The sequence below is a fragment of the Camellia sinensis genome, chromosome 15, assembly GCF_055761805.1.
Source record: "Camellia sinensis isolate YWXY chromosome 15, ASM5576180v1, whole genome shotgun sequence".
In the NCBI taxonomy this organism is placed as follows: Eukaryota; Viridiplantae; Streptophyta; class Magnoliopsida; order Ericales; family Theaceae; genus Camellia; species Camellia sinensis.
Genome location: NC_138975.1, coordinates 71,861,318 through 71,988,643, shown reverse-complemented (window position 1 = coordinate 71,988,643; position 127,326 = coordinate 71,861,318). Strand labels below are relative to the sequence as shown.

General features: G+C 38.6%; 1 protein-coding gene, 2 long non-coding RNA genes and 1 other non-coding gene across 8 annotated transcripts; all 4 read left to right on the top strand.

Moving 5' to 3' along the window:
• Positions 1-19,884: 19,884 nt before the first annotated feature.
• Positions 19,885-78,994, top strand: LOC114315293 (uncharacterized). Of its 5 annotated transcripts, none has more exons than XR_014357185.1 (4): positions 19,885-20,160; positions 21,092-21,320; positions 23,825-23,948; positions 78,526-78,994. It is a non-coding gene; the product is annotated as an uncharacterized LOC114315293 (transcript). The 5 variants fall into 5 exon arrangements; XR_014357184.1 differs by lacking the exon at positions 78,526-78,994 and adding an exon at positions 70,038-70,346; XR_014357186.1 differs by lacking the exon at positions 78,526-78,994 and adding an exon at positions 53,520-53,854.
• Positions 78,995-117,823: 38,829 nt separating this feature from the next.
• On the top strand, positions 117,824-119,713 carry LOC145813738 (uncharacterized). The gene is made up of 3 exons (XR_014356973.1): positions 117,824-117,902; positions 118,821-119,483; positions 119,583-119,713. It is a non-coding gene; the product is annotated as an uncharacterized LOC145813738 (long non-coding RNA).
• A 714-nt stretch (positions 119,714-120,427) lies between these two features.
• LOC145813581 (uncharacterized) lies at positions 120,428-121,498 on the top strand. Its single transcript, XM_082909184.1, has 2 exons — positions 120,428-121,176; positions 121,213-121,498. The coding sequence occupies exons 1-2, from the start codon at positions 120,450-120,452 to the stop codon at positions 121,488-121,490; spliced, it is 1,005 nt and encodes a 334-aa protein (XP_082765310.1). The 5' UTR covers positions 120,428-120,449; the 3' UTR covers positions 121,491-121,498.
• Positions 121,499-121,715: 217 nt separating this feature from the next.
• Positions 121,716-126,981, top strand: LOC145813768 (uncharacterized). The gene is made up of 3 exons (XR_014357036.1): positions 121,716-121,829; positions 122,039-122,140; positions 126,662-126,981. It is a non-coding gene; the product is annotated as an uncharacterized LOC145813768 (long non-coding RNA).
• The last annotated feature ends 345 nt before the right edge of the window (positions 126,982-127,326 follow it).

Here is a 127,326-nt window from a genome sequence, read left to right as displayed (position 1 = left end):
TGTTGTTCTACCTGACAACGCTAAGCCTTGCAAGATTCTTAAAGAAGATCTAGAGAGATCAAGTGTGATTAAAGGAAATCGTAAGATTGCATGATAACATTTCTGAATTAATCAGAGGCAATTAGTATGTTATCCTTGTGTCAATTATAGCATATATGATTGCTATGCGACTTTGCTTGAAAGCAAAGATGAGACAACCCGTTAGGGTCGGTGAATATATTTTTGAATTTTTAAATTCCAAATATATTCTTAAATTGGTGGCTCCTAGTGAGTATAAGATCACTGATCACAGAGATAGAAAATTGGTGGTTCCTAAGAGGTGTTAGACCACTGGCTACACAGTTATGAGATTGTGGTTTCTAGTAGTGAACAGATTACTGATCACATGTCAAGACATGATGGTTCCTAGTAGTAGAGAGGCTACTGATCATATGTCAAGACATGCTGATTCCGAGTAATGAAAGAGTCTATTGATCCTATGTTAGGACGTTGTGATTCCTAGTAGTAAAGTGACTACTGATCACAGGTTAAGACATTGTGATTCCTAGAAGTAGAAAGTCTGCTGACCACATGCTGAAAAATTAGTGATTCCTAGTGATAAGACTACTGGCCATGTTATGAAGTTCCAAGTAGTAGACTATTGAACACTGGATTTGTGTTTCCTAGTAGTTAGACTATTGGCTTCAGAGTGATAGGTTGGACCAAATATGTTTGGGTGCCTAATTCGATTGATGACAGTCTGAGAATGTATTTACTGTGATATGATTTTGAGAGTTTCATAATCATTGTGACACAAGGAATTGTTTAAAGACCCTATATGAATTTTCGGAAAAGGCCAAAAGCCTTTGTATAAATTCTACAAATGTGAGGGTGTCATGCAAAAGGTGGGAATACCTAAAGCCAATAGGGTTAGGATAAGCCTAAAAATTCGTTAACTTTGTATTCAACGGTTGTGCACAATATAGCAATGCATATCAATTTCTTGTGGTTTAGTCTGCTATTCCAGATATACACAAGAATACTATCATGGAATCAAGAAATGCATCTTTTTTTGAAAATGTATTCCGAGTTCCATGAAAGAGGTTGAAAGCGACAATGATCACATAGCTGATCAAACAAATGATCACTTAGATAATCAAGTTGATTATCAAATTGAGGATTTAAATGAGCCGAGAAGGAGTAAGAGGGCTAGGACTACCAAGTCCTTTGGCCCGAACTTCTTGACTTATATGTCAGAGGGAGAACCTCGAACTTTCCATGAATCAGTGACTTCACCAGAAAGTCCCTTATGGAAAGAAGCAATTAAAAGTGAAATTGACTCCATCTTACAGAACTATACTTGGGAGTTGGTTGATCTAACCCCAGGCAATAAGGCCTTGGGGAGTAAGTGGATCTTTAGAAAGCTGATGGGCCAATTGATAAATATAAAGCTAGGCTAGTTATCAAAGGATACAAGCAGAGAGAATGCCTGGATTACTTTGATACGTATTCACCTGTGACAAGGATTACATCCATTCGCATGGTAATTGCGATAGCCGCTTTACGTGGTTTAGAGATACATCAGATGGATGTAAAGACATCTTTCTTAAATGGAGATTTAGATGAAGAAATCTACATGGAACAACTGGAGGGGTTTTCAGCTCCAGGGAAAAAATAAGAAAGTCTGTAAGCTTGTCAAGTCATTATATGGTTTGAAACAAGCGCCGAAGCAATGGCATGAGAAGTTTGACAACACTATGTTGTTAAATGGATTTAGAATCAATGAGTGTGACAAGTGCATATATGTTAAAGACACTGACAGAGGTTATGTCATTTTGTGTCTATACGTAGACGACATACTCATTGTTGGTAGTAATGATGAAATGGTTCAAACTACCAAGAGAAAGTTAAACTCAAAGTTTGACATGAAAGATATGGGCCTTGCAGATGTCATTCTAGGTATTGAGATTACCAGAACATCTAGTGGTATTGTACTTTCTCAATCTCCCTATGCTGAGAAAATACTTGAGAAATTTAGTAAATAAGATACAAGTGTGTCTAGGACACCGGTAGACGTGAGTCTACACTTGACGAAGAATAATGGTGAGAGTGTCTCTCAACTAGAATATTCTTGGGTCATTGGAAGTTTGATGTATTTGATGAGTTGTACAAGGGCGCCAGATATAGCCTACTCTATTAGCAGGCTTAGTAGATACACGAGTAATCCAAATGCCACTCATTGGAGAGGCATTATGAGGGTGTTAGGTTATCTACGCTACACCCGGGATTATGAGCTGCATTATACCAGATACCCAGTGGTACTAGAGGGGTATAGTGACTCTAATTGGATATCTGATATAAAAGATTTCAAATCCACTAGTGGTTATGTGTTTACCCTCGGAAGGGAAGCCGTGTCTTGGAAATCTTCCAAGCAAACGTGTATATTGAGATCAGCGATGGAATTTGAGTTTATTGCTTTGGATAAAGCAACTGAAGAAGCTGAATGGCTTCGCCAGTTCGTTAAAGATATTCCACGTAGGTCGAGACCTGTGCCTGCTATCTGTATTTATTGTGATAGTTAATCGGTGAATGGATGGGCATATAATGGAAAGTCTAGACGTATCCATCATAGACATAATTCCATACGACAACTACTCTCTAAATTGAGTTGTCTCTCTAGACTATGTAAAGTCTAAAGACAACATTGCAGATCCGCTAACCAAAGGGTTAACTCGAGAGTTAGTAGAAATGTCGTCGAGAGGAATGGGGTTAAGGCCTTGAGTAATGTTATCGGAATGGAAAACCCAACCTAGTTCATTGAAGATCCCAAGATCTAGGTTCAAAGGGACAACCTAACTGCGTGTAACGGATGAGTCACTGTGGAGGTAAACCCTCCTGCCCATTCCTTTATACAGTGATACCCTATGGGGTGGGAGGTTAAGCTGATTCTTTTAATGACCAAGTGTTGTGAATAGCCAACCGTGGTATAGAGAGATACCTTATGTAGGTCACCTATGTGAGTGCGAAGTGGGGCCGCTTCTTTAATAATTAACAAGGCTGAATTCTTTAAAAACACTCACTGAACCAGGCTAGTGTTCCAGGGCCAAACCGGACGCACCAGTGAGAACAAGAATAATGGTTGCAGTAACTCCTATGTGAGGTCTATTGTCCCGATTTACACAAACGGCAGAACAGTTTAAGACAACACGTTCACTGGTCAGCCAGTAAATCCGATAGGCTTTCACTACGAAAGGTTCAAGGCCAACAACTACATTTTCTGATGCAGGATTATTCTGCGTGCTCTCTCTCTGAGTCTTTGTTGTAAAACGTTGTCCGTTTTCTTTATTCGGCCAATTTTATTCATGTGGGGGATTGTTGGAAAATAATGATTTTTCGGCAACTTTAATTCGAAATTAAAGTGGGACCTAACCGCTGGTTGAGGTGGGTCTGAGTAGTTTTGCATTCTCTCAAGTGAGAAGATTACAATATAAAAATGATGGGCCGAAACCATTGAGGTGTGAATGAGAATTGTCTCATAAAGTGGACATCAACAAAAGTTGGGCTTAGATTTGGACTTAGTCTTAGTTTAGACTGGGCCTAGACTTGTGCTTGTGCTTGTGCATGTGTTGGGTTTGGTCCTGGACTTAGACTTGGACTTAATCTTAAGCTTGAGCTAAGTTATGTTGTGTTGGGCTTAGCTTGTGCATGTGTTTGAGAATTGGGTTTGGATCGGGTTGTGACCCAACATTGGTATCCATTGTGTGACCCATCTAGTTGGTTTATTCAAACATCATTATATACATATTTATTTGTATACATTAAGCACATGGGAGGTTAAGACCTTTGTAACTCTCATCTTTTGATGATGGAGTTGATGACCATATTAGTGGCCATTGGTTTTCAACTTTTATAACTGTCACGCCCCCAAACCGCCCCTAGTAGTTTGGTGCCGTGATGGCCAGTAACCCGAGGTTACCGAAGGCCGTCTTACAAAAATCACACACAATCAGAGTATGAAATATGGGGCTTACAAGAGCGGAAGCAAAATATACATATAAACCGAGTTGTCCATGAGAGCCGTGCATAAGTCCAATGGAATGCCATACATCAAACATCTTTACAAGTCTTACAATTTTAGATACAACAAAATGGAACACAAAAATACATCCTGACCAAAAGGCTTCTCAAGCCGACATATGCCAAAACAAACAAAGAAAACATAAGCCGAGAAGCATAATCTTCAAGACGATGCAAAACACAAATCCAAAACATGTCGGCAAAGCACCCAAAACACATCGGCAATCACGTCTAGGCCTCAATGCCTTCTTGTTCATCACCTACATATATATAGAGAGGGTGAGCTTGGATACTCAGTGAATGATACTAGAAATAAAGGTTTTGCATGATTGATATCCAAGATTTCTTTCAAAACTATACATAGCATACTTTTCGATCAAGAGGGAAATCAAGTTCATTTGCCGGCTTTCATGTTCCTTGGATGTTAATAACATCTACTTATTTCAAGGGGTGATGACATATCAAGACAAGAGTTTCAAGACAAGCTGTGCTGCGAAAGTTTATAGTCCTCTAGCACTAAGGACTGTCAAGACAAGCTGTGCTGCAAAAGTTTAGAGTCCTCTAGCACTAAGGACTGTCAAGACAAGCTGTGCTGCGAAAGTTTAGAGTCCTCTAGCACTAAGGACTGTCAAGACAAGCTGTGCTGCGAAAGTTTAGAGTCCTCTAGCACTAAGGACTGTCAAGACAAGCTGTGCTGCGAAAGTTTAGAGTCCTCTAGCACTAAGGACTGTCAAGACAAGTCATCAAAACAAGATAGCATTTGATATACAAAATAGGGATAGTCATTCATGCTAGATCAAGTACTTTTCAAAACAAGGCAAGACGAGATTTATGAAAGCAAGTGTAACATAGCTTTATTAAAAATACCACTCACTTAGTTTCTTCACACGTCGGGGTCGAGACAAGCCCAAGTCCTACAAATACAGGGCAAAGCCTTTGAATGCACCTTCAACAAGTTTCGTATGTACACAAATGGTTTCGGAAAACATGCTGGGCACCAACCAGGTCTAGGCCGAGGTTCCACACCTCTTCGCCGAGGTGTGTTCCCGAGGGCCACATGCAAGGAAAAGAGGTCGGGAAACTCTGGGTTTCCCTCTGCTGATGAACATGAAGAACATGAGTGTGAAAACATGAAAAACTTGAATGTTCAATCATAATCTGCCATCACAAATCTGGGGTTTTCGTGCTATGAGTTTGAAAACATGGACCTGGGTACCCGAACTTGGAATTCTTGCGGAAATAAACACTTAAACATGATTCTTTATGCAAGCTTCCGGATCAAAACAAGACTTTCTTGAAGAACATATGAATGTCATTTTCTCTTTCTAAAATCGAACTTCAAAACGATGCATGGCTTACAAATCGTTTTCAATCATGCAATGCAATAACATAAACATAAAGAACATCACGAGTAGATCAAGAATCTAACCTTAGAACGCGGATCTAACGGTTGGATCTCTAGAAATCAAGCTTGAAGATCTACTTCCTCACTCTAAAACTCTTTCTTCCTCCTAGAGCTTCTCTCTCTACAAGACAAGGTTATGACACCAAATGATAGTTTTCTATACCCGGTTCTGGGGTTAACCCTCTGCTGAGACACGTGGCGGCGACTGGTTGGGTTCATCCTGAAAAGGTGGCTGACAGGCCAGACAAAGCATGGTGGAAAGGGTGTTCAACAAGCAAAGCGGTATGGGCTTTCTGACGAGGCAATGACATCGGCTGACAACAAGGCGTATCTAACACGCTACACAGAATGACACTCCGGCAAGGGGTGACATCGGCTGACCAAGGACTTCGTCAACTAAGGTGACAATGACCTCGGCTAGGAAGGACAACACTTGACTAAGCTGTGCCACATCTTGGCCTAGATGCGCCACACCTCGGCCTAGGTCATACCGCTCCAGGACGAGATCACTGGGGTGCAAGGTGACATCTCGGCTAACGTGGTCGAGGCAAGGACTGAGGTCAACAAGGGGTTTCAAGATACTAATACTAGACTAAGGATGACCTCGGCATTGGAATAACATCGGCTAGTATAACTCAAGCAAGGCGTAACCTAGGTTTCGCATTAAGGGAGAAACAAGACAAGCACACTACACTTAGACAAATCACAAGGCTTCAAATCAAGACATGGATCGCATTAGCTCAAGCGAAACAAATCACAACATACACATGCAAGCTAAACAAGTCATAATCTTACCGATGCTCATGAACATGATGAGGACATAAAGTGTGGGTTCCTACAGTCTACCCTCCTTAAAGAAGTTTGGTCCCCAAACTTAAGTTACCTGGTCCTACGAATAACTCCGGGTAACGGATTTTCATCTCTTCTTCTTTTTCCCATGTGGCCTCCTCGCCATAATGCTTCTCCCATTCGACTTTCACCATTGATATCGACTTGTTTCTCAACTGCCTCACTTGTCTGTCGATAATTCTCATCGGCTTCTCTTCGTAGCCCAAGTCTTCATTAACTACAACCCCGGAGTAATCTATTACATGCAGTGGGTCTCGGATATATTTTCTCAGCATTGAAACATGGAACACACTGTGGACTTGGCTCAAATCTGGCGGCAAAGCGAGTCTGTAAGCAACGGTGTTAACTTTCTCAAGAATCTCAAACGGCCCAATGTATCGGGGTGCAAGTTTACCCTTCTTCCCAAATCTCGAAACTCCTGTCATTGGCGAGACCTTCAAAAATACATGATCCCCAATTTCAAATTCTAACTCCCTCCTTCTTTGATCGGCATAACACTTCTGTCGACTCTGTGCAGTCTTAATCCTTTGCTGAATGAGTTTGATCTTTTCAGTTGTCATTCGAACCAATTCGGGGCCAATTAGAGCTTTGTCTCCCACCTCAGTCCAACATATCGGCGATTTACATTCCCTTCCATACAAAGCTTCATACGGCGCCATGCCAATGCTGGCTTGATAACTGTTGTTGTACGCGAACTCTACTAATGGCAAATGTGATTCCCAACTTCCCTGGAAGTCCAACACGCACAGTCTGAGCATGTCTTCGAGTGTCTGAATCGTTCTTTCTGTCTGTCCGTCGGTCTGGGGGTGAAAGGTTGTGCTAAACCTCAACTCTGTCCCCAAGGCTCCTTGTAGACTCTGCCAAAATCTAGAAACGAACTTCGGATCTCGGTCTGACACAATGGACATCGGCACACCATGAAGCCTAACGATCTCATTCATGTACAATTCGGCAAGTCGGTTGGCATTGAATGTAGTCTTGACAGGCAAAAAGTGAGCTGACTTAGTAAACCTGTCAACTATAACCCAAATGGAATCCATACCTCTTTGCGTCCTCGGCAAACCCACTACGAAATCCATGGAGATGTGCTCCCATTTCCACTCAGGAATTGACAAGGGTTGAAGAAGTCCTGCTGGTCTCTGGTGTTCTGCCTTCACTCGCTGACAACACAGACACTGGGATACAAACTCGGCTATCTCTCTTTTCATGTTTGGCCACCAAAAGGTCCGCTTTACGTCCCGATACATCTTGGTGCTCCCTGGATGAGCGGCAAATTTGGAACTATGGGCCTCTTGCAAAATCTTCCTTTTTAACTCTGGTACGTCGGCCACGCACAATCTTCCTTCAAACTTAAGCACCTGATTCTCTATAGTGTATCCCGGCCTCGGCTTGGTGACGAATTCATCAGTTACCTTCTTGAGGAATTTATCCTCCCTCTGACTAGTCTTCACTTCCTCAATAATAGTTGGTTCCACCGAAACCGCTGTCAGGCACGCCAAACTTCCAACTAACTTCCTGCTCAATGCGTCGGCTACGGAATTTGCCTTACCTGGGTGGTACTGAATCTGCATGTCATAATCCTTCAGTAGCTCGAGCCATCTTCTCTGCCTCATATTTAACTCTTTCTGGGTGAACAAGTATTTCAGACTCTTGTGGTCGGTGAAAACTTGGCAAGATGTTCCGTACAGGTAATGACGCCAGATCTTCAGAGCAAAGACCACGGCAGCTAACTCCAGGTCATGGGTAGGATAATTCTTTTCATTGGGCTTCAATTGACGAGACGCGTACGCTATGACTTTACCTTTTTGCATTAAAACGCAACCCAAACCTTTGTGTGAAGCATCGCTGTAAATCTGAAATTCCTCATTAGCTGATGGTAGTACCAAAACTGGTGCTGTAACCAACCTCGTCTTCAGTTCCTGGAAAGCTGATTCCCTTTCATTGGTCCATTCATAAGCTGCTCCCTTCTTGGTTAGTTGTGTCAATGGCACTGCAATCCTCGAGAAATCCTTCACAAACTTTCTGTAATAACCTGCCAAACCCAGGAAACTACGAATCTCGGACACGTTGGTCGGCGTCGGCCAATTCACAATGGCTTCAATCTTACTGGGGTCAACTGATATACCGTCTTCATTAATCACATGCCCTAGAAACGAAATGCTGGAAAGCCAAAACTCGCATTTACTTAACTTGGCGTACAACTTCTCATCTCTCAAGGTCTGCAGGGCAAGTCTCAGATGATTCTCGTGCTCGCTCGCACTCCCAGAATAGATCAATATGTCGTCGATAAAAATAATAACAAATTCATCTAGGTACGGCTTAAAGACTCTGTTCATCAGGTCCATGAATGCTGCTGGGGCATTGGTTACTCCGAAGGGCATCACCAAAAATTCGTAGTGGCCATATCTTGTCCGAAAAGCAGTTTTCTCAATGTCCTCGGCTTTAACCTTCAACTGGTGGTAGCCTGACCTAAGGTCAATCTTGGAAAAGACTCGTGCTCCTCGTAGCTGATCAAGCAAATCATCGATTCTTGGCAATGGGTATTTGTTCTTAATGGTCACCTTATTAAGTTCTCTGTAGTCAATGCAAAGACGAAGGGTGCCGTCCTTTTTCTTAACAAATAAAACGGGTGCTCCCCACGGTGAAGTGCTCGGCCTGACGAATCCCTTATCCAACAATTCTTGTAATTGCGATTTCAGTTCTCTAAGTTCAGCTGGAGCCATTCTGTAGGGTGTTTTGGAGATAGGTTGTGTTCCTGGCAAGACGTCCACAGTAAACTCTATTTCTCTATCGACAAGGTGGCCAGGCAACTCAGTCGGAAAGACGTCGGAGAATTCCTCCACAACGGGTATGTCGGCTAACTCAACATTTCCATTCAGATCACTTAGTATACTGCATAAGTAACCCTTACATCCTTTTTGGATCAACTTGTAGGCCTTCATGGATGAGATTAAGTAAGGTGGGGGTACAACTCCTTTACCCTGGAAAATGACCTCGGCTTGACTTGGGGTCTTCAATGTGACGTTCTTAGTAACACAATTAATGGATGCATGATTCGCCGCTAACCAGTCCATTCCCAATATAACATCGAAGTGAGTCATGTTTAATGGCATCAAATCAACTAACAATTCTACACTCTCAATCATAGCAATACACGCCCTATAAATGGATGTAACAATCATATTTCTCCCAGATGGAGTAGACACAGATAATACATAATCAAGGGGTTCTAATTCTCTATTCAACTTCTCGGCGAATATAGTGGACACAAATGAATGCGTAGAACCCGAATCAATCAGTACGTATGCATCTTGAGAACAAATTGAGAGGGTACCTGACACTACCGCCTCGGCATTCTGGGCGTCTCCTGGTACTAATGCAAAAACTCTGCCCTGCCTCGCCTGTATTCCCCCGATGTTATTCTTCTGTGTAGAGCCCGAGGTGCTTCCATTCCTCTTCCCATCATCGGTCCTTGCTTTCGGGCAGTCCTTCACGCGATGGCCTATCTCGCCGCACTCATAACAAGCTCCTGTTGCCCAACGACAAACCCCGAAATGTTGCTTTCCACAACTCGCGCACATCGGCTTGGCGTTACCTTCCTGATTTGAGTTGCTGGAACTGTCTGTGCTCATTCTCTTCTTGGCATTGAACGGAACTCGGCGACTATCATAATTCTGTCTCTTCCTCTGACCCTCACTTGAACTCTGGTATCGGTTTAAATTAGCTTCAGCCAGGATGGCCTTGTCCAGTACTCCGGCGTACGTCGGCATATTGAGCATATTGACCCGATCTTGTATCGGTCCACGCAACCCACTTTCGAACTTCCTCGCCTTTCGATACTCGTCATCAACCATATGAGGCGCATATCTCGCCAGTTCAGTAAAGGCACGATCGTATTCTGCGACCGTCTTGTTCCCTTGGACCAGATTCTGAAACTCCGTGGTCTTTCGGTCTCGGACGCTGAGGGGGAAATGCTTGTTGTAGAACAACTCCAAAAATTTTGCCCAAGTCAAACCCGGATTGCTTTCTCGGACCATCATCCACCACCTACGAGCATCGTCGTCTAACGTGAATGCTGCCAGAGATACCTTCTGAGCGTCTGTACTGGGGAAAACTTCAAACAACTTCTCCATCTCTAAAACCCATGCCTCGGCTTTCATTGGTTCTATGCCTCCCTGAAATCTCGGCGGTTTCATCTTCTTGAACTCTCTGATTAGAGTTATCGTGTCGTTCCCATACAAAGCTTGCTGCGGAGGCACTTGTGGCACCGGAGGGGGTGGAGCTGCATATCGGCCATTCGTCTGTTCGGCATGCATAGAAGTGGTACCAGTATCCTGCGGCCTAGGTTGTCTCTGCTCACGAACCAAGCCTTCGACTAACCTTTCCAATCTCTCCAACCTGTCTTCCGATCGATCTCGGCCAACCGGGGGTCTACCTCTCCTCATGATGCTAGGGGGAATGCAAGATGAGACTTTAAAACAACTAAACAAATAACACATACGCAAGTAACGAGCGTCTAGCCGAATTGATGCACACATAGTCAAGTAGCAAGCAATATGATGCAATTCCTAACATCATTCTAGGGGAAATCCTAGGCTCTCTAGGACTCAAGGTGTGTGATTAACGTACTACAAGGATCTTGTGCTCTGATACCATTCTGTCACGCCCCCAAACCGCCCCTAGTAGTTTGGTGCCGTGATGGCCAGTAACCCGAGGTTACCGAAGGCCGTCTTACAAAAATCACACACAATCAGAGTATGAAATATGGGGCTTACAAGAGCGGAAGCAAAATATACATATAAACCGAGTTGTCCATGAGAGCCGTGCATAAGTCCAATGGAATGCCATACATCAAACATCTTTACAAGTCTTACAATTTTAGATACAACAAAATGGAACACAAAAATACATCCTGACCAAAAGGCTTCTCAAGCCGACATATGCCAAAACAAACAAAGAAAACATAAGCCGAGAAGCATAATCTTCAAGACGATGCAAAACACAAATCCAAAACATGTCGGCAAAGCACCCAAAACACATCGGCAATCACGTCTAGGCCTCAATGCCTTCTTGTTCATCACCTACATATATATAGAGAGGGTGAGCTTGGATACTCAGTGAATGATACTAGAAATAAAGGTTTTGCATGATTGATATCCAAGATTTCTTTCAAAACTATACATAGCATACTTTTCGATCAAGAGGGAAATCAAGTTCATTTGCCGGCTTTCATGTTCCTTGGATGTTAATAACATCTACTTATTTCAAGGGGTGATGACATATCAAGACAAGAGTTTCAAGACAAGCTGTGCTGCGAAAGTTTATAGTCCTCTAGCACTAAGGACTGTCAAGACAAGCTGTGCTGCAAAAGTTTAGAGTCCTCTAGCACTAAGGACTGTCAAGACAAGCTGTGCTGCGAAAGTTTAGAGTCCTCTAGTACTAAGGACTGTCAAGACAAGCTGTGCTGCGAAAGTTTAGAGTCCTCTAGCACTAAGGACTGTCAAGACAAGCTGTGCTGCGAAAGTTTAGAGTCCTCTAGCACTAAGGACTGTCAAGACAAGTCATCAAAACAAGATAGCATTTGATATACAAAATAGGGATAGTCATTCATGCTAGATCAAGTACTTTTCAAAACAAGGCAAGACGAGATTTATGAAAGCAAGTGTAACATAGCTTTATTAAAAATACCACTCACTTAGTTTCTTCACACGTCGGGGTCGAGACAAGCCCAAGTCCTACAAATACAGGGCAAAGCCTTTGAATGCACCTTCAACAAGTTTCGTATGTACACAAATGGTTTCGGAAAACATGCTGGGCACCAACCAGGTCTAGGCCGAGGTTCCACACCTCTTCGCCGAGGTGTGTTCCCGAGGGCCACATGCAAGGAAAAGAGGTCGGGAAACTCTGGGTTTCCCTCTGCTGATGAACATGAAGAACATGAGTGTGAAAACATGAAAAACTTGAATGTTCAATCATAATCTGCCATCACAAATCTGGGGTTTTCGTGCTATGAGTTTGAAAACATGGACCTGGGTACCCGAACTTGGAATTCTTGCGGAAATAAACACTTAAACATGATTCTTTATGCAAGCTTCCGGATCAAAACAAGACTTTCTTGAAGAACATATGAATGTCATTTTCTCTTTCTAAAATCGAACTTCAAAACGATGCATGGCTTACAAATCGTTTTCAATCATGCAATGCAATAACATAAACATAAAGAACATCACGAGTAGATCAAGAATCTAACCTTAGAACGCGGATCTAACGGTTGGATCTCTAGAAATCAAGCTTGAAGATCTACTTCCTCACTCTAAAACTCTTTCTTCCTCCTAGAGCTTCTCTCTCTACAAGACAAGGTTATGACACCAAATGATAGTTTTCTATACCCGGTTCTGGGGTTAACCCTCTGCTGAGACACGTGGCGGCGACTGGTTGGGTTCATCCTGAAAAGGTGGCTGACAGGCCAGACAAAGCATGGTGGAAAGGGTGTTCAACAAGCAAAGCGGTATGGGCTTTCTGACGAGGCAATGACATCGGCTGACAACAAGGCGTATCTAACACGCTACACAGAATGACACTCCGGCAAGGGGTGACATCGGCTGACCAAGGACTTCGTCAACTAAGGTGACAATGACCTCGGCTAGGAAGGACAACACTTGACTAAGCTGTGCCACATCTTGGCCTAGATGCGCCACACCTCGGCCTAGGTCATACCGCTCCAGGACGAGATCACTGGGGTGCAAGGTGACATCTCGGCTAACGTGGTCGAGGCAAGGACTGAGGTCAACAAGGGGTTTCAAGATACTAATACTAGACTAAGGATGACCTCGGCATTGGAATAACATCGGCTAGTATAACTCAAGCAAGGCGTAACCTAGGTTTCGCATTAAGGGAGAAACAAGACAAGCACACTACACTTAGACAAATCACAAGGCTTCAAATCAAGACATGGATCGCATTAGCTCAAGCGAAACAAATCACAACATACACATGCAAGCTAAACAAGTCATAATCTTACCGATGCTCATGAACATGATGAGGACATAAAGTGTGGGTTCCTACAATAACTCTAGCCCTAATGGCTAGAATTGATGGCCATGGTTAATGGCATTTGATGAGCCTATTGATGTATAGCGTTTATGGTTAGGGATTCCCCTACTTGTATAAATAGAGGTCTTTCCCCTCCAACTTGAAATATATAAGTTTTGAGAGTTTTTTTTTTTTTTTTGATGGAAAATAGAGATGGTGTTTTGATAAAGAGTTGGAGATGGTTTTACACCAAAGAAAATTTTCCTATCTTCTTTTGCTAGTCCCTTCTTTGGTTCTTGTTAGAGAGAGTGCAACCATTATCAAGTTCGCCGAAGCTATTCAGAAGGTGCTTCTGCATTAGCTGGTTTTGACCGTCGTGTCCTAGGAGACAGAAGTCGACATACCTTCAGCACCCATGGTGAGGCGGCTAATCTGTTTTAAGGACACTGTGGTATCACACAAGCTTCGGTTTGCTTCCTATTACTAGCTTTATTTTATTATGAATTTCTATAAATTTTAGTATGTTCTTATTTTGAAATTCAAAGTAGTTGTTCAATATGAATCTATTTATTTGATTTAAGTACACAATTCCCCAACAACATTCACGTAGGATCAAGATGAAGATTGATTCTTCATCTGCCTTTGAAAAAGCAAAAAAAGTCCACACTCATCAAAACAAGAACCAACATCTCATGACTAAAAATTTCATAGCTGCAATATTAAAAAAAAAAAAAAAAAAGTTAGTGCCACACAAGCTTGTTAGTGAAAGCATATGTCTATGCTACTTTTATGCCTCCCCATATCTTGGAGTAATTGAAGGGAAAGATAATCACCCACAATGTCAAAGAAAAAAAGATTCCACCAACCATAACAAAATAAAATCTAGCAACAATCACAATCACAACAATCACAACTTCAAACAACAATCACAAAAAGATTCCCCTTAAAGTGAATCAAAATTGTTCTAGTTTGTAAGTGTGCTTCCACCATAGCTAAGAAGAATAAACAAGTTGTTTACACAAATCTTGTTCTTCCTTACTTCTTAAAACTGAGAACACAGCAAGGCCATTTTATGTTGGCAATTCATTCCCATCACTTCTTCAACCATTAGATAAAAAAGCAATTTCCATGACAATCAAAAATCATCATCCCTTCATTAAACAAAAAAAGCCATTACATTTATGATCACTTCAACAAAATGCTAGTAGTCCACCATACATTACATACACATTCTACCCACAAATCATTTTAGCATTATATACAAATTATACTCATTCTACCCTACATTACATATACTATTTCAAATATATTAGAATGACAACTAGAACCAACAACACAACAATAAAAGCAAAGGTGTAATTCAACTTATCACCAACTCTTTCAATCACTATTGCCAAGTCTCTATATTGTTTCATAGTCTTAACAGTCATGTTTTTGAGTTTCCTATTCAAGCTAATTACTTCTCTAAGAATAGACAAGACATCCATGTGTTTTTCAAGAATATCATTTTCGACCACCTTCAAATTATGCTGCATATATGGAGGGATCTACTACTCAAAGAATTTGCAGCCATTCACAGAATGGGGGCATACAAAATATAAGCAATTTGGATTATCCATTGACTGAGAAATCTTAACCATAGCTTTGCTGCCACATTGACAATTGTGGTTGTCGAACCTAACTTCATGATTGCCGGCCATACTTACATTCGACATTGACATTGACCTAAAAAAAAATAGCGAATAGCAAAAATAATTTATAATATCAAGCAACCTCCAAGCACAATTTGATCCTTAAAGGAAAAGCCAAGACCACCGTGGATCTGAGATTCCTATTCTAGGAAATCACAGCAGCCTCTTTGTTATTTAGCTTGGTTTGTGAACAATTTTTTTTCTTATCTCTCTCTCTCTCTCTCTGTTTTTTTTTTTCTCAAGGAACTATAAAGTTTCTTCTAATGAGTTTCAAAGGTATAAATTTTTCTCTCATGAATTTTTTTTATAGGTTGCAATCTTATGTTTCTTATTTTAATCTTTTAAATGTAGACTGAAAGTGGAAATTTAGAACAAAATTCGTTAGTTACTCAACACTTATCAATCTTATTTTTTTCAATTTTTTTGAGCCAATATGATAATCAACAAATACATACAAAATTAGGACAAAAATATACCTATGAAATTAGGGTTCTTTGGAGTAATGTGTATCAATCTTATTTTTTCTATTTTTTTTTTTAGCCAATATGGTAACCAACAAATGCATACAAAATTAGGGCAAAATATATCTATGAAATTAGGATTCTTTGGAGTAATGTGTGTGTATGAGAGAGAGAGAGAGAGAGAGAGAGAAACGATTACAATAACTTACAGTTTCGTATTCGGGTCTCAAGGATTTGGGTATGGCCACCTTTACCACCGGCAGTGTACATGGTTGTGGTCGTTGTCTTCCTCCCCTTTGTTATTTCCATCTTCCTTCACGGAGTTTGAGTTCGTGAGAAGAGAAAAGAACAACTTTGTTTTCGAGGAAATCTTGAATTTATTTATTTTTTTACTGAAGCAATCTAAGCCACCCATTGTTAAGTGGGTGACGTAGATCATCCCTCGGAAGAAGCACTAGAGACAACTATTGGAAAGTAATGGTGAGCAGCGGATATACCGATCCGTCAAAACCGATAGAACCGAACCGATCCGCCGCGTTTTGGACGGATGTGTGATGACGAGCGGATGGTTGCAGATTGATTTTCTCCAATCTGCCGATCTGGCGGACGGATGACAGATTTGAGATTCCATTGACCGCAACCGAACCGCTGAACCGCCGAACCGCTAGCACTCCTAGTAATTTATAAGACTTTGTGTTTTCAGTTTTTTTAAATATTCTGTTTGTGTTTTCAATTAAAAAAGAGTTTAAATATTCTGTTGAAAAAAAGTTTTCAACTTGAATATCTTTTTTGAATTGAAAAAAATAAACGTATTATTTATCTATATTTTTTGGTTTTTAAATCTATCTCTAAAAATAATAAAAAGAAAATATGATATATGTTGGTTGGTTTTTGCTTTCAAAAACAGATATAGATGTAACAATACAGAGACATACAATCTCTACTACTGCTCTGTTTATGGTTTTGCTAGTTTGAATTGTTTTTATATTTTAAGAACCACAGATTGTAATACTTTTATGTAGATGAGGCATGTTGTGATTGTAGTATGTAGATGAAGCATGCAGTGATTGTAATATTCTAAAGTTTCAAACTTTCTTACTTTGGATGAGGCATGCAGTGATTGAAATATTTTTTTAAGTCATTAACTGTAATACTTTTTTTTTTTTGAAGAAGTATACAAGTTGAATTATGTTGAAAATTTATAAAATTTTAAACCGCCAGACCAATTCGCATCCATCTGCCAATCCGCTCAATCCACATCCGTCGGATTGGCGGACGGATGCGGATTGATTTTCTCCAATCCGCCAATCTACCAGACGGATGGCAGATTAGAAATTCCGTGGCCGCAACCGAGCCGCGCCCCACCCCTATTGGAAAGAATTCAAACTAGCTGTGATAGTACCTCATTTTTATCCAATGTGATGGTCACTCATTCGTTACCTGTCCAAACATAGATAAATTAAAAAAAATTCTATCTACATCTGTCCTTACTATCGAAACTGTTTATAAATTAGATTGAATTGGTCGGTTGAATTGTTGGATTCACAAACCCTCCTAATTTTTAGTATCACATCTCCTAAAAAATTGTGAAATGGAAAAAAAAAAATTTGAGTAAATTATGCAAATGGTCCTATAATTTACATGATGTGTCAATTTGGTTTTACTGTTTTAATCTATTTGATTTTGTCCCTTAATTTAACAGATTGTGTGATATTGGTCAAATAAATAACGTGTCACGACCCCATTCCGCCCCTAGTAGAATGGGGCCGTGATGGCCAGTAATCCGAGATTACCAAAGGCCAACTTACAAAGATTCATACACAATCAGAGTATTACATATGGGGTTTACATGTGCGGAAGCAATATATTTAAATCTAAGTAGTCCATAAGAGCTGTGCATAGATCAAATGAAACGACATACAACTTAGCATGGTTTTACAACTTGGATACAATAATAAGAAATACAAAATACATCTTGACCAAAAGGCTTCTCAAGCCGACATATACAAACACAATGAAATATAAACTAAGAAGCATGATCTTCAAGATGCTACAAAAATGCGAATCCAAGACACGTCGGCAAACACATCCAAAACATATTGGCAACACATCTAGGCCTCATCGCCTTCTTGTTCATCACTTACATATATATAGAGAGGGTGAGCTTGGATACTCAGTGAATGATATTAGAAATAAAGGTTTTGCATGATTGATATCCGAGATCTTTTCCAAAACAATACATATCATAACTTTACAAGTCAAGGGATGAATCAAGTTCATCCGTCAAACCTTTCAAGTTCCTTGGATGTTAATAACATTTACGTAATACCATATGATGACATTCCGGACAAACAAACCCACCCGTTCATAGATCGTCGGTGGCAAAACAAGGGTGCAGTTGCATTATAGTCCCCTGGCACTAAGGACTTTCAAGACAAGGGTGCAGTTGCATTATAGTCCCCTGGCACTAAGGACTTTCCAAGAATGTCATCAAAACAAGATAATACTTGATATACAAAACAGGGATAATCATTCATGCTGGATCAAATACTTTTCAAAACAAGGCAAAGCAAAGCTTTATCAAAACTTTATAACATAGTTTTATTAAAAATACCACTCACATAGTTCTTCGGGTGTGGGGGTTTCAAGCGAGGATCCAAGGCCTACAAACACATGGCAAAGTTTACTGAATGCACTTCTCAAAGCAAGTCCTACATGCATGCAGATGATCTCGGGAAAACATGCTGGGGTTAAAACACTGTTTTACATGTCGAGAAGACATGCTGGGTACTAACCAGGTCTTGGCCGAGGTCCCACACCTTCTCGCCGAGGTGTGGCCCTGACGGCTACATTCAAAAGCGAAGTCGGAAAAATCTGGGTTTCCTTTTGAGGAACATGAAGAACATGAAGATGGAGAAGATAAAGAACATGCATGCTTAAATCATAACTTGTTATTACAAAATTTGAGATTTCATGCTATGAGTTCGAAAACATGGATCTTGGTACCCATACCTGAAGATCATATGAAAACAAACACGAAAGCATGCATCTTGATACAAACTTTCGGATCAAAACCTGGCTTTTCCTCAAGAACACATGAATATCACATTCTCTATCTAAAACCGAACTTCAAAGCAATGCATGGTTCATGAAATATGCTAGATCATGCAATGCGATTAGGTCAAGATAAAGAATAACAAGAGTGGGTCAAGAACCTAACCTCAATACACGAATCTAACGGTTTGATCTCTATGAATCAAGCTTGAAGATCTACTCTCTCACTTTAAAACTTCTTCTTCCTCCTAGAGCTTCTCTCTCTAAAAGGCAAGATATGATACAAAATGATAGGTTCTCTCGTCTGGTTCTGGGCTTAACCTTCTACTAGGGCAGGTGGCAGCGACCGGTTGGGTTCCCTCAAAAGTGGCTGACAGACCAGACAAAAGTATGGTGAAAGAGTGTTCAACAAGTAAAGCGGCATGGGCATTCTGGCAAGATAATGACATCGGTGACATCATCGGCTCTGACAGGTAAGGTATCAATGATCCCAGCTAGGAAGGACAACACTTGGTTTAGCTGTGCCATACCTCGGCCTAGATGTGCCACACCTCGGTCTAGGTCGTACCAATCCAGGAACAAGATCACTTGGGTTCGAGGATAACATCTCGGCCTAGATGATACACATCTCGGCCTTGGTGATACACACCTCAGCCTAGATAATGACATCTCGGCCAACATGCCAGGATGAAGGTAGAGGTCAACCAAAGTGGTTCCAAGGTGGTTCTAGGCTTAAGGTGACCTCGGCTAGACTTACTAGGAAAGGAACAAGACTACCAAGCAATTTCACATAAGTACAAACCAAGACAAGAATCTTATTCTAGGTAAAACAAGTCAGAATTCACTGATGCAAGCTTAGCAAAACAAGATTGTACAGATGCTCATGCACAGGGTTAAGGTGGGGAATTGGGGTCACTACATAACGGCTTTTAGGTTTTGTGAGTAGAAACTTAAACAATGTGTAAATTTAATCCCTGTAATTTACACGACGTTTCAATTTGGTCTTTGTCAAAATCTAGCAAATTAAAATAATAAGAATTAAATTGACATATCGTGTAAATTACAAATACTAAATTAACATATTATTTGAGCATATAATAACTTTTTGTCCATCAAACTTAACGTCTATTATTTATTAAACCAATACCAGCTGAATTAAAAGAAAAATTGGACAAATTAAAATAACATGAATCAAATTAACACATCATTTAAACTACAAGAGCATTTAACACACAAAAAAAAACTTGTCACGTGTAGACGGCAAATGCGAGCGTGCGTCCTCAATCTTCACCAAAGTGATAAGAGATATATTTGATGGTCCTCCATAAAGTCCTCTGCTACTCTCTCTCTCTCTCTCTCTCTCTCTCTCTATTTCCCGCTTGAAAGACCCCACGAATGTCCAGAGGTTTAGGGTTTCTAATTCATAGATTTGATCCTCAGTAACCTGTATAATCTCTCTACACTTTCGATTAACTTATTGGGAAACAATCAGTAACAATCATAGAAATGGCGGCTTTCAGTGCACTCTCGCTATGCCCCCACAATTTCTCTTGTCGACCAAACCCTAACAGGCGTCGCTTTTTGTGCTCTCTCGCCTCTCCTTCTTCAATAGGTAAGCAGTCTTCGAGCTTTTCCTGTGAAAGTGGAGAGTTTTATCTCTGAGTTAATGTTCGTTTCTTTTTTCTTTCTGGCATGTTTTTTCTGATTAACCAAACAGGGGATATAGCTCGTTAATGTATTGGATTATGATGTGAGACGTACTATTTGTGTTGTTTATTGATAGCTAATTAATTGGATGAATGAGATTTTCTATTGCATATGGCTCTCTTTGCAAACAAGTGATTTATGACATGTTTGTAATCGGTAGATTAGGGCACTTAAATCTTCTATTCATACTAAAAAATGTATTTTTGCTATTCATACTAAAAAATGTATTTTTGCTATTCATACTAAAAAATGTATTTTTGCAAGTTGTTGTAGAGCCTTATAATTGAAATCAGAAATTCATGATTGAAGCTTTGGTTCATTGTAGCATGACTTTAACAAATTGTGTTCTGGTTTCATGTTTGCTTAAAGCAAATGCCAGAGTTAAAAATCACTTCATCCTCTGGGTTGTTGCCAAGAAAAAAAGGGGGACAAGAAATGGAAACAAAATCTTTATCTTATGCCTGTTTTTGGGTTTCCAAGAAATGAAAAACTTCAATCTGCCCAAGCTAATTGTTGGTCTAGGTTCACTTGACTGGGGTTATATTGTCTAGGTCGTAAGCAATAAAATTTTTAGCATTTTAGAAGTTTTAAAGCTACAGGACATATTTTATCTTAGTTTTTGTTTGTAGAATGCAAAAGATAAGTTTACCCAAATCATAAATTGTCTTCTGCAATAAACGTTTTTCTTATTCTTTCGATGTACATTTCTGCCTGTTGCAATCCCTCTTGTTTACTTTTGTTAAAATCCAACCTTATCAATTGTTTTGTTTTGTTTTGTTGCCTTTGTTATATTTATTTCTGAAATACATGAATGTGATACTGTTGGTCCATTGTAGGTACGCGTGGACCTAAAGTACCCCGTAAAAAATCAGGAAGATTGGAAGGGGCTGGAAAAAGTATGGAAGATTCTGTTCAGCGTAAGATGTGACAGTTTTATGAAGGGTCTGATGGTCCACCTCTCCGTGTCCTTCCAATTGGAGGCCTGGGTGAAATTGGGATGAATTGCATGCTTGTTGGGAATTATGATCGTTGTATTTTGATTGATGCTGGTGTTATGTTTCCGGAGTAAGTCTTCACAAACTGGTCTGATTTACATTTATTTAACAAGTTGTAGCTTGGTGATCATCATGCTTCGTTCCTGTCATCTGAAGGTTTTTGTTTTCTTGGGGTCTTACCGAAGTATATGCTCAATTGTGTAATTTCATCTGTGCTACATCTTTTCCTGCTGCTCTGGATTCTCTGCTGCAAGTAGAGGATCTAATTGTATTAATCAAATTTGCTTCATAAAATTATTTTTCCAGCGTGGAAAACTCTGGCAGGCATGAACTTTTTCTAAATGATTTTATAATTATTTGTCACCTGAAACCATGTGACAACGCTGCACATCCACACGAGCGAGCATGCAAGGCTAGAGTAAATCCAAACAATCTTGTACCACAATAATCAGGGGAATAAAATAAATATTCAATTATAAGGTTCTAAAATCCACCCAAAAAAAAAAAAAAAACTACAATAAATCTTAAACATTTAGAAACTTGCACCAAAATCCCCTAGTATTCCATTAACAAAATTTGTAATCTAAAATAAATTAAAATCAAACTCCTACACTCAGCACTCCCACAAGCAAAACCTACGCAACTCTGCTCCTCTGAATTTGACAAAACCATAATAAAAGAAGGGCGAGCTCAACAATCTAACAAATGACCAACTATCAGTACTAGTTGGATCAAGCATATAGAAAATAGTCGATAAGCAAGGAAATATTGTTTCTAACAATTCGATGAAGGAGCAATTTATTTCCAAGGTAGACACCTAGCTAAAATTAACATAGTGTAATGTCACAATTTATTTGAAAAGAAAAGTAATCCAATAAAAAGTCATTTGTTCAAGACAATGGTTTGATATCCAATAGTACAATAATTCAATAAACAAAACCCAAGTCTCAAAAGACTATGGTCACATTAGTCCGTGACAAGATCCAAAACCACACATAGGCTTTTGGTAAAAGCCCCAGTAGAAACTAGTTTTTATGCCAATAAATAACCTCCATTGGCTAGAGGTCCAAATCATAGTTAGACTGGAGTCATGTTTGCAATTCAAACAAGAAATAAAATATTCAATGTCTTTGGAATAACATTTTGATAAAATTTGTTCGAATTGTTTCACAAAATATATCTGATTTATTTGCACAATTCATATTCGATGTTATTTCATAGTTGATTCGTAATTTTCTTTAAAGAACACAAGTGAGTGATAAAATATATATTTTTCTTTTTGCAATACACGAAACATATAGGGCTTGTTTGATTTGTTTTTGGGAGAGTTGTTTTTGAAAAAAAATTTGGAGAGAGAGTTTAGAATTTTTTTTGGTTTGTTTGCTTGTATATTTTTAAAATAGTTTTGGTGTTTGGGAGTTTGGGATGATTTGATATTTTGTTGTAATTGAGTAGATGTGTGTGAGAGAAAAAGTGATTGAGAAGGAGAGAGGAGAGATAAAAAGTGATTGATTGATGTGTAAGAGAGAGAGTGATTTTGGAAATTTTTTGAGAAAAATCACAAACCAAACAAAATTTTCAATTTTTTTTTTTCAAAAACAACTCTCCCAAAAACAAACCAAACAAGCCCATAATTTTTAAATGATACAATAGGAATGAAAACAAACCAATGGTGATAGAGGGTTATTAAACCTCAAACGATAAAAGAATATTTCAAAATCTAACTCCAAAATACCAAGATCCACTTCAATCACGCAATCCTAATAAATATTACACCACATAAGTAAATATAATTATCATCTTATTTAACTCCCATTAATTAAACCATAGTACTGTAATTCTAAAATAACCAGTCACCACCCTTGATATGAATTCTAGAATCATTCAATAGTTTCATTCGGCAACTGCAATCTCCATTCAATTGTTTCTTTTTTTAACCATCCTAAATTCCACTGAATAGTTTATATTGTCAACCCTATCTAATGGACCCTCATGCTGACCACTACTCATGGTTCAATTCACCCCCAAAATCCAAATACAAATTAAATTCATGAGTGAAATCCAAGATTCATGCATAGGGAACTTTACCTTAAATTAAAATCAACTCAACTTCAAGTATTCCATAAAATTTTATGAATATTATTCTCAATGAAACGCTAGGTCTACATATTCCATGTACTCATGATTACAACATGGAGAAGTTGAGAGTCTAAGGTTTACCTTCAAATGATTTTAGCATTAATTGATTCCTTGAATCGCTTCGTTTTTATGGCCTCCTTCAATAGAATATGTAAAAGTGGAGAATGTAAATATGATGTCTTATATATATAAACTAGGAGGGTTTTCTTATATCTATCTCTTTTCTTCATAAATCTTCAAAAATTATCTTATTTGCTAAGAGGAGGCCCCTCCACAAAAAATAATATATAACCTCAATATAACCATAATGAACCCTTTTTTGGATATAAAATTGTTAGTACTAGTGAGATTTTCTAATGTTATTATTGCTTATTTAGATTCCTCCCCTTCTTTTTGATACACCGACTTTTGATCACATGTGGACACGTATTTCAGCTATGATGAGCTTGGTGTCCAGAAAATTATACCTGATACCACCTTTATAAGAAAATGGAGTCACAAAATTGAAGCAGCTGTCATAACACACGGTCACGAGGATCACATTGGTGCGTTGCCTTGGGTAAATTTTCTTTTCTACCACTTTATTATGTTGGCAATGCATTAAACGTTTGTGCATAATACATTGTGTTTTTCTTGGATTATTAGATGTTGAAGACACTGATTCACTTGTGTTTTGAATAGAGAAGTTGAGAATACACCATTCAAGGGGTTCATATATTAATTACTTGCTACATTGATGATTTATTTGATGGGGTCAAAAAACAATCTGTGAAAAGTACCTATATGATCATTAGCTGCTCTATATTTTGATGCAGAACTCAATGAGTTTTGATGTAGGATGACATTACAGTGAAGCAAATAGCTGATAACTATCCATTAGTATGTTCACCACATATACAAGTTCAGTTGGCAGACATAGCATTTTGTTCCTTGTTTCCATGTAGTGCAACTGAATGTTAAATTTTTGCTAGAGAAATCATTAGTAATCAAAAAGTAACATTGATTCTCTAAGAAATATATTTAATTTTGATCCACTTTAACATTCATAACAAGTTTTGATAGTGTTGTTGGCAAATAAATATTTTGTAGGGTAGTTGAACTAAGTTTTAGGTTGAACAACCTTTCATATTAAGTGTGTGCACCACATGTATAATTTAGATGGACAAACGAAAAAAGCATTTCATTACCACCAAGGGTGGTAGCCTAATGGATGGGAGATCACTCCCACTGGTTTTGGTGAGCATGTTGCTCTGGGTTTAAATATTCGCAGGTATAATGTGATTCTCATCCTCCTTCGCTCTGTGCTTCGACTCTCTAGGACCCTAGTGGGGCTATGAGTTAGGCTATGTCTCACCCCTCTTGGTAGGGTCCCCAGCGGGTAGGTGGTCCTATGGTCCTCTAGGTTGGTCGCTCCTTCTTTCCTTCTTGAATCAAGCAAATAAATTTCATTTCTTTGTTTCCATACCAATGTTATTAAAAGCGCACCTAGGCACAAGGCCCAGCCATGCCCACCCCCTGCGCCTTGCAATGGTCAAGGCGAGGCGACTTCACTAAGGCGCGATTAAAGCATGCGATTGGAACAAGGCGCGATTAAGCCCAAGGCGCAGGCCTTGAGTTTTTTTTTTGTTTTTTATATTTGAATTGGACCATTGAAATTACTTGGGTCAGCTACAGCATATCATATCCTTCAAATATACATGCTAATATTGTCGATTTAGCCCCAAATCAACAAACGACAGAAGAAAAAACAAGCCCTAATCCAAAGCTCCAAAAAAGTCGAACTCGTCATCCAGTCCAGGAGTTTTGAATGTGCATGTATGTCTATCTTTGTTTTTGTCTGTTCTTCCCCTTCTCTTTGTCTGTTCTTCTCTTCGTCTCTTCTCTTCTATTCGTTAGTCGTCGTCTTCTTCTTCTTCTTCTTCTTCTCTTCCCTATGCTACCTTCATCTTATTTTTCGTTTATTTTCTGGAATGCTCTATTTTTGTTTATGGAGTTAGGCTGAGCTGAGATTTTTAGGACTTCAAATGTACTATGTTGTCTTCTTCTTCTTCTTCTTCTTCTTCTTCTTCTTCTTCTCTGCTTTTCTGTTTTTTTTTTAATTTATTTTATTTTCTTCTCGGCTTTTCTTCTTTGGACTGCTCTGTTTATTAAATATTTATTCTGAATTGCTCTATTTCTTCTCTACTTTTATGATTTAGTTGACCTTTAGATCATGAATATTCGTGTTTTATATTGAACTTTGGAATATTACTCATTTGTCTATGTTAAAATAGCGATATTTGTTGGTATTTATTTTTTAAAATGTTCAGTGTTTCATTTTGTTTATGTTATACCAGTTAGTTATTTGCTTGCATGCCTCATTAAATTATATTATTTCAACCTGCTATGGTGCACCTTACTTTGATGAAGCCTGTGCCTCGCGTTGCACCTTGTGCCTTGTGTCTAAGGCCTCAAGAGACCTTGGTGCGCTTATTTCTTTTAATAACACTGTTCCATACACTGCAATTGAATGTTCAAGTTTGGGGTTTAGGGTTGGGGTTTTAGGAGTTTACGGGTTGGGGTTTTTGGATTTAGGGTTTAAGGTTTCGGAGTTTAGGGATTAGGATTTGGGGTTTGGGTTTAGTGGTTAGGGTTTTGGGATTAGGGGTTAGGGTTTAGGGTTAGGGCGGTTTGGGGTTTGGGGTTAGGTTTGGGGATTTAGGGTTTATGGTTTGGGGTTTTGGGTTTTGGGGTTTTATGTTTCGGGTTTAAGGGTTTTGAAACCCTAAATCGTAAATCCTAAGGTGCCGTTTGGTAACACTAACGTTTTCAGTTTTCTGTTTATATTTACAAAAATTTAAAAAACTCAAATAAAAAATTGTTTGATAAAATTTTTGATCTATAAATCAGTGGTCTCAGTTTATAAATTTGGCCAAAAAATGAAAACACAAAATGTGTTTCCGTTTTGAGTTTTCAGTTTTTTTTTTTTTTTTTACCACTCAACACTAGCCACCACCTGCTACCATTTTTCACCATCGTCTTCCACCGCCACCACCCACCACCACCACCACCACCACCTGCCACCACCACTCGCCACCCACCTGTCACCACCACCCACCAGCCACCACCTGCTACCATTTTTCACCATCGTCTTCCACCGCCACCACCCACCACCACCACCACCACCACCTGCCACCACCACTCGCCACCCACCTGTCACCACCACCCACCAGCCACCACCCACTCGCCACCACCACCACCACCACCACCTGCCACCACCACTCGCCACCCACCTGTCACCACCAGCCACCAGCCACCAGCCACTCGCCACCACCACCCACTCCTCGCCACCACCACCACCACCACCATCACCCACCTGCCATCCACTTGCTACCACCTGCCACTATCGTCCACCGCCCGCCACCTACTTGCCACCACTACTCACCACCCACCTGCTACCACCATCCGCCACCTGCCACCACCAGTCACCCACCACCACCAGCCACCTACAACCCACCCGCCATCACCACCCACCACTCACCACCACCACTATCACCCACCACCCACTCGCTACCACCTACCATCCGCCACCGTCACCCACCCACCCACCACCACCACCGCCCGCCACCACCCACCACCACCCGCCACCACCACCCACCACCCACTACCGCCACCACCACCCGCCACCACAACCCACCACCCACCACCGCCACCACCCATTCACTACCACCCGCCACCACCCACCACCACCCGCCATCCGCCATCCGCCACTCACCTGCCACCACCACCCGCCACCACTACCCACTCGCTACCACCCGCCACCGTCACCCACCCACCCACCATCACTACCCGCCACCACCCGCCATCCGCAACCCACCTGCCACTACCACCCGCCACCACCGCCACCACTACTCGCTACCGCCCACCACCCGCCACCGTCACCCACCCACCCGCCACAACCACCCACCCACCACCACTAGCTACCCACCACCCACCGTCACCACTTTCCAACACCGTCTTCCGCCACCACTTGCCATTTCTCATTCTTTTTTATATTTTTAAAATTTTTTAAACATTTTGTCAATTTCCAAACGCGTTTGTAGTTTATGTTTTTCTAAAAATAAACAAAAATCAGTTTATAAAATTTTTGTAAATATAAACTGAAAACGTAAACGTTACCAAACACACCCTAAACTTTTAACCCCTAAACCCCTAACCCCAACCCTAACCCCAACACCCAACCCTTAACTCCTAACCCCTAAGCCTAAATCCTAACTCTTAAATCTTAAACCCCCGACCCAAAACCCCTGACCCCCGACCCTGGGCCCTGGACCCTGGAACCCTTAACTCCTAACCCCTAGGCTTAAATCATAACTCCTAAATCTTAAACCCTAAACCTCTGACCTCCGACCCTAGACCCTGGACCCTCGACCCTCGACCTTAGTCCCTAGACCTTAGATCCTAAACCCTAATAGAACCTTAAATCCTAAACCTTAAATCCTAATAGACCATAGACGTTAGACCCTATATCGTAAACCCTAATAGACCCTAGACTCTAAATCCTAGACCCCAGACCCCAAACCCAAAACTCGAAAAGCTCAAACCTCAAACCCCAATCCCGAACACCAAATCCTAATAGACCCTAGACCCTAAACCCTAATAGTTCCTAGACCCTAGACCCAAATAGATCCCAGATCCCAACCCCCAAACCCAAACCCAAAACAGTGAATCCCTAAAAACCCTCTGAACCCCAAATACATAATCCAAAACCCAAAGCCCAAAACCCTAATCCCCTAAAACCTTAAAACCCTAAAACCACCAAACCTAAGCCTAAAAACCTAAAACCTAAACCCCAAACCCCAAACCCAAACCCAAACCCAAACCCAAACCCAAACCCAAACTCGAAACCCCTAAAACCCTAACCCCTAAATCCCTAAACCCAAATCCCAAACCCTAACCAGTAAACTCTAAACCCTAACCCCTAAGCCCCTAACCCTTAATCCCTAACTCCTAACTCCTAAACCCTAACCATAAACCCTAATCCCTAACCTCTAACCCTAAACCCTAAAAAACCCTAAACCCACAAACCAAAAACCCCAAATCCCAAACCCTAAACCCACAAACCAAAAACCCCAAATCCCAAACCTTAAACCCTAAACCCCCAACCCAAACCCCAAACCCTAACCCTAACCCTAACCCGTAAACTCTAAACCCTAACCCCTAAGCCCCTAACTCCTAAACCCTAATCCCTAACCTTTAACCCTAAATTCTAAATCCTAAACCCTAAAAAACCCTAAACCCACAAACCAAAAACCCCAAACCCTAAAAGCTAAATGCCGAACCCCGAAACCGCGAAACCCTAAAACCTTAAACTCCAAACCCCAAGACCTAACCCCAAATCCTAAACCCTAAACCCTACCCTAACCCCTAAACCCTTAACCCCTAACCCTAAACCCTGCACCCTAACCACTGACCACAAATCCAAAACCCAAAACCCAAAACGCAAAACCCAAAATTCCCAAAACCCCAAATCACAAACCCTAAACACTAAACCATAAACCCTAAACCCCCAAACCCTAAAAGCCAAACCCCGAAACCCCAAAACCCAATTACCCCAAACCCTAAACCCCAAACTCCAAAACCTAACCACATACTCCAAACCCTAAACCATAAACCCTACCATAACCCTCTAAACCCTACCCTAAACCCTAAACCCTAACCCTCTAACCCCAAAACTTCAAACCCCCAATCCCAATCCCAATCCCCAAACCCTCAAACCCTAAACCTCAACCCCCGACCCTAGACCCTCAACCCTACACACTAGACCCTCAACCCTAAATTCTAGGGCCCCAACAACCAACCCCCAACCCCTCAACCCCCTACCCCAAAACGAACACCTAAACCCCAAACCCCAACACCCAAACCCCTAAACCTCTAACCCTCAAACCTCATACCCTGAAGTAAACCCCTAAAACCCTAAACTAATCTAAACCGCAAGCCCCTAACCCTAACCCCAACCCCTAACCCCTAACCCCAAACCTCCCAAACCCTAAACCCTAAACCCTAATTTAGGGTTTGGGATTTAGGGTTTGATGATGATGATGCGCGGATTGTCCAGAGCAAGATGCTAAGTACGACAATCGCATCCAGAGCGGAGACGCTATTCATATCATTGACTTGCAGAAGTCGGAAGAAATTATTGAGATCAGCATCGACTCCCAGCATTGCGGTAAAGAGGCCTCCTCAGCCACGCACTAGTGCTACCATCCAGTCAGGGGGTGGCGAAAAACTGCTGCTGCTGCTGCTGCTAAATGTGGCAGTAAAAAGGTCAGAGATGCGAGTGAATGTAATTGATTCGCAGATCATTTGAATCACGATGATAGTGACCTGATGCGGTCTACGTAGGAGATCGTGGAGGTAGTTAGATCATTTACGGCATTAGTGAGTGCGGTCGGGCCAAGGGCTATGTTATTCATACATTGTCTGGAAATATGTTCCAGGGCATTGTAGCCGCCATCGTAACCCAAGAAAGTGGATCCGGGAATTAGATGTGGAGCAGTAGGAGAAGTACGCCCGAACTCCAACCACTCCTCAGAATTCTCCAATTGGTAGGCGTCCAAGTAGGGGTTGTCCCGTTGAATACTCAGCCTGATCCAATGGTTGTTGGTTCGCAGTATGATGTTGAACCATCGAGTGGGTGGATTCTGCTAAGCAGGAAGTGCAGAAATATTGTGTGAAAAGGTCTCTCCCAATTCAATGCGCAAGTCCTTAATGAAGTCCCTGTAAGCTCAACTACCGCTTTCAATGTTGAATTCCTTTGTGAATTTCGCCATTAACTGAATTCAAATTTACCATTGACAATAGTAATCAATCAATAGAAAAATATAAAAATAATAACTCAATAAAAGTGCTTGTAATTATCCTTTTCAACGTTGAATTCCGCCATTGACAATGATAATAAATCAATAACTAAAATAATAATAATTAAAAGTTAAAATAATAATAATTTAATAATATTAATAAATAATTTTCATTTTTCTCATCTCAGGCATTATAGTCAAATCTTGAATCGAATCGTGAATCGTTTTGCTAAAATAATGAATCGTGAATCGTGTGATTCACTTTATTTGCGCCCGACCGCTAGTGTTAAATAAAATGAATCATACGATTCACGATTAATTATTTTAGCAAAATGATTCACGATTCGATTCAAAATTTGACAATAATGCCTGAGATGAGAAAAATAAAAATTATTTATTAATAGTATTTAATTATTACTATTTTAGCTTTTAATTCTTATTATTTTAGCTACTAATTTATTATTATTGTCAATGACAGAATTTAATTGAGTTAATGGTGGAATTCAACGTTGAAAAGGATAATTACAAACACTCCATTGAGTTATTATTTTTATGTTTTTCTATTGATTGATTATTAATGTCAGTGACAGAATTGAATTCAGCTATTGGCGGAATTCACAAAGGAGTTCAACATTGAAAGGGGTAGTGGAGCGTACAGGGACTTCATTGTGTACTTGCGCGTTGAATTGGGAGAGACCTTTTTACACAATATTCCCGTACTTCCGGCTCGGCAGAATCCATCCACTAGATGGTTCAATATCATACTGCGAACCAATAATCATTAGATCAGGCTGAGGATTCGATGGGACAACCTCTACTTGGACTCCTACCAAATGGAGTTTTTGAGGAGTGGTTGGAGTTCGGGCGTACTTCTCCTACTTCTCCACTTCCAATTCCCAGATCCACTTTCTTGGGTTACGATAGCGGCTACAATGCCCTGGAACGTATTTCCGGACAAGGTATAAATAACATAGCCGTTGGCCCGACCGCACTCATTAATGCGGTAAATGATCTGGCTACCTCCACGATTTCCTTCGCAGATCACGCGAGGTCACTGATCATCGCGATTCAAATGATCAGCGAATCGAATAGATTCACTCGTATCGTCGATCATCTCGCTGCCACATTCAGCAGCAGTAGTTCTTCGCCACCTCTTGATTGGATGCTGGCACTAGTGCGTAGCTAGGGAGACCTCTTTGCCACATTCGTACGAGCCAATGTTGATCTCAATATTTTATTCCGAATTTCGGAATCAAATGATATGAATATTGTGTCTGCTCTAGACGTGGTTGCCGTACTTGGCATGTTGCTCAGGAGCGTCTGTGCATCATAATCATCACACCCGAAACTTTTAGGGTTTGGGGTTTTTGGTTTTGTGGTTAGGGTTTTAGGGGTTTGGGTTTAGGGTTGGGGTTTGGGGGTTTTGGGGTTGGGGTTGGGGTTTAGGGTAGGGTTTAGAGGGTTAGGGAAGGGTTTAGGGCTTGGGGTTTATGGTTTTGGGTTTAGGGGTTGAGATTGGGGTTAGGGTTCGGGTTCAGGTTCAGGTTTCGAGGTGGGGGTCGGAGTCAAGGTTAAGGTTTTGAGTTTAGCGGTTAGAGTTTAGAGGTTGAGGGTTAGGGTTTTGCATTTTGGGTTTTGGATTTTTAGGGGGTTTAGGGTTTTTAGTGGGTTTGGGGTTTAGGATTTATGGTTTGGTGTTTAGGGTTTTGGGATTTGGCATTTGGGCTTTGGGTTTAAGGGTTTTGAAACCCTAAATCCCAAACCTCAAACCCTAATCCCCTAAAACGCTGACTCCTAAAAACCCCTAACCCCTAAAACGCTAACTCCTAAACACTAAAACCCTAACCCCTAACACCTAAACCTCTAACCCGAACCCCAATCGCCAAACCCTAACTCCTAACCCCTAAGCCTAATCCCTAATCCCTAAACCATAAATCGTAAGCCTTGGACCCAAAACCCCTGACCCTAGACCCTAGAAATTAAACCCTAATAGACCTTAAATCCTAATAGACCCTAGACCCAAAAACCTCAATCCCTAACCGCAAACCCTAATAGACCCTAGGCTCTAAACCCTAATAGTTTCTAGACCTTAACTCTAATAGACCCTAGACCCTAATAGATCCTAGACCCATGACCTCAAACCCCAACCACAACCCTAAACCCTAAATAGTGAACCCCCTAAAAACCCTCTAAAAACCAAACTCAAAACCCAAAACCGAAAGCCTAAAACCTCTAAAACCACAAAACCTAAACCCAAACCCAAGCCCGAAACTCGAAACCCGAACCCCTAACCCCTAAGCCCAAACCCCAAAGCCTAAACCCTATCCCCTAAACTTTAATCCCTAAATCCTAAACCCTAAACCCTAAAATCGTAACCCCTAAACCCTAAACCCCTAACCCTAAATTCTAAATCTTAAACCCTAAACCCAAAAAAACCCTAAACCCTCAACCCAAAAATCCTAAAACCCCAAACCCCAAACCCTAAATCTCAAATCTCAAACCCTAAACCCTAAACGCCCAAACCCTAAAAGCTAAACCCCGAGCCTCGAAATCTGAAAACCCTTAAACCCCAACATCTAATCCCAAACCGTAAACCATAAATCCTACCCTAACGCCTAAACCCCTAACCCCTAACCCTAAACCCTACATGCTAACCCCTATCCCCAAATCCAAAGCCCTAAACCCAAAACCCCAAACCCTAAACCTCAACCCACGACCCTAGACCCTCAACCCTAAATCCTAAACCACAAACCCCAACCCCCAATACCCAACCCCCCAACCGCCAACCGCTAACCCCCAACCCTCAACCGAACACCTAAACCTCAATCCTTAACACCCAAACCCCTAAACCCCGAACCCTTAAACCCCTAAAACCCTAAACTAAACCCCTAAACACCCACTAAACTAAACCTCCAAACCCCTTAGCCCAATACCTAACCCCTAACCCTAAACCCCTAACCCCCTAATTCCCAACCCCTTAAACCCTAAATCCTAAACCCTTAGGGTTTAGGGTTTGAGGTTTAGGGTTTGATGATGATGATGATGTGTGGACGCTCCTGAGCAAGATACCAAGTACGACAACCGTGTCTAGAGTGGACACGATATTCATATCGTTGGGTTGCGAAAGTCGGAAAGAATTATTGGGATTAGCATCGGCTCGCAGCAATGCGGCAAAGAGGTCTCCCCAGTTACGCACTAGTGCCAGCATCCAATCAGGGGGTGGCGAAGAAGTGCTGCTGTTAAATGTGGCAGCGAGAAGGTCGGAGATACGAGTGAATGTAATCAATTCGCAAATCGTTTGAATCACGATGATCAGTGACCTCATGCGATCTGCGTAGGAGATCGTGGGGGTAGCCAGATCATTTACGACATTAGTGAGTGCGGTCGGGCCAAGGGCTATGTTATTCATACCTTGTCCGGAAACACGTTCCAGGGCATTGTAGCCGCCATCGTAACCCAAGAAAGCGAATCCGAGAATTAGATGGGGGGAAGTAGGAAAAGTACGCCCGAATTCCAACCACTCCGCAGAATTATCCAATTGGTAGGTGTCTAACTATAGGTTATCCCGTCGAATCCTCAGCCTGATGCAATGATTGTTGGTTCGCAGTATGATGTTGAACCATCGAGTGGGTGGATTCTGCTGAACGGGAAGTAGGGGAATATCGTGTGAAAAAGTCTCTCCCAATTCAACGCGCAAGTCATCAATGAAGTCCCTGTAAGCTCCATTATCCCTTTCAATGTTGAACTCCTTTGTGAATTCCGCCATTAACTGGATTCAATTCTGCGATTGACAATAATAATCAATCAATAGAAAAACATAAAAATAATAACTCAATGAAGTGTTTGTAATTATCATTTTCAACGTTGAATTCCACCATTAACTCAATTAATTCTGTCATTGACAATAATAATAAATCAATAGCTAAAATAATAATAATTAAAAGCTAAAATAATAATAATTAAATAATATTAACAAATAATTTTCATTTTTCTCATCTCAGGTGTTATTGTTAAATCTTGAATCGAATTGTGAATCGTTTTGCTAAAATAATGAATCGTGAATTGTATGATTCACTTTATTTGCGCTCGATCGCTAATGTTAAATAAAGTGAATCATACAATTTACTATTCATTATTTTAACAAAATGATTCACAATTCGATTCAAGATTTGACAATAATGCCTGAGATGAGAAAACTAAAAATTATTTATTAATAGTATTTAATTATTATAATTTTGACTTTTAATTATTATAATTTTGGCTATTGATTTATTATTATTTTAGATATTGATTTATTATTATTGTCAATGACAAAATTCAATTGAGTTAATGGCGGAATTCAACGTTGAAAAGGACAATTACAAGCTGAGTTATTATTTTTATGTTTTTCTATTGATTGATTATTAATGTCAATGGCAGAATTGAATTCAGTTAATGGCGTAATTCACAAAGGAGTTCAATTTTAAAAGGGGTAGGGAAATGTACAGGGATTTCATTGAGGACTTGCGCGTTGAATTGGGAGAGGCCTTTTCACACAATATTTTCGTTCTTCCCACACAGCAGAATCCACCCACTCGATGGTTCAACATCATATTTTGAACCAACATTCATTGGATCAAGCTGAGGATTCGACGGGGCAACCTCTACTTGGTTGCCTGTCAAATGGAGTTTTTGAGGAGTGGTTGGAGTTCCGGTGTACTTTTCCGTATCTAATTCCCGGATCCACTTTCTTGGGTTACGTTGGCGGCTACAATGCCCTTGAACGTGTTTCCGGATAAGGTATGAATAACATATCCCTTGGCCCGACCGCACTCACTAATGCCGTAATTGATCTGGCTACCTCCATGATCTCCTTCGCAGATCGCGCGAGGTCACTGATCATCGTAATTCGAATGATCTGCGAATCGATTAGATTTACTCGTATCTAAGATCTTCTTGCTGCTACATTCAGCAGCAGTAGTTCTTTGCCACCCCCTGATTGGATGCTTGTACTAGTGCGTGGCTGGAGAGACTACTTTGTCGTATTCCTGCGAGCTGATGCTGATCTCAATAATTTCTTCTGACTTCCGCAACCTAATAATATGACTATTGGGTCTGCTCTGGACGTGGTTGCCGTACTTGACATCTGGTTCAGGAGCGTCTTCGCATCATAATTATCGAACCCTGAACACTAGGGATTTAGAGTTTAGGAGTTGGGTTTAGGGTTTAGGGGTTTAGTGTAGGGTTTTAGGGGTTTGAGATTGAGGGGTTTGGGTGTTGGGGTTTAGGGTTGGGGGTCAGGGGTTAGGGTTTTGGGTTGAACGTTTAGGGTTTTGGGTTTTATATTTTTCTGGGGTTTAGGATTCTTAACGAATTAGGGTTTTTAGGGGATTTAGTGCTTTTAGGGGGTTTGGGGTTTAGAATTTAGGGTTTGGGGTTTAGGTTTTATGATTTATGGTTTGGGGTTTTGGTTTTGGGTTTTAAGGGTTCTAATGCCTTATATCCCAGACCCTAACCCCTAAAACGAAAACCCCTAACTCCAACTCCAACCCCCACTCCTTGACTCCTCACTCCTAAGCCTAAATCCTAAACCCTTGTCCCAAAACCCCTGACCCCCGACTGTGGACCCTTGACCCCCGACCCTAGACCCTAAACCCTAATAGATCTTAAATCCTAAATCCTAAATCCTAATAGACCCTAGACTTTAGACCCTAAACCCTAATAGACCCTAAACCCTAATAGTTCCTAGACCCGAAACTCTAATAGACCCCAGATCCTAATAGACCCTAGACCCTAGACCCCAGACCTCAAACCCTAAATAGTGAACCCCCTAAAAACCCTCTAGCCCCTTAAAAACCCTCTAAACCCCAAACACAAAACCCAAAGCCCAAAACCCCAAAACCCCAAACCCCAATCCCAAACCCAAACCTGAAACTCGAAACCCAAACCCCTAAAACCCTAAAACCCTAACCCTTAACCCCTAAACTCTCCAACCCTAATTCCTAAACCCTAAACCCTAAACTCTAACCTAAATCCCAAACTCTAAACCCTAAAAAATCCTAATCCCTCAACCCAAAACGCAAAACCCAAAAACCCCTAAACCCCCAACCTCAAACCCTAAATGCCAAGCCCTAAACCCTAAACCCCCAATCCCTAAAAGCTAAACCCCGAACACTGAAACCCCAAAACTCCAAACCCCCAACCATAAAACCGTAACCCCTAACCCCAACCCCAACACCTAACCCCAACCATAAAACCGTAACCCCTAACCCCAACCCCAACACTTAACCCCAATCACTAAACCCCAAGCCCTAAACCATAAACCCTGCCCTAACCCCTAACCCCTACTCTCCTAACCCCCAACCTCTAACCACTAACCCTAAACCTTACAGCCTAACCTCTAATCCCTAATCCCAAATCCTAAACCTTAAATCCTAAACTCTAAATCTTAAAAAATCCAAAACCCAAAACCCCAAATCCCAAGCCCCAAACCCAAATCCCAAAAGCCAAAAACCTAAAAATTCGAAAACACTTAACCCCAAATCTCAAACCCTAAACCCTAAATCCCCAAACCCTTAAAGCTAAACCCTAAACCCCGAACCCCGAAACCCAAAATCTCCAAACCCTAATCCCTAACCCCTAAACCCTAAATCCTTAACCCCAAACTCCAAAACCTAACCCCAAACCCCAAACCCCAAACCCTAGACCATAAACCATAAACCATACCCTAACCCCCTAAACCCTACCTTAAACCCTAAACTTTAAACCCTAACCCCCTAACCCTAAATCTTCAAACCCCCAATCCCAACTGCCAAACCCTAAACCCTAAACCCTAAACCATAAACCATAACCCCTGACCCTAGACCGTCAACCCTAGACCCTAGACCATCAATTCTAAATCCTAAACCCCAAACCCTAATCCCTACCACCCAACCTCCCAACCCCTAACCCCCAACCTCCAGCCCTAAACCGAACACCTAAACCCCAACACCCAAACCCCTAACCCTTAAACCCCAAACCCTAAACACTAAACCCAAAAACCCAAAAACTCGAAACTAAACCCCTAAAACCCTAACCCCAACCTTTAACCCCTAACCCCCTAACTCCTAACCCCCAAACCCTAAACACTAAACCCTAAGGGTTAGGGTTTAGGGTTTGATGATGATGCGCGGACGCTTTTGAGGAAGATGCCAAGTACGACAACCGCGTCTAGAGCGGACACGATATTCATATCATTGGTTTACGGAAGTCAGATGAACTTATCGGGATCAGCATCAGCTCGCAGCAATGCGGCAAAGAGGTCTCCCTAGCCATGCACTCTTGCCAGCATTCAATCAAGGGTTGGCGAAGAACTACTGCTTCTGAATGTGGCAGCGAGAAGGTCCGAGATACGAGTGAATGTAATCGATTCACAGATCATTTGAATCACGATGATTAGTGACCTCATGCGATATGCGTAGGAGATCGTGGAGGTAGCCAGTTCATCTACAACATTAGTGAGCGCGGGCGAGCCAAGGGCTATGTTATTCATACCTTGTCCGAAAAGACGTTCCAGGGCATTGTAGCCGCCATCGTAACCTAAGAAAGTGGATCCGAGAATTAGATGTGGAGTAGGAGAAGTACGCCCAAACTCCAACCACTCATAATTGTGCAATTGGTAGGCGCCCAAGTAGAGGTTGTCCTGTCGAATCCTCAGTCTGATCCAATGATTGTTGGTTTGCAGTATGATGTTGAACCATCGAGTGGGTGGATTCTGTTGAGCGGGAAGTATGGGAATATTGTGTGAAAAGGTCTCTCCCAATTCAACGCACAAGTCTTCAATGAAGTCCCTGTAAGCTCCACTACCCCTTTCAACGTTGAACTCGTTTGTGAATTCCGCCATTAATTGAATTCAATTTTGCCATTGACAATAATAATCAATCAATAGAAAAACATATAAATAATAATTCAATTAGTGCTTGTAATTATCCTTTTCAACGTTGAATTTTGCCATTAACTCAATTGAATTATGCCATTGACAATAATAATAAATCAATAGCTAAAATAATAATAATTAAAAGCTAAAATAATAATAATGAAATAATATTAGTAATTAATTTTCATTTTTCTCATCTCAGGCATTATTATCAAATCTTGAATCGAATCGTGAATCTTTTGCTAAAATAATGAATAGTGAATCGTATGATTAACTAAATAAAGTGAATCATACGATTCACTATTCATTATTTTAGTAAAACGATTCACGATTCGATTGAAGATTTGACAATAATGCCTGAGACGAGAAAAATAAAAATTATTTACTAATAGTATTTAATTATTATTATTTTAGCTATTGATTTATTATTATTTTAGCTACTGATTTATTATTATTGTCAATGGCAGAATTCAACGTGTAAAAGGATAATTACAAGCACTCCATTGAGTTATTATTTTTATGTTTTTCTATTGACTGATTATTAATGTCAATGTCAGAATTGAATTCAGTTAATGACGGAATTCACAAAGGAGTTCAACGTTAAAAGGGTAGTGGAGCGTACAGGAACTTCATTGAGGACTTACACGTTGAATTGGGAGAGACCTTCTCACACAATATTCCTATACTTCCCGCTCAGCAAAATCCACCCACTCGATGGTTCAACATCATACTGCGAACCAACAATCATTGGATCAGGCTGTGGATTCGACGGGACAACCTTTACTTGGACGCCTACCAAATGGAGTTTTTGAGGAATGGTTGGAGTTTGGGTGTACTTCTACTTCTCCACATCTAATTCCCGAATCCACTTTTTTGGGTTATGATGGTAGTTATAATGCCCTGTAGTGTATTTTCAGACAAGGTATGAGTGACATAGCCCTTGGCCTGACTGCACTCACTAATGTCGTAAATGATCTGGCTACCTCCACGATCGCCTTCGCAAATTGCGCGAGGTCACTTATTATCGTGATTCAAATGATCTGTGAATCGATTAGATTCAGTCGTATCCCCAATCTTCTCGCTGCCATATTCAGCAGTAGTAGTTCTTTGCCACCCCCTGATTGGATGCTGGCACTAGTGCGTGGCTACGGAGACTTCTTTGCCGCATTCTCGCGAGGCAATGCTAATCCCAATAATTTCTTCCGACTTCCGTAACCCAATGATATGAATATTGTGTCAGCCCTAGACGTGATTTATATACTTGACATTTTGCTCAAGAGTGTCTGCGTATCATAATCATCAAATTCCAAATCCTAAACCCTAAGGATTTAGAGTTTAGGGGTTTGGGGTTTGGGTGTTAGGGTTTGGGTTTAGGATTGGGGTTTTGGAGTTTAGGTTTGAGGGTCTAGGGTTGAGGGTCGGGGGTTGGTGTTTAGGGTTTAGGGTTTTGGGTTTAAGGTAGGGTTTACAAGGTTAGGGTAGGGTTTACGGTTTGGTGTCAGGGGTTGGGGTTTGTGGTTTTAGGGTTTAGTGTTTCGTGGTTTAGGATTTATGATTTAGGGTTAGGGTTTTAGGAGTTTACAGTTTGTGGTTTTCGGGTTTAGGGTTTGGGATTAGGGGCTAGGGGTTAGGGTTTATCGTTTAGGATTTAGGGGGTTAGGTTGGGGTTTGGGGTTCGGGTTGGGGGTTTCGAGTTCGGGTTTCGGGGTCGAGGTTGGGGTTGGGGTCGAGGTTTGGGGTTTTAGGTTTGGGTTTTGGGTTTAGCGTTTAGGGGTTAGGGGTTAGGGTTTAGGGTTAGGAGTTGAGGGTTAGGGTTGAGGGTTTAGGGTTTTAGGTTTTGGGTTCTTAAGGGATTAGGATTTAGGGTTTTTAGGGGTTTAGGGTTTGTGGTTTTGGGGTTTGGATTTTGGGCTTCAGGTTTAAGGGTTTTGAAACCCTAAATCCCAAACCCCAAACCCTAATCCTAACTCCTAAACCCTAAACCGTAAAACCTTAACTCCCAACCCCAATCCCCAACGCCTAACCCCCTAACCCTAAACCTTAACTCGTAACCGCTAAACCCTAAACCCTAAACCCCTAACCCAAACATGAAACCCAAACCCCTAAAACCCTAAAACACTTAACCCCTAAACCCCTATACCCCTAAATCCAAACCCCAAACCCTAATCCCTAAACTCTAAACCTCAAACTTTAACCCCTAAACGCCTAATCCTGAACCCCTAACCGCTAACCCTAACCCCTAATCCTAAACCCTAATCCATAAAAACCCAAAACCACAAATCCCAAACCGAAGACCCTAAACCCCCAAACCCTAAAAGCTAAACCCAAAAACCCCAAATCCCATAACCCTAAAGCCCAAATCCCAAACCCTAAACTCTACCCTAACGCCTAATCCCTAAATTGTTAATCCCTAACCCCTAGACCCTAACCCTAAACCCTGCACCTTAACTCCAAACCCTAAACCCTAAAAAATCCTCAACCCAAAACCAAAGCCCAAAACCCAAAACCCCCAAAACCCCAAACCCTAAGTCCCAAACCCTAAACCCTAAATTTTAAACCCCCAAACCCTAAAAGCTAAATCTCGAACACTGAACCCCGAAACCGCGAAACACAAAAACCCCAAACCCTAATCCCTAAACCTTAAACCCTAAACCATAAACCTTAAACCCCAAACTCGAAAATCTCTTCACCCCAAACCCCAAAGCCAAAACCCTAAACCATAAACCCTACCTAACCTCCTAAACCCTACCCTAAACCCTAAACCCTAACCCCTAACCCTCTAACCTCAAACCTTGAAATCCCCGACCCCAACCCCAACCCCAACCCCAAACCCTAAACCCACCTTGACCCTCAACCTTAGACCCTAGATCCTCAACCTCAAATCCTAAATCCCAAACCCAAACCCCTAACACCTAACCCCCAACCCCTAACTCTAAACCGAACACCTAAATCCCAAATCCCAACACCCAAATCCTAAAACCCCAAACCCTAAACCCCTAAAACGTTAAAACCCTAAACAATACCTCTAAACCCCAAACCCCTAACTCCATACCCTTACCCTCCAGCCCCTAACCCCTTAACCCCAAAACCCTAAACCCTAAAACCTTAGGGTTTAGGCTTACGGTTTGGGGTTTAGGATTTGATGATGATGATGCGCGGACACTCTTGAGCAAGATGTCAAGTACGGTAACCGCGTCCAGAGCGGACACGATATTCATATCATTGGGTTGCAGAAGTCGGAAGAAATTATTGGGATCAACATCGGCTCACAACAATGCGGCAAAGAGGTCTCCGTAGCCACGCACTCGTGCTAGCATCCAATCAGGGAATGATGAAGAACTACTACTACTGAATGTGACAGCGAGCATCCAATCAGGGAATGATGAAGAACTACTACTACTGAATGTGACAGCGAGAAGGTTGGAGATACGAGTGAATGTAATCGATTTGCAAAACATTTGAATCACGATGATCAGTGACCTCATGCGATCTGCGTAGGAGATCGTTGAGGTAGCCAGATCATTTACGGCATTAGTGAGTGCAGTCGGGCCAAGGGCTATGTTATTCATACCTTGTCCGGAAACACGTTCCAAGGCATTGTAGCCGCCATCGTAACCTAAGAAACTAGATTTTGGAATTAGATGTAGAGAAGTAGGAAACGTATCCCCGAACTCCAACCACTCCTCAAAATTCTCCAATTAGTAGGCGTCCAAGTAAAGGTTGTCCTGTCAAATCCTCAGCCTGATCTAATGATTGTTGGTTCATAGTATGATGTTGAACCATCGAGTGGGTGGATTTTGCTGAGCAGGAAGTACGGGAATATTGTGTGAAAAGGTCTCTCCCAATTCAACGTGTAAGTCCTCAATGAAGTTCCTGTAAGCTCCACTACCCTTTTCAACGTTGAACACCTTTGTGAATTCCGCCATTAACTGAATTCAATTTTGCAATTGACAATAATAATCAATCAATAGAAAAACATAAAAATACTAACTCAATGGAGTGCTTGTAATTATCGTTTTCAACGTTGAATTCTGCCATTAACTCAATTGAATTCTGTCATTGACAATAATAATAAATCAATAGCTAAAATAATAATAATACTACTAAAAGCTAAAATAATAATAATTAAATAATGTTAATAAATAATTTTCATTTTTCTCATCTCAGACATTAGTGTCAAATCGTGAATCGAATCGTGAATCATTTTGCTAAAATAATGAATCATGAATCGCATGATTCACCTTATTTGCGTCCGATCGCTATTGTTAAATAAAGTGAATCATACGATTCATCATTCATTATTTTAGCAAAAGAATTCAGGATTCGATTTAACATTTGACAATAATGCATGAGATGAGAAAAAAGAAAGTTATTTATTAATAGTATTTAATTATTATTATTTTAGCTTTTAATTATTATTATTTTAGTTATTATTATTTTAGTTATTGCTTTATTATTATTTTAGCTATTGATTTATTATTATTGTCAATGATCGAATTCAATTGAGTTAATAGCAAAATTTAACGTTGAGAAGGATAATTACAAGCACTCCATTGAGTTAGTATTTTTATGTTTTTGTATTGATTGATTATTAATGTCAATAGCAGAATTGAATTCAGTTAATGGCGAAATTCACAAAGAAGTTCAATGTTGAGAGGGGTAGTGGAGCGTACATGGACTTCATTGAGGACTTGCGCGTTGAATTAGGAGAGACCTTTTCACACAATATTCTCGTACTTCCTGTTCAGTAGAATCCACTCACTCGATGGTTCAACATCATACTGGGAACCAACAACCATTGGATCAGGCTGAGGATTCGACGGGACAACCTCTACTTGGACGCCTACCAAATAGAGTTTTTGAGAAGTGGTTGGAGTTCGGGCGTACTTTTTCTACTTTTCCATATCTAATTCCCGAATCTACTTTCTTGGGTTAGGATGATGGCTACAATGCCTTGGAACGTGTTTCCGGACATGGTATGAATAACACAGCCGCTGGCCCGACTGCACTCACTAATGCCGTAAATTATCTGGCTACCTCTATGATCTCCTTCATAGATCGCGCGAGGTCAATGATCATCGTGATTCAAATGATCTGCGAATCGATGAGATTCACTCGTATCTCCAATCTTTTCGCTGCCACATTCAGTAACAGTAGTTCTTCGCCTCCCCCTTATTGAACGTGGGCACTAGTATGTGGCTGGAGAGACTTCTTTGTCGCATTCCTGCGAGCCGATGTTAATCCCAATAATTTATTCCGACTTCCGCAACCCAATGATAAAAGTATTGTGTTCGCTTTGGACGTGGTTGGCGTACTTGGCATCCTGCTCCGGAGCGTTCGCGTATCATAATCATCAAACCCTTAGGGTTTAGGATTTCAAGGTTTGGGGTTTAGTTTAGGGGTTAGGGATTTAGGGTTTGGGTGTTGGGGTTTGGGTTGAGGGTCGGGGGTTTAGGGGGTTAGGGTAGGTTTTATGGTTTAGGGGTTAGGGTAGGTTTTAGGGTTTGGTGTCTAGTGTTAGGGTTTGGGGTTTCAGGGTTTGGGATTTGGGGGTTTAGGTTTGGGGTTTTCGTGTTTAGTGTTTAGCGTTTCGGAGTTTAGGGGTTAGCGGTTAGGGTTTCGGGTTAGGTGTTAGGGGTTAGTTTTTAGGGTTTAGGGGTTTAGGTTGGGGATTGCAGTTCGAGTTGGGGGTTTCGGGTTTGGTTTCGGGGTATGGGTCTGGGTTGGGGTTTGGGTTTAGGGGTTAGGGTTAAGGGTTTAGGATTTTGCATTTTTGGTTATGGATTTTGGGTTTTAAGGGGGTTTAGGGTTCTTAAGGGTTAGAATTTAGGGTTTAGGATTAGGATTTGCGATGGTTTGGAGTTTTGGGTTTCGGGTTTAAGGGTTTTGAAATCCCAAATCCTAAACGCCTAACCCCTAAAACCCTAAAACACTAACCCCTAAAACCCCAACCCCAATACCAAACCCTTAACTCCTAACCCCTAAGCCTAAACCCTAACCCCCAGGCCCTAAACCCCTGACCTTAGACCCTATAACCTAGACCCCCGACCCTAGTCCCTAGACCCTAAACCCTAATAGACCTTAAATCCTATTAGACCCTAGACCCTAGATGTAACGCCCCAAATTTCTAGCCTAAATGATAATACAACAATCATGGCTCTTTCAAGAAAAGTCGAATACAAATCTCCAAACATACATTACATGATACAATTGTTCTTCATGCAACAATATATTAATCCAACAATAAGTAAACAAACAAATAAATACTCCCAAGGGTTTACAAGTTTCCAAGGCTTGAGCTTAGTTACACAAAATGGTTATTCAAACCCACACACATACAGCCCTTGGCTTACACACAAAGTCACAGCAAAATGAGAGTCTCGTGCTCTTAACACACATTTCTTCGCCTTTAGTTAGGCGGCATCACCACTGTGGGAGCCGAATATCAGTACATCCAGGGAAGCCGAATAATTCTGACCATAATCAGGATATATATTATATTTGGCTCCGTCCTGTATGATCCCAAAGCCGAATGCACTAATCGGCCATAGAACTAGCTGAACAGAAGGCCGAGTGGGAATTAGCATATGACAAAAGGGCCGAATGAGCAATCAAGCGATGGATTGAGAGTGGGTCCGACCCTAGGGCCCAAGAGCGAATATAAATAGAGGAACATCAACCAAAGAAAGGAATGTGAGAACAAACCCAAATACTTAAGACTCAAGTAAATAAGAGACCTATACTAACTTGTCTGTCGGAGTGCTAATTCTGGCACCCCCGACCGGAGTGTTAATCCCTTTTTCAAGTGGCAATTAGAGGATCAGGGACGCCCATCAGGATCCAAGAGTATTTCCAAACCTACTTCCCCACAATTGGCGCCATCTGTGAGAACACTCAAGCATATTCGTGGCGAGCGTCACAGAAGATCCTCCGATAGTCGTTGACGAAACTACACCGAGAGACGACCTCACTCCAAGAAACATGCTGGGACCGGAGAATATTGCCGCGCGACGTGCCTTGAACTTTGATTTAGTAACTCAGACCTCACCCTCAACTTCAATGCATGAGACAATGCAGACGATTATGGATCAAGCAAAGCAAAATGAACAGCGGCTGGAGAACATGATGGTTGAGAATGAACGCTTGCGCCAGGTTTTGGCCTTGGAGGTGGTGAAATCCCAACAAGCTGCATGCCAAGACCGAGTTCGACTTTCAAGAAAGGACGTTCGCCGACGTCGACTTCAAAAATGCAATAATGACAGTGATTCTGACTCACCATCCTTGGTGCCCAGTAAGAAAGGGCGCGTTGATGTGTCTAGCTCATCTGAAGGAAGTTGATATGCACGGCATAAACGAGGAAGAAGCGATGATTCGAATGAGAAAGATAAACACAACCCATTCGTGCGACAAATTGTACGGGCTGTGCTACCCAAAAAGTTCAAGGCACTGCCGTTCACCCTCTGACGAAAAATCAGACCCCACTGATCACATTCGCCATTACAAGCAAGCGATGACGCTCCACGCTGACGACGAAGCCCTCATGTGTTGAATATTTCCAAGCAGTCTGGGACCACTGGCCGTGAGGTGGTATTATAAACTGGAGCTGGCATCGATTAAGAGCTTCCATCAACTCCAAAAGTCATTCAGGGCGAGATTCATCACTAATGAGGTCCAGCCGAAGCAAGTTGATTCTCTCTGGGCCATGCAAATTAGACTGGAAGAAACTCTTCGTGAATACTCGGCCCGCTATTGGGAGTGCTTTAATCTGGGTGATGATGCTTGCAATGATTCCATGACCATTACTGCCTTCAAGATGGGATTGCATCTTGATAGCCCCCTCCGTAGTTCATTAACCAGGCGGCCCGCCAAAATCGTCTAGGCGTTAATGAAGAATGTCGAAAAATACTGCAAAGTGGAAGACGATGCCCTGCGAATCAAGGCCGGACATAAAGTCGTTGAGACGGCCACGTCGGAAATTGTTTAGCCGATTAGCACTGTGCCATCAAGAAGCCGCGAGCGGCGGAGCCAGCCTAAACGAGACAAAAGGCGTGACTTGCACCGATCAAATGACTAATGTTCACATCGAACTAATGAACAGTATCAAGTGGATAGCAGGCGCTCAGGCAAGAAATACACGAAGTTAACAGAGCCGATCAATAAGATTTTGTCGAAGGTACAACACCTTCCGTTCTTCAAGTGACCGCCTAAGATAACGGGACCACTTGATGCAAGAAGACAGGATAAACGGTGTGAGTATCATAAAGATCACGGTCACAACATCGATAGTTGTTATTTATTAAAAGATCACCTTGAAGAATTGGTGCAAGACGGCCGTCTTACGCAATACGTCTGAAAGAACAATTCAACAAATACAGTAGCTCTGCGGTCGGAGTCACCTCCTCTTGGTGTAATTTATATGATATACAACTTGCCAGCGCCACTCAAGGTGCACACGATCCAGTTACCGTCTAGCACCCATAGCCCAATAACGCCACCGAAACGGCCACACGACACTGGAAGGATTAGTTTCGATGATAGTGATTTAGTTAAAGTGACCCACCCCCACACTGATCCCCTCATCATCGAGTGTGTTCTCGTTGACTAGGGCAACACTTCAGAAATAATGTACTACAAAACTTTTGTCAAACTTGGCTTTGTAGATTCGGACCTGTCTCTGGCTGATTACCTGTTATTCGACTTCAATGCTAACCTGGAGTATCCTTTGGGCAAAATTACGCTACCGATACGGGTTGGCACCAGATCAGTAGACGTAGAATCTCTAGTTGTCAAGCTTCTTTCGCCGTATAATCTCATCATGGGCCGAATTTGGTTACATATGATGCAAGCCGTGCGAAGCACCTACCACCAACTACTTCGTTTTCCGACTGAATACAGTATCGAACAAATTCGTGGCTCTCAGAAATCGGCGCATGCATGTTATCTTCTAGCTACAAAGAGACCAAGGGAACTGGAAGTGCATTCAATTGAGGTACTGAATAGGGAGAGCCTCGAAGACATTGGGAGGATCCCAAGTGAAAAAACAACCGAAGCCCTGCATCGGGTTGAAATTGACGAAAGTCTTGACAAGTTCTTCATGATCGGCGCTTCCTTGGATACAGCCGAAAGGCAGGAGTTGGTAGCCTTCTTACTCGGCAATATTGATGTATTTGCATGGTCCCCATACGAGATGTTAGGAGTGGATCCATCAGTGGCCCAACACTACTTGAACGTTGATCCGAAATGTAAGCCAATTATTCAGAGAAGCCGGCGGTCAGCCGCGGAGCATACTTCGGCCGTCGTTAAAGAAGTAGATTGGTTATTTGACACCGGGGTGGTTCGGGAAGTAACCTATTCTACATGGTTGTCCAATAGTGTGGTCGTAAAGAAGAAGAATGGTTCTTGGCGTGTCTGTGTGGACTTCACGGACTTGAATAAAGCTTGTCCCAATGACTATTTTCCCCTGCTTAGAATAGACCAACTCGTAGATGCAACGACACATCATCAACGCATGAGCTTCTTAGATGCCTACGGGGGCTATCATCAAATTGTCATGCATCCAGAGGATCAAGAAAAAAACCGCATTCCTCACCCCAAGAGGAACCTATTGCTACAAGGTCCTACCTTTTAGGCTGAAGAATGCGGGGGCAAGTAGGCTATTGCCGATGCTTCGTTCAAGATTTCTCAAAGATAGCATCACCCTTGGCTCAACTAACTCAAAAAAATACACCCTTTAAATAGACGGAAAAGCAAGAATGCTGCTTCCAAGAGTTGAAAAACAGACTTGTGACAGCTCCTATACTAGCACTCCCTACGGGAACGGAAGGGTTTGTAATTTATAGTGATGCCTCATACAATGGTTTGGGTTGCGTACTTATGCAAACTGGAAAAGTCATTGCGTATGCCGCACATCAACTAAAGACCTATGAGAAGAACTACTTGACCCACGATCTGGAATTAGCCGCAGTAATCTTTGCCCTCAAGATCTAGCGTCATTATCTCTATGAAGTAACCTGCAAGATTTACACTAATCACAAGTCATAAATATCTATTTACATAGAAAGAACTGAATATAAGGCAACCACGATGTCTAGAATTTATGAAAGACTACGATGTAGAGATCCATTACCATCCAGGCAAAGCTAAGTGGTAGCAAACGCGTTGAGTCGAAAGACTCCAGAAGTTTGGCATGTATCCTCATCCCTCGCAAGATCAATGGATTGCCCGCCAGCATAATTGTGGAACCCATGTTGGTTGAAGAAATTAGAGCACGCCAATGTGAAGATAAACTTTTGAAGAAAAAATACGAGGAGCAAAGAAGTACGCCCGATCCTGACTTCACTAGAAGCAATGGGTGTCACACCCCAACTCTAGGCGTGACCAGCCGTGGCCCACAGGGACTTCGCCCAAGGCACATGTAAACCTAAACATGATCCCAAAATCACAAAAGCCCAGAAATAAATAAATCAAAACCCAAACCAGTGACAAGTTACAAATATAAATGGTAAAACTAGCCATAATCAACTTCCAAAAATATATACTAAATGGAACACAAACTGCCCATAAAATAAAATAATTCTAAATAAAATTCAACCACAATGTATGTACAAAATCAAAATAACAAGCTAAAACAAAATAATGAATGTCCTAGAGGTCCATGCAATTGAGTCTCCACTACGCCATGAGTCCACTCTAAGTCCTTCTAACACTTGGAAATGATAAACAACTAAGTCAACTGATAGCTCGGTGAGTAGCGACATGGATAGTAAATACAGTTTTGAAAATAGGGTTTCATTCCAAAATAAGATATATATCACAGAAACTAGATTGGGATACAGTCTTGACAAAGATAATCTGTGTCAAAAAGAATGTTCCACAGTTCAACAGTTAAAATATTCATGTCTCTCAAGAACATGATAAATGACATTTTCCACTTAAAACAAATTACAACATGAACACCAATAATTTCCTAGGTACCAAGAATAACAAGTAATATGCCACAAAGTTCTCAAGGCAATAAGCCTATTGGATCCAATATCGAACCAAGAGTCATCCTCGGGGTGGCAACCCAGGCCTTTTCTCTAAGACAATCCGATTGAAGGTCACCTAGCCTAGCCTAGCCTAGGTCTTTTCCTTACAATCGTTGAGCACTAGACTCATCATGGCCCAACCCGAATCTGTTCCCTAATGGCCAGAGTCATCACACACAGTGGAATAATTTCCCTGGACTAAAATACACAAATGGTCCCGATAATCAATACAATTCAGTTTCGCAAAACATGGTAGTTCACCATTATAAACATGAGACCATAAAAAATAGTTTACAGTATGTCAAGTTTACACATGTTTCAGAAATAATTTAATTCCATTGATAATATAATAATTTATCAAAACAATTTATTCTTGAAACAACAATTTAATTTTCCAACAGCTCAGAGTAGGGAAACATTTATAAAAATATGTAGCATGCAACTACTCAACTGAAAACGAAATATTATAATCCTCGAATAGAGGATTAAAGTACAACTAATGCCCTGAACCAAATATGAAAATTACATGTCACTACTAATTCAAAAATACTAAAAAGAAAAACAAACTAAGTACCTCACACTAAAGTGCACTAACACAGCTCAACCCCACTCACTGTTACGCTTAAATAATACCTGAGTTCATGTTCTTCAAGGTCTCAAATTACTCATGACATGGGTTCAGATCGAAACTTAATTAAAAGTAACTTTAAAATAAAACAGAATTTTAAACAAGTTTTCAATTTATTCACCAACTTTGAAAATTAAAAAACACACTTCACTCTGTTCGAAAAATTCCAAAACCCTCCAGATAACAACTAATATATCCTAAGTTTCAAACCCAATTGATTTTACTTGATCTTCTTATCAAAATAATTATTTACAATTAATTATGTCCAAACAGGTTGTTTTCTACAGCACTTTAAAGAAATTAATGGCTCTCTTATTATACATGAGCAATTAACGGAAGGCAAAAAATGTAAGAAACGAGACTCGTAAGCAGTTCTAATGACACTGATTTCATAATTTTCAGATTTATACCTCAAGAGAATGACACTTTTGACGTTACTGTTTTACACCAATTTTCTGGACAAATTTGAACGCACCAGTTAATGTAGATTTTGACTCCCAAAAATTATGAGAAAATTCTCATATGAAATTAAATATGTAATTAATCTACTGTAAAAATCTCAGTTCAAAATTCATCTGTTTGATATGATTTCTCGATTTTTAAAGTTTGTGGTTCTGTACATAATTTTTAAACTAAGAATTACACTAATTCTTTACACAATTTATTTCCACAGGTTTCTTAACAGTGTATATATATACAAAATACATAAACCTAAAACCTCTCCATCAATGAACTAAATAATAATAGAATAAGGATAAAGATGAAAGAAAGAGGAAAACTTAGGAGAGCTATCCTTTGGTGATCACACACGGCACAAGACACCCAATTCTTCCTTTGTTGCAACCTCTTCCCCCCCTCCAAATCTCTCTCTCTCTCTCTCTCTCTCTCTCTCTCTTGCGGCTACTGCTGCTGCTAGGAACACTAGGGGTTTTATATATATATATATATATATATCTAAACAAAAGGTTTTAAATTATTATCTCTTTATATTATTATATTTTCTATCTCCAATAATTTAAATAAAATATAACTGTTATTATATCAAAATATACTTACTAATTTCTCCCTTATTTATTTTTTTAAATAATAAATCTTGCTTCTAAATTAAAGACTTTCACCATAAATTTATTTTAGGTTTTAAAATTAATTAAAAGACTTTCCAATAATATTTAGTTTGCACTTAAAGATTTAAAAGCAAAATATTTGAGATTGTAAAATAATTATTACTTAATTATTTATTTGATTTGTATATTCGGGTTCTCATAATGGGATACTAAAATTTCGAAATCGAATTTGCGTAACCAACATTCCAGAACTCAAGAAGAATATATTGGTAGAAACCTATAGCTTGAGATTTGCGGCTCACCCTGGCAATACAAAGATGTATCACGATATGAGGGAACACTACTGGTGGACAGAAATGAAAAGAGACATAGCAAGCCATGTCTCCAAATGCCTGCATTATCAACGTGTTAAAACAGAACTCCAGAGACCTACAGGAGCATTGCAACAACTCTCTATTCTTGAATGGAAATAGGAGCACATTATTATGGACTTCATGGTCAGGCTGCCGCAATCAGTCTTAAAAAATGATGCAATATGGGTTATAGTAGATCGATTGACTAAGTCGGCGCATTTTCTACCAATCAGAATCACGCACTCCTTATCTAAGTTCATAACTCTATACATTAAGGAAATTATTTGTTTGCACGGTACCCTAGTTTCAATCGTGTCTAACTGGGACCCCCACTTTGTGTCTCACTTTTGGAACAAATTACAAAAGGCTTTGGGAACCACATTGAAGTTTAGCACTGCTTATCACCCACAAACTGATAGGCAATCCAAAAGAACAATCCGGACTTTGGAAGACATGTTACGTGTGTGTGCTAGACCTCAAAGGTCATTGGGATGAGCATATACCTTTAGTGAAATTCGCCTATAACAATAGCTATCAAGCAAGCATCAGAATGGCGCCGTACAAAGCACTGTATGGAAGGAGATGTTGATCACCTCTTTGCTGGGCAGAAGTTGGGGACAGAAAGTTATTAGGCCCTGAAATCGTGCAATAATGAGTGATCATCCAACAACGAATTCGCATTACCCAGAGCTGCCAAATAAGCTATGCAAATACACAAAAACGAGACTTAGAATTTGAAATAGGAGATAATGTGTTCCTAAAGATCTCACCAAAAAGAGGGGTAATCCGATTTGGGAAGCGAGGAAAGTTAAACCCACGTTATATCGGGCCATTCGAGATACTAGAAATGATTGATCCTGTGGCATATCGCCTTGCACTGCCACCTGAGATGTCCAATGTTCACAATGTATTTCATGTGTCAATGTTCCGGTGATATCTTTGAGATCCAGAACATGTCATTAATCATGAAGACGTCGAAGTTCAAAACGATTTCTCTTATGAAGAACAATCGATACAGATCCTCGACCGTCGTGATCAAATTTTCCGAAACAAGACTATACCTCTTGTAAAAGTTTTATGACGAAATCATTGTGTCGAAAAAGCTACGTAGGAAACAGAAAATCAAATACGGGCCAAATACCCACACCTCTTCAAAAACCAAGGTATGACAAGTTTGAGGACAAACTTCTATTTAGGAGGGGAGAAATGTGACACACCAAATGTTCAATTAATTTAACACCACTTAATATTAAATTTTGGAAGCATGTGATTAAAAGAGTTAGATGTTATTAAATTTTAGAGTATTATAAAAAATTATAAATAAAAAAAGTATATTTTTTTGAATTTTTCTGAATAGTTATTCACATTATTTTAAATTTAACAGTCAATATATTTTTATACTGAAAATTATTTCAAAAAAATAATTTTAACTTTATATTATTATTTGATATTATTTTATGATTATTATGGTATTTTTCTCTATATTTTTTCTATATGAAAATACACTAAAATATAACATTTTCTGTGCGAAAAAAATACATGCTCCCAAGTTGTCTTGCTGCGCACACCTCTTGTTGCCTACGCCTGTTCACTATATATAGATGCTAATCATTTTATGCATCATCATCTCTTTCCCCAAACTCTCTTATTCTCTCTGTTAGGCGCCCAAAAAAAAAAACAAAAAACAAAACCTTTGAGTTTAGTGGGAGTATTTAGTGGGTCACAATAAACGGAGTAAAAAGTTGGAATTGACATTAAGGTGAGTTATATTATAGCTCGAGTCATCATAAAATATTTTACGTATATCTTGAGTTACCACAATTTATTTTATGCAATTCATGTTTTATACATTATATTAATATTTCAATTACGTTAATTATTTTCTGAATTCTGTTTACTTAAACTAAAACCCATGGATATGTTTGTTTAAATTTTAGAAATTATTTGACAATAATTTTATAAATATTTATTTTTGTAAGTACCACCATGGGAATTTCATGCCTTGAGAGACTTAAATAACCATTGGCCTCTGAACGGTCACTTTGTGGCCCTTTGTTTGTCATGGATCCAGTGACCTCTGTTCTGATTGTCACTCCAGTGATCTCCGTTCTGTTCTGTTCTGTTCTGTTCTATACCGTAGTTATGATTACTTGCTTATAAGATTTCTACATTCTACTTCTGTTATTTAAAATTAATTATGTATTTCAGTTACCAAACTAACCTTTGTTTATCCAAATAATTATCCATGGTAATTTTTGTACCCTCATGTTCACTGTATGATATTTTTCACTCTGCCATGTGCTTATAGCTGTTAATCACTTTTAGGTGACGTGTAAGGATCAGTACATGGGATAGGCACAAGGCACTTTGTAGTCATAGTGCAGCTTTGGTATTGTAATTAAACAGAAGCTCCAATGTATACGTTTTTGTTATACTTAAATAAAGATTTGGGTACCCTTTTATTTTACTCCGTTACACTATTAATTTGTTATGACTTCAGTTATTGTTTTGTTGCAACGCCGAACCTTTGGGTGCCGGGTTTGGGTCATGACATACCCGTTGTCACTGGACCACTGCTTAGTTAAGCTTAAAGGCCTTACCCCCCGACCAACCACAAGATGAATCATAGGTATTGACCTCGTATGAAGGAAAATCCCAATCTCCCTTTTTACATCATTCGTGGACTGATTCCGACGGATTAGGCTCTTTTCCTATTATGAGTACTTACTATAAAGGGTGGTCCGAAATCGGTTGAATGAATGCCTTTCCTTTTTTTTTAGGGTACGACATGCTATGGCAAAAAAGACAAGAAATAAAGGAAAGTCGCTCCCTCCCTAAGAATGAATGTTGGAAATTCTTCGATGACATGTTCCTTTGAGTGCACAATTTCTTAGCTGTGCCTCTTTGGTACCGAGCTCTTTGATGGCCTTTCTTTATCTGATCATGACAAAAGTAATAATTCGACAAAAGGAGGATTATTCAGAGCTCAATGGATAATGGGGATGGAATAGTGGTTGGATGGTTAGGACACCCTATCTTTAGAGATAAAGAAAGCGTGAAATGACTACTTTCTGACTATGAACCTTCCTACTGCACCTTTCTAGAAAAGAATGACTGGTTAATTCTCTCATCTTACTGTAGGTTGCTAGTATTCTCCCATTGAAGAGAACACTAAGCCAGGTCAGGAATGCACCAAGGTGGAAAAGTCCTTTGTATAAGTCAATCAATCAATAGTAGAATAGAAGAGTCACAGTAAGAGTCTCATCCAATTGCCTAGTGTAGGCTTAATGAACTTCTCTATCTCGGTCCTCACTCTCTACCCGATGGGTTTGTGCTATTGCCGATTTTGGCATTTGGTTATCAGCTCAAATCTTATAGATAACCTCAACCACCTCGTGGGCTTGCTTCTCCTGGTATTCCATGTAGTCACGCCATTCCTTCGCGCTGAATTCCCATCACTCAACCGTAGGAAACAATTCTCCATCTTGGGAGTCAGACTTGCAATCTATCCCTTTTCATCTTAGGCACACAACTGTGCACTCTCTGAAACAGAAAGATAAATACCACTTTTAAAAGTACCTGCCAACTCCTCATCGGAGGCTTCGTTAGTGGGCTGGCCCATCAAAAGTCTTGTTCCTTCGTGCCTCCAAATCATCCTCTTGAAGCTCATTCTCTTTATCATAAATGATCTGCTTGCCCCAAAATGACCGGCTTATCATATTAAAGCAAGAAAGCAAGAAAAGAGATAAGCATTAGAAAGAAGTAGGAGCATTCACTCTTGCTATGCCACACTGTTATATTTTTAAGTAAGGAATTCCCTGCAAGGCAGTTATCGGCGTCTGTTCACGAAAGTTTTCTTTTTTGTACTTGCTTGAGGTTATGCACGCTTAGTTATCTTTCTCTATGTAACGTCGAGAAATGGAAAGACTTTATCTGGCAGTATCATATATAAGAGACTAAAATAGATGCTTCAAGTATTTAGTTACCAGCTTAAGACCACGTCTTCTGCTGTCGATTCGCAGGTGACTGGTCGACCTACCTTTCACTTATGCACCCCTCTTCTAGTTGTAAAGTAAAGCTCCTTCCATTGTGAAGACTGTAATGAGTGGGTGGCTTTCTATGTAGCACTCTCTTTCATTCCATGGTGAGAGTAGACTAGGAATGATGCAAGTTTCCTCTTTCCACTTTTAGCTAATCCGAATTAACTACCTTTCGATTCAATTTAAAGCCTTCTTCTATAGGGAGCAATACAATGAAAGGGATGCAAGCACAAAATCCTATAAACTAGCCTACCTTCCTATTGTTTTAGTCCTCTTTATTTCCTCTAGTTCTGGAGTCTTTGGTCTGGAGTTCTCTTTAGTAGCTAGCTTTTCTAATAGCTTTTCTAAAAGGGATGCAAGCACAAAATCCTTTTTTTAGCTATGGGCATGTCCAATCCGATAATAGTCCTCGGCGGGGTTTCCATGTTATGGATGCTCCAACCACAACATGCTATTAGGAAGACTATGGATGCACCGACTTCGAGTCGTGCCTTCGACCGTTCAGTAAAGAATCAAGTATCTCAAAGGGGACTGTATGGTCACTTTGGATAGTAACACTTTTGTACATCCACCCCCCAATGTGACCACCCCTTTACTAGAGATCCACCATGGAGATAAGGATGTCTTCCTCTTAGGCTTCACCTTGGCAGAAGCTCGGATAGTACAATCTATCTTGGTGCTTGAGGAGGATCAATATGTTGGTTCGCCCTTTATTCTTATGATAAACAAACAAGGATAAATTCCTGATTTCAATCTGGGAAGGAGCGGTAAATAGGGAGTTACAAAGGTGCCAGAAGTCAACAACCATTTGTTAACCTTTAGGCTGGGATATCAACAAACAAAAGAAGTTTTGATGGCAAAGGCGATTGTAGCACGAGACAAGGCAAGGGAAAAAAGAGAGGGTAGAAAATGCAAGCTCAAGTACAAACCCATCCGAGGAACCCTCAACGGGAATTTTGTTAAGAGGAGGAGAAGACTTCCTATTTTGTGGGTTTCTAGAACCTTGGGTTGATCATGCGACAAGGAAAAGATATTCGGGGTTTGAAATTTTCTTTGATCACGAGCTCACAAATAGCAATGAAGATTTCATAGACCTAGATATAGACATTGGGCAAGATAGATACGATAATTCAAGCTAGGAAAGCAAAGACTGGATAGACAATTTAAATGGTGTTGATATGAAGACTTGCTTGAGTACTAAGCCTGGTTATGTTGACTCGGGGAATTTCAATGCCATGATGATGCTAGAAAATGGAACTTTTGAGGAAGACGTCGCCGAATACATAGTTGATGCAATGGAGGGTCAAGTGTAAAACGGGTCCATCAAAAAGTGTATTGTTTGTAAGTCTAACAGCAAGTCTAGTAGTGAGTCAAGTAAGTCGGAATCCGGCATGTCAGACTTTGACACATCCAATGACTTGTATAAACCTAGGGGTCGAGATTGAGTCTAAATTTTCTGTTTATTTTGAGTTTGAGTCAGATGTAAGTTCCCCTGCTTCAATTAATGAAATAATGGATGATTCTGAGCATCCTGTAGTGCCATTAGTTAACAACATTGACCTCGCCAATTTTAAAAATGAAAAAGATTTTAAGAAAGAAATTCCTCAAAGCATAAAAGACTTAATTGAATGGGAAGATGAGAGGCGAGCTAAACCTGTCATGAACGAAATAATCTCAATAAACCTAGGCAATGAGGAAAATCCTCGCATGGTCCAAATTGGATCCACACTGTCTTCAGAGGAACGCGAGCGCCTAGCCTCCCTTTTAAGAGAATTTAAAGATGTTTTTGCATCCTATGAAGACATGCCTTGAATCAATCCTGAGATTTTACAACAAAAAATCCCCTTAGACCCTGAGGCTAACCCGTGAAACAAAAATTAAGAAGAGTTCATCCAAATTGGGCCCTTAAGATTAAAGAAGTAACGAAACAAATCAATGCTGGATTTTTAATAGTATCAGAATATCTGACATGGCTAGCCAACATAGTTCCAGCCCTGAAGAAAGATGGCAAAATTAGAGTTTACATTGACTTTAGGGATTTGAAGAAAACCATGCACTTCTATCATTTATGGTTGGGTTTTCTAGATACAATCAGATCATGATGGCATCGAAAGACAAAGAGAAGACAACCTTCACTACTCCGTAGGGACATACTGCTATAGGATCATGTCGTTTGGACTGAAGAATGTCGGAGCTACCTACCAGAGAGCCATTACCACACTGTTGCACAACATGATTCATAAAGAGGTAAAGGATTATGTAGATGATATGATTGTCAAGTCCAAGGAAAGAAAAGGCCACTGCGCCACTTTGGAGAAATTCTTTGAGAGGATCTGTGAGTACAGACTAAGGTTGAATCCGTAGAAGTGCACATCCAAGGTAACAGCAGGGAAGATGTTGGGGTTTTTAATCACACAAAGGGGTATAGAAGTGGATCCTTCCAAGATTAAGGCTATTTTAGAAATGCCCCCACCAAGGACTAAAAATGAGGTGAGAAGCTTTCTAGGCAAGGTGCAGTTCATAAGTCGACTCATTTCAAAGTTGACGTCAACATGTGAACCGTTGTTCAAGCTTCTGAAGAAGGGAACCAGGTTCCATTAGGATGAAAGATGCCAATTCACCTTCAAGCAAATCAAGCATTACCTGCAAATTCCACCAATATTATCACCACCGGAGCCTGGGAGGCACTTGACTCTATATTTATCAGTGATAGATTCAACCATGGGATATGTGCTGGCACAAGAGTAAACAAAAAAGTAGAAAAGGCCATTTATTTACCTTACCAAAAGGTGTTGGACTATGAGTCCTGGTACACACCATTAGAGAAGACAAGTATTGTATTGGTGTGGGCCACTAGAAAGTTGCGACATTATTTGCTTGCCCATTTAGTGGTGTTGGTTTCAAGACTAGACCCTATCAAATATCTTTTTAAAAAACCAACATTAACTGGTCGGCTAGCACGTTGGCTGCTACTTTTGGCTGAGTTTGACTTAAAGTAAGTCACCGGAAAGTCAATGAAAGGTAGGGCAGTAGCAAAATTTTTGGCTGGTCAGCTGACCGGAGGGAAAGGATAGCTCAGAATATTTGTTCCCAGATGAAGAGATCATCTAAGTGATGGAAGAAACCTAGAAATTATATTTTGATGGGGCTTCAAACCAAATTGGCTATGGGATAAGGGTCCTCCTTATTGTCCCTGATGAGTTACATGTCCTGTTAGCCTTCAAGCTCCATTTCGAAATTTCAAACAACCAAGCAGGATATAAGGCATGCGTTGCTGGATTAGAGGCGGCCCTTGAATTAGGGGTAAGACGGTTGGACGTTGTTGGTGATTCAAATCTAGTAGTTTCACAAGCCAGGAAGGATTAAAAAGTCAAGAAAGAAAAGATGAAAGTATATCACCATACCCTATATTGTCTATTGCCAAGGTTTGAGAAAGTCATGTACACCCACATAGTTAGGGAGAATAGCCATTTCGCTAATGTTTTAGCAACTTTGGCTTCTATGGTAGAAATCCTGGAAGGAATCAAAATTGAGACCAATCATCATAGAGCAAAGGTATGTGCCATCATACAAGATGGTCGCCACCGTAGAAGAAGTCTGAGATGGACATCCTTGCTATTTCAACATTTGGAACTTTGTAGAAAAATGAGAGTATCCGCAAGGAGCAACAGAGAAAGATAAATGGGCCATTCGACGTTTAGCAACCCAATACATCTTGTGCATGGGTAGACTGTACAAGAGGGGTAATTTAAGGATGCACAAACCGTGTGTGGACGTAAAGGAAGGGGGCAAGATCATGGAATCAATACATGGAGGAGAATGCAAGGCACATGTGAATGGAGTTATGCTGGCTAAGAAGATCTTCATGCAAGGGTACTACATGGGCTACCATGGAGAACTTGCATATAGTTCATCAGAAGGTGCCACAAATGCCAAATCCATGTGAATCTCATGAATGTACCACTTTGGCGTCTGAATAACTTAACCTCGCCTTGGCCTTTCTCTGTATAGGGAATTTATGTAATTGGGGCAGTCGTGCCAAAGGGATCAAATGGACATGAGTACATACTAGTGGTTATCGATATTTTGCCAAATGGGTTGAAGCAGCACCTTTTTCGGTCCTCAAAACCTCACATGTGACCAAATACATCCAAAATAATATCATCTACAAATACGGTGTGTCGAATGAAATTGTATCAGATCATAGCTCTCACTTCAAAGGAGAAGTAGCAGATTTGCTCGAAAAATATGGTGATATCAAATCAACGTAAAAACCATTCTACGAAAGGCCATCGATATATACAGAGATTGGGCAGACAATTCGCGTTATGGGGATATCAAACACTGATCAAAACTTCAACTGGGGCAACTCCCTATTCTCTAGTCTATGGAATGGAGGTTGTCGTACCTATCGAAATTGGGATTCCTTCACTACGTGTACTGGCAAACTGTCAAATTGAGGAGGCGGAATGGCAAAAGACTAAGTTCAAAGAATTGATGCTTTTCGATGAAAGGAGGCTCCAAGCCTTATATCATGTTCAAGGTTACCAACGGAGGATTGCTCGGCATTTAAGAAAAAGGTGAAAGCTAGGAATTTGAAAGAAGGAGATCTAGTACTCAAAGAGAACCGGGCTCCAGTACATGACCCAAGGGAAAAGTTCAAACCAAATTGGATGAGGCCATATATCATCAAAAAGATCATGACTGGAGAAGCAGTTGTTCTAATGGATCTGGATGGGATAGAATTCACATAGCCTATCAACTTGGACAAGTTAAAGAAATACTATCCTTGAGAGAGCTTATTAAGCCGAAAACCCAAGAGGGTGACCTACGCAAAATTTAGAGTGTAAAAAAAAAAAAAACAAAGGCGCGCGTGATTGAAAACCTGAAAGAGCAATCTTGGCAAAAGTTAGAGCACAAAAGGAAAGTGTTAATACCCTAGAGAACCTGACTCTGAACTACGAATGGCCTGATTCGCAGCCTTGGGATACATAGGCAACTTCACCCGGAGGTTCGGCCCTATCTCATCCAGGTCTAATCACTCGTTAGCACCAATCGTCAGCATCAAGTGCTAGGTTTTTCAAGCATCGTAAAAGAATGGTATGAAATTGCCAAGTAAGAGGTAGAAGCTGCCCGTACCTTCAATTTGTCCATCAACCATATCTGGGAAAAGAAAGAAAAAGAAAAGAGAAATAAAAGAATAGAGAGATATGAGATGAGTAGAAAAAATGAGTTGGGGTGTGCTAAAAATAGAAAAGAGAGATAAAAGAATAAAGAAGTGTGAGATGAGAAACCAAGTGAAATGGGTGGTACCGAGAGCAATAATGGACTCCCACCAAATTCCATGGTCTTATTGGCGTCGACTTTGTCCAAACCAATCAGGGTCTCTACAAAGATCAATCCAACCAAGCTTGTCATGTCCCTAACTTTCCTGGCCACATTCGCCAAGATAGGGGCTGATTACTCTACTACTTGGCATCGCTAAAAGATTGGGCAAATAAACAGATATATGGAGCAGTTTGCTAAGAAACAACAACAAACCAGCAAGCATATCAGGCATGGCAATTTGATTCACTTCACGACAGGGCTCTCACCTTTCAAAGAAGCAATAGGGGCATTTTGATCAATCTTAGGTGGTTAGGATGTTTGTTAGACATCCTTTTCAAGTTGTAATTTTCATTTATGCTCTTGTTGAAACTTTGTATAAAGAGTCACTATTAGATTTAATAAAGTATGCACAATTAGAGGGAATCTGGTTAAAACTCCATTTCGTGAATTGTGGAAATATCTTTCCTGCATGCATTTTGCGCAACAGTATCTAAAAGGAAAGCTGGAGGAACACTTTATGGATCAATGCAAGAAGAATTCCCAAGGCATGCAAAGGCATCAAAAGAATGGGAGGGCCGACAGAACCTATCATAGTAGAAAAAGGGCTCTTCTCATCATTATTATCAATGCCCTCGTCAATAAAATTCACCACATAAGAGGTCATTAAAAACGTTTGCTCAAAGAAGAGGCCTCGAAATGTAGAAACACTCCCAAATCTAGACCTGATTGGAGTATAAAAATCTCGAGGCTTTAATCGTCTGATAGAAGTCTTGAAGGGAACTGTGATTACATCGCAAGCTATTACACTTGTTCTTTTAGAACATAGATGGAACTAGTGTACATGAGCTGCATTCCCCGGAAAACACAAGATTAAGATAGTTCCTTAAAATCTTGGATAAAGAGCCATGGAACCAGCTAGGTGGAGGCATCGTTTAGTATACCAAAATGGTCCTGGTGTAATTAACTAGTATCGAAGTCTGTATCCTCTCACATGCAAAGGCTAAAGGATCAAAGAAGGTAAGGATCCATGGAAAATTTGCAGGACTTTTGGATAAAGAGCTACACGGGCAAGGCACTTCAGTCATATTAGTTGGCAAAATGGAAGGTTTTGGCCACGATCATGAAATAACTTGGCCTCCTAATCTGAGCAAGATGAAAATAATAAGTTGGTTGGCATGAGAAATCAGGAGCTTCTTGATTACTTTAGTTTTGACACCCTCTGGACATCCTCAAGGTACATGTATATTCTAAACTCAAGCTTACACATTGGCACACCTTTTGAGCCACATCATCTTATTGGGCTCAAGTATCGGTACGTCATTCAAGGCACACCATCTTAGCATTCTAGGCATTGGCACGCCTTTTGAGGCGCACCATAGACTGAAACTTAGGCAATGGCATGCCTTTCGAGGCACATCATAAACTCAGACTTAGGCATTAGCACACCTTTTGAGGCATATCATTTTATCAAACTCGGGCATTAGCACACCTTTCAAGGCACCATCATTGACACGTCTTTTGAGGCATAATTATTTAATCATATTTATGGCATTGTCACTGGCACACAAATCACTTGGCATGGAAAAAATATTACTCAAAATCACATTTGACATCATGACATAAAAACTAGCAAATTCTGGCACTAACTTGGCAAACACCTGATAAACCTTGACAAATTCTGACACATTTTTTGGCAAAAATACTTGGCACCATTTAATACATTATGGTAAACTTGGAACCACTAGGTATCACTTGGCACCCATTTAAACCTCCATGTATTGCCGATGTGAGTATGGAAAGGCACCACTTAGCATTTAAAATTCTCACGTCTTGCCAATACAAGCATAGAATAGCATTTAAACCCCCATGTTTTGTCGATGCAAGCATAGAAAGGCGCCACTTGGCATTTAAAATTCCCACGTCTTATCGATACGAGCATGGAATAGCATTTAAACCCCCATGTCTTGTCGATGCGAGCATGGAAAAACACCACTTGGCATTTAAACCCCATGTATTGTTGATGCAAGCATGGAAAGGGCACCACTTGGCATTTTAAACCCCCACGTCTTCCTGATGCGAACATGGAAACAACATGAAATAAACCCCCATGTCTTGCCAATTCGAACATGGAAAAGGAACTACTTGGCATTTTAACTCCCACGTCTTGCCAATGCAAGCGTGGAAATGGCATCAAACAAACCCCCATGTCTTGCTGATGTGAGCATGGAATGACACCTAATAAACTTCGCATCTTGTCGATGCGAGCGTGGAATGGCATTCATTAAACCCCATGACTCGTCGATACAAGCAAAGGATGGCATCACCTGGCATTAAAACACCTCCATGACTCGTTGATACAGGCATGGGAAATCACCATTTGGCTCTTAATGAAACCATGACTCATCGATACGAGCATGGAATAACATACAATAGCATACCCTTGCCTCGTCAAAATAGGCATAGAATGGCATACCTTGGCATCATAATGGCATCCCTCTAACCACACAACAGTGTGCTTTATTATTTGGAATAGTTTTATCTAGAAAAAATTTGCAGGATTGGCACAAACCTGGAAAAGAATGGAAAGGAACTTGGCATAGGTACGACAAGGTGAGTACGACAGATACCGTCTGCTCTCGTCCCTTTACAATGCATGCTTGAATGAATGCTTGAGTTCCTGTTGCACACACTCCCTCACATATATTTTTGCACAACTGCCCCCGAACTACATTAGTCTGATTCCTTACAATCAAGGATATGTAGGCAACCTGCGAGTTCGATCACTTGCATGAATGTATGGCACTGCCTTAAGCCTTTGGGTTAAGTCAATTGGGATGATCTCGGGTCTTTGACATTCGTTTCTCATCACTCCATGATTGTTTGAGCTCTGTTAAAGAGAGGTAACTGTAGACACCCTATTTTTACTAACCTTAAGATTTTGGGCGCTTACAAGCCTCCTGATGATGAAATGGTACTTACTTCATCCCAGAAATGTTTAAAGGTTATTTAGAGTTGCTGTATAAACCTGTTTTATCCAAAAATTAACTTTTTATAAAAAAATAACCATTTTACCCCTGGACTCATTTTTAGCCAAAAAAACCCAGTTTTTTAACCCCGGAAAGCCTGATTGTTCCTTGATTGATCATATTTTTCAAAATTAGTGACCCGTTTTATTAAAAAAAACATTGATTAAAATGCAATTCAGCTTACTTGTGTCATAAGCAAGCCAAAGGCATAGGATCACGTAGTTGTGCATGCATGCATGGCATGTGTACCAAGGCAAAGTGCACATGTGCACGTTAGAAATGAGTGCTCACGTTGTTTGTATGTGCAAACAATCATTGTGCGTGCGCACATGGTCAATACGTGCGCACATGGTCAATACATGCGTGCATTGAAGCATCACAGAGTTATTTTTGGTAACTCAATTTTGGTGCATTTTTGGTAGGAACAGTGGAGGGGAAAGTGATGAAACCCTAGAAGGGTTCCAGAGGCTTCCCCCAACTCTATAAATAGAGCCTCTCCCTCTCCCTTTGAAAGGGTTAAGGACTTGAAGCCTTTTTGTGCATTTTAAGAGCGAAATACACCCTCTCCTCCTCTCCTACGGCCTTAGCTCTAAAAATATCATATCCATAGCAACTCTAAACACTGAAGAACACTTAAGGACTAAAGAACTTCAACCTAAATTCAGATTCCAAGCCTGAGGCAAGTTTGCAAGCAAAGAACTCTTTGTTTCGTTGCGTTATTCTCCGCATGCTCTTCGGTTCTTAAAAACCAGTAGGTAAACTACTTCTAATCTCTATATTTCAATAGTCCTTTTGCTTATTTTTAGTAGTCAATCCATGCTAGGTTGTTAGTCCATCTTAACATCATCTAGTCTTTTAGTTTTTCTTACTATCTTGGCTCTTCTTGCATGCTTTCTTTCTTTTAGTTATCATGTACTTAGTTTACATTTATTCTTTTATTTGTTAGTTGTCTTCTTATGCATATTCATCATGTAGTAACCTCAAACTGGGTCTAGAACCATTCTTGTATCTTTAGTTGCATGCGTTAGGTCATATTTATTTTATGTTTTGCATGTAAGATGCAGAAGTGGGCATCCGAGTAAGTCTCTTTGTCTTTCTTGGCACATGTGATGGTTGCATTGTCCTTTAAATAATGCAAGTTTCTATGCTTTTTGTATGCAAAATTGTGTGTTTTGTATGTTTTCTTGAATATTGTGTATTTTAGTTTATATTTAAACACATGGGTTATCGTTAAAGGTTTCTTAATTCCTCTTTTAAAATTGAGTGGCGACTCTATGTCAATAAGGCAAGTCGGTGTGGGAAGCAATGCCTTAGACTCGAAAAAGGCATATGGCCCACATATATTCAATGAATAATATGAGTGAATGCAGGGCTCCCTTATATAAGAGAAGAAGAAGCTTAGGTATAGAAACTCTATCTATGGTAATACACAATATGGTAATATAAATATATACAACTAACACCTCCCTCAAGCTCAAGGTGATAATGCAGATATCAACTTAAGCTTGGAAAGTAAGGCGGAAAAGCATTCTGGAGGATGAGCCTTGGTGAAGATGTTGGCTGTCTGATCGGCGTAGATAATAAAGATAAGACGAACAGTGCTACTAGTAACATGTTTCCGTATCAAGTGACAATCAATCTCAATATGTTTGGTGCGATCATAGAAGACATCATTATGGGCAATCTGAATAGCACTCTAATTATCACAATAAAAGTTGTAGTAGCCGAATGAGAAACCCTCATATTAGAAAAAAGCCAATGAAGCCACACAAGCTCCTGAATAATGTCAGCAAGAGCACGATACTCAGCCTCAGTACTAGAATGAGCATTGAGAGTTTGCTTCTTACTGTACCAAGTAATGAGAAAGTCACCTAAGAAGAAGCAGAATCATGTGGTAAAATCATGTAGTAGAACAGTGGTCAGTAGGATCCCCTATCCAATCTGTATCAGAAAAAGCCTATAATTGTATAGAAGAGTCTACTAAGTAGTGAGGACCATGAAACATAGTTCCTTAGAGATAGCGCAAAATGCGAAACAGAGCATCATAGTGCAAAGAGCGAGGAGCAGCCATGAACTAACAATGTGAATAACATAAGCAACATCTGGACGAACAACCGTGAGATAGACAAGATTGCGAATTAACCGTGAATAACCTGGTACTATCAAGAGGTGTGAGATAAGTCTAAGAATCAACTGGGGTAGGAGCAGTCTTGCAATCGGTAAGACCAGTATAAGCCAAGAGATTAGAGGTATGCTTGGCCTCGATGAGAAAGTGACTAGAAGGATTATGAGAAATTTCCTAGCTAAGGAAGTAGCTAAGCAAACCCAGATCATTCATCTCAAACTGGCTACTGAGAAACTACCTGAGACTAGAGATACCTACTGCGTCATCTCCAGAGATGATCATATCATCCACATAGAGAAGAAGAAGAATAATACCACGCTCTGTCTTATGTATAAGCAAAGCAGAATCATAGGTATTAGAGGAGAATCCAAAGTCAAGAATAGTAGAACTGAACTTGACAAACCAAACACGAGAAGCTTGTATCAAACCATACAAGGCACAAAGAAGTTTGTAGACTTTAGTGAAGGGAACTAAGAAAGTAAGAGGAGGCTGCATATAAACTTCCTTAGCGAGATCACCATTGAGAAAGGCATTCTTGAAATCCATATAACAAAGGCTCTAATGGCGAGCAGAAGCGACGACACGTAGGTTGCGAACTAAAGCAAGATGGGCAACATGAGCAAATGTTTCCTCAAAATCAATCCCATATTCTCGACTAAACCCCTAGGCAACAAGACGAGCTTTGTGACGTTTAATGGAACCATTAGAGTGGGTTTTGATCTTGTAAGCCCATTTGCAACTAGCAACACTCTTTCTAGGTAGAAGGTCTATATGCCAGGTATGAGTTTTAATTAGAGCCTGTGTAGTTCATCAATCATAGCTTGCTGCTAAAGAGGTTAGAACAAACCTCTCAATAGGAAGTAGGTTCATGAGAAGAAAAAACAATAAAACCAACAATGAAATCACGAAGGACAAAAGGTTGTGTTACATGAGTAGAATAACGAAGAGGTACCTCTAGTGTAGAAGATAATGTAGTGGAATCAAGGGATGCATGAGGCTCACTGTGAGAGAAAATGAAGACAAGACTACGAAGTGGAGCAGGAACAGGAACAGGAACAGGAACAGGAGCAGGCTCAGGATCAAGGAGTGGAGCAGCAATGCCAGGAGACGGAGTAGAATCCTCAGGATGGGCCGGAGTCATCATGTCGGAAGTAGTGTCTGTATCAAGCTCATTAAACAGAAGACAAGGATCTGTAAGAAATGATGTAGTGAGAGGAGTGGACAAATAAAATTTAGATATGGAGGAGAACATCTTGTGTTCCCAAAATACCACATGACGAGAGACATGAAGGCGACAAGAAAGTGGATCCCAACAACGATAACCTTTATGTTCAATAACATACCCTAAGAAGCAATACAAACGGGCACAAAGTTTTAATTTGGTTGAAAAAGAACAAAACAAGCACATCCCAACACACGAAGACCATTATAGGTAAGGGGTATGCCATACAGACGCTCATATAGGGTTTGATTGCTGATGGTAGGGGAATGGACACAGTTGATAGTATAGACGGTTGTAAGAGCAGCTTCCACCTAAAAACGTTCAAGACAAGAAGAGATTAAAAGAGCACATATAGTGTTTAGGATATGGCAATGTTTACGCTCAACACGACTATTTTGTTTGGAGGTACCAAGACAAGAATAGTGAGAAAGTGTACCATTTTGATAAAGGAATCCCCAAAAATGAGTTTTTTTGTATTCCTGGGCATTATCAGCACGAAACATTTTGATAGTGGAAGAAAATTGAATTTTGACCGTGGGAAAAATCATACTATATTTAGGTCTCATTTGGGAATAAGCTTTTTAGTAATTTTTTGATTTTTTGGCTAAAATATGATGTAAAAAAATTAGTATGTTTGAGATGATTTTTTGATTTTTTACGAAAAGATGTGCAAAAATTAGAAAGAAAATGAAATCTTTGACTTTTTGGTATAGGTTGTTGGCTTTTTGATTTTTTTAGTGACTTTTTGGCTAAAATCACTACTTGCCAAACGAGGCCAATTGTAACTCAGAGCGAGATTTCATAAGAAATAACTAGGTAAAACGAGTGAAATCATCGACAAATATGACAAAGTATTTAGATCCCCCCATAGTGATATTAGGTGAAGGCCCCCAAACATCAGAGTGTATGAGATCAAAAGGTGCATGAGATATAGAGGTACTAGTATTAAATGGTAAAGTAGGTTGTTTTGCAAGTTGACGAGATAGACAATCTATTTTATCATTTAGAACGCCTAATTGACCATTTGAAACTAGAGAGCGTAAACGATCAAAAGACACATGACCTAACTGAGAATGCCATAAAACAAGAGGGGAACTAGTAGTAACAGAAGCAACAGTCTCGACAGTGGAAGGACTGGAGGAGGCAATGCGAAGGTGGATGAGTTTATACAGACGTCCATGTCTACGATCTATCCCGAGTGTTTGTCCCGTCTTCAGATCCTACACAACACAATCAGTTGGAGAAAATATAATAGTGAGGCCAAGATTACAAAGTTGACCAATAGAAATAAGATTAAGTGTAAGATTGAGGATCATAAGTGTGAGGGAGAGAGATATTAGAGGTAGAAATATGGCCTATTTGACTAACATGTATTTGAGAATCATCAACAATGTGAATGATAGATAAATTACAAGGACATGTGGTAAAAGAAAACAGTGTAGGGTCAGAGGTCATATAGTTGCAACAAGCTGAATCAAAATACCATGAAGAGGTACCTAGAGTAACTGAGAGAGTAGTGGAGGGTGTACCAGAAGTAGAGAAAAACCTTGTTCACAATAGCTTCAATATCATGAACAGTGTAAGTGGAAGATGAGGCAAGTGCAATAATAGTAGAGGAAAACTGAGCCGGAGAATAAAGCTACCTAATAGAGAATCCAGAAAAGCCATAATATAGAGGAAACTATCTAAATAATCCATGAAGTGATCAAAGTATTAGTCACAAAAAAGGCCCGGTGGTGTCGGAGTAAAATTTAGGGAAATAGAGTGTCCCAGTGAATTCAAAACATCGAAAATAGTTGGATAACAGCTGAGTTGGCCCAGAAATAGCTAAAAAATGGACCTGTAGATGACCAGGTGTGAAATAAGCCAAAAATGACGTCAGCAATAGGTAAGGGTAATGTCAGCGTGCACAGCGCACGTTAACAGAAGAGGCATACAACACACGGTAGCTACAGAGACGTACACAGTGCATAATAACAGAAAAGGCACAAGAACACATGAAGCTGATGTCAATAATGATGTGCACAGGAGCACGGAGGTTGACGTCAGATAGGGCTGACATCAAAAAGGTCAACTGTTGAAGCGACTAGATTGGAACAGCGCGGCGGAGATAGCTAGGGTGGCTTCGCGGCTAGGGCTGACGTTGCGCGTGATTGCTTGTTGGAGAGTGGAAGCAGAAGCGATAGCAATTGACGCGTTGATGACAAAATCGTCTTGTGAGCGTGTGTGGAGAACTTGCTAGTGATGAGGTTAGTGGTGTTGGAATCGTGAGAAGATTCCGATCAATTTGATGATAAGGTCGAAAAAAATTTGGTCACCGTAACAGTGCTTGAATAGAGGTGCTACAGTGCCACTATGTACGGGTAGTGAGCAAAGGAAAAAAAAAGACTAAGACTTAAAACCTGTGCTCTGATACCATATTATGATATTAGAGAGAGAGAAAAAAAGAAAGAGAGAAAACTCAGTATTATATTCAATGAATAATATGAGTGAACACAAGGCTCCTTTATACAGGAGAAGAAGAAGCTAAGTATAAAAACTCTATCTATGGTAATGCACAATATGGTAATATAAATATATAAAGCTAGCAGTTTATATTGGAACCAAGCATTTCAGTGTCATCCATGGTGAAGATGATGAGTAATGTATTAGATAATAATGGTGAAGATGATGAGTGTTGGAAGATGACGAAGAAATACAAAGTTTATATGTTTAAACCATAAACCCTATAGGTGATGATAGTGTGTGAAAAGTATTTTGTGTTTTTAAATATGAAATCTTTGAATGGGTAGAATACACCCCCATATTGTCCTTAATGGTCGTTTCATTTGAGGATATTATTAAAATATAAATTTAGGGAAGTTCTATTTGCACAGCACTAATTCCCTCAGTACACACCATTAACAGATTAAGAGTAATTTTATTTACGCACCACTAATCCTCTCAATACATACCATTATGTAGTACAAACGCATAATAATTTTTAGGGTTTGAAAATATCTTAGTTCACACCTTAACTTTCCACTACTAGTCCTAAGGTAACACACTACTTGTCTGTTTGAATGCACACTATAATCCACACCCAAATATCTCCATTTTCAGAACACCAGAGACCTCCATCTTCAGAATTCCATAGATCTCCATCGTTGGCGTTGAAGATCTCCATCGCCAGCAGAGGGTTTCATTCAGCTGGTACATTATCGTCGTTTCAAATCTCCATCATCGCTGTCGTTTCGTTGTTGGCTTGCCAATGCATTGTCGTCGTTTCAGATCTCCATCTTCATCGTCGTTTCACTGTTATTTCACCAGTGCATTGTCGGTGTTGAAGATTTGTCATTCTCACCCTTGATTCACACATTTGATTCTCACCTTGATATGTTTTCCTATTTTCTTTTGATTTGGTTACTAATTCAAATTAAAATATTGAATTTTATATATATGAACATTTATAATTTGGTCAATCTTAATAATTTGAACAAAATTGTTTTGTTCGAATAAAAATGATCGAACATTTTGTAAAAGTTCAACTCTAATTATCCAAACATATGACAAACAAAGTCATCTTCCCAATGGTTATACGAACGAGATTAACAAAAAATCAAAAAGCTAAGGATTTTTATTTTTTATTTTTTAGAGGACCCAAAAAGATAAATATAAACTGATCATTTCATTGTTGCACTATTCGAAATCAACAATCTTAGTGTCATCCATGGTGTGCAAATATTTAAAACCAATTGATTTCAATATTTTTAAACCCTAAAACCAATTGATTTCATTGTTCTTAAATCCTAAATCTTCAAAATCAATTTATTTTGGATGTTTATGTGTATAGGTGATGATGTTGTCTGAAGAGTGTTTTGTGTTTTTTGTTTTTATATATGAAATCTTTGAATCGATAGAATACACCCTCGTATTGTCTTTAATGGTCTTTTCATTTGAGGATATTATTAGAATACAAATTTAATCTGTTAATGGTGTGTATTCTAACCATTCAAAGATTTCATATTGAAAAATACAAAATTAATACTCTTCACACACCATAATCACCTAGAGGGTTTAGGGTTTAAACATATAAACACTATATTTCTTCATTATCTTCCAACATACATCATCTTCACCATTATTATCTAATACACTACACTCATCATCTTCACCATGGATGACAATGAGATGGTTGGTTTCGATATAAACATTAAAAATGTTGATTTGAATATTGAAAAGGTTAGTTTATTGCATAGCTTTTTAGTTTTTTATTTATCTCATTCATATAATGATTGGGAAGACGAGTTTGTTCGCTATGTGTTCAGATAATCAGAGTTGAATTTTTGCACAATGTTCAATTATTTATATTTGAGCAATATAATTTTGTTCAAATTATTAAGATTGACAAAATATTAATACATAACAAATTGAACATTTTCAGTTAGTTTGGTTAAAACAAATTAAACTTTTATTCTTTGTTCAGATATAAATTTTTGAACACATAAATTAGTTCAACTCTATATTCATGAAGAGGACTATATATATTTTTTTTGGGTTAAATTTTTTACAGAATTCTATACCCACCCAATGTAGCAATGTTGAAATTGATTGTGTTGTTGATACACAAGTGAATTTGTTACGAAAAATGTACAATCATGTTTGAAAATTACAATAAATTGTGGTTCATTTTAATATTCTCTCTCTCTCTCTCTCTCTCTCTCTCTCTCTCTCTCTCTCTCTCCCTGTGGTGGAGGAGGAGACATGAGGGTTAGGTTACAATAGAGGTGGAGAGGAGATGAATCACGATGGTAGGGATGGGCAACAGTGTTGATCACGATGGCGAAGGTAGGGATTGGGGTTGTTCACAATGGCAGTGGGGGGAGTGAGGTTGTTCATTATAGGTTGGGAAGGGCGTACTATGGTAGAAGGATGGACGGCGGAGTTGGCAAGGAACAACAGGGCTGGAGAAGAGGGGTTAGTGGTGGCTGCAGCAACGAGTGTTGGAGAAAAGGGGTTGATGGCATTGGCAAGAAGGTAGGGAGGCTGGGGAGAGGGCAACGACCGAAGAGAAAGGGTGGCTGCTTGCTATCAGCTATCAGCTATCGGCATTAGTTGTGGTTAGGGTTTTGGTGGAGGAGGAAGGGTAGTTTAATATTATTTGAAAAATAGTGGTATGTATTGAGAAAAAAAATCAGAACTTTCAATTTGAGTGTAGTGTGAACTAAGCACAAAGGGAGGTGATGGTGTGTATTGAAATAGTTAGTCATGTGTAAATAGAATTTTCCATAAAAATTAAATTAAATTAAAGAGTGTAAAAAAGTTAGAAGTACGGTGTAAGTAGAATTACCTTTTATTAAATCAAGGAAGAAACTTTTTTTTTTTTTTGTATCAAATTGAGAATTCATCAAATTTAAATTTGATAAAATTTAAAAAGATAAAGTATCGATGATTATTTTTTTTTCATCAAATTTGATGAAAAGGAAAATTTGGGATGAGAGGAGAATTTTTCTTTACTTGGAAACCAGTTAAGAACCTTGTGACTCTGGATGGTGGTGGTGCTCCTTCTCTTGTTCAACAACATTGGTAATCTTTCTCTTCCTCCTAACTGTGGTTAAGCTAACATTGGAAGGTTGCTGCAATAGTTGACATTGCATCATATCGAGTAATCGCGACTGCAAATGCTTGTTCATCTCCATCACATGTTTTCCCATTCTTGTGGCCCAAGCTTCACTCTCCAGCCTTGTTTCCACCATCATTTCCATAGCTGCAGTTGTCTCCCCGGTCTGTTCAATCACAATCACAACCACAATCATGCCAAGCCATGAGAGAGAGAGAGAGAGAGAGAGAGAGAGAGAGAGAGAGAGAGAGAGAGAACCTCCAACTCAAGGATCTGTTGTTTCAGTAAATTGGTGGTTCGAAATTCAAAGGCAATACAATGACCTTCATCCCTAGAAGAACTTGAAAGTAGGTAAGTAAGTAATCCTTCAAATGAGTTGGCTGGCTTAGGATACTTATCAAGCACAGAAACTCTGAACTGGTTAAAGGTTTTATGATTATGGTTCATCCTAGGAAACAGTGACAATCGTGGGATCACAACCAAATTAGTTATGAAACCTGCAAATAAATCAGAGAATGACTTTAAAAGACTCGTGCAGTTACGTCATACAAAATGTAAAATTCCCCAACCTTGTTTCAACTTTGTATTTAAAATGTTGGAACATATAAATCCCATCAAAATGAACGTTTATGTCATCCTGTTAAGCAAAGCTTAGGGCCCATTTGATTATGTTTTCATTTTATTTTTTCTGTTTTTATTTTCAAAAAACATAGAAAATTAGCAATATGAATCTAGAAACCTTCAAAAATTAGAGTTAAAAACTATAGGAGTGGACATTGGATGGTATTAAATTCCCCTAACCCAACTACAAAATTAATTTAAAAAAAAAAAAGAGATTCCACTTGCCTTTTAGGTGGTTGAATCTTCGAATGATTACACAATTGACAACATCCCAAAGGCAGGCAGTGCAATCTTCAGATGCAGAGACCAAGCCCAATCTGCAAAATGTCAAAGCAGTTATAGATCCACTGCATCAACAAAGATTGGTTAGTTCTCAGTTTTTGTTTGTGTTCACGTCAACAACAAATGTACACAAGTTTTTAAACTAGGTATAGAGACTAGAGAGGATCATTATAGAACACTCATTGCCACCCTTTTATGTATGTGAAATTTTGAGTGTGTAAATTTACATCCACAAAATTATATTAAACCATATAGTGAAAAAGCCAACTGGCTAAGTTGCAAGTTAGAGATTAATGCAAACTTATGATAACTCTTTTTATTTATTTATTTATCGAACTTATGATAACTTTGACTGTACATTTTTACATGAAAAATTATTCAAGAATATATACATTGCGGCAAATAGGACCATTTGATTTTCTATAAAGTAACATCATTAGTCTATAAAAATCACAAGAAAAGTTTTAAACTGTTAAAGTTGGTTTGGATTCTCATGTCACGCTCACTAATTCTGGGTCACCACTGCCCTCAATGAGTTGGGGTCAAGCTATGGCTCAAGTCCATCTTACAGGAGTGATCGTGGATCCCCCATGTCTACGGGCCCATGTCTCACTTAATAGGTAGGGGCTCCTATGTTCATACCCAGGGATGGTTGCCACATGCTGGTTGTCCCTTTCTACACTTTTTTACAATCTTTTACGGAGTAACCAAAAAGAGGAAGGAAAAAAAAAAGGTTTAAATTCAACAATTTCACTAACTCTTTCTACATCTAAATAGAGTATTTTTCTATAAAGCATTTTGAGAGTTCCAAACCCAAGATTTTACTTGCAACAAAGACTACGGATATAGAACTAGCCACATAAAATAATCCTAACCATACATATCAGATGGTGAGACCTATCATAAGAAAATACAATTTACTCAAATTTCTCCACTTATATGTTATGTCTATAATCAATTCTATGTCTTTAGACTTATTGTACTGACTTGTGTCCCGTTAGCAAGGTTGGCTCATCCTCTAAAACAATTGAAGTATCTTCCACCACTCCAAAATCAAGTGTATTCAAGAAAATTGTTCCATCTGCACTACCAGAAAATAACTTCTTGTCTGTTGGATCAACAACTATTGCAGTAATTAGTAGCGGAAAAGCTCGAGTTTGTAAAAGTCTTCTAGTAACCAGGTCCCATACCTACAATACGAAAATAAGTCATTTTGAGTGACAAAAATACTCATGCTAGGAAGATATTATTATGAAACAACTAACATAATTAAGTAACATTGCATGTGCCATCGAGGGAGCTTGATAAAAAAATTGAACTTGAGCTATTTGATGCAGTTAATAGGCCCGTTATAGAGGATGAATGCTCTAATGAAAAATTTAGTATTAAAGGCACAGTCCAACAATCTGTCTCGTCTACCAAACTTCCACCAAACAATGTGATTACAAAGTTAGTTATTTATTTTTCCTGAAAAATAAAACTAAATGACATTCAAATAGGAACATTCTATTGTGGAAGAAAGGAAGATTCACATTTTTTACCCGATCATAGGCCAAATAATGATCATGCCATCTTCTGAACCAGAAATAAGAAATGAATCATCGCTGGAAAATGTCAAGCAAGTCACTAATTTATGATGTGCGCACCAAGTCCTGACCAATCTCCCATTTAAAATCTACAAATTACCATGGCACTCAATATTTGGAAATAATGACTACAAATAATATGTATGAATTAAGCTAATGGCCTACAAAGACAACTATTTAGTAATTTTTTTATATTGTGATAAAAAAAAAATGATCTTTGCATATGGGGCTACAAAAAGAGTTTATTAACCTCCCAAACATAAGGATTTCTAGAAGGGGCTCCACCAACAATATATGTGCCATCCTTTGTGCATGTTATTTGTCCAATGGACTCCATTGTGTAGCTCCGGACCGGTGCTTGAGGCTGAATATCAATACGTCATACAAATAAGTAAATTGAGTTTCACAACAAAAATCTGGAATGATGTTTAATAGAACAAAATATTATCGGATCATAAGCTCTAATTTACAAAGTTAACTTCCTTAATTCAATAAAAAAATAAAAATTAAAAAAATCCTTGATATGTCTGTTTTCATTATTGTTTTGCAAAATATGTCAAATTCAAGTGATTGTAACCAATGATCGCTATGATAGATGAAATTTAAAAGTAATTACTCATAGCTAGGGGTGCAATTTGAGCAGGTTCAATCCGAGGAACATGAACCCAGCTTGAATTTTTTTAGGGCTTGGACAAAATATTTTTAAATTCAGTACGAATTTGGATAAAAATTCAGAAGCTTAAATTAAATTTGGGCGGGCTTGGGCAAAAACGTCAAACAACTCAAACAACCCAAAACCTGAATTATTATATATATAAATATTAAAAATATATAAATTATTAGCCATTATATGATATCAAAGTAATTTAGATTATTAAATCATATTGAATATATATTATATATACAAATAATAGAAAATCTTACTTTTTTTATTTTCACTCATAAATTGTAAAGACTACCATAGTAGCATCTCTCTTATATTATATAAATTATTTTTTTATGGTATTAATGATTTTCTATAAATAAAAAAAATTAAATAGAGTCAAATTTTAATAATTTAATAATTTAGCTGGAAAAAAAAGTAAAATTTATTTACAATTCGGACAACTCGAACAATTCGGATTTAACTCGGATCGGGCTTGGGTAGGTAACCTAGGATTACAATTCAGACCTGAACAAGTCTTAACACAACTTAAATTAGGCTTAGATAGCCTTCCAACCTAACCGAACCTGTCCGAGTTACACCCTTCACATCATTACTTTTGTCCATTTAAGCATATGCTATTCACAACGGTAAAGAGCATATTATTACAAACCAAAAATAGAGCAAAACTAAAAAATCCAGCTAATAGCTAATCAATGATAAAGAGCTTATTCTTTGTCAATACTTGGACTAGACTTTTTCATTAATATAATAATGACATTTAGCTAATCAGTTGTTTTAAACCATCACATCATGTTTTGGATGAGAAGAAAGAAGAAAATCAACAAGGGACACAAGGGGGAGGGGGGGATAGCAAAAACATGAAACACTTGTTATCGATTTCAACACATTTTTCACTGATTTCAAAATATTTTTTAGCTTTTTCACTCATTTTCAAAACAATTTTCACCCCAATCTCGATGCAAACCAGTGTCCCAAGGTAGAAGTTAGCATTATCCAGACAAAAATTGACACAAATATAAACACCAATTGCATTTCCTAAATATACAGAGACCATCATTGCTCACAAAAATAACCTATAGAAAGGGCTTCTATAGACCAATCAGCTATATATTACTTCTTGCTAGGATTCAAAAGCCTACATGATTCAACTTAAAAGAAACGTCAACAAATAGAACATTTAACTTGTAACAAAACACATACAAATTCATATGTAGGCAATTCAAAGTACTCAATTCCCAACTTACTCTATACCAGTGGCATAGCCAGAAATTTGATTCAATAATATCATTAAGCTATTTGCCTTCGATATCATTATTTCATATTATTAGTTCTACAAAAATTATTAAAATAAGCTTTCACATAATATACCACAACAGAAATATAAAATCATATATTTGCAATAATAACATTGCATACATAATTTAAATTTGTTGGATTTCACCAAATGAACTGAGATAGAAAAAAAAGACAAAGTAAGACTTCATTTGAAGAAGAAAAAAAATCATAAACATTTAACAATCTCATGCTTAAAAAATAAGATAAGAAAGAGAGAGAGAGAAGTAACTCTTAACTAAATTTTACTTTTAAAAAGAAAAATTTAATATACAAAATTTTTTTTTATACAAAATGATGACTTATTATTTCCCCTTCATTTGCAATTACAACACTCACAATTGCCCTCATAATTTTTATAAATACCATTAACACATCATTTTGGATATATTTTCTATTTAAACTGTCTATTTTCAAAATCATTTTGACACAATCATATTTACTTTTTAACAATTTTACTTATGCTAATTTATGAAAACCTGTCAATAAAATTGCATAATATATACTAGTAACCATTTCCTTTTTAATTTTTTTGTTTATATTTAAAAAAAAATTAAAAACTATCATATAAACTTGTTTATTAAGTTTTTGAGTTTATAAACAAGTCTCTCAAATTAAAAACTAAGTTAAAAATTATAAACTGAAAAAATGTGTTTACAAAAGTTTAAAAACAACAGAAAAACTCGGAAGCAACATGGAAGCAATGTGGAAGGAACACAGATGCACAAGGTCAGTTGTTCTAAATTTTTTTAAATATTTGTTCAAACCAAGCATGTTTTCAATTTTTATTTTTCTAAAACTAAAGAAAAGTTAGTTTACAAATTTTTTATAAACATAAAGGAATGTACCAAACGGCATCTATATAATCTTTAAAAAAAATTAAAACTTTAGTGGGCTTAATTAAACCCACTAAATTATGTAGAACTCTGTCCACAGCTAACACCAATCTGATCAAGTAATGAAAATGACAACTTATTTAAAAACTCATGAATGAAGGAAGACAAATTAGATACCAACCCAAATTAAGTTTTTCCTCCCAAGTGAAGTCGGCTATTTTACAGATTTAAAAATAAATAAATAAATAAGCATACTCAGAGCTCATGGGAAATCTTGATAAAAACTTGAACTCTCAATGCACAAAACTTAAACTAGGGTGAGTTCCATTTTAGGAGAGATTGTTTATTATGTGACTCAAACCCACTAAAGTTGCACGCATGCTAAATTGAGAATGAAACTTGCACATTTGAGTGATGAATTAAAATTTTCCATATGCTCCTTTAATTAGAATGGAGATGGAAAAACATTCAATAATGTGGATCACTGGTTCTATTTATATACAAAAATACTATGAACTCACTTTTATCAACTCATAATTCATCTTGTGTGGTGAAAATTAAAAAACTAAATTGATGAAATGTAGGATTTATGTATAAATGAATAAATTTTGGATTTATAAGTCTAAGTTTGTAGTGTTGTTTATATATGTATATAATCCTAGTGCAGCAATTCACAGAGAGAAGAAACACAGTATTTGAAAGAGATCTTGAGATTGAGCTAGAGGGTATTATTGAGATTAATTACCTTATTGAAGGGCCAAATAAAGATGACCCCACCAGCAACTGAGCCCTGCCTGTGTATCTGAGAAGCCACAAGACACTGGTTTGCCAAGCAGATGAGTCCATGAGGAGGTGAAGCACTGGTTGGTATGTGGAGGAGATTTTCCCCACTCTCTATGTCCAATATTGTTGTTCCTATCCCCAAGCTCGTCACTGCAAACTACCAATGCCTCCTTACCAATTCCACCCATATCTCTTTCTCTCTCTCTCTCTCAAGCAACTTTTTCTTTTCTCTCTCTAGACAAAGACAAAACAGTTTTGAAGCTGCAAGCATGCAAAGCACTATGTAACATTGCCAAAGTGGCAAATGTGGTTGAAAATTTTGGCACATTATATGGCAGATCACTAGCTATTAATGCAGCTCTTCTACATTTGTTCACCATGCAGTGTTGCTGCCTATTCCAGCAGGACACATCATTGTAACCGCTGTGATGATAAAGTCATCATGAAAACAACTTTATAAACTCCAGCAGAAACTAAAATTTCAAATCACATATTCAAATTTGAAAAAGTGTGAAGTTTTTATTATTTTTTATAATTTATATTCAATTTAGATCTTATTTTATAGAATTTTTAAAAATATAAATTTTATCAAAAATAGATATGTATATCGAAAATAGCGGAATTTTAAAGTTTGAAACGTAAAAAATAAGAGGAAATTACACGTTAATTACAAATTCGTCAAAAAATTTATAATTTTATTTTTTAATATTTGTAAAGCTTATTACTAAGCTGAAATTTTTTTTTCAAACTCCCACTAATGTGAAATTACCCCCAAAAAATAATAGCTACCATATAAGTATGTAAACTATTTTTGTTAAATTTGTGCTTGCACAAAATAAGGATATATTATGGAACTTTATCAATTAAAAATATAATAATAGAACTTAATGAAATACAAGTGCATGCAAAAAAAAAAAAAAAAAAAAATCCTTGAATAAATTTACTTAATTACCTTTTATTTACCAAGAAATTACTCTACTAAACCTGATCTCTTTTTCGGTTCAGCCAAATTTCTCTCTTTTTTGCACCCAACCAAAATGGATCCATGGAAGTGTAGGGCAGCAATCACACCCTCAAAAAATTTGAAAATATCAAATACTATATTAATAATTAATAAGATAAATACAAAATCTTCAAAGTTCACAATCAATTATAATTATAAAGATTTGTAAATTTAAAAAACAATTAATTAATGTAGATTTATCAAATATTAATGTCCAATTTTGTTAACTTGACACAACAGATCAATGTGAACTATGCATATTTATAAAAGGATGTCAAACTGTAGCTCGATTTTTTTGTGCCCTCTCTCGGAAGACGAATAAGCCCTACAGTATCGGTCTCCCGAGGTTCTGAATTTGATCTCACAAGTGCAATGTGAAATAGATAAACACCCAAGAGTCCCAATTCGACAAATCTTTTGAAAAATCAATTTTGAATCAAAAATGCCAAAAATGGACTGTTTTGCCAGATACAGAGTCATCACCTAAATATTTTTTGAGAAATTTAGGAAACCAATGACTCGTGCCAAAGGCCACGTGTCCATCATCACCAAGATTGTATTGGCTTGGGAAGTTAGGTACGAGAGGGGAAGGTCATCAATTGAGCACCCCCTGCTCGCCCGATCAAAGATCGGTCTCTACTGATCATGATATGAATCTTATTTACATTATATACTCTTATTTCGATTTATTAGGCTAGCATTACTATGTGATGTGCACACATACAAGTATAGACTAAATTGCAAGAATTTGAACATTTCGATTCATGTTTATTTTTTAAAAGAGTTTTGAATATGTATCACTTGAAAAAGTGATCGCATATAAACATTTGCTCAAATTATTCCAATTCAAGCAATTAACCTTTATCCACAGGCATTCAGGCAATTTATCACTTAAGCATTTAGCCTCTTGACAAGCATGCTAGACATGGCAACAATCACGCGCATACGATATGCTAAAGTGAGTAAAGGCTCACCTAGTACTCCAAGCCAAAAAGATGAAAGAGTTAGAACAATGCATAATCCTAACTATGCAATATGACTAATGCAACACATCCGATATGCAATCTAAATAAGCTCGGCTACTAGCATAGCATATGAATCAATTAAATAGCATGCGGTCTAAGCACGTATTCAAAGAAGTATTGAACTAACAATGCAGTTAGAATGATGAACTAAGCCTCGGTGCATGCAATACAAGTGGATGCAAGGTATGAAAGATGCTAAACAAAACATGATGCGCTAAACAAAACATGATGCCCTAAACTAACCAACATAAGCAGGTAAATAAAAGGTAGAAAGACGTGGGGTTGGAAGAACGTTATTACAACATTGCACCCTCACGTCGGAGGGTCCGAATGAACAAACTAGCTAACAAATTAAAGCTAAATTAATTAAGTAACTATTAAAACCCAAATGAATAATTTAGCTAAACTACTTGACTAATTATTACAACAAATTAATTAACTATTCTAGCTAACTAATTATTACAAAAAATAAAAATGAACTAATTATTTATATGAATACAACATGAAAAGGGTGCTAAGCTAGCTATTCTAATTACTCTGCCTCGGGAAACGAGGAATGCTCATGCATGCACGAACTTTCCACCCAAAAAAGCCACTATTTCTACTGCCTAATGCCTCTGTTGCATAGTAGAATACTTGCATTGATTTCCACCTTAGAACCAACTATATTCTTCTTCAAAAGTACACTGCTAGATTTTGCACTGGTGGCTGGCAGATGGCCTGCAGTCCACTGATGGTGGCCTGCCGGCCATCAATAGTAGCCTGCCGGCCACTGATGACTGGACTTTCCTGCTACAACAAAGAGCAAACAAAGCAGGAACATGGTATTCTCAAGGGTTTGTTTGCACAATTCACCACTCTTTGTCATTTGAACAGCTCAAAGGCGTAGCAAGTTTGATTCACAACCACTAATGGATACAATTTCATTGCATGATGACTTATGAACCAAGTGTGCAATTTCAATTAATGTAACAAAATAAGACTCTCAAAACCACCTCCCTATCATGAGTGATCAAAGGGAGTAGTTGATATTGAATCTTGAACCGTTTTCATCACTAATGAGTATGAAACGACTCAAGACTCAAGGGTTCAATTAACGTCCGATTGAACCCATATCAAATTATTATCTTGCACCTTTTTATTCACCAATTTTATTATTCCATTTTAATTACCTCTCAATTCTTTAACCAATTAAGTCCACAAATGAATTTAAGTCCTCTAATGGAAAGAGGACTCAAACCAAGTGTTGCATTAGACATAAAAGAGACATCATACCATTGGCAATGAACCCCCAAAGGGATTAAACCATTAAACATGACACCTCAATCTCATGCTTAAACAAACAAATAATTTGAAACCACTTTCAGAGCAAAGAAAAAGCCAAGAAAGAATGGAGGTTACTATAGCGATCCCGGTTGTCCCTTTACTGTTCTGTTGTATTCCGGACTCGGTTCCGTGAAGTTGGTAGTAGTATCTATCTTATTGCCGTCCTTTAATTCCACTTGATTGAGTTTTAGGATGTTTTGAGCAGGGTTGTTAAAGGTTGGTTAGTCCTTGGTTTCAATTCCTTGTTGTCCAGTTTTTAGGCGATCCGCTCGAGCGGGTCTTGCGCTCGAGCGGGGATTGCACACCTCCAGTATTTCGTGTTCCTGCAAAACTTCTGCAGATGTGATTTTTACGCTCGAGTGGGTTTGTTTACGCTCGAGCGGTAGCGCTCGAGCGGGTTTGTTGGCGTTCGAGCGGGTAGTACTTTCTGGGTATAAGTTCTGGGAGGGGGAAATCTACGCTCAAGCGGACTGGTTTTCGCGCTCGAGCGGAAGTACTTTATCCTTGTGTCTTGGCGCTCGAGCAGGCCTTATTGCGCTCGAGCGTGTCCAAATTTTTGTTCTTGGCACTCGAGTGTTGTGTTCTCCGCTCGAGCGGGTCATGCGTATATGAGTTATCCGCTGGGTGATTTTAAATCACTTTTTACTTTCCTTTCTCCCTCCTACTTTTTCTAAAACCCATTTTGAGAGCTCCTCTCTCTAAAACCTTGGCTTCTCTCTAGGTATTGATCTAGTAGGAGTGATTTCCTCACCTTTGGCCTTTACAAAAAAGTTGTTGATCGTTGAGGGCTATCTTTTGATACGAGAAATTCGTGGGTTGGAGCATTTTTGTCTTCTTCACCTTCTTGGTTGGGAGTCATCTTTGAGGTAGGGATTCCTACTCACTCATATAGTCTTTAACCTATATTTTTAGTTGTTTTGATAAAGTGTTGAATTTGGGAAATTTTGGGACTTAGGGTTTCAAAATGTGTTAAAGAGGGTTTTGTGATTTTGGGCTCATAATATGTATTTTGGGTTTCAAATGGTGTTATTGATGTTGGTTGTTGATTTTTAGACCATTGGGTCAATATTGAGAAATGGGGTAGAAAACCCTAATTTGGTTGAACGAATTAATTGGTATAATTAATTTGGGAAAATTTGTGGACTTATGGAATTGAGTTGGAAATAATGAAATTGGCTCATTATGTTGTGAAATGATGGAGTTGGATTTATAAATCGCTCACTTTTGAAAACATTGATATTTTATCTGTTGGAGCTATTATTATCTGTTTAGAAATAATTGCTTGGGCTACCGGTGGAGGGTAGTTTTGATTGTTGTAGACAATGCATGATGATTAGGCAAACTAAAACTAATCAATTGGATATGTCATAGAGTATGACGGTTGACAGAATACATTAACGTTATGTATTGATTGATTGATTGTGTATATGACCTTTGCGTATATATGCATTGTGTGTGTGGGAGGAGATAGGGGATGTACTCCACGGTTTAGGGGAAGATAGGGAATGGACCTCTAAACCAGATGTTGTTTGGGAGGAGATAGGGGATGGACTCCACTGATACAGCTCATATGCTTGTCAGATAATGTGTTGATACAGCTCATATGCTTCTCATTGGAAGTGTTGATACAACTCATATGCTTGTCATTGGAAGTGTTGATATAGCTAATATGCATATCTGTTGAAATGTGGGTACAGCTTGTATGCTTACCTGTTGAGATGTTGATACAACTTGTATGTTTATCTATTGTGATAATGGGAAACGTTTAATATGAGTCACTGTCTTATATAAGTAGTTGGCCAGGTTCTGAGCCATTGATGTAAATTGTGAAATTGATAAGAAATGGAAACTGAAATGAAACATGAACGTAATGGTCATGAGATGGAAATGGGTTATGAATTGGTTTATGAAAATTGAACATTTATCAATTGCTAATGTCTGAGTTATTGCTCATACTGTGTTTAGCATATCTCTTCTGGGCGTTGGCTCATCCTTTATGGGACATTATTTTCAGGTACAGGTAGTATGCCACCTCCAAGGACATAGCTTGGGAGGCTAGAGGCGGACAAACTTTTGTTGTTTTATTTCCTTTTTGATGTATTACATGTAAATCCAAGCCTAGGGCTTAATGTGTAATTGAGTTAGTACTCCTTTTTCTTGTAACCAAGTGTTAACTTGGAAAGCTGTAAGCCCGTAGGGCATTTGCTTTTGTTGTTAACATGTAATACTTTTGTAAAGAAATACTCTGATGAATTGAAGAATGTGGATCTTATATGGATAAATGCATGTTTATATCGATGGGTTTAATGTTATTATTTTGAGGGAGTTACAACTTAGTATCAGAGCGTACCGGGTTCAAATACTTTGGGTACGTGGGAAGCGATTAGGATCACAATGGGTTTGTCTCGCTTGATAGAGACTTAGATGTAGTGTCATATGCTATATGCTTAATTGATAACATGCTTATGTGACTATGTGGGTATGGAATGTAGTTTCTAGGATGTTGATTGGATCCTTGGGTTTTTGGGAGTCTTGTTGGAAAGGCACTTGATCAATGCTGTTTCTAACCGGAACTCTAGTAACGCCTCGGGACTATCATTATCTGGAAATGAAATTCGTAAGTGCTTATGTGTTTATGTGCTTACGTGGAGTGAATTACAGTTCTCCATGCATTAAGATGCAAGTGTTATAGCTTCGGCACATTTGTGAATGTGCTAATAGTCTTGGTTACCTTTATTAGGATGTCAGGACGAGGGCGTGGTAGGCGTGGCAGGCATGGTAGGCAGGAGGTACCTCTACTGGATGACGTTCCGGCAGTGCAGGAGGGAGTTGGTCAGGCCAACGTGGCCGAGCCAGCGGGTCAGCAGGCTATGGGCGCCTTGGCCCGAGAGATAGCGGGAGCTTTGGGTATTCTCAGAGCTGAGAATCAGGTTGCTGAGGCAGGACCTTCTTTCTTGAAGAGGGAATTCTTCCGGTCTAATCCGGACGAGTTTGTTAGGGATCCAAAGGAGCCACTTAAGGCTGACGAGTGGTTGGAACAGATGGAGAAGACGTTCGAGATGCTTGGCATTGAGGACGGGGCTTTAAAGGTGACCTTGGCATCCTTCCAACTGAAGGGAGATGCGGGTCAATGGTGGAAGTACGAGAAGGGCAGTGTTGGTAGTGCATGGGAGGCGTTTGTGAATGCTTTCCAGGAGAAATTTTTATCTGCAGCTGCTAGGGAGAAGCTGAGAGCAGTTTTGCCAGCTTAGACAGCAGGGCTTGTCAGTAGCCGAGTTTGAGGCTACTTTTACTAGTCTGTCCAGGTTTGCACCTGAACTAGTGGCGTCCGAGGAACACCGTTGCTTTGAGTTTGAGCGGAAGTTGAGGCGAGGCCTCAAGCGGAGGGTTGGTGGATCTTTCATCCGAGAGTACAAACGTTTGGTGGATGCAGCTGCTCATATGGAGATTATGATGCAGGAGGAGGATGAGGGGTAGAGAGGCTCCAAGAGGAGCCATGATGGTCAGGGCGACGGCAGGAGACAGAGGGGTTCTAACCCTCAACAGTCTCAGGGTGGTGTGGCTAGGTCGACCTTTCCAGTGCCGAGTACGGGCTCTGGAAGAGGTAGTCAGGGAGGCTTGACTTGTTTTACGTGTGGCCAGATGGGTCACAAGTCTTCGGTTTGCCCGCAGAAGGGAGGGGGTCAGCGAGCTGCTTCTTCTTTAGCTAGACCTCAGGGCCAGAGTCAGGGCAGGGGCCAGACTTTGTCTTGCTATTAGTGTGGTCAGCCTGGGCACCTGAAGAGGTATTGCCCACAGTTGAGTGCTACTTCAGGAGCGTCTGGTTCTAGGCAGACGCAGAGTTATCAGCCAGCTCAATCTGTGCAGGCCTCGAGGGCCAATCCGGGAGCTTCGTCATCCCAATCAGTGCAGCAGTCTTTTGCTCCTAGAGGTGAGCAGGTGGATCAAGGGCCTACAGGGCGCGTGTATGCTGTTACCGCGCAGGATCTAGTACCGGCTCTATCAGTAGTGAGAGGTACTTTTCTATTTTGCAACTCGGTTGCTAGTGTGTTGATTGACACGGGTGCATCTCATTCTTTTGTATCTGCTGCATTTGCATCTATTTTGGAATTTGAGTTGGCACAGTTAGCATCTCCTATTTGTGTGGTATCGCCTATTGGTGGTGAGTTGATCTTGAAACAAGGTGTTAGAGGTTGTGATATAGAGGTCGCCGACCATAGGCTTCCTTTTCCTTTTGTTGTCACGCCCATGAAGGGTTTTGATGTTATTTTGGGTATGGACTGGCTATCGTCATACCGGGTTGTTATCGATTGCTACCGCCAGAGGGTCACATTATGTACCTTGAGCGGGGAGTGGTTCTATTTCTTGGGAGACCGGGTTGGTAGTGTTTTTCCACCGGGGTATGATTCGCGAGGGCGGAGTGAGCTTAGTGGTCTACTTGCTAGCTTTGAGAGTGGTGAGTGTAGTGAGACCCAGATTGTTTTACCGAGGGTGGTTTGTGAGTATTCGGATGTTTTTCCCGAGGATCTCGTTAGTTTGCCACCTCACCGAGAGATAGAGTTCTCTATTGATTTACGCCGATTTCTATGGCACCTTGCCGTTTTGCTCCAACAGAGTTGGTTGAGTTGAAAGTTCAGCTCCAGGAATTGCTAGATAAGGGCTTTGTTCGCCCTAGTGTTTCACCGTGGAGAGCACCGGCCCTCTTTGCTAAAAAGAAAGATGGTGCCTTGAGATTGTGTATAGACTACCGGAAGTTGAATCGGACTGCGGTCAAGAATAAGTACCCTATGCCCCGTATAGATGACCTGTTTGACCAGTTGAAGGGTTCCCGTTGTTTCTCTAAGATAGACTTGAGATCGGGTTACCACCAGTTGAGGGTCAGGGAGGAGGATATTCCTAAGACGGCATTCCGTACGCGGTATGGCCATTATGAGTTTCTGGTGATGCCATTCGGGCTTACCAATGCACCGGCAGTCTTTATGGACTTGATGAATCGGATCTTCCGGGAATTTTTGGATCGATTTGTAGTCGTTTTCGTGGACGACATTCTCATCTATTCACCTTCTGAGGAGGAGCACGAGGAACACTTGAGAGTGGTGCTTGAGTTGCTTAGAGCCCATAGGCTGTATGCCAAGTTTGGGAAGTGTGAGTTCTGGCTAAGGGAAGTCAAATTCTTAGGCCACGTGGTATCCGAGAAAGGGGTGTCCGTTGATACATCCAAGGTTGAGGCAGTGCAAGATTGGGCACAGCCTAAGAGTGTGTTTGAGATCTGCAGTTTTCTGGGATTAGCTGGGTACTACCGTCGGTTTGTGAAGGATTTCTCCAGGCTAGCTTCGCCGTTGACTAGATTGACGCGGAAAGGGGTCAAGTTCGTATGGAGTGAGACTTGTGAAAAGTCGTTCCAAGAGTTGAAGGTTAGATTGACCACCGCTCTGGTTTTGATTATTCCGGAGAGAGGGTCGGGTTACGCGGTCTATTGTGATGCCTCACGAGAGGGTTTGGGTTGTGTGTTGATGCAAGAAAGGAAGGTGGTAGCTTATGGCTCACGTCAGTTGAAAATCCACGAGAAGAATTACCCTACGCACGACCTAGAGTTAGCAGCAGTGATCTTTGCCTTGAAGATTTGGAGGCACTACCTTTAGGGTGAGAGGTTCGAGGTGTTCTCGGACCACAAGAGTTTGAAGTACCTGTTTACACAGAGGGACTTGAATTTGAGGCAGAGGAGATGGATGGAGTTCATTGAGGACTATGATTTTTAGTTGCACTATCACCCGGGAAAGGCCAATGTTGTGGCCGATGCCCTTAGTAGGAAATCCATTAGTGATATAGCCTGTATTGCCATCCGGGAATGGGGGATGTTGGGTGTACTCGGCGAGTTTGATTTGCATCTGAGCGAATCTGTTGAGGCTGCGGCCTTGTTTTCTGTTGTTGCGCAGCCTACACTTGTGACTCGAGTGTTAGAGGCACAGAGAGGTGACCTTGAAGTAGAGTCATTCCGAGAGAAGATCTCCAGTGGGAAAGGTGAGAAGGGTTTGACAGTGTATCCCGACCAGAGTGTGAGATACCGAGACCGTTTGTTTGTGCCGGAGTCTTGCCGAGAGGAAGTACTCCGAGAGTTTCATCATTCACGCCTTGCGGTGCATCCGGGAGGCACTAAGATGTATCAGGATTTGGGTCACCAGTTTTGGTGGCGGGGTATGAAGAGAGATGTGGCAGCTTTCGTGTCTAAGTGCCATACTTGCCAGTAAGTGAAGGACGAGCATCAGAGGCCAGCGGGTTTGTTGCAACCCTTGCCTATTGCCAAGTGGAAGTGGGAGCATGTCACTATGGACTTCGTTGTAGGTCTACCGAGGACTCAACGGGGTAGTGATGCTATTTGGGTGGTTGTAGACCGGTTGACTAAGGCGGCGCACTTCATTCCCTTGCGCGTGAGAGATTTGGTAGATCATCTCGCCGACTTGTATATTCGGGACATAGTGAGATTGCACAGGGTCCTAGTGACGATCGTCTCAGAAAGAGATCCTCGTTTTACTGCTAGGTTGTGGCAGAGTTTGCAGAGTGCCTTGGGCACTAAGTTGACCTTTAATACGGCTTATCATCCTCAGACTGACGGGCAGTCCGAGCGTACTATTCAGATCCTTGAGGATATGCTTCGAGGTTGTGTCCTTGACTTTAATGGGATGTGGGAGAGGCACTTACCATTGGTGGAGTTTGCCTACAACAATAGCTTTCAGTCTAGTATCGGTATGGCACCGTTTGAAGCCTTGTATGGCCGACCGTGTAGCTCTCCAGTGTGTTGGGCCGAGGTGGGTGATGCACCTTTGTTGGGTCCGGAGTTGGTTAGGGAGACGACGGAGAAAGTTGAGCTTATCCGTAGGAGGCTTGTTACAGCCCAGAGTCGCCAAAAGAGTTATGCCGACCGTAGGAGGAGGCCTTTGGCGTTTGAGGTAGGTGATCATGTCTTCTTGAAAATATCACCTAGGCGAGGTTTGATGAGGTTCGGGAAGAGTGGGAAGTTATCCCCTCGGTTTATTGGTCATTTTGAGATCCTTGAGAGGATTGGCGAGGTTGCCTATCGTTTAGCCTTGCCGCCGCAGTTGTCCGGAGTGCATGACGTGTTTCATGTGAGTATGCTTCGGAAGTATGAGCCGAATCCGTCCCACGTGTTAGATTGGACCGATTTAGAGGTAGATGAAGATGCCTCGTACGAGGAGAGACCGGTGCGGGTCTTGGATAGGCGGGATCAAGTCCTGCGTGGCAAGACCATCCCTTTGGTAAAGGTTTTGTGGAAACATCACAGAGTGAAGGAAGCCACTTGGGAACGTGAGTTGGAGGTCCGCGAGAATTATCTGGACTTGTTTGTTGACGTGTAATCTTGTATTTGAATTTTGTAAGGTTGTTGGACTTAAGAGCTTTATATATGTCTTAAGTTGTAAAACATTGGTAATGTTTTGGTTTAATGGAAGTATGTTGTAGAACTTACCTTGATATGGGAGTTGATTATGATATTGCATATGTTGGCTATATTGTAGAATTGGAGTTGTATCATGTATATTGATTATGATATGAACTGTGAACCATGTATGTTGGAAATGGTTGGAAATGGAAAAAAATTGCATGTTGATAATGCACTTGTAATATATGTTGTGAAATGCCTCTTGAAAAGAGATGGAATTGACCGGTAATGGGTCGAAATGTTTAATATTATGTCGTAATATTGTTGAGAATAGAGAAAACCTGATTTTTTGGAAAAACTTGTGTTTAATTTCGGGGACGAAATTCTTTAAGGGGGGGAGGTTATAGCGATCCCGGTTGTCCCTTTACTGTTCTGTTGTATTCCGGACTCGGTTCCGTGAAGTTGGTAGTAGTATCTATCTTGTTGCCGTCCTTTAATTCCCTTTGATTGAGTTTTAGGATGTTTTGAGCAGGGTTGTTACAGGTTGGTTAGGCCTTGGTTTCAATTCCTTGTTGTCCAGTTTTTAGGCGATCCGCTCGAGCGGGTCTTCTTGGCTCGAGCGGGGATTGCACACCTCCAGTATTTCGTGTTCCTGCAAAACTTCTGCAGATGTGATTTTTACGCTCGAGCGGGTTTGTTTACGCTAAAGCGGGTTTGTTGCCGCTTGAGCGGGTAGTACTTTCTGGGTATAAGTTCTGGGAGGGGGAAATTTACGCTCGAGCGGACTGGTTTTCGCGCTCGAGCGGAAGTTCTTTATCCTTGTGTCTTGGCGCTCGAGCAAGCCTTATTGCACTCGAGCGTGTCCAAATTTTTGTTCTTGGCGCTCGAGCGTTGTGTTCTCCGCTCGAGCGGGTCATGCGTATATGAGTTATCCGCTGGGTGATTTTAAATCACTTTTTACTTTCCTTTTTCTCTCCTACTTTTTCTAAAACCCATTTTGAGAGCTCCTCTCTCTAAAACCTTGACTTCTCTCTAGGTATTGATCTAGTAGGAGTGATTTCCTCACCTTTGGCCTTTACAAAAAAGTTGTTGATCGTCGAGGGCTATCTTTTGATCCGAGAAATTCGTGGGTTGGAGCATTTTCGTCTTCTTCACCTTCTTAGTTGGGAGTCATCTTTGAGGTAGGGATTCCTACTCACTCTTATGGTCTTTAACCTAGATTTTTAGTTGTTCTGATAAAGTGTTGAATTTGGGAAATTTTAGGACTCAGAGTTTCAAAATGTGTTAAAGAGGGTTTTGTGATTTTGGGCTCATAATATGTATTTTGGGTTTCAAATGGTGTTATTGATGTTGGTTATTGATTTTTAGACCATTGGGTCAATATTGAAAAATGGGGTAGAAAACCCTAATTTGGTTGAATAAATTAATTGGTATAATTAATTTGGGAAAATTTGTGGACTTATGGAATTGAGTTGGAAATAATGAAATTGGCTCATTATGTTGTGAAATGATGGAGTTGGATTTATAAATCGCTCACTTTTGAAAACATTGATATTTTATCTGTTGGAGCTATTAGTATCTGTTTATAAATAATTGCTTGGGATACCGGTGGAGGGTAGTTTTGATTGTTGTAGACAATGCATGATGATCAGGCAAACTAAAACTAATCAATTGGATATGTCATAGAGTATGACGGTTGACAGAATACATTAACATTATGTATTGATTGATTGATTGTGTATATGACCTTTGTGTATATATGTATTGTGTGTGTGGGAGGAGATAGGGGATGTACTCCACGGTTTAGGGGAAGATAGGGGATGGACCTCTAAACCGGATGTTGTTTGGGAGGAGATAGGGGATGGACTCCACTGATACAGCTCATATGCTTGTCATTGGAAGTGTTGATATAGCTAATATGCATATCTGTTGAAATGTGGGTACAACTTGTATGCTTACCTGTTGAGATGTTGATACAACTTGTATGTTTAGCTATTGTGATAATGGGAAACGTTTAGTATGTGTCACTGTCTTATATAAGTAGTTGGCCAGGTTCTGAGCCATTGATGTAAATTGTGAAATTGATAAGAAATGGAAACTGAAATGAAACATGAACGTAATGGTTATGAGATGGAAATGGGTTATGAATTGGTTTATGAAAATTGAACATTTATCAATTGCTAATGTCTTAGTTATTGCTCATACTGTGTTTCGCATATCTCTTCTGGGCGTTGGCTCACCCTTTATGGGACATTATTTTCAGGTACAGGTAGTATGCCACCTCCAAGGACATAGCTTGGGAGGCTAGAGGCGGACAGACTTTTGTTGTCTTATTTCCTTTTTGATGTATTACATGTAAATCCAAGCCTAGGGCTTAATGTGTAATTGAGTTAGTACTCCTTTTTCTTGTAACCAAGTGTTAACTTGGAAAGCTGTAAGCCCGTAGGGCATTTCTTTTGTTGTTAACATGTAATACTTTTGTAAAGAAATACTCTGATGAATTGAAGAATGTGGATCTTATATAGATAAACGCATGTTTATATCGATGGGTTTAATGTTATTATTTTGAGGGCGTTACAGTTACAGAGGTGATTAAAGGTGAGAATAAGAAAGAAAAGCACTAAATAAATGCAATCAACTAAAATAAGGTGGTGTCTACGGCCAAAAACACCAAACTTATGAAGACAATTACACTACAAGCATGAGATGCAAGGCTCACATGCAATGAACACTTAAAAATAATGCTAAATAAGTCCTAAAACATGCTGCAATTAAGGCAAAAATAGCTAAAATAATAAGTTAAAACATAGAGCTATGTAAGCTAGTAAACAAGATACAAGGAGGAAAGACTAACCCCTCTAATTTTGGACTTCAAAAAGTGTTTTTAGCCACTGAAATAATTTTGAAATTTAGTATTTAAAATCTCAAAAAAAGGTGACAACAAGGTGGGAAACACAAGGGTGAAAGCCTTGGAAGCTAGGTAGAAGAAATAGTGAGCCACCCCTTCACCCTTATTGGCCTTAAACCACAAGTTTTAGCCCAAAATTTTAGAGTTAGACAGTCCAAAAATAGCTCAAAAATAGTACAAAATTGTGCTGGAATGAAGACAAAAGTAGCTAAAACAATAAGCTACAACATAGAGCAATTTAAGCTAGTAAACAAACCAAAGGAGGGGTGGCTAACCCCTCCATTTTTGGGACTTCAAAACCACTTTTTTAGCCTTCGAAAACCTCTAAAAATCAGTAGTAAAAAGCTCAAAAAAAGTTGATGAAGAGATGGAAAACACAAGTGTAAAGGCCTAAAGAACAAGGTTTAAAGAATGGTGATTAACCATTCTACCTTTAATAGCCTTAAACCACAAGCTTCAGCCCATAAAAATAGTTGAAAAAAAAACAGATCAAAATTAGCAAGAAAGGATAGAAAAGAAGTAGTGCGAAGGAGCTAGTAGTTATACCTCTTGAAGATGAATAACACTTTTGTTCACAAACCAACAAGGTCTCACTCTCAAGGGCTGAAATTTGGACTCAATATTCTCAGCAAGAAGAGCTCCAATATTGGTTTAGGAAGTGTTTGGGTAAGGGGTGTGTGTTGCAAGATAAAGATAGAGAGAGAATTTCAAGAATTGGAACTTTTAGAATCTTTTTCAACCTTAAACCATGAGGGAAGGCCTGCTATATATAGAAAAATAGCCCCTCAGGTCGAAAATATCATGCCTGGAACAACTGGAGCTTTTGGGGGACAACTGGCCAAAAATATCTATGTTTTTCACCAGTGGCCAGCAGGCCAAAAGTGTGAATTGCCGGCCACAAAAATTTGCTTCCAGGTCCGACTTCAAACGGGTATATCTCTTTCATCCAGACTCGGTTTTAGGTCATTCTTGAATCTAAATTGAAGCCCCGGAAGTTTACTTTCCAATGGTGGCAGCCTCAAACTAAATTCTAAGTATGCAAAGAGATATGCCTATTTTAGTGAAGGTTGCTCATTTTTATCCTAACCGAATTGATGCCTAAATTCAAACGGCCATATCTCCCTTATCCGAACTCGGCTTTAGAAGATTCTTGAGTCTAAATTGAAGACCCAGAAGTCCAATTTCCAATAGTGGTGGCCTCACAACTAAAGTCTAAGTGTACAAATAGATAGGTCTGATTTAGTGAAGGCTGCTCAGTTCTCCCTTAACAGTTTGATACCCAACTTCTTCCCCAACTAGTTTTCTTCCCTATCCTCCAATTTTCTTTAACTCCAAACCTATAAATAAGATGTTTTAAAGATTTTTCAAAGAGTTCACCTCTTTTCCATTTATTTCCACTTTGTCCTTTCTCGGTTTATCGAAAAGTGCAACTTTTAAACGAAATGCGAGCCTCAGAATGTCGTAGAAACATTTGGAAAAATATTTTGAAAGAGAGGGTTTTAAGGTCTAAAATAGTCTGGGCCAAAAATGGGGTGTAAGGTTGGGATTTAGAAGCCTTTCTTGCTGAAAAAATCGAACGTTTGTATAGCATAACTTTCATCATCGAGTGATCAACTTGAGGCTAGTAAGTCTTAAGGGCAGTCAAAAATAGGGTGTCTACACAAACCATCTGTATACTATGATATCAAATCATGCTAGTGGGATAGTTTTATTTCCACACACCATTTACTCTACAGGCGCTGGCTCCCTTATTATTGACAATACAACTACTTGCTAACACTCAATTAGTAGCTCTGGCACATCACTTTTCAAAGTAAATGACCAACTTAGCTCGTGTATGAAAGGAAGATGATCCACTCCTCATTTCCATTATTCAAACCCGATGAGGCTCGATGGGACACAATCAATGATAATTATAAAGATTTGCAAATTTAAAAATAATTTTTAATTGAAATTTACAAATATTAATCTCCAATTTTGTTAACTTGACGCAATGGATCAATGTGAACTTCACATATTTATGAAAGGATATCAAACCATCTATGCGCGTCTTATCAAACTAAGTTAGTGGGGAGACTCTATTTGCACATACCATTTACTCTTTGTATACTTAATGAATAAATTTTATGTTACAATTTTACCACTAAATAAAATTACTAATATAGACATAAATATACATATCCCACTCCAAATTTAAATTTTCTCAATAGACATCCTTATAATTAAGAAATTCATACCACACATCCATTATAAGTGTAACATTAAACCCTAGTTCTATTCTCCATTGTTTCTCACTCAACTTTTCAAAGTTCAAATCTATCAAAACCTTTCATCTTTCAAATCTATTGTCACTCAAACCTCTCATTAGTTTAATATTTGAGTTCTTCATGATCGTTATGGAAGATTTGAAAATGAAAATTCATATTTTAAGAAGAACATTGTTCACAACAAAACTCACAATAAAAATGTAAGACTGTGTTCGGACAAGCTTCTAAAACATGATTCCACCCCTTCTCCTGAACCTTCTGTTTGGATAAAGAGGTCCAAAATTAATTCCACCACAGTTTTCAAAACACACTTCTGTTTCACGTTTGGCAATAGTTTGCAAGTCAAAACTCTCATATGTTTGTACATATGCTCAGATTCGTCTTCTCCATTCTAAAAGTTCACGTACCAAAGAAGAGCAAAGCTGATGCTTCACGGGTGAACTACAGCTCTGAAATTACTTCCTCATCTCTTTGAACGAATCTCTGACCTTTAAATCCAAACAATGCCTATGAACCGACTCTCCTCCACCCATAAATTGGCATCGACGAGCTTCCACAAATCAAGTGACGGTCAGTTTGTGCGTTGTGTTCGATTCACCCCCTGAGCAATGAAACAATGACAACGAAGAGGTGTAATGTACATAAATATATACGGGTTTTGCAACTGATTGATTATGTGTTTACTTTCAAAATGTGTCTGTTGTAGGTCAAACTTGTGAAGCCTTTTCTCAAATCAGAGGACGACCGAAGCAACGTAGATCAATTAGCTATACTCACTTCGTTACCGGTGACAATTATTCAACTCCTGCTCCTGTTGTATGTATCTCCTTCAGTCGATTTGTTGTGGAATAGCTGAGAAGTGTAATGGGTTAGCTCTGATCTGGGCAAAAATTGGCTGAGCCGGTTGTCCACCAAGACTTCTGGCCGGTCAAGCGCCACTTGTTTTCCTTCAGCTGCTTCTTGTTCTGCTTTTGGTTTTTTCTTCTGCTTTCTTACAAGAATGTTTAAATTGCGATTTCTCAGCACTCTTGAAGTTTTGTTGTCATTAATCATCAATTATCATATTTAAATTTCTATTTCCCAGCACAGTTTTGTTGTGATTAATCTTTATTATTCATATTTCATATGATTTTTTTGCCTTTCTAGTGGTGATCAGGTTCAATGGAAACAAATGGAGTGTGTTTGGTTTGTGTTTGTAGACTAGTTTTTGAGATAAAAAGTACGAAAATTTGTTTGGTTTTCCTTTTTTCAGAAATGGTTTTAGAAAATTATTTTGGGGAGAGAGTTTTAAAAAAATGATTGATTTGATGTGTATGAGAGAGAGAGTGAGTGATTTTGGAAAGTAGGTAACCAAACAAAATTTTGAAATTTTTTTTGGAAAAATTTGTTTGGTTTAATTACTTTTGAAAATTTGTTTGTAGAGAATTTTTTCCAAAACTTTTTTTTGAAAAACAAACCAAACCAAACAAGGCCATGATATTTTAAGAGTTATGGAGAAGGTGCACAAGGTGTTCTAGTTTTCAATTTCTTGCCTAGGCTTAGTTTAATATAAATTCTGTGTTAGACGGATACCAATAATTCAGATGATAATCAAGACACAAAAATGTGGAGCTCCAGAATTGAGTTACGGCTTATTAACATGTTGAGAGATGAGGTACAAAAAAAACCAATCAAAAGACCATAGTACCATCTGGGCACCGAGGCATCAGGCCCATTTTGCAACAGAGTTGCAAAATACGTGTGGGTTCGGATACATACCAAAACAGGTCAGCCGAAAATATCAGCGACTCAAAGCTGATTACTTAACTTTCAAGCAGCTTCAGGCACAGACTGGTCTTGGATGGGATCCGATTGTAGGCACGGTTATTGCACCTAATGAATTTTGAGATTAGGTATCGTATTAACCTATTCCCTATTCCTTACATTTATTTGTAAAATGTTGTCACACGTACCCTATGCTTATGTTCATATTTTCTAATTGGAGGTAGGCATCAAAAAATGTAAAGAAATTCAGGACTAAAGAATTTGAGTATTTCCACGAAATGGCCGACATTGTTGAACACTACTGTGCGACAGGGGGCCTTAGCTCGTGCATCCACACAAGGGGCCCCTGACTCTGATAAAGATGACGATATGCTTAACAAATTTTGGTCACCTGGAACTAGAGGTAGCAATGCGGCTGATGTCATTCCTGTTGATTTGTGTGGAGATGAGTACATGGAAACAAGGTAAAGGCAAAAGTAAGAGGAGGGGCAATAGCTAGAGTGACAGTGGTCATTCTAAAAAGTCACGGTCAAGTGGCTTTGATGATGTTTGCGCGGCTTTCATTGTCTATGTATTGGCAAAGACGAAAGAGTCCCATGCACGATCAAAAGACACGACGGCTGTAAGCGCAGGTGGTAATGACTATTCCCTTGATGCATGTCAAGATGCCCTACTTCAGCTGGGAGACATACCACTAGTGCAGTATGTTAAGGCATTGACACTATTCAAAGATAAAAATTGGCGGAGGTTTTTTATGCGCACTCCTGAGCATATGATCCTATCAATGATCCTAGCTTTGTAGTGAACTGTGAAGCTGTGTCTTTAGTGGGGTTCGCGGTTTTCTCAATGGTTGTAAAACATGCTTTTATGATTAGTCTTTTTTTTCTTTTTCTTTTTCTTTTTCTTTTTCTGTTTCATTCATGTCTTCTGATGTTTTTTTCCTTTTTAATTCATGTTAATGTTTTCTACTTCTATCATCCTCTTGTCAGGAGAAAAACACTGCATCTAATGACTCATCTCCCATTTATTTCTATCCAGGTTCTATTTATACCTATCTGGTTTTTTCAATGTTTTGTACTTCTGTCCCATTATTTCCCATTCAAATTTCTACCTATCTTGTTTTCTGTATCAGCATGTTAAACAAGAGGAACAAATGTTAACATGTATACATTGAATGTATATTTCAATTAAAATCAATACTTAAATGACTAAGGCCAACTAATTAATTATAGAGGCTAATTTCATATTCATTAATAATGACATTACTTATTCTTTTTGTAATAAGTCAGAATAATTGTGCTTCTATTGTTATGTAACCAAAACACAATGTCGCATCATACAATGCAATGGTAAGCTCATCAGAGAAGGATGAGGTTATGGAAGATTTTATGGACTTCTTGGTGATTGCTTCTATGAATGAACATATCAATGCGTCAACCACAAGACGATCGCAGCGAACTTGTCCATTCAAAAGTGATGATTACATCTTCAGTTTATTAAGTGGACATCCTAAAACAATGATGGACATCATGCGAATGGATGCCCTAACCTTCATTTCATTGAAAGACGCCTTACTTCAAAATGGCCTTGTCAACATTGAAGAGATGCATATCAGTGTGGAGCTATAGCTTGCCATTTTCTTATATACATGCACACAAAATGACCGACAGAGGCTACCGACCGATAGATTTCAGCACTCCACTGAAACAATTTGTCGGCACATTAAAATCATTATGCGGGCCCTATGCAAGCTTGCATCAACGGTTATCAAACCACAGAACCATTGGGAAATACCGGCAAAAATTTTCAATGATAGGAGGTTTTACCTTTGGTTCAAGGTATGACTAAATTTTTGACTAGCAAATTTGCAATGCCGGTAACGAATAAATTTGATTGTTATTTTTCCAAAGTCAAATCTATGTTTGAGATGCGTTTGACGGAAAACTTCTAATATGATGTAGGATTGTGTCGGTGCTTTCGATGGCACATTGGTGGACGCATGGGTCCCTGCCTCAAGACAGAACACATTCCGCGGTCGCAAAGCCACGGTACCATAAAATGTAGTCGCATCTTGCGACTTCAACATCTTGTTCACATTTATCAATTCTGGATAGGAAGGTAGCACCCACGACAATGCAATTTTAGTTGACTCACTTACAAGAGTTGATGTATATTTCCCATACCCACCTCATGGTCAGTATTACAAAATAAGATTCTATATTTTGCTTGTACAATTTTTGTGTACATTATTTGACGGCCCGTTACAAACATTATTCACATGTAGGCAAGTATTATTTAGTGGATGCCGGGTTCACCAATATGCCAGGATTTCTTGCCCCATTTCATTCACAACGCTATCATTTGCAAGAGTTCTATAGCCGTCATTATTCTGGACCCAAGGAATGTTTAACCACCGACTTTTATCATTACGGAATGTCATAGAAAGAACATTTTGGGTACTGAAGAAATGGTTTCCAATTTTGCGGACCATACCTAATTACAAGTCAACACGACAAGGACCCCTCGTCATTCCATGTTGTGTAGTGCACAATTGGATCCGTTTGCATGCAGCTATGGACCCATTCTTCATGGAAGTTGATAATGAAATGGTGGCTGAAGCGGCTGCAGACGTGTTTGATGGAGGCCAAGTTGAGTATGTGGACATGTCACAACATGGGTTGACATACCAATCAAATTTGAGGAACGCAATTGCAAATGCTATGTGGATAAATCATGTTGGTCATGGGTAGATATGTGATGTCAACAAATAATGTGAAGATTTGTTTGTTATGAGTTGTATGTATATACTATTTATGTTATTTGTAATGTGTGAACTGCAATTGATCAAATGTGTCGCCAACCAAATTTTGTAATGCGTGTTTTTTGACAAATACTTCTCCATTTTTGAAGAGTTCCTAATGAAAAAATTGACTAAAATTGGAGATGCCTAAACCATTTATTACTGTAAACATTAAATTCATTTACAGTAAAAAATTGTGAATTTTTTTGATTAATTTTGACATTTTTAGTAAATTATTTGGATATTTTCAAAAAAAAAAAAGAACTTTTTGAATTCATCTACCCTGAGAAAAAAATATCCAACATAAACTACTAATGAGTTTAATAGTTAAAATTAATTCAAATTAAATTTCATTGAAAATAAATTTTCATAAAATTATAGTTAAAAATAATTTTTTGTGACGATTTTTTGCATATGTCGTTAATTATTAACAATTAGTGACTTTTTTTTGGTACGATTTTTTTAGAAATTATCGTTCAGACTTACAACTACAGACATATTTTTGTATAATGAAATATTCAAACTATCGTTGAAAGTTAAACATGTGAAATACATTTTTGTTGTGCACAAATAACATAACAAGAATTACATATAAAAAAAAATGAATGAAAACAAAATTTCAAATATAATGCAAAATTATTTGTTTAATTGTACATCAAATTTTATGTTTATTGATTCAATACCAATTCAACAAACTTTTTAAATACATACAAATTCATCAACATTAAATTCGAAATATCTGATGTAGAAAAAATATTTATTAAATATGAATAACACAGAAATAGTGCATACTATTTACCAAATTCTGTATTTTTTTTAACAAGTTCTGTAATGCACTTATGAATGTTTTTTTTAATCAAATTGTGTTACCCACGTAGAAATATTTTTTTATTAAATATTTTAAGTCACAATTTTTTTATATTAATAATGAAGAACATACAAATAGTACATACTAAAAAACAAATTTTGTAGTTTTTTAACAAATTCTGTAACCCACATACAAATTTTTAATTTTTTTCAAACTCTGTAACCCATTAAATACAAATGTTTGTTTATTAAATATTTTTAATTCAAAAATTGTTTTTTTTTTTAATGTAAATAGTGTATTGCTAAGTTGTGTCAGATTCAACACATCAGTGTCACATGGGAATGGGGTATGGCTAGCTGAGAGAGAGAGAGAGAGAGTGAAACTGAGGCAGTGCAATGGGATGGGCCCATTGCACTTTTAACTTATTGTATATTATATTTATTATTTACATATATATATATATATATATATATATATATATATATATATTAACACATATCTTAACACACATCATAACATATCAATTGTATCACCATTTCACGTACTATTCACTCACTAAATTATCACTATTTTGTCATATACCACAATATAACAAACATTTTTAACACATCTATTATGAATGCATATGCAAGCTTCACCAACCCCACAGGAAATTGTATGTAATGAGGTCAAACTTCATTAATTATAAAAAATAAATTAAATTAAATTAAAAAAATGTGCTTACATCCATGATTAAAAAAAAAAATTAGGCAGGAAACTGTGCAAGTACATCAGTAAAAAAGGTAGTTAGTTTGTAAATAAAAAAACGTAGTACAACAAACACAACAATTAAAAAAATAGTAAGTACGAGTACATCTTCAAAACAAGAAAATATCACAGATTAAGAAACTCATCTAAGTGCTCATCCAAACACGTCAAACGTCATTGTCAAGTGGTGGTGGTGGAGGTGGAGGGAAGTAGTGATGGTAGAGCTGGCTGACTTGATGGTCAATTTGATCTAAACAATTGCTTGTCACTTCATGACGTGTTTCAGTGTCCACACAAAACTCACCAAATTGTAGAATTAGTGAGTTATGAGCGGCGACAAATGCATCAAACTGATTACCCAATGCATCGAACTGATTACCCAATGTATTGAACTGATTAGCCATTTGGTATTCCCATTAAACGTACTGATTGTATCGTTCTTGTTCAATCGCCAAATAATCAATCTAGTATTGAGGTTGTTCATTTTGTGGAATGGCATTGTCATTGGGGTCTTCGAAAGCATCATTTATTAGTGCATTTACCACATTCAGAGATCCCAATAAGTTTTCAGCACCACCAGCTCGGGTAAGTGTGTACTCTAAAATCAGTGAAATGATTTTTGTCGCTACTTCACTTACAAGTCTGACATGAAAAACTTTGAAAATTTTGGTTAACAAAGCTCTAAAAACTAGTGTCCGGCCACTGATGTTACCAAGATTTGCAACCACTATTTCCTTTAGTAATATGTAGCATAAATCCAATTTATGTCCAACTTCAAAACCATATAACAAATAAGCATTATAAATTGGAACAACATCAAAATGTCCTTTTTTTGGAGTGACATTTTCGACTATCCATCGATGAAGAATCGAAGGTGGGGTTTCAAATATCTTTCTTGTAAATTATTGTCGGTAAATCGCCTATCACAAATTGTAGTATAAACTTCACTTATATCACCAACAATGTTAACTACGTCAGACTCACTTTGAAAATGGATTTGCGTATCCCCTGGTTGAACTCCAATAATTTGTGCCAAAGTTTGACTGTTCAATGTGATTATTTTACCTTTAACATAAGATGTAAGACTATTGTCTCCAACTTCTCCCTCAGTAGGTCTCAACTAAACATAAAATAAATACACAAGACGTGGATATACCTTTTGTGGTAAATTGATTAAAGGTAGCCACCTTATCGTCTCAAGTTTGTCAATCAATGGAGGATTACATTGAGAAGAAAGATTTACCTTTCTCCCAGTAACAATTGGTCAGTTGCAAAAATGTTGAAAAGCTTGTTCATGGTTGTATGTGAGAAAATCAATAGTTGGATAAGCCTGTTGTTGTTGTTGTTGGCCTGGTGGAGGGTTAGAGGTTTCGCCATGTTCTGGTAAGACTCTTTTTGTTCTCGGCATGACTTATGAAGGTAAGCAAAAGGATAGCAAAATATATGAAAGGTTTCGGCTGCTACTGTGAGGAAATGGTGTGCCAAAGGTAAGCAACAGGATAGCCAAAGTGAACCCTCGGGTTGAGCCTTGCTGGAAGCTAGGAGCATGTGCAGCCAGTTGACCGGCCGGATGACCCCCCGGTTGACCGCCTGGTCGACCGGTTCGGTGAAGATTTTGGCTGCTGCTTGTGTAACTCTGAAATTGTGAAGCTCTGATGTTGTGAACCTCTGATCAAAGCTCTTCCGCTCTTCTTTTACATAGATATGAGTTGTAAATATATAGACTGAATTTGTGAAATTCATTGTAGAATGTGGTGGATTGAATTTGAATTCGAGTGCTGTTGTGAAGCTTTGAAATTGATGCAAGCTTTTCCTTTCTTGTCTTGTTTTGCACGATCAAGATTTGTAAATATGTAGACTAAATTTGGGAAATTAATTGAGGTAGGTGGTGGACTGAATTTGTGAAATTAATTGAGGTAGGTGGTGGAGGAAGTGGTTGTATATTTCAGGTTAGTGGTAGTTGTATTGATACTATTTGAATAATGAAGGTAAATGTAGATGGTGAAGAAGTTGTTGAAAGTTGTGAAGTAATGAAGTTGTTGGATGTGCTCACTGATATAAAGGCCATGTTTGGGAAGGCAGGCCATGACGCCATTGTAGCCTTAGTCAAACAAATGGCCAAAAAGATCTGTAGCTGAGTTTTTTTTACTTATTTATTTTTATTTTTATCAAAAACTGACCAACTGACGTTTTGCAGAAAAGTCATGGCTCTGCAGAACCTATGTGAAATTATGATTTTGCCCTTTAAATTTTTGACTAACAAACCAACTTAGCATTCCAAAACACAAGGGCAATTTAGTCATTTCAATGCCAAACACATCAATCAACAGGCACAGTAATATAGATGAGGACGGTACAGAAATTCACAAGTGAGGCACAATAACATAGATGAGGACGATATAAAGGTTCATGGATTTTCCACGAAAGTGATGAAATTTAACAAATGAAAAAATTTCAATAATATTGAATTATGTGCGGTAAACTGTCTAGATATTAATCAAATGATATTTTAATTTTTGTTTGACTCCCAATGTATATAATATTGATAAATTTTGTGGCCATTTATTTGAAAATAACAATATAATAACTAGCAAATGATTAATGATAGTAATTATTAAAAATAAAAAAATATTTGAACTGAAAATTACTAGAAAAAACATAATTCGAACCAAATATACAATCATAAGTTCAATATGATCAGCAATTGAATATTTATAATGACCTTCAAATTATTTTGTTTATAATATTTTCAATACAAAAATTTTGTATTGAAAATTTTTGTTAATAATTAATTTTTTGAGTTGAATTTGAAAAAAATTTGGGTATGACTGCTAGTTTTTGTTAATCATTAATTTTCTCAATTGAATTTTAAAAAGAGTTTGGTTAAGAGTGTTTTTTTTTTTTGGTTAATAATTAATTTTTTGAATTGAATTTTAAAAAGAGTTTGGTTATGACTGCTGATCAAAAATTGCAATAGAGTTTTGAGTTGTGTGTTTGATTATGAGTTATAGCTTTTTGAATTAAGTTTTGAAAACTCTTTTCAAAACTCATAACCAATTTTTTATTTATTTATTTCTCATATCACATCAAACTTTCAAAACTCAATTCAACACTCAAATCAAAACTCAATTCAACACTCTTTTCAAAAATCATAACCAAACAAATTCTCTACACTCAAATCATAATTCCAAAACTCACAAACTCAAAATACAACTCTATTCTCAAATCATATTCTAAAACTCTATCAAACGCAACCTAAGTTTTTATGTGTAAAATCACCCCTTTTTTTTCCCGATGCGATCCATTCAGTAAACTAGCATCAAACCAAATGAGATAGTTCGATAACTTCTAAATATCGTTAAATATCAACAATTAGTTCGAATATATAATTAAAGTTCAACAGACAACTTTCGAACCATTCGCAATATTTCAAAAACTTGTCTAAAATAAAATAAAAAAACCAACTTCATAAGTTATCTAAATTCAAAAATTTCCCTAGAATTAAAAAATAAAATCGGCATCATATATAAGTACCTTCTCAAGTTCAGGTTCAAACAAATGAAAATGGTTAGGCAAATTTCTTCTTTTTTTTCATGTTTGAATTGTTCCTATTGAAATTCAAAGAAAATCACCTTTTTAGATTATGTTGTTCATAGAGATATGTTGGGACTATTTGTGTAAAATATATATATATGTCATCACTTCAAGTTCATGGATGGAATTTGATAGAATTTTGGTAAATTTTTGTTAGAATTTGATGAATGTTGAGTGACTGAATGATTGAAAAGGGTGAATAGAATCATCATGTCTTCAGCCACATTTTGCTGCTCTCTTCGACATGATTTTTCTTAGTTGAATTCTGTTAACTAATATGGAAACATTCACATAGGATCAAGATGAAGATTGACTCTTCATCAGCCTTTGAAAAAGCAAAAAAAGGTCCGTACTCATCAAAAGAAGAACCCACATCTTATGACTAAAAATTTCACAGCTGCAATATTAAAAAAATAAAAAAAAGTTAGTGCCACACAAGCTTGTTAGTGAATGTATATGCCTATGCTACTTTTATGCCTCCCCATATCTTGGAGTAATTGAAGGGAAAGATAATCACCCACAATATCAAAAAGAAAAAAACATTCCACCAACAATAACAAAATAAAATCTTGCAACAATCACAATCACAACAATCACAAAAAGATTCCCCTTAAAGTGAATCAAATTTGTTCTAGTTTGTAGGTGTGCTTCCACCATAGCTAAGAAGAATAAACAACTTGTTTACACAAATCTTGTTCTTCCTTACTTCTTGAAATTGTGAACACAGCAAGGCCATTTTATGTTGGCAATTCATTCCCATCACTTCTTCAACCATTAAATAAAAAAGCAATTTCCATGACAATAAAAAATCGTCATCCTTTCATTAAACGAAAAAAAGTCATTACATTTATTATCACTTCAACAAAATGCTAGTGGTCCACCATAAATTACATACAAATTCTACCTGCAAGTCATTTTTGTTGAAAAAATGGATTTTTGGTGACTTTAATTAAATATTAAAGTGGGTCCCAACTGTCTGTTGTGTTGGGTCCAAGTGGGTCTAGATACTTTGCAATGAGATCTTTACACCACAAATAGAATGGCCAAAAACCATTGAGAATTAAATGAGAAATTGCCCCATGAAGTTAGCTTCATGAAAGAGTTAATGGGGTTTGTAACTTCTACTCTTATTGCAGAGTTTAATAGTGCATTAACGGGGTTTGTAACTCCTGCCTTTATTGTAGAGGTTAATGGTGCATTAGTGACCAGCCATAAAGGCTGGAGGCTTCTCCTTTCTCCCCTATACATGTATAAATTGAGACCCTCCTGTCAAGTCTCAAACACAGAAATTGTTTCTTCCATTCTTTAGTCAGTTTGCTAGAAATTTCTACAGTGAGAGAGTGTTGTCACTGTTTTTGTTCGCTAAGCTAGACAGAAAGTGCTTCTGCCATAGTTGGTTTTTGACCGTCGTATCCTGGGAGACAGACGCCGGGATTCCTCAAACACTCGACCCGTGAGGCGGCGAAATCTGTTTTAAAGAAACTGCTACCGTGCAGGCTTCGGTTTGGTTTCTTTACCATTTTATTGTTCTGTATATTTCTGTTGAAATTTAGTTGTAATTATCAGCATATGTTCTTGGTATATAATTTTGATTTCTTCATAAATCTATTTATTTAATTTCACAATTTAGACAACAAGCTTAAAACATATTTTTTTATGTATTTTCTATGAAATTGATCGAATAGATTTATATAGACAATTAGGTTAGCTTTGTATAATGTTACTAGGAACTATTGCGGAATTGCTCACTATTTCAATGATTGTAAATTATGCAATGTTATTCTCTAACTACTTAGTTTAATTAGAATGCTCTATCATAATTTGCATACTTAATTGTATTAGTATGATCTTATTTTATGCGTATGGTTCATCATTCCCCTACCATGATTTGCATGAATTTTAAGGTTATAAAATATAATTTATGGATGTTGCAATTTTGACTTGCTAATTCTATTCTAATTTTAATTTGTTACATGCTTATTATTTTTTAGACTAGATTACATAATTTAATTTTTTTTTTTAGAATTATTTGCAGATGTTAATTGCTAAGTGGTTATTGGTTTGTAACTCTTGCCTATTAATTTTAGTTTAATGTATTTTGGAATTATAGAGTTTTGTAACTTGTATGAATTTATGTACATGAATATTCTGAATTTAATTGGGTGCATTAATCTGAATTATTTAATTGGGTGCATTAACTTTGAATTTAACTTATTTATTTGGATTTATTAGTTTAAAATGGTTTCAATTATTTATTATATTTATTTTTTGCTTAGATTATTTGTTTGCATTTTGTTGTGATTTTGTCTGCTAACTTTCTTTACAAGAATACTTATGCAAAAGGGAATGGAAAAACAAATACAAAACCAAATAAATAGTATTTGGGATGTAAAAACAAAAATGTTTGGACTACTAACTTTTGTGTTGAATAGGAATACCTAAGCGTGGAAAGGCTTTTGGACTAAATAGAATCCTTATAGATTGGCTAATTTGTTTAAATGGTTGAAGCATTTTTTGCTTGAGATTCAGTTTGTTTGTCTATCAATTTATAGTAGCAAGTTTTATTTGCTTGTATTATTAGAAGCATTTTATATGCATGTATTTGGGGATAGCAATTTTTAAATTGCTTGTAAGTTTGGAATTTGGTTTGGTTTTCTGTAATAAAAACCAAAGTCTTTAGCCTAGTTCTTATTTGTTCAGAAATGACAACTAAGACGGATTTGGTTTCAAACCTTTGGAGTTTGAGAAAGTCTTTGGGTTTAATCATTTTATTCCCAAAGTGTTGGAAAACCAAGTTTGGAGAAAGTCTTTGGTTATAATCTGATTATGCCCAAAGTGTTTTGGTTTTGAGAAAGGAAACCAAATTTTAGCTTTAGCTAGAATATTTCTGATTTTATTCAGAAATAATGGGCTTAGTTTCGGGAGTACCGATTAACTTTTATGAGTGGTATAATTCTGGTAGCAAATTTTATTTGCTTGGGAATTGGTTTGTTATAACCTGGTTTATCCCCTGGAAAACTTAATTTTTAAATTTGTTTCCCATGGACTAGGAGTCAACATGCTCTTGAAAGTTTTGTCAAAAGGTTAACTGGGTTTTAAGTGGGACCATTGTGACCCCTCCAATTTTCCTAGGAACATTCTTGACCATGTTCGATTCTAGGTTAAGTGGTGAGACTAATTGTGAATTAAATTTCCAACTGTGGATTTTCTAGTGTTAAGTTTAGTTTATGAAAAAAAAAACAGAATAATGAAATTCTATTGTGATTTTTCAGAAATGGCTTCAAGAGGTGACAACAGAAATATTGTTCCACCTGACAACATTAAGCCTTGCGAGATTCTTAAAAGATGATCTAGAGAGATCAAGTGTGATTAAAGAAATCATAAGATTGCATGATAACATTTCTGAATTGATTAGAGGCAATTAGTATGGTATCATTGTGTTATTTATAGCATTTATGATTGCTATGTGACTTTGTTTGAAAGCAAAGATGACAACCTGTTATAGTGGGTGAATAATTTTTGGAGTTTTAAATTCCAAATATATTCTTAAATTGGTGGCTCCTAGTGAGTACAAGATCACTGATCACAGAGATAGAAAACTGGTGATTCTTAGGAGGTGTTAGACCACTGGCTACACAGTTATGAGATTGTGTAGTAGTGAACAGATTACTGATCACATGTCAAGACATCATGGTTCCTAGTAGTGGAGAGGCTACTTATCATATGTCAAGACATGCTGATTCCGAGTAATGAAAGAGTCTATTGATCCTATGTTAGGACGTTGTGATTCCTAGTAGTAAAGTGACTATTGATCATAGGTTAAGACATTGTGATGCCTAGTAGTAGAAAGTCTACTGACCACATGCTGAGAAATTAGTGATTCCTAGTGATAAGACTACTGGCCATGTTATGAAGTTCCATATAGTAGACTATTAAACACTGGATTTGTGTTTCCTAATAGTAAGACTATTGGCTTCAAAGTGATAGGTTGGACCAAATATATTTGGGTGCCTAATTCGGTTGATGACATTCTGGGAATGTATTTACTGTAATATGATTTTGAGAGTTTCATAATCATTGTGACACAAGGAATTGTTTAAAGACCCTGTATGAATTTTCGGAAAAGGCCAAAAGCCTTTGTATAAATTCTACAAATGTGGGGGTGTCATGCAAAAGGCGGGAATACCTAAACCCAAGAGGGTTAGGATAAGCCTAAAAATCCGTTGACTTTGTATTCAATGGTTATGCACAATATAGCAGTGCATATCGATTTCTTGTGGTTCAGTCTGCTATTCCAGATATACACAAGAATACTATCATGGAATCAAGAAATGCATCTTTCTTTGAAAATGTATTCCGAGTTCCATGAAAGAGGTTGAAGGTGACAATGATTACATAGCTAATCAAACAAATGATCACTTGCATGATCAAGTTGATGATCAAACTGAAGATATAGATGAGCTTAGAAGGAGTAAGAGGGCTAGGATTGCAAAGTCCTTTGGTCCGGATTTTTTGACTTATATGTAAGAGGGAGAACCTCGAACTTTCCATGACGCCGTGACTTCACCTAAAAGTCCTTTGTGGAAAGAAGCAATTAAGAGTGAGATTGACTCCATCTTGTAGAATCATACTTGGGAGTTGGTTAATCTACCCCCAGGCAGTAAGGCCTTGGGGAGTAAGTGGATCTTTAAAAGAAAGATGAAGGCCGATGGGTCAATTGACAAGTATAAGGCGAGGCTCGTTATCAAAGGGTACAGGCAACGAGAAGGCCTGGATTACTTTGATACGTATTCACCTGTGACAAGGATTACATCCATTCGCATGGTGATTGTGATAGCAGCGCTGCGTGGTCTGGAGATACATCAGATGGATATAAAAGACAGCTTTCTTAAATGGAGTATTGAATGAAGAAATCTACATGGAGCAACCCGAGAGGTTTTTAGCTCCAGGACAAAGTAAGAAAGTCTGTAAGCTTGTTAAATCATTGTATGGTTTGAAGCAAGCTCCTAAGCAATGGCATGAAAAGTTTGACAACGCTATGTTGTCAAATGGATTTAGAATCAATGAGTGTGGCAAATGCATATATGTTAAAGACACTGACAGGGGTTATGTCATTTTGTGTCTATACGTTGATGACTTACTCATTGTTGGTAGTACTGATGAGATGATTAAAACTACCAAGAGATTGTTAAACTCTAAGTTTGACATGAAAGATATGGGCCTTGCAGATGTTATTCTAGGTATTAAGATTACCAGAACATCTAGTGGAATTGTACTTTCTCAGTCTCACTATGTTGAGAAGATACTTGAAAAATTTGGTAAATGATATATAAGTGTGTCTAGGACACCGGTAGACGTCAGTCTGCACTTGACCAAGAATAATGATAAGAGTGTCTCTCAGCTAGAATATTCCAGGGTCATTGGCAGTTTGATGTATCTGATGAGTTGTACTAGGCCGGATATAGCTTACTCGGTTAGTGGGCTTAGTAGATACACAAGTAATCTCGATACTTCTCATTGGAAGGGCATTGTGCGGGTGTTAATGTATTTACGCTACACTCGGGATTATGGGCTGCATTATACTCGATATCCAGCGGTGCTAGAAGGCTATATTAAGATTACCAGAACATCTAGTGGAATTGTACTTTCTCAGTCTCACTATGTTGAGAAGATACTTGAAAAATTTGGTAAATGATATACAAGTGTGTCTAGGACACCGGTAGACGTCAGTCTGCACTTGACCAAGAATAATGATAAGAGTGTCTCTCATCTAGAATATTCTAGGGTCATTGGCATTTTGATGTATCTGATGAGTTGTACTAGGCCGGAAATAGCTTACTCGGTTAGTAGGCTTAGTAGATACACAAGTAATCTCGATGCTTCTCATTGGAAGGGCATTGTGCGGGTGTTAATGTATTTATGCTACACTCAGGATTATGGGCTGCATTATACTTGATATCCAGCGGTGCTAGAAGGCTATAGTGACGCAAATTGGATATCAAATATAAAGGACTCAAAGTCCACTAGTGGATATGTGTTCACTCTTGGTGGGGCAACCGTGTCTTGGAAATCTTCCAAGCAAATGTGTATATCTAGATCAATGATGGAATCAGAGTTTACTGCTTTTGATAAAGCAGCGGGAAAAGCTGAATGGCTTCGCCATTTTCATTGAAGATTTGCCACGTTGGTCTAAACCTATGCCAGCTATTTGTATTCATTGTGATAGTCAATCTGCAATTGGTAGGGCACAGAGTAATATATATAATGGAAAGTCTAGACATATCCGTCGTAGACTTAATTCCATACGACAACTACTCTCGAATGGAGTTGTCTCTATAGACCATGTAAAGTCTAAAGGACAGCATTGCGGATCCGCTAACCTAAGGGTTAAATAAGTGTTGGTTGAGACGTCGTCAAAAGGAATGGGGTTGAGACCTTTGGAAGTTACCGGAATGGAAACCCAACCTAGTTGACTGGAGATCCCAAGATCTAGGTTCAATGGGACAACCTAATTGCGTGTAACGGTGGTATGTCACTAAGGAGGTTAAACCTCCAGCCATTCCTTCTATCAGTGATACCTGCAAGTGTAGAGGTTAAGCTGAGCTTTTAATGACTCTAGTGTGTGAAGCTGTTGAGCAGAGTATAGCAGGATACTCAAGTAGAGTCACCTATGTGAGTGTGAAATGGGGCTGCTTCTAGAAGAATTGGGCAGGCCAAGATTCTTTGAAACCACTCGCTGAACCAAGCTAGTGCCCAGGGCCATATAGGGCACACCAGTGAGAACAGAATGGTGGTAGGAGTAATTCCTGTGTGAGATCTATTGTCTCAGTTTACATAAACAACAGAGCAGTTCAAGATGTCATGTGCACTGATCAGCCAGTAAACTCGATAGGTTTTCACTGGTAGAGGTTCAAAGCCAAAAGCTACCTTCTCTGATGTCGGGGTTAGTCCGTTGAACTCTCTCCAAGTCTTTATTGTTGAACAGTGTTCGTTTGTTGAGTCATTCGGTCAATTTTTATTCATGTGGGGGATTGTTGGAAAAAATGGATTTTTGGTGACTTTAATTAAATATTAAAGTGGGTCCCAACTGTCTGTTGTGTTGGGTCCAAGTGGGTCTAGATACTTTGCAATGAGATCTTTACACCACAAATAGAATGGCCAAAAACCATTGAGAATTAAATGAGAAATTGCCCCATGAAGTTAGCTTCATGAAAGAGTTAATGGGGTTTGTAACTTCTACTCTTATTGCAGAGTTTAATAGTGCATTAACGGGGTTTGTAACTCCTGCCTTTATTGTAGAGGTTAATGGTGCATTAGTGACCAGCCATAAAGGCTGGAGGCTTCTCCTTTCTCCCCTATACATGTATAAATTGAGACCCTCCTGTCAAGTCTCAAACACAGAAATTGTTTCTTCCATTCTTTAGTCAGTTTGCTAGAAATTTCTACAATGAGAGTGTTGTTACTGTTTTTGTTCGCTAAGCTAGACAGAAAGTGCTTCTGCCGTAGTTGGTTTTTGACCGTCATATCTTAGGAGACAGATGCCGGGATTCCTCAAGCACTCGACCCGTGAGGCGGCGAAATCTGTTTTAAGGAAACTGCTACCGTGCAGGCATCGGTTTGGTTTCTTTACCATTTTATTGTTTTGTGTATTTCTGTTGAAATTTAGTTGTAATTATCAGCAAATGTTCTTGGTATATAATTTTGATTTCTTCATAAATCTATTTATTTAATTTCACAATTTAGACAACAATTTTAGCATTACATACAAATTATACTCATTCTACCCTACATTACATATACTATTTCAAATAGACTAGAATGACAACTAGCACCAACAACACAACAATAAAAGCAAAGGCGTAATTCAACTTATCACCAACTCTCTCAATCACCATTACCAAGTCTCTATATTGTTTCATATTCTTAACATTCATGTTTTTGAGTTCCCTATTCAAGATAATTACTTCTCTAAGAATAGATAAGACATCCATGTGTTCTTCAAGAATATCATTTTTGACTACCTTCAAATTATGCTACATATGTGAAAGGATCCACCACTCAAAGAACTTACAGCCATTCATAGAATGGGAGCATACAAAATATAAGCAATTTGGATTATCTGTTGACTGAGAAATCTTAACCATAGCTTTGCTGCCACATCGACAATTATGATCGTTGAATCTAACTTCATGAATGCCGGCCATACTTACATTCGACATTGACATTGACCTACAAAAAAAAATATCGAATAGCAAAAATAATTTATAATATTAAGCAACCTCCAAGCACAATTTGATCCTTAAAGGAAAATCAAAGACCTCCATGGATCTGAGATTCCTATTCTAGGAAATCACCACAGCCTCATTGTTACTTAGTTCGGTTTGTGAACAATTATTTTTCTTCTCTCTCTCTCTCTCTCTCTCTCTCTCTCATAATTATAGCGATCCCGGTTGTGCCTTTACTGTTCTGCTGTATTCCGAACTCGGTTCCGTGATGTTGGTGGTGGTATAACTTGTTGTCATCCTTTAATTCCACATGATTGAGTTTGAGGATGTATTGGGCAGAGTTGTTACAGGTTGGTTAGGCTTTGGTTTCAATTCTTTGTTGCCTAGTTTTTAGGAGGTCCGCTCGAGCGGGTCTTCTTGCGCTCGAGCGGAGATTGCACGCTCTCGGTTTTTTCGTGTCCCTGCAAAACTTCTACAGGTGTGATTTTTACGCTCGAGCGGGTCTCTTTACGCTCGAGCAGTAGCGCTCGAGCGGGTACTTTGGCGCTCGAGCGGGTAGCACCTTTGGGTGTAAGTTCTGGGAGGGGAAATCTACGCTCGAGCGGACTGGTTTTCGCGCTCGAGCAGGCCTTATTGCGCTCGAGCGGACCTAATTTTTTATTCTTGACGCTCGAGCGTTGTGTTCTCCGCTCGAGCAGGAATGTCGTATATCAGTTGGCAGCTGGGCATTTTAAAATCACTTTTTACATTCTCTCTCTCTCTCTTACTTTCTAAAAAGCCATTTTGAGAGTTCCTCTCTCTAGAAACTCCCTTCTCTCTAGGGTTTGATCTAGTTAGAGTGTTTTCTTTTCCTTCGGCCTTTGTAAAAGTTGGGTTGATCGTCGAGGGCTACACATTGATTTGAGAAATTGAGTTTTGGAGCACGTTGAGTTTCTTCACCTTCTTTCCTTGAGCTCCGAATTTGAGGTAGGGATTCCTACTCACTCTTATGGTCTTTGACCTAGATTTTTAGTTGTTTTGATAAAGTGTTGAAGTTGGGTAATTTTGGGACTTAGGGTTTCAAAATGTTAAAAGAGGGTTTTGTTATTTTAATTTCAAGAATGTGTATTTTGAGTTTCAAAATAATGATATTGTTGTTGGTTGTTGAAATATAGACCATTGGGTCAATATTGGGAAATGGGGTAGAAAACCCTAATTGGTTGTATAAATTAATTAGTATGATTAATTTGAAAAAATGGTGGTTATATGGAATTGAGTTGGAAATAATGAAATTGACTCATTATATGGTTGAATAGTGGAGTTAGATTTATCAATTGCTCACTTTTGAAAACATTGATATTTTATCTGTTGGAGCTTTTATTATCTGTTTAGAAATAATTGCTTGGGCTACCGGTGGAGGGTAGTTTTGATTGTTGTAGACAATGCATGATGATTAGGCAAACTAAAACTAATCAATTGGATATGTCATAAAGTATGACGGTTGATAGAATACATTAACATTATGTATTGATTGATTGTGTATATGACCTTTGTGTATATACGTTGTGTGTGTGGGAGAAGATAGGGGATGTACTCCACGGTTTAGGGGAAGATAGGGGATGGACCTCTAAACCGGATGTTGTTCGGGAGGAGATAGGGGATGGACTCCACTGATACAGCTCATATGCTTGTCAGATAATGTGTTGATATAGCTCATATGCTTATCTTTGGAAGTGTTGATACAGCTCATATGCTTATCATTGGAAGTGTTGATATAGCTAGTATGAATATCTGTTGAAATGTGGATACGGCTTATATGCTTATCTGTTGAGATGTTGATATAACTAATACGTTTATCTATTGTAAAATGGGAAATGTCTAATATGAGTCACTGTCCCATAGAAGTGGTTGGCCAGGTTCTGAGCCATTGATGTAAATTGTGAAATTGATAAGAAATGGAAATTGAAATGAAACATGGACATGGTGGTCATGAAATGGAAATGGGTTATGAATTGATTTATGGAAATTGAACATTTATCAATTGCTAATGTCTTAGTCATTGCTCATACTGTGTTTAGCATATCTCTACTAGGCGTTGGCTCACCCTTTATGGGACATTATTTTCAAGTACAGGTAGTATGCCACCTCCAAGGACATAGCTTGGAAGGTGATGAGAGTTGAACACTCTTTTGTTATTTTGTTTGTATTACATGTATATCAAGCCAAGGGCTTATTTTGTATAGAGTTAGTACTCTTCTTTTGTGTAATCAGGTGTTGACTTGAAAAGTTGTAAGCCCATAGGGCATTTGCTTTTGTTGTTAACATGTAATACAGTTGTAAGAACTACTCTGATGAATAGAAATGGTTGGTTTCTTTTATATTAATGCATGTCTAAAGTGATGGGTTTTATGTATTTTTTTTTTGAGGGCGTTACAATAATTAAGGGACTATAAAGTTCCTTCTAATGAGTTTCAAAGGTATAAATTTTTCTCCCATGAAATTTTTTTATAGGTTGCAATCTTATGTTTCTTATTTTAATCGTTTAAATGTAGACTGAAAGTGGAAATTTAGGGCAAAATTCGTTAGTTACTCCACACTTAGCAATTTTATTTTTTTCAATTTTTTTGAGCCAATATGATAATCAACAAATACATATAAAATTAGAACAAAAATATATCTATGAAATTAGGGTTCTTTGGAGTAATGTGTATCAATCTTATTTTTCTATATTTTTTTAGGCCAATATGGTAACCAACAAATGCATACAAAATGAGGGCAAAATATATCTATAAAATTAGGGTTCTTTGGAGTAATGTGTGCGCATGAGACAGAGTTAGAGAGAGAGAGAGAGAGAGAGAGAGAGAGATAAATGATTACAAGAACATAAAGTTTCGTATTCGGGTCTTAAGGATTTGGGTATGGCCGCTTTTGCTGCCGGCAGTGTACATGGTGGTGGTTGTCGTCTTCCTCTCATCTTCCTTCACAGAGTTTGAGTTCGTGAGAATAGAACAGAACAACTCTGTTTTGGAAATTTTGAATTAATTTTTAATTTTGAATTTTTTTTTGTACTGAAGCAATCTGAGCCACCCATTGTTAAGTGGATGACGTAGCTCAATTTGGATCGTCCTCCGGAAAAAGCACGGGAGACAACTATTGGAGAGGATTTGAACTTGCAGTGATAGTACCTTCTTTTTATCGAATGGGATGGTCTCTCATTCGTCACCTGTCCAAACATTGGCCGAGTTGCAGGCTATGATGGTGCCGAAGGTTGGTACGCATGGGGAAATAATGCGATTAGAGTTTAAATGTAGGCTCCCATGTCGGAGGAAGTATAGGTTGTTGCCAATCAAAGATAATGAGACCTTAAGTAATGTTTTAGAGCTCCCACATAAATTAGGCCCTGATTATTTTTTGGATTTGACGAGGGCAGGACCATTGCTGAAAATGCGAGCCATCGGGGTCACTTGTACACGGCTAATGTTCAACGATGGATTGACGAGCACCAAGCTAAAGCGAATGTGCATATGTTGGTACCGATTAATAGGTAATTTTTATTGGATGCACCGAATTCACTACACATTAACATTTCGCACTTGTCGATCATTGGTGCTAGTCTATATTTAAACATATATGCATATTAATCCACGTACATACATTTTTCCTGCAGGGGAATAGGGGAATATGAGGTGAGGACAGCACTGCATGGGATGGGGGGTGGTGCTCGTCAAATAGTTAGTCTCCGACCACCAAGTTGTTCATGTGGGAAGTACACATTATTTCACTTGCCATGTTCCCACATGCTTGCTGTGACAGCAGATTTGGGCGAGGACCCTTTTCCTTTCGTTGCACCAGAGTATAGGTTGGAAGTCCACAAGCGTATCTTCGCGCAGAAGTTTAGGCCCATGCCGCACGAGCACTATTGGCCTGACAATGATTACCCAACTTTGTTTGCAATTCCAGCTCGACAACGTGAAGTTAAAACGGGTCGTCCTCAACATAGCTGCATACACAACGAAATGGATACTTCCAAACAAAGTGGATTGCACCATTGTAGTTTGTGTTTGCAAAGAGGGCATGATAAGAGAAAATGTCCAGCGAGAATCCGCTCGATTCGACAGTAGTTGTTTGTCTTCTTTACGTATTAGTTCCACGCTACTTTCTTTGAATTGGAGTTGATGTAATATTCAATGAATCAGTATTCAGTAAATTCATAATGTATTTACGACTTCAATTACTAATGACATAGATTTGGTCAAATGTGGCAAATCTCTTCAATTGCTTTAGTTGTTGCAAGTGTCCTTTGTGCACTGGATTGTGCAGACTTTGGTGCGTTGATGGTCGATTGTGTCCTGACCTCGGTGGACACGAGTTTATCTAATGTTAGAAAAATGCAAATATTCACAGAATGAATTGATAATCACCAATATAAATGCAGATTATATTCAATGTGTGTTTTGCCACATTTTGTTATGTGGGAAACAAATTTTTTTTAAATCTTTTTTCCAAAATCCATTACGTCGGTGAAGGCCCATTTTATGAATTCAATCATTTCTCGGACATTTACTACGTATTCGTATATGCTTAGTTCTTGTAAAAAGTTTGACTAATGTATTTCAAATCTACATAAAACTCTCTTCAAACCTCCGTACTTCTTTCCTGTCCAAATGATAACTCCTTTAAAGTGAAAGCACGTTTTTTCATGTCATACAGGTTGACGTGACAACACATTGACAATAACTTTAATGACATAGGTACCATGTGAATCTTTTCTCCTATGACAATAATGTCAAATGAATTACTAATCACCAATATAAATGCATGTCATATTTAATGCGTTGCCACATTTTGTTACGTCGTGAATTGTTTTTTTAGTTTCCAAACATTCATTACGTGAGGGAAGACCATTTTATCAATTCAATCATTTGTTTTAAATTTAGTACAAATTGGTAAATGCTTAGTTGTTCTAATGGATTTGAAATCTACTTAAAGCATGGGTTTTCATGTCATAATTTTGGCATGACAACGCGCTGACAATATCTTTAAACTCACAGGTACCATGTGTACCTTATCTCCTATCACAATAATGTGAAATGAATTACTAATCACCAATATAAATGCATGTAATATTCAATGCATAGCCACATTTTGTTAGGTGGTGAACTGTTTTTTAGTTATCAAGAAATTTTTCCAGGCAACCCTTTCTTTTTGTTTTCCCTAACTTGTTGCAGTTTGTATACCTGTGGTATACTGTCAGGTCGTATTCTAATTTTGTCAGCATATGTATGTACTATTGTCAAACATCTTGTTATCGGACATCGATTTCATATATGAAAACTTGTGCAGGTCTATGACTCATTTAGCAAAGGAGATCCCATTATTGACTCATCAGCATCGAGCTGATACGATATGGCGTCAGTCGGTATAAATTATTTACTTGTAATCGATATTTGAATACTACACAAACACTGTAGTTGTTACATAATATAATGTGAAACTGTAAATGTTAGTCCATGGATCATCCTATTTGGACATTTCAATGGTTTAGACAAATTTCCCTAACTGTAAACGTTAGTCCATAGAGAGAGAACAAAGAAGATTATATTAAATGGACCGCTAGCTTAACCAAAAAAAAAGGTTAAAAAGTTGATAATCATCGAGTTTAACAATTACCCCAAGTTCACGCTTATGATATTAATGACTAGAGTATCGAAGAAAGTTGATAATCATCGATTAGAGTTTAGAGTTTAGAACACAAACAATATCAATTATTGACAACGTGAGTATTTTAGATTGTTCGTTTACTTAAATAACTTTTAACTTATTTCATATTACAACAACTTGCATTAATATAGTTCGAGCGACATTTTTCATTTCAAAATAAAGGACTTTAAACTCTTCAAAATATATTCATTATATGTTATATTAGTCTGTAATATTTCATTGTATTCATTTGATCCCTAACTTATTTAATTCTTATCTCAATGATGAAATGACGGCTTAGTTATATTTTACGCCCTTCTAATTTAACTGAAAACCACATAAACCCCCTTTACAGTCTACAGTGAAGGGTACAACCCAACTTCGTTAACAAGTGTACCAAACATTCTAAAACTTATATTAGTTTTGATGGAGCCTTTTATTTCTATGTCATGACACTGCAAATCTGTGTCTGTATGTATTTATCTTTGTACATTTACACCACTTACGCACTATGCACCACTAAAATGTTGGTTATCTCACCCACTGGTTCAGTTAATAGAAGATGGGTTCATTATGAAATTTCAATTGTCATTTGTACAAGCATTATGTCTCTTACACACAATGTTGTCTTGTACAGGCGAAAGATCAGCCGAAATTGAAATGCCAACGATCTGATTCTGGCATATGGGACACCGCCTTGGACCATAGAGTCCTACGTTGCCTACTCCGTGCGGGGTTCTACGGGGTGTATCGGATTGGGCCTATTCGATTGGACCACCATCTCGTTACAACTCTCGTATAGAGGTGGCGCATAGAGACGCGCACATTTCATTTTCCTATTGGAGAGTCCACAGTTACATTACAAGATGTGGCTATTCTATTTGGCCTACCGGTTGACGGACACGCAATCACTGGAAAAGACCCAGGAAATAAGTTGGATGATTTGATAGCGCTATGTGTGGAGTTGTTAGGAGCCGCACCTACAGCAGAAGACTTCATAGGCTCATCGCTTAAGTTGAAATGGATATCAGAGCATTTCCGTCACCTTCCACATGATGCATCCGATGAGACGGTTCATCATTATGCTCGAGCCTATATTTTGTGGCTTATTGGGGGGGTACTCATCCCCGATAAGTCACAAAATATAGTCAAGATGATGTTTTTGCCACTACTTAGAGACTTTGACCGTATTCAGGAGTACAGCTGGGGTGGTGCCACATTGGCATGTTTGTACAGGATGTTGTGTCGGGCAACTAAGGCTGATACGAAGGAGATCGCTGGCCCACTAGTGTTGTTACAAGTGAGTTGCAATGACTTATAGTTTTATCTCATATTCTCAATTGCCATGTTTTCTAAAGTGCCTACTGTAATAAATTAATAATGGCATCATTCATTGTAGGTTTGGGCGTGGGAGAGATTGAGCAGGATTGCCCCTAGTCGGAAGTCGAACATTGCTGCTGGCGAGCGTGCCATAGGGGAGGGCAACCAGCTGTTACCACCTGGCCCGCGAGCTTGCAGGTGGAGGGTTCCCTTCAGCCATGAGGTGATATCGACTAATGTCGGTGTCATCTTCCGGGTCCAGTTCGACCGCATGGTGGAGAGGGAGGTTTGTAATTTGTTCATATGAATTTACCCATTTTTTGTTTGTCAACCTCCGTTGTACGAATAGATCTCTAAATTATTGCATTGCTATTGCAGTTCATATGGGAGCCTTACAGGACGGAGTATGACATCATGACCAACTTCCCATCGTATTGTACCATTGGTCGAGACATATGGATGGCGCGAGTGCCACTTATATGCTTCGATATCATTGACTGACATCTCCCCGACCGGGTGCTTAGACAATTTGGACGAGTTCAGAGTGTGCTTGATCACTTTGACGCCCACTTGGCTGTGCATTTTAGAGATAGGCGTGGCAAAATGGCCATTGATTGGGCAAAGGAATACCAGACATTTATTGGTGAGTGGAACAACCGACGCAACACCATTGTCCATGCAGAGAGGAGCAATGAAGTGCTTACATCTTTGGACCCATACATGTTATGGTTTCGCCGTCATACACGTCTAGTACTTAGTAATCCGAGTAACATTGCTGCCTTCGGATACCAAGGCGTCGGGGGTAGTTTAGAGGGATTGGTAAGTTCTTTATATTCTCCAAAACAACATTTGCTTAAGTTTGTGTGTGTTTGTTATTTGGCATTGATGGTTATGTAACACAGCTACCATTACATTACAGGTTCGTAGAGTTGCGAGGGCATATCACATGGCAAACGCTGCCCATATTACACGCGATACTAGAGAAAAATCGGATGCCATTGCCGAGATACGGGAGTTATTGTACGATGGTTTGCAACAGGCACACCGACGTGACCGACTAGATTTCGGCCACTTTGGCGAGGATCCTTATATGGGGGTAGATATTACAGTGACATCAATGCCGCACCCGAATATGCCATCCACTGAGCCATCGACATCAATGCCTCCACCGCATCCTACCGCACGTCATGCACATCAATTGGACTATTTCGATATGGAACACTTTGGTGAGGGGCCTTCCATGGGCCTGTCCCCTCATGGTCCATCTATAGCAATGCATACACCGCAGACTTCCCCACCTGAATGTACCAATTACACATCCCAGTTTGCCCCTGAGGTAGATCCTCTAATGTCTGAACATACTTCCACACACCATGGCCATATATTAGACCCCTCCTGGTCACCACCCCCATATAGGACAGCAGTTGGTACCCCGGTGACTCCCTTAGCACCACTGTCTACTACATGTCTGTCTACTATGATTCCCTCTGCGTCGACATTGACTGCACCCAACCCTTTCACAGTACCATCATCTCCTACCCCACCATCATCTCCTACAGCACATATAACCTTCACCTACCATGTTGATCCACTCATTACCCATGACTTCCACATTGACGGGGAGGGGGAGGGCCAGGTCCATGCACCTACCAGAGGGACAAGTAGGGGTAGAGGTTGTGGCGGCCGTCGTGGTGTAAGTAGAGGTCGAGGTCGAGGGCGAGGGCGAGGGCGACGCCAAGCAATAGACCATGACAATAATGCAGCGGATGATGGCGTTTCACAGCTTAGTGCTGTATGTGAAGGTGTTCCGGAGGTGGTATCAAATGATTGTACTGCAGCCATTGGTGATGTGCAGCCAGCTTCTACAGAAGCGAGCGAGGGAGTCGTACGTGCAGCAACGCAAGATATACTCAGAGTATATAGTAAGAGACCCAGGAGACAAACCCATGGAAGGGGTTGTGGAATAGGAGGAAAATTAGGACATTAGGAACAACCAACATTTGTAAGTATATGCAAACATCACCTACCAGGTTGTGTTTTCACTTGGATTAGTCTACATTGTTTAAATCAACATTAGTCTACATTGTTTAAGTTGTGGCTTGTTATATAGTTCTGGCTTTTGGCTTATCTTATCTTGTAATTGTGGCTTATTTTATAAGATTCTAGATGCTGATGCTGCTACTATTGTTGTTACTGTTTTGAAGGAAGGGGTAGCTGCTTGCTGTGTTGCTGGTTGCTGGTTGCTGGTTGCTTGCTGCTTCTTCATTCTGGTTGCTGCCGGCTGTGTGTTGCTGCTGCTGGCTTGGATCAGTGAGCTGATAATTGGGTATGAATTTTATGGTCTTAAAATAGCTTTGGATGTGTTGCAGCTCCCCACTATTAGCTAAAGAAGTCAATGAATTGATAGTTTAAGCACTAAATTGAAGCATGTTCTGAACATTTGGAATACCTATATTTTCTATTTGTTTAGCTACTTCATGCATAATTTGCTTATTGAAAGTGGCAACATTTTTCACTGCCTTTTGATGTTTGCAGTGACATGAAGACTGTGTAATTATTATAAGCTCTAAAGATAGCGACAACACAATTTCTGATGTGGAAAACGCACGCCGTCAAATAGCCAGTTTGATTCTCAAGGTGATGTAATTTCTCAATATGTAATAAAGTTGTGATGTATTTGATGTGCTCAATTACAATGATGTGATGGTTATCATTTTTTAAAATTGTTATGCACAGTTATCATAATCATACCCATGTTCATTAATGGTGTGAGTTTAACACATCATGCATAAGAAAGAAAATGCATATATTTTATCATGCAATCTGTAAAGGCCCCCAGTCAAAGTAATGAGTTTTCATGTATTTGCTAATTTTACAATATATGTGCCTCATGGTCCATCCATTGTAGCATCACAATGAACAAATGCATGTGATATGCACCTTGATTTCTTCTTTTTTCTTTTTCTTTTTCTTTTTCTTTCTGAATTTAAATTTATAATGTTTCTAATCTATTCAAATTTGAAACCTCTCCATATATATATATATATATATATATATATATATTTTTCCTGTTCTGTGAAACAAGAGGTTATATATTTATATACATTAGTTAATTTTTTCTTCTTTCAATTTACTACCATTAATGGGTAGTCAGTTGTTTTGGTTGAAATTGAATAGCCAAGCTGTCAACCCTAAATTAATTTTTTGTGCACTTGTAGGGTCAGAGCCAAATTTCTTACATCATGTTTGTGGAATATAATTTAATATTTCATGCGCTTTTAATTGAAATATACCTTATAATGTGGGGCTTTTTGAAATTTTTTGCCATCTCTGTGCTTTTGGCATTTTAAATGTTGTCTACCAATTAGGCCTCGTTTGGCAAGTTATTTTTTTAGCCAAAAAGTCACTAAAAAAACTAAAAAGCCAACCAGTAAAAAGGATCCCAACATAGTGCATTAAAGTGTTTCAAACTCTGTGATATTTTAATCCCCACCACATTGCTTCTCAATTTTTATATATTGACATACACTCATAGCATTCATCATATTGTTGCCAGCCTATATTTCTTGTCATAACTCAACTCTTGTTTGCTTGATTCTGTTGATTCTAAAAAATGTTACCTATGGATTGGTTTTATTTATCCATTTTGTGAGTCCATATATGGCTGATTAGAAGTTAAGTTGCTTACCTTGTCATGGTTGATTAATGGAAAAACATATTGTCTCTGCTCTCATATTTCTTGTCCTATGTTTTTTTTTTTTTTTTTCTGAGGCCTTTTGCACTTACATAGTCTTTAGAAGTGTTATAACAAGTTTGTTTGTTTATCTTATATGTTAATGAAAATGGTATGTACTGCCTTGTCAAATTGCTTGACTGAATTGTATTAGAGGTTAATTTACTAGTGAAATTCTTGTCTTATGCTACTAGTAATGTAAGAGTCATTGTCGAACCTTATGCTACTAATCCTGTAAAGCAAGAAGGTACTACGTCTTTATCCTGTTTGTGGCTGCTCAGATTAGTTACACAGTTCCTTTTCTTAATTTAAGTATAACCATTTAATACATTGTTTCTTGACCTAAATTGAATTTGGATACCTTTTTATGACAAGCAAAATGAATATGGTTGTATCCACATTACTTTATACTCCCCATGGAAAGAAAACATGGATTTGTTGGCAATTTTAAATATGTGGCTGTCTCATGGATTCTTCATTCAGCAAAACATGTTGTATAATTTTGAGATAGCATAGAGATTGTTGGAGCTTGAGAGACAGAGGTCATAGCTTCCGAAATATGCTTGTCCTTGGTGCAGGTATCATTCGCCAAACAAAAATAATTGGAAAAGTAATTTTGAGATAGCAAATGTTAGTATACGTTCCTAGAATAATACTGGAAGATTGCATTCAATCACTTATGAGAATAGTGAATGTGCATTTTTGTGCAATTATATACTCATTACGCTTTCTAGAGAGAGAGAGAGAGAGAGAGAGAGCTCTATCGATCCTCTTTTGCCAATTAGTTGACATCTCTTGGTAGCCAATTAGCTGTTTACTGCAAAACATAGGACTATCGTGGTGGCGGTGGTGGTGGTTGAAGAAGAAGAAGAAAATTATAATAAAAAGAATCTGTGCTCTTTTGCTTATTAGCTGTTTACATCTCCTGGTAACGATTGCAAAACATAGGTCTATGGTGGTGGTGCTGCTATTGTGATGATTTAACTTTCATAAGGATTTGTCCATTATTATTATTTAAGTTGGTTTTGTGTAGTTATTATTGTTGTATTTGATCACTTATGCAAGAATATGAATTGAGATTGTGACAGATATGTTTTTTGTGACATGTCATAAAGAATTCAATAAAAACAAGCTACTGATTTTTATATGTTTTACTTTTTGTTTATGTCTTTTGTTCTCTTTTCTTTTTCCCCCTTCCCGCATTGTATTTTTCCTACTTTCCAGTGTTTTTTGTTTAGTTACTCTTTTTGGCTGGTGTTATTCAAGGAAAAATACATGATATTTTGGGGTAGGAGATCATGATGAAAGGGTTGTGACTATGGAATAGGTGAAATGACATTTGTTGGGCTGCAATTTCTCCTAAGTGAACCATGATAGACATAGCATATTTTTGATCGTCCGAAATATGACAATGTTCTTTTGTATGAAGCGTAACTAAGGAACTCTATAGTGTAGTTGTAAGATTGCATGTTGCTCTGTCTTTCATTTTAGTTTGCTGATTGGTAGTCATGGATGATTTGGGTTGATATATATATCTATTATCCAAGCCGCTTTGATGCAAGCTAGGTATTCTTTACTGTTAACAAACCTTTAGTGAGCTCAGCTATACTATGTTTTTGATTCACATATTGCTTCCTTTGCAAAATTTGGGAGAACATTCTTCGGACCATAGCATTTCCCTCTGATTATATTGTGTTTGTCAATTAAATCTTGTATATACTAGTATAGTTGGAAGAAGTTGGTTCTTTTCCAAGTGTTTTTTCAGGTTGTTGGCAAATATTTCCACAGCCTTTTTTGGCTATGATTTTAATATAAAATTGAAAAAGAAAAAGAAAAAAAAGAGGGTTATATAGGTTGTGAATGCAACCAAATACACCAGAGGCCTTCTGTTTTTGTTGTGTTTTTGGTGTAATGCACATGTTTTTCTAGGGCATTATTTCTGCAATGAATGACACACATCTGGAGCTTTTGGCACTTTTGGATTATTATTATTATTATTTTAAAGTGTATCTGAGCAATTCCATTCTATTTTCTGGTGGCATCAATGTGAGTTACATTCCCCTTTCACCAATTGGTGTTGTAATTTCAATTTCATATTCAAAGATAGAATTTGTTAAGAACATTAACATGTAAAAAAAGTGATGATCACGAGCCCACGGTATTGGCCCATTATAGCAGCATCTAGATTGGCAAAATTTTGGCTCATGACCAATTTAGTAAGAACCCACTAGTTTGCAATTGCATCGCGATTGATCATGATCATGATCTTACTCATTCCCTCGAACTGTACACTGACAGAATTGAATGTGCAGCAACACTGAAGATAGAATTATAGCAGAAAAGGTTGAGGAAGGTAATCTAGGTACTGAGGGGAATATATTGCATTGATGGTTTGATTTCTCATTTTTTTCCACATGATTGAAATTAAGGAATGTAATCTCATTTTTTCCACCGTTCAAATGCCACGGCCAGCTTTCCCGTGACAAATAGGACCTGTGACAATAGACGGAATGTAATTAGCACGTGTATGTTGGAAGTTAAAGCCGAAAACGCCTTAAACTCAACTGAAAAAGGGCGTTAAGAGGGCGAAACTCTGAAACAGCCCCCGCACCACCGTTCGGATGTCACGGCCACCTTCCCTATGACAAATAGGACCTGTCAAAATAGACAGAATTTAATTAGCCCGTGTAGGCTGGGAGTTAGAGCCGAAAACGCCTTCAAGTTAACCGAAAAAGGGCGTTAAAGGGGCAAAACTGCGGAACAGCCTCTGAACCACCGTTCAAATGTCACGGCCAGCTTTCCCGTGACAAATAGGACCTGTGACAATAGACGGAATGTAATTAGCACGTGTATGTTGGAAGTTAGAGCCGAACACGCCTTAAACTTAACCGAAAATTGGCGTTAAAGGGGCGAAACTGCAAAACAGCCCCCGAACCACGTTACGGAAGTCACGGCTACATTGCCTGTGACAAATAGGACCTGTGACAACAGACAAAATGTAATTAGCACGAGTAGGTTGGGAGTTAGAGCTGAAAATGTATTAAACTTAATCGAAAAATGGCGTTAAGGGTGCGAAAAAGCAAAAATGGCGTTAAGAGTGCGAAAAAGCTAATTGATAAACTCACGTTGTTGCTGTATAATTGATATTGTGTGTTATATCCTCATAAATCGTTATTTGCCTATTTTAGTTGAAATAACAATATGTTAAGCTAAAAGGAATCATTGACTAATTTTTATTAATATAGTCTTGCTATATCAATTGGTACATTCGTTGTGTTATTCATCTAAATTCATTTGAGCTAGTTATCTAATTTTTTCCTTCTCCATAAGCTAAATTACTTGTTAAATAAATTGAACCATATTCTGTTTAAACAAACATCATGCTCTGCATTTTTTATTACTTACCTCACTGGTTTTTGTTGCAGATTGATAATGTTGGCATGGATACAGTGATGTTTTTGGGCCAGATTGATGATGTTTGCATGGGCGCAATTTACATTATATTTTTTGTTTATGGAAAACATGTACAGCTGATATGTTTTGTTATTAAGTTTTTTTTTTTTTTTTTTTTTTTTTTAAGTTTGAATTGTAATTGTTGGTTCGGATAGTATATGTATTTGTTAGATTATACTATATTTATGGATTTTTATTTTCTTTGATATGTACGGTTAGTAGTTAAGTTGTGTATATGGTTGAAAATTGAATACTACAGGTTGTGGAGAAATATTTTTATTGAATGGTTGAGAATTGAATGAATGAATGGATGGATGAATAATTTTGTATATGCACAGGTTATAGGTGAGAAATAATTGAATGAATAATTGAATGAAATCATTTTGAATGAATAATTGAATGAAATAGTTTTGTATATGCACAGGTTACAGGTGAGAAATAATTTTGGATGAATAATAGAGTGAATGAATGGTTGTGGAGAAATAATTTTGTTAATGTGGTTCTTATATGAATTCACCTTGTGTAGGTTTTACTTACTACCACAATGATTCTGGCTTGCCTACGACCACATTGGCCCTGACAGATAATTGTTCGAAGGGAACGACCATATGTCAAATTTTAGGGTTTAATGTTAAGG

Coding starts and splice junctions, on each gene's coding strand:
- LOC145813581 (XM_082909184.1), top strand. CDS start 120,450: ATGGCAAACGCTGCCCATATTACACGCGATACTAGAGAAAAATCGGAT. Junction 121,177..121,212: donor AGGGACAAGTAGGGGTAGAG/GTTGTGGCGGCC, acceptor GTAGAGGTCGAG/GTCGAGGGCGAGGGCGAGGG.